The following is a 144179-nucleotide window of genomic DNA, read 5'->3' on the forward strand; positions in this document are numbered from 1 at the left end:
ATATATTAGAGGGTAGCACCGGTTAGGTTTGGGCTAGGTCTGGTATTTGATATTATCTGGCCCATACTTTCGCATATTTTGTATAAATGTTGGCCAGATCCTGAGCTTTATCTGGTATGGATTACGTAGTAATGTGGTACCACAATGAAGCAGCGGGTTAAACCGGGGTCCGATCAATTCTTTAGAGGATAACACCGGTTAGGTCTGGGATTCGCCATCATCTCGCGCATACTTTCGCATTTTTCGCATACTTGTTGGCCAGATCCTGGGCGTTTTCTGGGTTGGATAAGGTAGTAGTGTGGTACCGCACTGCAACGGTCAGTTAAACCTGGATTCGATCTATATTTTAGAGGATAACACCAGTTAGGTCAGGGTTAGGTCAGGTATTTTCCATCATCTGGTTCATACTATCGCATCTTTCGCATACTTTTTGGCCAGATCCTGGGCGATTTCTGGGTTGGATCACGTAGTAGTGCGATGCCACACAGAAACAGTGAATTAATCCTGGATTCGATCTATATATTAGAGGGTAACACCGGTTAGGTTTGGGTTATGTCTGGTATTTGATATTATCTGGCTCATACTTTCGCCTTTTTCACTTACTTGTTGGCCTGATCCTGGGCGTTTTCTGGGTTGGATCGCGTAGTAGTGTGATGCCACACTGAAACAGTGAATTAATTCTGGATTCGATCTATATATTAGAGGATAACACCGGTTAGGTTTGGGTTAGGTCAGGTATTTGAAATTATCTGCCCCATACTTTCGCATATTTCGTATAAATCTTGGCCAGATTCTGGGCTTTTAGTGGTATGGCTCACGTAGTAATGTGGTACCACAATGAAACGGCGGGTTAAACCGGGGCCCGATCAACTCTTTAGAGGATAACACCGGTAAGATCTGGGTAAGGTCTGGGATTCGCCACCATCTCGCTCATACTTTCACTTTTTTCGCATAATTGTTGGCCAAATGTTGGCTTTTTCTGGGTTGGCTCACGTAGTAATGTGGTACCACACTTGAACAGTGAATGAATCCTGGGTCCGATCTATATTTTAAAGGATAACACCGGTTAGGTCGGGGTGAGGTCTGGGATTCGCCATCATCTGGCTCATACTTTCGCATTTTTCGCATACTTGTTGGCCAGATCCGGGGCGTTTTCTGGGTTGGATCAGGTAGTAGTGTGGTACCGCACTGAAACAGTGAAAGTACTCATGGATTCGATCTATATATTAGAAGGGTAACACCGGTTAGGTTTGGGTTAGGTCTGGTATTTGCCATCATCTGGCCCATACTTTCGCATTTTTCGCATACTTGTTGGCCAGATCCTGGGCGTTTTCTGGTTTGAATCACGTAGTAATGTAGAACCACTCTGAAACAGTGAGTTAAACCTGGATTCAATCTATATTTTAGAGGATGACACCAGTAAGGTCAGGGTTAGGTCTGGTATTTGCCATCATCTGGCTCATACTTTCGCATTTTTCGCATACTTGTTGGCCAGTTCCAGGGCGATTTATAGTTTCGATCACGTAGTAATATGGTACCACACAGCCACATGAGTTAAACCTGGATTCAATCTATATTTTAGAGGATAACACCGATTAGGTCAGGGTTAGGTCTGGTATTTGCCATCATCTGGCTCATACTTTCGCATTATTCGCATACTTGTTGGCCAGATCCTGGGCGGTTTCTGGGTTGAATCAGGTAGTAGTGTGGTACCGCACTGAAACAGTGAAGTAATCCTGGATTCGATCTATATATTAGAAGGGTAACACCGGTTAGGTTTGGGTAGGTCTGGTATTTGATATTATCTGGCCCATACTTTCGCATATTTTGTATAAATGTTGGCCAGATCCTGGGCTTTATCTGGTATGGATTACGTAGTAATGTAGAACCACTCTGAAACAGTGAGTTAAACCTGGATTCAATCTATATCTTAGAGGATAACACCAGTTAGGTCAGGGTTAGGTCTGGTATTTGCCATCATCTGGCTCATACTATCGCATTTTTCGCATAATTGTTGGCCAGATCCCGGGCGTTTTCTGATTTGGGCCACGTAGTAATGTGGTGCCGCACTGCAACAGTGAGTTAAACCTGGATTCAATCTATATATTAGAGGGTAACACCGGTTAGGTTTGGGATTGGTCTGGTATTTGCCATCATCTGGCTCATGCTTTCGCATTTTTCGCATACTTATGGCCAGATCCAGGGCGATTTATAGTTTGGATCACGTAGTAATGTGGTACCACACTTACACAGTGAGTTAATCCTGGATTCAATCTATATATTAGAGGGTAACACCGGTTAGGTTTGGGATAGGTCTGGTATTTGCCATCATCTGGCTCATGCTTTCGCATTTTTCGCATACTTGTTGGCCAGATACAGGGCGATTTATAGTTTGGATCACGTAGTAATATGGTACCACACTGCCACATGAGTTAAACCTGGATTCAATCTATATATTAGAGGATAACACCGGTTAGGTCAGGGTTAGGTCAGGTATTTTCCATCATCTGGATCATACTATCGCATTCTTCGCATACTTTTTGGCCAGATCCTGGGCGATTTCTGGGTTGGATCACGTAGTAGTGTGATGCCACACAGAAACAGTGAATTAATCCTGGTTTCGATCTATATATTAGAGGATAACACCTGTTAGGTCAGGGTTGGGTCTGGTATTTGCCATCATCCGGCTCATACTTTCGCATTTTTCGCATACTTGTTGGCCAGATCCTGGGCGTTTTCTGGGTTGGATAATGTAGTAGTGTGGTACCGCACTGCAACGGTCAGATAAACCTGGATTCGATCTATATTTTAGAGGATATCACCAGTTAGGTCAGGGTTAGGTCAGGTAATATCCATCATCTGGCTCATACTATCGCAACTTTCGCATACTTTTTGGCCAGTTCCTGGGCGATTTCTGGGTTGGGTCACGTAGTAGTGTGATGCCACACAGAAACAGTGAATTAATCCTGGATTCGATCTATATATTAGAGGGTAACACCGGTTAGGTTTGGGTTAGGTCTGGTATTTGATATTGGCTGTCTCATACTTTCGCCTTTTTCACTTACTTGTTGGCCTGATCCTCGGCGTTTTCTGGGTTGGATCGCGTAGTAGTGTGATGCCACACTGAAACAGTGAATTAATCCTGGATTCGATCTATATATTAGAGGGTAACACCGGTTAGGTCAGGGTTAGGTCTGGTATTTGATATTATCTGGCTCATACTTTCTCATTTTTCGCATACTTGTTGGCCAGATCCTGGGCGTTTTCTGGGTTGGATCGCGTAGTAGTGTGATGCCACACTGAAACAGTGAATTAATCCTGGATTCGATCTATATTTTAAAGGATAACACCGGTTAGGTCGGGGTGAGGTCTGGGATTTGCCATCATCTGGCTCATACTTTCGAAACTTTCGCATACTTGTTGGCCAGATCCAGGGCGTTTTCTGGGTTGGATCAGGTAGTAGTGTGGTACCGCACTGACACAGTGAAGTAATCCTGGATTCGATCTATATATTAGAGGGTAACACCGGTTGGGTTTGGGTTAGGTCTGGTATTTGCCATCATCTGGCACATACTTTCGCATTTTTCGCATACTTGTTGGGCAGATCCAGGGCGTTTTCTGGGTTGGATCAGATAGTGGTGTGGTACCGCACTGCAACAGTGAGTTGGACATGGATTCAGTCTATATTTTAGAGGATAACACCGGTTAAGTCAGGGTTGGGTCTGGTATTTGCCATCATCTGGCTCATGCTTTGGCATTTTTCGCATACTTGTTGGCCAGATCCTGGACTTTGTCTGGTTTGGAACACGTAGTAATGTGGTGCCACACTCATACAGTGAGTTAAACCTGGATTCAATCTATATTTTAGAAGATAACACCGGTTAGGTCAGGGTTAGGTCTGGTATTTGATATTATCTGGCTCATACTTTCTCATTTTTCGCATACTTGTTGGCCAGATCCTGGGCGTTTTCTGGGTTGGATCGCGTAGTAGTGTGATGCCACACTGAAACAGTGAATTAATCCTGGATTCGATCTATATATTAGAAGGGTAACACCGGTCAGGTTTGGGTTAGGTCTGGTATTTGCCATCATCTGGCTCATGCTTTCGCATTTTTCGCATACTTGTTAACCAGGTCCTGGGCGTTTTCTGGTGTGGAACACGTAGTAATGTGATACCACACTGAAACAGTGAGTTAATCCTGGATTCGATCTATATTTTAGAGGATAACACCGGTTAGGTCAGGGTTAGGTCTGGTATTTGCCATCATCTGGCTCATACTTTCGCATTTTTCGCATACTTGTTGGCCAGATCCTGGGCGTTTTCTGGTTTGGATCACGTAGTAATGTAGAGCCACTCTGAAACAGTGAGTTAAAACTGGATTTAATCTATATTTTAGAGGATAACACTGGTTAGGTCAGGGTTAGGTCTGGAATTTGCCATCGTCTGCCTGATACTTTCGCATTTTTCGCATACTTTTTGGCCATATCCTGGGCGATTTCTGGGTTGGATCACGTAGTAGTGTGATGCCACACAGAAACAGTGAATTAATCCTGGATTCAATCTATATATTAGAGGGTAACACCGGTTTGGTTTGGGTTAGGTCAGGTATTTGATATTATCTGGCTCATACTTTCTCATTTTTCGCATACTTGTTGGCCAGATCCTGGGCTTTATCTGGTTTGGAACACGTAGTAGTGTGGTACCGCACTGAAACAGTGCAGTAATCCTGGATTCGATCTATATATTAGAGGGTAACACCGGTTAGGTTTGGGTTAGGTCTGGTATTTGCCATCATCTGGCTCATGCTTTGGCATTTTTCGCATACTTGTTGGCCAGATCCTGGGCGTTTTCTGGTTTGGAACACGTAGTAATGTGATGCCACACTGAAACAGTGAGTTAATACTGGATTCGATACATATTTTACAGGATAACACCTGTTAGGTCAGGGTTAGGTCTGGTATTTGCCATCATCTGGCTCATACTTTCGCATTCTTCGCATACTTGTTGGCCAGATCCTGGGCGTTTTCTGGTTTGGAACACGTAGTAATGTGATACCACACTGAAACAGTGAGTTAATCCTGGATTCGATCTATATTTTAGAGGATAACACCGGTTAGGTCAGGGTTAGGTCTGGTATTTGCCATCATCTGGCTCATACTTTCGCATTCTTCGCATACTTGTTGGGCAGATCCAGGGCGTTTTCTGGTTTGGATCACGTAGTAGTGTGGTACCGCACTGAAACAGTGAAGTAATCCTGGATTCGATGTATATATTAGAAGGGTAACACCGGTTAGGTTTGGGTTAGGTCTGGTATTTTCCATCATCTGGCACATACTTTTGCATTTTTCGCATACTTTTGGGCCAGATCCTGGGCGTTTTCCGGGTTGGATCACGTAGTAGTGTGATGCCACACTGAAGCAGAGAATTAATCCTGTATTTGATATATATATTAGAGGGTAACACCGGTTAGGTTTGGGATAGGTCTGGTATTTGATATTACCTGGCCCATACTTTCGCATATTTCGTATAAATGTTGGCCAGATCCTGAGCTTTTTCTGGTATGGATCACGTAGTAAAGTGGTACCACAATGAAACAGCGGGTTAAACCGGGGTCCGATCAATTCTATAGAGGATAACACCGGTTAGGTCTGGGTCAGGTCTGGGATTCGCCATCATCTCGCTCATACTTTCACCTTTTTCGCATAATTGTTGGGCAAATGCTGGCTTTTTCTGGTTTGGATCACGTAGTAATGTGGTACCTTACCGAAACAATGAGTTAATCCTGGATTCGATCTATATATTAGAGGGTAACACCGGTTAGGTTTGGGTTAGGTCTGGCATTTGCCATTATCTGGCTCATACTTTCGCATTTTTCGCATACTTGTTGGCCAGATCCTGGGCGTTTTCTGGGTTGGATCAGGTAGTAGTGTGGTACCGCACTGAAACAGTGAAGTAATCCTGTATTTGATCTATATATTAGAGGATAACACCAGTAAGGTCAGGGTTAGGTCTGGTATTTGCCATCATCTGGCTCATACTTTCGCATTTTTCGCATACTTGTTGGCCAGATCCTGGGCGGTTTCTGGGTTGAATCAGGTAGTAATGCGGTGCCGCACTGCAAGAGTGAGTTAAACCTGGATTCAATCTATATTTTAGAGGGTAACACCGGCTAGGTTTGGGTTAGGTCTGGTAGTTGATATTATCTGGCCCATACTTTCGCATTTTTCGCATACTTGATGGCCAGATCCAGGGCGATTTCTGGTTTGGATCACGTAGTAATGTGGTACCACACTCAAACAGTGAGTTAATCCTGGATTCAATCTATATATTAGAGGGTAACACCGGTTAGGTTTGGGATAGGTCTGGTATTTGCCATCATCTGGCTCATGCTTTCGCATTTTTCGCATACTTGTGGCCAGATCCAGGGCGATTTATAGTTTGGATCACGTAGTAATGTGGTACCACACTCAAACAGTGAGTTAATCCTGGATTCAATCTATATATTAGAGGGTAACACCGGTTAGGTTTGGGATAGGTCTGGTATTTGCCATCATCTGGCTCATGCTTTCGCATTTTTCGCATACTTGTTGGCCAGATCCAGGGCGATTTATAGTTTGGATCACGTAGTAATATGGTACCACATTGCCACATGAGTTAAACCTGGATTCAATCTATATATTAGAGGATAACACCGGTTAGGTCAGGGTTAGGTCAGGTATTTTCCATCATCTAGCTCATACTATCGCATTCTTCGCATTCTTTTTGGCCAGATCCTGGGCGATTTCTGGGTTGGATCACGTAGTAGTGTGATGCCACACAGAAACAGTGAATTAATCCTGGTTTCGATCTATATATTAGAGGATAACACCAGTTAGGTCAGGGTTGGGTCTGGTATTTGCCATCACCCGGCTCATACTTTCGCATTTTTCGCATACTTGTTGGCCAGATCCTGGGCGTTTTCTGGGTTGGATAATGTAGTAGTGTGGTACCGCACTGCAACGGTCAGATAAACCTGGATTCGATCTATATTTTAGAGGATAACACCAGTTAGGTCAGGGTTAGGTCAGGTATTTTCCATCATCTGGCTCATACTATCGCAACTTTCGCATACTTTTTGGCCAGATCCTGGGCGATTTCTGGGTTGGATCACGTAGTAGTGTGATGCCACACAGAAACAGTGAATTAATCCTGGATTCGATCTATATATTAGAGGGTACCACCGGTTAGGTTTGGGTTAGGTCTGGTATTTGATATTGGCTGGCTCATACTTTCGCCTTTTTCACTTACTTGTTGGCCTGATCCTGGGCGTTTTCTGGGTTGGATCGCGTAGTAGTGTGATGCCACACTGAAACAGTGAATTAATCCTGGATTCGATCTATATATTAGAGGGTAACACCGATTAGGCTTGGGTTAGGTCAGGTATTTGAAATTATCTGGCCCATACTTTCGCGTATTTCGTATAAATGTTGGCCAGATTCTGGGCTTTACTGGTATGGCTCACGTAGTAATGTGGAACCACAATGAAACAGCGGGTTAAACCGGGGCCCGATCTATTCTTTTGAGGATAACACCGGTAAGGTCTGGGTAAGGTCTGGGATTCGCCATCATCTCGCTCATACTTTCACTTTTTTCGCATAATTGTTGGCCAAATGCTGGCTTTTTATGGGTTGGCTCACGTAGTAATGTGGTACCACACTTGAACAATGTATTAAGCCTGGGTCAGATCTATATTTTAAAGGATAACACCGGTTAGGTCGGGGTGAGGTCTGGGATTTGCCATCATCTGGCTCATACTTTCGAATTTTTCGCATACTTGTTGGCCAGATCCTGGGCGTTTTCTGGGTTGGATCAGGCAGTAGTGTGGTACCGCACTGACACAGTGAAGTAATCCTGGATTCGATCTATATATTAGAGGATAACACCGGTTAGGTTTGGGTTAGGTCTGGTATTTGCCATCATCTGGCTCATACTTTCGCATTTTTCGCATACTTCTTGGCCAGATCCTGGGCGTTTTCTGGTTTGGATCACGTAGTAATGTAGAGCCACTCTGAAACAGTGAGCTAAACCTGGATTCAGTCTATATTTTAGAGGATAACACTGATTAGGTCAGGGTTAGGTCTGGTATTTGATATTATCTGGCTCATACTTTCTCATTTTTCGCATACTTGTTGGCCAGATCCTGGGCGTTTTCTGGGTTGGATCAGGTAGTAGTGTGGTACCGCACTGACACAGTGAAGTAATCCTGGATTCGATCTATATATTAGAGGGTAACACAGGTTGGGTTTGGGTTAGGTCTGGTATTTGCCATCATCTGGCTCATACTTTCGCATTTTTCGCATACTTGTTGGGCAGATCCTGGGCGTTTTCTGGGTTGGATCAGATAGTAGTGTGGTACCGCACTGCAACAGTGAGTTGGACATGGATTCAGTCTATATTTTAGAGGATAACACCGGTTAGGTCAGGATTGGGTCTGGTATTTGCCATCATCTGGCTCATGCTTTGGCATTTTTCGCATACTTGTTGGCCAGATGCTGGACTTTGTCTGGTTTGGAACACGTAGTAATGTGGTGCCACACTCATACAGTGAGTTAAACCTGGATTCAATCTATATTTTAGAAGATAACACCGGTCAGGTCAGGGTTAGGTCTGGTATTTGCCATCATCTGGCTCATGCTTTCGCATTTTTCGCATACTTGTTGGCCAGATCCTGGACTTTGTCTGGTTTGGAACACGTAGTAATGTGGTGCCACACTCATTCAGTGAGTTAAACCTGGATTCAATCTATATTTTAGAAGATAACAACGGTTAGGTCAGGGTTAGGTCTGGTATTTGCCATCATCTGGCTCATGCTTTCGCATTTTTCGCATACTTGTTAACCAGGTCCTGGGCGTTTTCTGGTGTGGAACACGTAGTAATGTGATACCACACTGAAACAGTGAGTTAATCCTGGATTCGATCTATGTTTTAGAGGATAACACCGGTTAGGTCAGGGTTAGGTCTGGTATTTGCCATCATCTGGCTCATACTTTCGCATTTTTCGCATACTTGTTGGGCAGATCCTGGGCGTTTTCTGGTTTGGATCACGTAGTAATGTAGAGCCACTCTGAAACAGTGAGTTAAAACTGGATTCAATCTATATTTTAGAGGATAACACTGGTTAGGTCAGGGTTAGGTCTGGAATTTGCCATCGTCTGCCTGATACTTTCGTATTTTTTGCATACTTTTTGGCCATATCCTGGGCGATTTCTGGGTTGGATAACGTAGTAGTGTGATGCCACACAGAAACAGTGAATTAATCCTGGATTCAATCTATATATTAGAGGGTAACACCGGTTTGGTTTGTGTTAGGTCAGGTATTTGATATTATCTGGCTCATACTTTCTCATTTTTCGCATACTTGTTGGCCAGATCCTGGGCTTTATCTGGTTTGGAAAACGTAGTAGTGTGGTACCGCACTGAAACAGTGAAGTAATCCTGGATTCGATCTATATATTAGAGGGTAACACCGGTTAGGTTTGGGTTAGGTCTGGTATTTGCCATCATCTGGCACATGCTTTGGCATTTTTCGCATACTTGTTGGCCAGATCCTGGGCGTTTTCTGGTTTGGAACACGTAGTAATGTGATACCACACAGAAACAGTGAGTTAATCCTGGATTCGATCTATATTTTAGAGGATAACACCGGTTAGGTCAGGGTTAGGTCTGGTATTTGCCATCATCTGGCTCATACTTTCGCATTCTTCGCATACTTGTTGGGCAGATCCAGGGCGTTTTCTGGGTTGGAACAGGTAGTAGTGTGGTACCGCACTGAAACAGTGAAATAATCCTGGATTCGATCTATATATTAGAGGGTAGCACCGGTTAGGTTTGGGATAGGTCTTGTATTTGCCATCATCTGGCTCATACTTTCACCTTTTTCGCATAATTGTTGGCTAAACGCTGGCTTTTTCTTGGTTGGATCACGTAGTAATGTGATACCACACTTGAACAGTGAATTAATCCTGGATTCGATCTATATTTTAAAGGATAACACCGGTTAGGTCGGGGTGAGGTCTGGGATTTGCCATCATCTGGCACATGCTTTGGCATTTTTCGCATACTTGTTGGCCAGATCCTGGGCGTTTTCTGGTTTGGAACACGTAGTAATGTGATACCACACAGAAACAGTGAGTTAATCCTGGATTCGATCTATATTTTAGAGGATAACACCGGTTAGGTCGGGGTGAGGTCTGGGATTTGCCATCATCTGGCTCATACTATCGCAACTTTCGCATACTTTTTGGCCAGATCCTGGGCGATTTCTGGGTTGGATCACGTAGTAGTGTGATGCCACACAGAAACAGTGAATTAATCCTGGATTCGATCTATATTTTAGAGGATAACACCGGTTAGGTCAGGGTTAGGTCTGGTATTTGCCATCATCTGGCACATGCTTTGGCATTTTTCGCATACTTGTTGGCCAGTTCCTGGGCGTTTTCTGGTTTGGAACACGTAGTAATGTGATACCACACAGAAACAGTGAGTTAATCCTGGATTCGGTCTATATTTTAGAGGATAACACCGGTTAGGTCAGGGTTAGGTCTGGTATTTGCCATCATCTGGCTCATACTTTCGCATTCTTCGCATACTTGTTGGGCAGATCCAGGGCGTTTTCTGGGTTGGAACAGGTAGTAGTGTGGTACCGCACTGAAACAGTGAAATAATCCTGGACTCGATCTATATATTAGAGGGTAGCACCGGTTAGGTTTGGGATAGGTCTTGTATTTGCCATCATGTGGCTCATACTTTCACCTTTTTCGCATAATTGTTGGCTAAACGCTGGCTTTTTCTTGGTTGGATCACGTAGTAATGTGATACCACACTTGAACAGTGAATTAATCCTGGGTCCGATCTATATTTTAAAGGATAACAACGGTTAGGTCGGGGTGAGGTCTGGGATTTGCCATCATCTGGCTCATGCTTTGGCATTTTTCGCATACTTGTTGGCCAGATCCTGGGCGTTTTCTGGTTTGGAACACGTAGTAATGTGATACCACACTGAAACAGTGAGTTAATCCTGGATTCGATCTATATTTTAGAGGATAACACCGGTTAGGTCAGGGTTAGGTCTGGTATTTGCCATCATCTGGCTCATACTTTCGCATTCTTGGCATACTTGTTGGGCAGATCCAGGGCGTTTTCTGGTTTGGATCACGTAGTAATGTGGTACCACACTCAAACAGTGAGTTAATCCTGGATTCAATCTATATATTAGAGGGTAACACCGGTTAGGTTTGGGATAGGTCTGGTATTTGCCATCATCTGGCTCATGCTTTCGCATTTTTCGCATACTTGTTGGCCAGATCCAGGGCGATTTATAGTTTGGATCACGTAGTAATATGGTACCACATTGCCACATGAGTTAAACCTGGATTCAATCTATAAATTAGAGGATAACACCGGTTAGGTCAGGGTTAGGTCAGGTATTTTCCATCATCTGGCTCATACTATCGCATTCTTCGCATACTTTTTGGCCAGATCCTGGGCGATTTCTGGGTTGGATCACGTAGTAGTGTGATGCCACACAGAAACAGTGAATTAATCCTGGTTTCGATCTATATATTAGAGGATAACACCAGTTAGGTCAGGGTTGGGTCTGGTATTTGCCATCATCCGGCTCATACTTTCGCATTTTTCGCATACTTGTTGGCCAGATCCTGGGCGTTTTCTGGGTTGGATAATGTAGTAGTGTGGTACCGCACTGCAACGGTCAGATAAACCTGGATTCGATCTATATTTTAGAGGATAACACCAGTTAGGTCAGGGTTAGGTCATGTATTTTCCATCATCTGGCTCATACTATCGCAACTTTCGCATACTTTTTGGCCAGATCCTGGGCGATTTCTGGGTTGGATCACGTAGTAGTGTGATGCCACACAGAAACAGTGAATTAATCCTGGATTCGATCTATATATTAGAGGGTACCACCGGTTAGGTTTGGGTTAGGTCTGGTATTTGATATTGGCTGGCTCATACTTTCGCCTTTTTCACTTACTTGTTGGCCTGATCCTGGGCGTTTTCTGGGTTGGATCGCGTAGTAGTGTGATGCCACACTGAAACAGTGAATTAATCCTGGATTCGATCTATATATTAGAGGGTAACACCGGTTAGGCTTGGGTTAGGTCAGGTATTTGAAATTATCTGGCCCATACTTTCGCGTATTTCGTATAAATGTTGGCCAGATTCTGGGCTTTACTGGTATGGCTCACGTAGTAATGTGGAACCACAATGAAACAGCGGGTTAAACCGGGGCCCGATCTATTCTTTTGAGGATAACACCGGTAAGGTCTGGGTAAGGTCTGGGATTCGCCATCATCTCGCTCATACTTTCACTTTTTTCGCATAATTGTTGGCCAAATGCTGGCTTTTTATGGGTTGGCTCACGTAGTAATGTGGTACCACACTTGAACAATGTATTAAGCCAGGGTCAGATCTATATTTTAAAGGATAACACCGGTTAGGTCGGGGTGAGGTCTGGGATTTGCCATCATCTAGCTCATACTTTCGAATTTTTCGCATACTTGTTGGCCAGATCCTGGGCGTTTTCTGGGTTGGATCAGGTAGTAGTGTGGTACCGCACTGACACAGTGAAGTAATCCTGGATTCGATCTATATATTAGAGGGTAACACCGGTTAGGTTTGGGTTAGGTCTGGTATTTGCCATCATCTGGCTCATACTTTCGCATTTTTCGCATACTTCTTGGCCAGATCCTGGGCGTTTTCTGGTTTGGATCACGTAGTAATGTAGAGCCACTCTGAAACAGTGAGCTAAACCTGGATTCAGTCTATATTTTAGAGGATAACACTGATTAGGTCCGGGTTAGGTCTGGTATTTGATATTATCTGGCTCATACTTTCTCATTTTTCGCATACTTGTTGGCCAGATCCTGGGCTTTTTCTGGGTTGGATCGCGCAGTAGTGTGATGCCACACTGAAACAGTGAATTAATCCTGGATTCGATCTATATTTTAAAGGATAACACCGGTTAGGTCGGGGTGAGGTCTGGGATTTGCCATCATCTGGCCCATACTTTCGCGTATTTCGTATAAATGTTGGCCAGATTCTGGGCTTTTACTGGTATGACTCACGTAGTAATGTGGAACCACAATGAAACAGCGGGTTAAACCGGGGCCCGATCTATTCTTTAGAGGATAACACCGGTAAGGTCTGGGTAAGGTCTGGGATTCGCCATCATCTCGCTCATACTTTCACTTTTTTCCCATAATTGTTGGCCAAATGCTGGCTTTTTATGGGTTGGCTCACGTAGTAATGTGGTACCACACTTGAACAATGAATTAAGCCTGGGTCAGATCTATATTTTAAAGGATAACACCGGTTAGGTCGGGGTGAGGTCTGGGATTTGCCATCATCTGGCTCATACTTTCGAATTTTTCGCATACTTGTTGGCAAGATCCAGGGCGTTTTCTGGGTTGGATCAGGTAGTAGTGTGGTACCGCACTGACACAGTGAAGTAATCCTGGATTCGATCTATATATTAGAGGGTAACACCGGTTGGGTTTGGGTTAGGTCTGGTATTTGCCATCATCTGGCTCATACTTTCGCATTTTTCGCATACTTGTTGGGCAGATCCAGGGCGTTTTCTGGGTTGGATCAGATAGTAGTGTGGTACCGCACTGCAACAGTGAGTTGGACATGGATTCAGTCTATATTTTAGAGGATAACACCGGTTAGGTCAGGGTTGGGTCTGGTATTTGCCATCATCTGGCTCATGCTTTGGCATTTTTCGCATACTTGTGGGCCAGATCCAGGGCGTTGTCTGGTTTGGATCACGTAGTGATGTGGTACCACACTGCCACATGAGTTGAACCTGGATTCAATCTATATATTAGAGGGTAACACCGGTTTGGTTTGGGTTAGGTCAGGTATTTGATATTATCTGGCTCATACTTTCTCATTTTTCGCATACTTGTTGGCCAGAACCTGGGCTTTATCTGGTTTGGAAAACCTAGTAGTGTGGTACCGCACTGAAACAGTGAAGTAATCCTGGATTCGATCTATATATTAGAGGGTAACACCGGTTAGGTTTGGGTTAGGTCTGGTATTTGCCATCATCTGGCACATGCTTTGGCATTTTTCGCATACTTGTTGGCCAGATCCTGGGCGTTTTCTGGTTTGGAACACGTAGTAATGTGATACCACACAGAAACAGTGAGTTAATCCTGGATTCGATCTATATTTTAGAGGATAACACCGGTTAGGTCAGGGTTAGGTCTGGTATTTGCCATCATCTGGCTCATACTTTCGCATTCTTCGCATACTTGTTGGGCAGATCCAGGGCGTTTTCTGGGTTGGAACAGGTAGTAGTGTGGTACCGCACTGAAACAGTGAAATAATCCTGGATTCGATCTATATATTAGAGGGTAGCACCGGTTAGGTTTGGGATAGGTCTTGTATTTGCCATCATCTGGCTCATACTTTCACCTTTTTCGCATAATTGTTGGCTAAACGCTGGCTTTTTCTTGGTTGGATCACGTAGTAATGTGATACCACACTTGAACAGTGAATTAATCCTGGGTCCGATCTATATTTTAAAGGATAACAACGGTTAGGTCGGGGTGAGGTCTGGGATTTGCCATCATCTGGATCATGCTTTGGCATTTTTCGCATACTTGTTGGCCAGATCCTGGGCGTTTTCTGGTTTGGAACACGTAGTAATGTGATACCACACTGAAACAGTGAGTTAATCCTGGATTCGATCTATATTTTAGAGGATAACACCGGTTAGGTCAGGGTTAGGTCTGGTATTTGCCATCATCTGGCTCATACTTTCGCATTCTTGGCATACTTGTTGGGCAGATCCAGGGCGTTTTCTGGTTTGGATCACGTAGTCGTGTGGTACCGCACTGAAACAGTGAAGTAATCCTGGATTCGATCTATATATTAGAAGGGTAACACCGGTTAGGTTTGGGTTAGGTCTGGTATTTTCCATCATCTGGCACATACTTTTGCATTTTTCGCATACTTTTGGGCCAGATCCTGGGCGTTTTCCGGGTTGGATCACGTAGTAGTGTGATGCCACACTGAAGCAGAGAATTAATCCTGTATTTGATCTATATATTAGAGGGTAACACCGGTTAGGTTTGGGATAGGTCTGGTATTTGATATTACCTGGCCCATACTTTCGCATATTTCGTATAAATGTTGGCCAGATCCTGAGCTTTTTCTGGTATGGATCACGTAGTAAAGTGGTACCACAATGAAACAGCGGGTTAAACCGGGGTCCGATCAATTCTATAGAGGATAACACCGGTTAGGTCTGGGTCAGGTCTGGGATTCGCCATCATCTCGCTCATACTTTCACCTTTTTCGCATAATTGTTGGGCAAATGCTGGCTTTTTCTGGTTTGGATCACGTAGTAATGTGGTACCTCACCGAAACAATGAGTTAATCCTGGATTCGATCTATATATTAGAGGGTAACACCGGTTAGGTTTGGGTTAGGTCTGGTATTTGCCATCATCTGGCTCATACTTTCGCATTTTTCGCATACTTGTTGGCCAGATCCTGGGCGTTTTCTGGGTTGGATCAGGTAGTAGTGTGGTACCACACTGAAACAGTGAAGTAATCCTGGATTCGATCTATATATTAGAGGGTAACACCGGTTAGGTTTGGGTTAGGTATGATATTTGCCATCATCTGGCCCATACTTTCGCATTTTTCGCATACTTGTTGGCCAGACCCAGGGCGTTTTCCGGTTTGGATCACGTAGTAATGTGGTACCACACTGCCAAATGAGTTAAACCTGGATTCAATCTATATTTTATTGGATAACACAGGTTATGTCAGGGTTAGGTCTGGTATTTGCCATCATCCGGCTCAAACTTACGCATTTTTCGCATACTTGTTGGCCAGATCCTGTGCGTTCTCTGGGTTGGATCAGGTAGTAGCGTGGTACCGCACTGAAACAGTGAAGTAATCCTGGATTCGATCTATATATTAGAGGCTAACACCCTTTAGGTTTGGGTTAGGTCTGGTATTTGCCATCATTCGGCTCATACTTTCGCATTTTTCGCATACTTGTTGGCCAGATCCTGGGTGTCTCCTGGGTTGGATCAGGTAGTAGTGTGGTACCGCACTGAAACAGTGAAGTAATCCTGGATTCGATCTATATATTAGAGGGTAACACCGGTTAGGTCAGGGTTACGTCTGGTATTTGCAATCATCCAGCACATACTTTCGCATATTTCGCATACTTGTTGGCCAGATCCTGGGCGTTTTCTGGTTTGCATCACGTAGTAATGTGGCACCACACTGCAACCGTGAGTTAAACCTGGATTCAATCAATATTTTAGAGGATAACACCGGTTAGGTGAGGGTTAGGTTTGGTATATGGCATCATCCGGCTCATACTTTCGCATTTTTCGCATACTTGTTGGCCAGATCCTGGGCGTTTTCTGGGGTGGATCAGGTAGTAGTGTGGTACCGCACTGAAACAGTGATGTAATCCCGGATTGGATCTATATATTAGAGGGTAACACCGGTTAGGTTTGGGTTAGGTCTGGTATTTGCCATCCCGTGGCTCATACTTTCGCATTTTTCGCATACTTGTTGGCCAGATCCAGGGCGTTGTCTGGTTTGGATCACGTAGTGATGTGGTACCACACTGCCACATGAGTTGAACCTGGATTCAATCTATATTTTAGTGGATAACACCGGTTAGATCAGGGTTAGGTCTGGTATTTGCCATCATCCGGCTTATACTTTCGTATTTTTCGCATACTTGTTGGCCAGATCCAGGGCGTTTTCAGGTTTGGATCACGTAGGAATGTGGTAGCACACTGAAACAGTGAGTTAAACCTAGATTCGATCTATATATTAGAGGATAACACCGGTTAGGTCAGGGTTGGGTCCGGTATTTGCCATCATCTGGATCATACTTTCGCCTTTTTCACCAACTTGTTGGCCTGATCCTGGGCGTTTCCTGGGTTGGATCACGTAGTAATGCGGAACCACACTGAAACAGTGGGTTAAACCAGGATTCAATCTATATTTTAGAGGATAACACAGGTTAGGTCAGGGTTAGGTCTGGTATTTGCCATCATCCGGCTCATACTTTCGCATATTTCGCATTCCTGTTGCCAGATCCTGGGCGTTCTCTGGGTTGGATCAGGTAGTAGCGTGGTACCGCACTGAAACAGTGAAGTAATCCTGGATTCGATCTATATATTAGAGGGTAACACCGGTTAGGTTTGGGTTAGGTCTGGTATTTGCCATCATCCGGCTCATACTTTCGCATATTTCGCATACTTGTTGGCCAGACCCAGGGAGTTTTCCGGTTTGGATCACGTAGTAATGTGGTACCACACTGCCAGATGAGTTAAACCTGGATTCAAACTATATTTTATTGGATAACACAGGTTAGGTCAGGGTTAGGTCTGGTATTTGCCATCATCCGGCTCAAACTTTCGCATTTTTCGCATACTTGTTGGCCAGATCCTGTGCGTTCTCTGGGTTGGATCAGGTAGTAGCGTCGTACCGCACTGAAACAGTGAAGTAATCCTGGATTCGATCTATATATTAGAGGGTAACGCCGGTTAGGTTTGGGTTAGGTCTGATATTTGCCATCAACCGGCTCATACTTTCGCATTTTTCTCATACTTTTTGGCCGGATCCTGGGCGTTTTCTGGTTCGGATCACGTAGTAGTGTGATGCCACACTGAAACAGTGAGTTAATCCTGGATTCGATCTATATATTAGAGGGTAACACCGGTTAGGTCTGGGTGAGGTCTGGTATTTGCCATCATCCGGCTCATACTTTCGCATATTTCGCATACGTGTTGGCCAGATCCTGGGCGTTTTCTGGTTTGGATCACTTAGTAATGTGGCACCACACTGCAACCGTGAGTTAAACCTGGATTCAATCTATATTCTAGAGGATAACACCGGTTAGGTCAGTGTTAGGTCTGGTATTTGCCATCATCCGGCTCATACTTTCGCATTTTTCGCATACTTGTTGGCCAGATCCTGTGCGTTTTCTGGGTCGGATCAGGTAGTAGTGTGGTACCGCACTATAACAGTGAAGTAATCCTGGATTCGATCTATACATTAGAGGGTAACACCGGTTAGGTCTGGGTCAGGTCTGGGATTCGCCATCATCTCGCTCATACTTTCACCTTTTTCGCATAATTGTTGGGCAAATGCTGGCTTTTTCTAGTTTAGATCACGTAGTAATGTGGTACCTCACCGAAACAGTGAGTTAATCCTGGATTCGATCTATATATTAGAGGGTAACACCGGTTAGGTTTGGGTTAGGTCTGGTATTTACCATCATCTGGCTCATACTTTCGCATTTTTCGCATACTTGTTGGCCAGATCCTGGGCGTTTTCTGGGTTGGATCAGGTAGTAGTGTGGTACCGCACTGAAACAGTGAAGTAATCCTGGATTCGATCTATATATTAGAGGGTAACACCGGTTAGGTTTGGGTTAGGTCTGGTATTTGCCATCATCTGGCTCATACTTTCGCCTTTTTCGCATACTTGTAGGCCAGACCCAGGGCGTTTTCAGGTTTGGATCACGTAGTAATGTGGTACCACACTGAAACAGTGGGTTAAACCAGGATTAAATCTATATTTTAGAGGATAACACCGGTTAGGTCAGTGTTAGGTCTGGTATTTTCCATCATCTGGCACATACTTTCGCATTTTTCGCATACTTTTGGGTCAGATCCTGGGCGTTTTCCGGGTTGGATCACGTAGTAGTGTGATGCCACACTGAAGCAGAGAATTAATCCTGTATTTGATCTATATATTAGAGGGTAACACCGGTTAGGTTTGGGTTAGGTCTGGTATTTGATATTACCTGGCCCATACTTTCGCATATTTCGTATAAATGTTGGCCAGATCCTGAGCTTTTTCTGGTATGGATCACGTAGTAATGTGGTACCACGATGAAACAGCGGGTTAAACCGGGGTCCGATCAATTCTATAGAGGATAACACCGGTTAGGTCTGGGTCAGGTCTGGGATTCGCCATCATCTCGCTCATACTTTCGCATTTTTCGCTTACTTATTGGCCAGACCCAGGGCGTTTTCCGGTTTGGATCACGTAGTAATGTGGTACCACACTGCCACATGAGTTAAACCTGGATTCAATCTATATTTTAGTGGATAACACCGGGTAGGTCAGGGTTAGGTCTGGTATTTGCCATTATCCGGCTCATACTTTCGCATTTTTCGCATACTTGTTGGCCAGACCCAGGGCGTTTTCAGGTTTGGATCACGTAGTAATGTGGTGGCACACTGAAACAGTGAGATAATCCTGGATTCGATCTATATATTAGAGGGTAACACCGGTTAGGTCAGGGTTAGGTCTGGTATATGCCATCATCCAGCACATACTTTCGCATATTTCGCATACTTGTTGGCCAGATCCTGGGCGTTTTCTGGGATAGATCACGTAGTAATGTGGCACCACACTGCAACCGTGAGTTAAACCTGGATTCAATCAATATTTTAGAGGATAACACCTGTTAGGTGAGGGTTAAGTTTGGTATATGCCATCATCCGGCTCATACTTTCGCATTTTTCGCATACTTGTTGGCCAGATCCTGGGCGTTTTCTGGGATGGATCAGGTAGTAGTGTGGTACCGCACTGAAACAGTGATGTAATCCCGGATTCGATCTATATATTAGAGGGTAACACCGGTTAGGTTTGGGTTAGGTCTGGTATTTGCCATCCCGTGGCTCATACTTTCGCATTTTTCGCATACTTGTGGGCCAGATCCAGGGCGTTGTCTGGTTTGGATCACAAGTGATGTGGTACCACACTGCCACATGAGTTGAACCTGGATTCAATCTATATTTTAGTGGATAACACCGGTTAGGTCAGGGTTAGGTCTGGTATTTGCCATCATCCGGCTTATACTTTCGCATTTTTCGCATACTTGTTGGCCAGATCCACGGCGTTTTCAGGTTTGGATCACGTAGTAATGTGGTAGCACACTGAAACAGTGAGTTAATCCTGGATTCGATCTATATATTAGAGGGTAACACCGGTTAGGTCAGGGTTAGGTCTGGTATTTGCCATCATCTGGCTCATACTTTCGCATATTTCGCATACTTGTTGGCCAGATCCTGGGCGTTTTCTGGTTTGGATCACGTAGTAGTGTGGCAACACACTGCAACCGTGAGTTAAACCTGGATTCAATCTATATTTTAGTGGATAACACCGGTTATGTCAGGGTTAGGTCTGGTATTTGCCATCATCTGGCTCACACTTTCGCATTTTTCGTATACTTGTTGGCCAGATCCTGGGCGTTTTCTGGTTTGGGTCACGTAGTAATGCGGTACCACACTGAAGCAGTGGGTTAAACCAGGATTCAATCTATATTTTAGAGGATAACACCGGTTAGGTCAGGGGTAGGTCTGGTATTTGCCATCATCCGGCTCATACTTTCGCATATTTCGCATTCCTGTTGCCAGATCCTGGGCGTTCTCTGGGTTGGATCAGGTAGTAGCGTGGTACCGCACTGAAACAGTGAAGTAATCCTGGATTCGATCTATATATTAGCGGGTAACACCGGTTAGGTCAGGGTTAGGTCCGGTATTTGCCATCATCCGGCTCATACTTTCGCATATTTCGCATACTTGTTGCCCAGATCCTGGGCGTTTTCTGGTTTGGATCACGTAGTAATGTGGTACCACACTGCAACATGAGTTAAACCTGGATTCAATCTATATTTTAGTGGATAACACCGGTTAGGTCAGGGTTAGGTCTGGTATTTGCCGTCATCTGGCTCATACTTTCGCATATTTCGCATTCTTGTTGGCCAGATCCTGGGCGTTCTCTGGGTTGGATCAGGTAGTAGCGTGGTACCGCACTGAAACAGTGAAGTAATCCTGGATTCGATCTATATATTAGAGGGTAACACCGGTTAGGTTTGGGTTAGGTCTGGTATTTGCCATCATCCGGCTCATACTTTCGCATATTTCGCATACTTGTTGGCCCGTCCCAGGGCGTTTTCCGGTTTGGATCACGTAGTAATGTGATACCACACTGCCACATGAGTTAAACCTGGATTCAATCTATATTTTATTGGATAACACAGGTTAGGTCAGGGTTAGGTCTGGTATTTGCCATCATCCGGCTCAAACTTTCGCATTTTTCGCATACTTGTTGGCCAGATCCTGTGCGTTCTCTGGGTTGGATCAGGTAGTAGCGAGGTACCGCACTGAAACAGTGAAGTAATCCTGGATTCGATCTATATATTAGAGGGTAACACCGGTTAGGTTTGGGTTAGGTCTGATATTTGCAATCAACCGGCTCATACTTTCGCACTTTTCTCATACTTTTTGGCCGGATCCTGGGTGTTCTCTGGTTCGGATCACGTAGTAGTGTGATGCCACACTGAAACAGTGAGTTAATCCTGGATTTGATCTATATATTAGAGGGTAACACCGGTTAGGTCTGGTTGAGGTCTGGTATTTGCCATCATCCGGCTCATACTTTCGCATTTTTCGCATACTTGTTGGCCAGATCCTGTGCGTTTTCTGGGTCGGATCAGGTAGTAGTGTGGTACCGCAGTAAAACAGTGAAGTAATCCTGGATTCGATCTATACATTAGAGGGTAACACCGGTTAGGTCTGGGTCAGGTCTGGGATTCGCCATCATCTCGCTCATACTTTCACCTTTTTCGCATAATTGTTGGGCAAATGCTGGCTTTTTCTGGTTTGGATCACGTAGTAATGTGGTACCTCACCGAAACTGTGAGTTAATCCTGGATTCGATCTATATATTAGAGGGTAACACCGGTTATGTCACGGTTAGGTCTGGTATTTGCCATCATCTGGCTCATACTTTCGCATTTTTCGTATACTTGTTGGCCAGATCCTGGGCGTTTTCTGGTTTGAGTCACGTAGTGATGTGGTACCACACTGCAACTGTGAGTTAAACCTAGATTCAATCTATATTTTAGAGGATAACACCGGTTAGGTCAGGGTTGGGTCTGGTATTTGCCATCATCTGGCTCATACTTTTGCCTTTTTCACCAACTTGTTGGCCTGATCCTGGGCGTTTTCTGGGATGGATCACGTAGTAATGCGGTACCACACTGAAACAGTGGGTTAAACCAGGATTCAATCTATATTTTAGAGGATAACACCGGTTAGGTCAGGGTTATGTCTGGTATTTGCCATCATCCGGCTCATACTTTCGCATATTTCGCATTCCTGTTGCCAGATCCTGGGCGTTCTCTGGGTTGGATCAGGTAGTAGCGTGGTACCGCACTGAAACAGTGAAGTAATCCTGGATTCGATCTATATATTAGAGGGTAACACCGGTTAGGTCTGGGTCAGGTCTGGGATTCGCCATCATCTCGCTCATACTTTCACCTTTTTCGCATAATTGTTGGGCAAATGCTGGCTTTTTCTGGTTTGGATCACGTAGTAATGTGGTACCTCACCGAAACAGTGAGTTAATCCTGGATTCGATCTATATATTAGAGGGTAACACCGGTTAGGTCAGGGTTAGGTCTGGTATTTGCCATCATCCGGCTCATACTTTCGCATATTTCGCATACTTGTTGCCCAGATCCTGGGCGTTTTCTGGTTTGGATCACGTAGTAATGTGGTACCACACTGCAGCATGAGTTAAACCTGGATTCAATCTATATTTTATTGGATAACACAGGTTAGGTCAGGGTTAGGTCTGGTATTTGCCATCATCCGGCTTATACTTTCGCATTTTTCACATACTTGTTGGCCAGATCCAGGGCGTTTTCAGGTTTGGATCACGTAGTAATGTGGTAGCACACTGAAACAGTGAGTTAATCCTGGATTCGATCTATATATTAGAGGGTAACACCGGTTAGGTCAGGGTTAGGTCTGGTATTTGCCATCATCTGGCTCATACTTTCGCATATTTCGCATACTTGTTGCCCAGATCCTGGGCGTTTTCTGGTTTGGATCACGTAGTAATGTGGTACCACACTGCAGCATGAGTTAAACCTGGATTCAATCTATATTTTATTGGATAACACAGGTTAGGTCAGGGTTAGGTCTGGTATTTGCCATCATCCGGCTTATACTTTCGCATTTTTCACATACTTGTTGGCCAGATCCAGGGCGTTTTCAGGTTTGGATCACGTAGTAATGTGGTACCTCACCGAAACAGTGAGTTAATCCTGGATTCGATCTATATATTAGAGGGTAACACCGGTTAGGTCAGGGTTAGGTCTGGTATTTGCCATCATCCGGCTCATACTTTCGCATATTTCGCATACTTGTTGCCCAGATCCTGGGCGTTTTCTTGTTTGGATCACGTAGTAATGTGGTACCACACTGCAGCATGAGTTAAACCTGGATTCAATCTATATTTTATTGGATAACACAGGTTAGGTCAGGGTTAGGTCTGGTATTTGCCATCATCCGGCTTATACTTTCGCATTTTTCACATACTTGTTGGCCAGATCCAGGGCGTTTTCAGGTTTGGATCACGTAGTAATGTGGTAGCACACTGAAACAGTGAGTTAATCCTGGATTCGATCTATATATTAGAGGGTAACACCGGTTAGGTCAGGGTTAGGTCTGGTATTTGCCATCATCTGGCTCATACTTTCGCATATTTCGCATACTTGTTGGCCAGATCCTGGGCGTTTTCTGGTTTGGATCACGTAGTAGTGTGGCACCACACTGCAACCGTGAGTTAAACCTGAATTCAATCTATATTTTAGTGGATAACACCGGGTATGTCACGGTTAGGTCTGGTATTTGCCATCATCTGGCTCATACTTTCGCATTTTTCGTATACTTGTTGGCCAGATCCTGGGCGTTTTCTGGTTTGGGCCACGTAGTAATGTGGTACCACACTGCAACTGTGAGTTAAACCTAGATTCAATCTATATTTTAGAGGATAACACCGGATAGGTCAGGGTTGGGTCTGGTATTTGCCATCATCTGGCTCATACTTTCGCCTTTTTCACCAACTTGTTGGCCTGATCCTGGGCGTTTTCTGGGATAGATCACGTAGTAATGCGGTACCACACAGAAACAGTGGGTTAAACCAGGATTCAATCTATATTTTAGAGGATAACACCGGTTAGGTCAGGGTTAGGTCTGGTATTTGCCATCATCCGGCTCATACTTTCGCATATTTCGTATACTTGTTGCCCAGATCCTGGGCGTTTTCTGGTTTGGATCACGTAGTAATGTGGTACCACACTGCAACATGAGTTAAACCTAGATTCAATCTATATTTTAGAGGATAACACCGGTTAGGTCAGGGTTGGGTCTGGTATTTGCCATCATCTGGCTCATACTTTCGCCTTTTTCACCAACTTGTTGGCCTGATCCTGGGCGTTTTCTGGGATAGATCACGTAGTAATGCGGTACCGCACTGAAACAGTGAAGTAATCCTGGATTGCATCTATATATTAGAGGGTAACACCGGTTAGGTCAGGGTTAGGTCTGGTATTTGCCATCATCCGGCTCATACTTTCGCATATTTCGTGTACTTGTTGCCCAGATCCTGGGCGTTTTCTGGTTTGGATCACGTAGTAATGTGGTACCACACTGCAACATGAGTTAAACCTAGATTCGATCTATATTTTATTGGATAACACAGGTTAGGTCAGGGTTAGGTCTGGTATTTGCCATCATCCGGCTCAAACTTTCGCATTTTTCGCATACTTGTTGGCCAGATCCTGTGCGTTCTCTGGGTTGGATCAGGTAGTAGCGTGGTACCGCACTGAAACAGTGAAGTAATCCTGGATTCGATCTATATATTAGAGGGTAACACCGGTTAGGATTGGGTTAGGTCTGGTATTTGCCATCATCCGGCTCATACTTTCGCATATTTCGCATACTTGTTGGCCAGACCCAGAGCGTTTTCAGGTTTGGATCACGTAGTAATGTGGTAGCACACTGAAACAGTGAAGTAATCCTGGATTGCATCTATATATTTGAGGGTAACACCGGTTAGGTTTGGGTTAGGTCTGGTATTTGCCATCATCTGGCTCATACTTTGGCATTTTTCGCATACTTGTTGGCCAGATCCTGGGCGTTCTCTGGGTTGGATCAGGTAGTAGTGTGGTACCGCACTGAAACAGTGAAGTAATCCTGGATTCGATCTATATATTAGAGGGTAACACCGGTTAAGTTTGGGTTAGGTCTGGTATTTGCCATCATCTGGCTCATACTTTCGCATTTTTCGCATACTGGTTGGCCAGACCCAGGGCGTTTTCCGGTTTGGATCACGTAGTAATGTGGTACCACACTGCCACGTGAGTTAAACCTGGATTCAATATATATTTTAGAGGATAACACCGGTTAGGTCAGGGTTAGGTCTGGTATTTGCAATCAAACGGTTCATACTTTCGCACTTTTCACCAACTTGTTGGCCTGATCCTGGGCGTTTTCTGGGTTGGATCACGTAGTAATGCGGTACCTCACTGAAACAGTAGGTTAAACCAGGATTCAATCTATATTTTAGAGGATAACACCGGTTTGGTCAGGGTTAGGTCTGGTATTTTCCATCATCTGGCTCATACTTTCGCATTTTTCGCATACTTTTAGGCCAGATCCTGGGCGTTTTCTGGGTCGGGTCACGTAGTAGCGTGATGCCACACTGAAACAGCGGGTTAAACCGGGGTCGGATCAATTCTTTAGAGGATGACACCGGTTAGGTCTGGGTCATGTCTGGGATTCGCGATCATCTCGCTCATACTTTCACCTTTTTCGCATAATTGTTGTCCAAATGCTGGCTTTTTCTGGTTTGGATTACGTACTAATGTGGTACCACACTGAAACAGTGAGTTAATCCTGGATTCGATCTATATATTAGAGGGTAACACCGGTTAAGTTTGGGTTAGGTCTGGTATTTGCCATCATCTGGCTCATACTTTCGCATTTTTCGCTTACTTATTGGCCAGACCCAGGGCGTTTTCCGGTTTGGATCACGTAGTAATGTGGTACCACACTGCCACATGAGTTAAACCTGGATTCAATCTATATTTTAGTGGATAACACCGGGTAGGTCAGGGTTAGGTCTGGTATTTGCCATTATCCGGCTCATACTTTCGCATTTTTCGCATACTTGTTAGCCAGATCCTGTGCGTTCTCTGGGTTGGAACAGGTAGTAGTGTGGTACCGCACTGAAACAGTGAAGTAATCCTGGATTCGATCTATATATTAGAGGGTAACACCGGTTAAGTTTGGGTTAGGTCTGGTATTTGCCATCATCTGGCTCATACTTTCGCATTTTTCGCATACTGGTTGGCCAGACCCAGGGCGTTTTCCGGTTTGGATCACGTAGTAATGTGGTACCACACTGCCACGTGAGTTAAACCTGGATTCAATATATATTTTAGAGGATAACACCGGTTAGGTCAGGGTTAGGTCTGGTATTTGCAATCAAACGGTTCATACTTTCGCACTTTTCGCATACTTTTTGGCCAGATCCTGGGCGTTTTCTGGTTCGGATCACGTAGTAGTGTGATGCCACACTGAAACAGTGAATTAATCCTGGATTCGATCTATATATTAGAGGGTAACACCGGTTAGGTTTGGGTTAGGTCTGGTATTTGCCATCATCTGGCTCATACTTTCGCATTTTTCGCATACTTGTTGGGCCAGATCCTGGGCGTTTTCTGGTTTGGATCACGTAGTAATGTGGTACCACAATGAAACAGCGGGTTAAACCGGGGTCCGATCAATTCTATAGAGGATAACACCGGTTAGGTCTGGGTCAGGTCTGGGATTCGCCATCATCTCGCTCATACTTTCACCTTTTTCGCATAATTGTTGGGCAAATGCTGGCTTTTTCTGGTTTGGATCACGTAGTAATGTGGTACCTCACCGAAACAGTGAGCTAATCCTGGATTCGATCTATATATTAGAGGGTAACACCGGTTAGGTTTGGGTTAGGTCTGGTATTTGCCATCATCTGGCTCATACTTTCGCATTTTTCGCATACTTGTTGGCCAGACCCAGGGCGTTTTCCGGTTTGGATCACGTAGTAATGTGGTCCCACACTGCCACATGAGTTAAACCTGGATTCAATCTATATTTTAGTGGATAACACAGGTTAGGTCAGGGTTAGGTCTGGCATTTGCCATCATCCGGCTCATACTTTCGCATTTTTCGCATACTTGTTAGCCAGATCCTGTGCGTTCTCTGGGTTGGAACAGGTAGTAGCGTGGTACCGCACTGAAACAGTGAAGTAATCCTGGATTCGATACATATACTAGAGGGTAACACCGGTTAGGTCAGGGTTAGGTCTGGTATTTGCCATCACCCGGCTCATACTTTCGCATATTTCGCATACTTGTTGGCCATATCCTGGGCGTTTTCTGGTTTGGATCACGTAGTAATGTGGCACCACACTGCAACCGTGAGTTAAACCTGGATTCAATCTATATTTTAGTGGATAAAACCGGTTAGGTCAGGGTTAGGTCTGGTATTTGCCATCATCCGGCTCATACTTTCGCATTTTTCGCATACTTGTTGGCCAGATCCTGGGCGTTTTCTGGGTTGGATCAGGTAGTAGTGTGGTACCGCACTGAAACAGTGAAGTAATCCTGGATTCGATCTATATATTAGAGGGTAACACCGGTTAGGTTTGGGTTAGGTCTGGTATTTGCCATCATCCGGCTCATACTTTCGCATTTTTCGCATACTTGTTGGCCAGATCCAGGGTGTTTTCAGGTTTGGATCACGTAGTAATGTGGTAGCACACTGAAACAGTGAGTTAATCCTGGATTCGATCTATATATTAGAGGGTAACACCGTTTAGGTCAGGGTTAGTTCTGGTATTTGCCATCATCTGGCTCATACTTTCGCATTTTTCGCATACTTGTTGGCCAGACCCAGGCGTTTTCAGGTTTGGATCACGTAGTAATGTGGTAGCACACTGAAACAGTGAGTTAATCCTGGATTCGATATATATATTAGAGGGTAACACCGGTTAGGTCAGGGTTAGGTCTGGTATTTGCCATCATCCAGCACATACTTTCGCATATTTCGCATACTTGTTGGCCAGATCCTGGGCGTTTTCTGGTTTGGATCACGTAGTAATGTGGCACCACACAGCAACCGTGAGTTAAACCTGGATTCGATCTATATTTTAGTGGATAACACCGGTTATGTCACGGTTAGGTCTGGTATTTGCCATCATCTGGCTCATACTTTCGCATTTTTCGTATACTTGTTGGCCAGATCCTGTGCGTTCTCTGGGTTGGATCAGGTAGTAGCGTGGTACCGCACTGAAACAGTGAAGTAATCCTGGATTCGATCTATATATTAGAGGGTAACACCGGTTAGGTTTGGGTTAGGTCTGGTATTTGCCATCATCTGGCTCATACTTTCGCATTTTTCGCATACTTGTTGGCCAGATCCTGGGCGTTTTCTGGGTTGGATCAGGTAGTAGTGTGGTACCGCACTGAAACAGTGACGTAATCCTGGATTCGATCTATATATTAGAGGGTAACACCGGTTAGGTTTGGGTTAGGTATGATATTTGCCATCATCTGGCCCATACTTTCGCATTTTTCGCATACTTGTTGGCCAGACCCAGGGCGTTTTCCGCTTTGGATCACGTAGTAATGTGGTACCACACTGCCACTTGAGTTAAACCTGGATTCAATCTATATTTTATTGGATAACACAGGTTATGTCAGGGTTAGGTCTGGTATTTGCCATCATCCGGCTCAAACCTACGCATTTTTCGCATACTTGTTGGCCAGATCCTGTGCGTTCTCTGGGTTGGATCAGGTTGTAGCGTGGTACCGCACTGAAACAGTGAAATAATCCTGGATTCGATCTATATATTAGAGGCTAACACCCTTTAGGTTTGGGTTAGGTCTGGTATTTGCCATCATTCGGCTCATACTTTCGCATTTTTCGCATACTTGTTGGCCAGATCCTGGGCGTCTTCTGGGTTGGATCAGGTAGTAGTGTGGTACCGCACTGAAACAGTGAAGTAATCCTGGATTCGATCTATAAATTAGAGGGTAACACCGGTTAGGTTTGGATTAGGTCTGGTATTTGCCATCATCTGGCTCATACTTTCGAATTTTTCGCATACTTGTTGGCCAGACCCAGGGCGTTTTCAGGTTTGGATCACGTAGTAATGTGGTTGCACACTGAAACAGTGAGTTAATCCTGGATTCGATCTATATATTAGGGGGTAACACCGGTTAGGTCAGGGTTAGGTCTGGTATTTGCCATCATCCAGCACATACTTTCGCATATTTCGCATACTTGTTGGCCAGATCCTGGGCGTTTTCTGGTTTGGATCACGTAGTAATGTGGCACCACACTGCAACCGTGAGTTAAACCTGGATTCAATCAATATTTTAGAGGATAACACCGGTTAGGTGAGGGTTAGGTTTGGTATATGCCATCACCCGGCTCATACTTTCGCATTTTTCGCATACTTGTTGGCCAGATCCTGGGCGTTTTCTGGGTTGGATCAGGTAGTAGTGTGGTACCGCACTGAAACAGTGATGTAATCCCGGATTCGATCTATATATTAGAGGGTAACACCGGTTAGGTTTGGGTTAGGTCTGGTATTTGCCATCCCGTGGCTCATACTTTCGCATTTTTCGCATACTTGTGGGCCAGATCCAGGGCGTTGTCTGGTTTGGATCACGTAGTGATGTGGTACCACACAGTCACATGAGTTGAACCTGGATTCAATCTATATTTTAGTGGATAACACCGGTTAGGTCAGGGTTAGGTCTGGTATTTGCCATCATCCGGCTTATACTTTCGCATTTTTCGCATACTTGTTGGCCAGATCCAGGGCGTTTTCAGGTTTGGATCACGTAGCAATGTGGTAGCACACTGAAACAGTGAGTTAATCCTGGATTCGATCTATATATTAGAGGGTAACACCGGTTAGGTCAGGGTTAGGCCTGGTATTTGCCATCATCTGGCTCATACTTGCGCATATTTCGCATACTTGTTGGCCAGATCCTGGGCGTTTTCTGGTTTGGATCACGTAGTAGTGTGGCACCACACTGCAACCGTGAGTTAAACCTGGATTCAATCTATATTTTAGTGGATAACACCGGTTATGTCAGGGTTAGGTCTGGTATTTGCCATCATCTGGCTCATACTTTCGCATTTTTCGTATACTTGTTGGCCAGATCCTGGGCGTTTTCTGGTTTGGGTCACGTAGTAATGTGGTACCACACTGAAACAGTGAGTTAATCCTGGATTCGATCTATATATTAGATGGTAACACCGGTTAGGTCAGGGTTAGGTCTGGTATTTGCCATCATCTGGCTCATACTTTCGCATATTTCGCATACTTGTTGGCCAGTCCCAGGGCGTTTTCCGGTTTGGATCACGTAGTAATGTGGTACCACACTGCCACATGAGTTAAACCTGGATTCAATTTATATTTTATTGGATAACACCGGTTAGGTTTGGGTTAGGTCTGGTATTTGCCATCCCGTGGCTCATACTTTCGCATTTTTCGCATACTTGTGGGCCAGATCCAGGGCGTTGTCTGGTTTGGATCACGTAGTGATGTGGTACCACACAGTCACATGAGTTGAACCTGGATTCAATCTATATTTTAGTGGATAACACCGGTTAGGTCAGGGTTAGGTCTGGTATTTGCCATCATCCGGCTTATACTTTCGCATTTTTCGCATACTTGTTGGCCAGATCCAGGGCGTCTTCAGGTTTGGATCACGTAGTAATGTGGTAGCACACTGAAACAGTGAGTTAATCCTGGATTCGATCTATATATTAGAGGGTAACACCGGTTAGGTCAGGGTTAGGTCTGGTATTTGCCATCATCTGGCTCATACTTTCGCATATTTCGCATACTTGTTGGCCAGATCCCGGGCGTTTTCTGGTTTGGATCACGTAGTAGTGTGGCACCACACTGCAACCGTGAGTTAAACCTGGATTCAATCTATATTTTAGTGGATAACACCGGTTATGTCAGGGTTAGGTCTGGTATTTGCCATCATCTGGCTCATACTTTCGCATTTTTCGTATACTTGTTGGCCAGATCCTGGGCGTTTTCTGGTTTGGGTCACGTAGTAATGTGGTACCACACTGCAACTGTGAGTTAAACCTAGATTCAATCTATATTTTAGAGGATAACACCGGTTAGGTCAGGGTTAGGTCTGGTATTTGCCATCATCTGGCTCATACTTTCGCCTTTTTCACCAACTTGTTGGCCTGATCCTGGGCGTTTTCTGGGTTGGATCACGTAGTAATGCGGTACCACACTGAAACAGTGGGTTAAACCAGGATTCAATCTATATTTTAGAGGATAACACCGGTTAGGTCAGGGGTAGGTCTGGTATTTGCCATCATCCAGCTCATACTTTCGCATATTTCGCATTCCTGTTGCCAGATCCTGGGCGTTCTCTGGGTTGGATCAGGTAGTAGCGTGGTACCGCACTGAAACAGTGAAGTAATCCTGGATTCGATCTATATATTAGAGTGTAACACTGGTTAGGTCAGGGTTAGGTCTGGTATTTGCCATCATCCGGCTCATACTTTCGCATATTTCGCATACTTGTTGCCCAGATCCTGGGCGTTTTCTGGTTTGGATCACGTAGTAATGTGGTACCACACTGCAACATGTGTTAAACCTGGATTCAATCTATATTTTAGTGGATAACACCGGTTAGGTCAGGGTTAGGTCTGGTATTTGCCATCATCTGGCTCATACTTTCGCATATTTCGCATTCTTGTTGGCCAGATCCTGGGCGTTGTCTGGGTTGGATCAGGTAGTAGCCTGGTACCGCACTGAAACAGTGAAGTAATCCTGGATTCGATCTATATATTAGAGGGTAACACCGGTTAGGTTTGGGTTAGGTCTGGTATTTGCCATCATCCGGCTCATACTTTCGCATATTTCGCATACTTGTTGGCCAGTCCCAGGGCGTTTTCCGGTTTGGATCACGTAATAATGTGGTACCACCCTGCCACATGAGTTAAACCTGGATTCAATCTATATTTTATTGGATAACACAGGTTAGGTCAGGGTTAGGTCTGGTATTTGCCTTCATCCGGCTCAAACTTTCGCATTTTTCGCATACTTGTTGGCCAGATCCTGTGCGTTCTCTGGGTTGGATCAGGTAGTAGCGTGGTACCGCACTGAAACAGTGAAGTAATCCTGGATTCGATCTATATATTAGAGGGTAACACCGGTTAGGTTTGGGTTAGGTCTGCTATTTGCCATCAACCGGCTCATACTTTCGCATTTTTCTCATACTTTTTGGCCGGATCCTGGGCGTTCTCTGGTCCGGATCACGTAGTAGTGTGATGCCACACTGAAACAGTGAGTTAATCCTGGATTCGATCTATATATTAGAGGGTAACACCGGTTAGGTCTGGGTGAGGTCTGGTATTTGCCATCATCCGGCTCATACTTTCGCATTTTTCGCATACTTGTTGGCCAGATCCTGTGCGTTTTCTGGGTCGGATCAGGTAGTAGTGTGGTACCGCACTAATACAGTGAAGTAATCCTGGATTCGATCTATACATTAGAGGGTCACACCGGTTAGGTCTGGGTCAGGTCTGGGATTCGCCATCATCTCGCTCATACTTTCACCTTTTTCGCATAATTGTTGGGCAAATGCTGGCTTTTTCTGGTTTGGATCACGTAGTAATGTGGTACCTCACCGAAACAGTGAGTTAATCCTGGATTCGATCTGTATTTTAGAGGATAACACCGGTTAGGTCAGGGTTAGGTCTGGTATTTGCCATCATCTGGCTCATACTTTCGCATTTTTCGTATACTTGTTGGCCAGATCCTGTGCGTTCTCTGGGTTGGATCAGGTAGTAGCGTGGTACCGCACTGAAACAGTGAAGTAATCCTGGATTCGATCTATATATTAGAGGGTAACACCGGTTAGGTTTGGGTTAGGTCTGGTATTTGCCATCATCTGGCTCATACTTGCGCATTTTTCGCATCCTTGTTGGCCAGACCCAGGGCGTTTTCCGGTTTGGATCACGTAGTAATGTGGTACCACAGTGCCACATGAGTTAAACCTGGATTCAATCTATATTTTATTGGATAACACAGGTTAGGTCAGGGTTAGGTCTGGTATTTGCCATCATCCGGCTCAAACTTTCGCATTTTTCGCATACTTGTTGGCCAGATCCTGTGCGTTCCCTGGGTTGGATCAGGTAGTAGCGTGGTACCGCACTGAAACAGTGAAGTAATCCTGGATTCGATCTATATATTAGAGGGTAACACCCTTTAGGTTTGGGTTAGGTCTGGTATTTGCCATCATTCGGCTCATACTTTCGCATTTTTCGCATACTTGTTGGCCAGATCCTGGGCGTTTTCTGGGTTGGATGACGTAGCAATGTGGTAGCACACTGAAACAGTGAGTTAATCCTGGATTCGATCTATATATTAGAGGGTAACACCGGTCAGGTCAGTGTTAGGTCTGGTATTTTCCATCATCTGGCACATACTTTTGCATTTTTCGCATACTTTTGGGCCAGATCCTGGGCGTTTTCCGGGTTGGATCACGTAGTAGTGTGATGCCACACTGAAGCAGAGAATTAATCCTGTATTTGATCTATATATTAGAGGGTAACACCGGTTAGGTTTGTGTTAGGTCTGGTATTTGATATTACCTGGCCCATACTTTCGCATATTTCATATAAATGTTGGCCAGATCCTGAGCTTTTTCTGGTATGGATCACGTAGTAATGTGGTACCACGATGAAACAGCGGGTTAAACCGGGCTCCGATCAATTCTATAGAGGATAACACCGGTTAGGTCTGGGTCAGGTCTGGGATTCGCCATCATCTCGCTCATACTTTCACCTTTTTCGCATAATTGTTGGGCAAATGCTGGCTTTTTCTGGTTTGAATCACGTAGTAATGTGGTACCTCACCGAAACAATGAGTTAATCGTGGATTCGATCTATATGTTAGAGGGTAACACCGGTTAGGTTTGGGTTAGGTCTGGTATTTGCCATCATCTGGCTCATACTTTCGCATTTTTCGCATACTTGTTGGCCAGATCCTGGGCGTTTTCTGGGTTGGATCAGGTAGTAGTGTGGTACCGCACTGAAACAGTGACGTAATCCTGGATTCGATCTATATATTAGAGGGTAACACCGGTTAGGTTTGGGTTAGGTATGATATTTGCCATCATCTGGCCCATACTTTCGCATTTTTCGCATACTTGTTGGCCAGACCCAGGGCGTTTTCCGCTTTGGATCACGTAGTAATGTGGTACCACACTGCCACTTGAGTTAAACCTGGATTCAATCTATATTTTATTGGATAACACAGGTTATGTCAGGGTTAGGTCTGGTATTTGCCATCATCCGGCTCAAACCTACGCATTTTTCGCATACTTGTTGGCCAGATCCTGTGCGTTCTCTGGGTTGGATCAGGTTGTAGCGTGGTACCGCACTGAAACAGTGAAATAATCCTGGATTCGATCTATATATTAGAGGCTAACACCCTTTAGGTTTGGGTTAGGTCTGGTATTTGCCATCATTCGGCTCATACTTTCGCATTTTTCGCATACTTGTTGGCCAGATCCTGGGCGTCTTCTGGGTTGGATCAGGTAGTAGTGTGGTACCGCACTGAAACAGTGAAGTAATCCTGGATTCGATCCATAAATTAGAGGGTAACACCGGTTAGGTTTGGATTAGGTCTGGTATTTGCCATCATCCGGCTTATACTTTCGCATTTTTCGCATACTTGTTGGCCAGATCCAGGGCGTTTTCAGGTTTGGATCACGTAGCAATGTGGTAGCACACTGAAACAGTGAGTTAATCCTGGATTCGATCTATATATTAGAGGGTAACACCGGTTAGGTCAGGGTTAGGCCTGGTATTTGCCATCATCTGGCTCATACTTTCGCATATTTCGCATACTTGTTGGCCAGATCCTGGGCGTTTTCTGGTTTGGATCACGTAGTAGTGTGGCACCACACTGCAACCGTGAGTTAAACCTGGATTCAATCTATATTTTAGTGGATAACACCGGTTATGTCAGGGTTAGGTCTGGTATTTGCCATCCCGTGGCTCATACTTTCGCATTTTTCGCATACTTGTGGGCCAGATCCAGGGCGTTGTCTGGTTTGGATCACGTAGTGATGTGGTACCACACAGTCACATGAGTTGAACCTGGATTCAATCTATATTTTAGTGGATAACACCGGTTAGGTCAGGGTTAGGTCTGGTATTTGCCATCATCCGGCTTATACTTTCGCATTTTTCGCATACTTGTTGGCCAGATCCAGGGCGTTTTCAGGTTTGGATCACGTAGCAATGTGGTAGCACACTGAAACAGTGAGTTAATCCTGGATTCGATCTATATATTAGAGGGTAACACCGGTTAGGTCAGGGTTAGGCCTGGTATTTGCCATCATCTGGCTCATACTTTCGCATATTTCGCATACTTGTTGGCCAGTCCCAGGGCGTTTTCCGGTTTGGATCACGTAGTAATGTGGTACCACACTGCCACATGAGTTAAACCTGGATTCAATCTATATTTTATTGGATAACACCGGTTAGGTTTGGGTTAGGTCTGGTATTTGCCATCCCGTGGCTCATACTTTCGCATTTTTCGCATACTTGTGGGCCAGATCCAGGGCGTTGTCTGGTTTGGATCACGTAGTGATGTGGTACCACACAGTCACATGAGTTGAACCTGGATTCAATCTATATTTTAGTGGATAACACCGGTTAGGTCAGGGTTAGGTCTGGTATTTGCCATCATCCGGCTTATACTTTCGCATTTTTCGCATACTTGTTGGCCAGATCCAGGGCGTCTTCAGGTTTGGATCACGTAGTAATGTAGTAGCACACTGAAACAGTGAGTTAATCCTGGATTCGATCTATATATTAGAGGGTAACACCGGTTAGGTCAGGGTTAGGTCTGGTATTTGCCATCATCTGGCTCATACTTTCGCATATTTCGCATACTTGTTGGCCAGATCCCGGGCGTTTTCTGGTTTGGATCACGTAGTAGTGTGGCACCACACTGCAACCGTGAGTTAAACCTGGATTCAATCTATATTTTAGTGGATAACACCGGTTATGTCAGGGTTAGGTCTGGTAATTGCCATCATCTGGCTCATACTTTCGCATTTTTCGTATACTTGTTGGCCAGATCCTGGGCGTTTTCTGGGTTGGATCACGTAGTAATGCGGTACCACACTGAAACAGTGGGTTAAACCAGGATTCAATCTATATTTTAGAGGATAACACCGGTTAGGTCAGGGGTAGGTCTGGTATTTGCCATCATCCAGCTCATACTTTCGCATATTTCGCATACTTGTTGCCCAGATCCTGGGCGTTTTCTGGTTTGGATCACGTAGTAATGTGGTACCACACTGCAACATGTGTTAAACCTGGATTCAATCTATATTTTAGTGGATAACACCGGTTAGGTCAGGGTTAGGTCTGGTATTTGCCATCATCTGGCTCATACTTTCGCATATTTCGCATTCTTGTTGGCCAGATCCTGGGCGTTGTCTGGGTTGGATCAGGTAGTAGCGTGGTACCGCACTGAAACAGTGAAGTAATCCTGGATTCGATCTATATATTAGAGTGTAACACTGGTTAGGTCAGGGTTAGGTCTGGTATTTGCCATCATCCGGCTCATACTTTCGCATATTTCGCATACTTGTTGCCCAGATCCTGGGCGTTTTCTGGTTTGGATCACGTAGTAATGTGGTACCACACTGCAACATGTGTTAAACCTGGATTCAATCTATATTTTAGTGGATAACACCGGTTAGGTCAGGGTTAGGTCTGGTATTTGCCATCATCTGGCTCATACTTTCGCATATTTCGCATTCTTGTTGGCCAGATCCTGGGCGTTGTCTGGGTTGGATCAGGTAGTAGCCTGGTACCGCACTGAAACAGTGAAGTAATCCTGGATTCGATCTATATATTAGAGGGTAACACCGGTTAGGTTTGGGTTAGGTCTGGTATTTGCCATCATCCGGCTCATACTTTCGCATATTTCGCATACTTGTTGGCCAGTCCCAGGGCGTTTTCCGGTTTGGATCACGTAATAATGTGGTACCACCCTGCCACATGAGTTAAACCTGGATTCAATCTATATTTTATTGGATAACACAGGTTAGGTCAGGGTTAGGTCTGGTATTTGCCTTCATCCGGCTCAAACTTTCGCATTTTTCGCATACTTGTTGGCCAGATCCTGTGCGTTCTCTGGGTTGGATCAGGTAGTAGCGTGGTACCGCACTGAAACAGTGAAGTAATCCTGGATTCGATCTATATATTAGAGGGTAACACCGGTTAGGTTTGGGTTAGGTCTGCTATTTGCCATCAACCGGCTCATACTTTCGCATTTTTCTCATACTTTTTGGCCGGATCCTGGGCGTTCTCTGGTCCGGATCACGTAGTAGTGTGATGCCACACTGAAACAGTGAGTTAATCCTGGATTCGATCTATATATTAGAGGGTAACACCGGTTAGGTCTGGGTGAGGTCTGGTATTTGCCATCATCCGGCTCATACTTTCGCATTTTTCGCATACTTGTTGGCCAGATCCTGTGCGTTTTCTGGGTCGGATCAGGTAGTAGTGTGGTACCGCACTAATACAGTGAAGTAATCCTGGATTCGATCTATAAATTAGAGGGTAACACCGGTTAGGTTTGGATTAGGTCTGGTATTTGCCATCATCTGGCTCATACTTTCGAATTTTTCGCATACTTGTTGGCCAGACCCAGGGCGTTTTCAGGTTTGGATCACGTAGTAATGTGGTTGCACACTGCAACATGTGTTAAACCTGGATTCAATCTATATTTTATTGGATAACACAGGTTAGGTCAGGGTTAGGTCTGGTATTTGCCTTCATCCGGCTCAAACTTTCGCATTTTTCGCATACTTGTTGGCCAGATCCTGTGCGTTCTCTGGGTTGGATCAGGTAGTAGCGTGGTACCGCACTGAAACAGTGAAGTAATCCTGGATTCGATCTATATATTAGAGGGTAACACCGGTTAGGTTTGGGTTAGGTCTGCTATTTGCCATCAACCGGCTCATACTTTCGCATTTTTCTCATACTTTTTGGCCGGATCCTGGGCGTTCTCTGGTCCGGATCACGTAGTAGTGTGATGCCACACTGAAACAGTGAGTTAATCCTGGATTCGATCTATATATTAGAGGGTAACACCGGTTAGGTCTGGGTGAGGTCTGGTATTTGCCATCATCCGGCTCATACTTTCGCATTTTTCGCATACTTGTTGGCCAGATCCTGTGCGTTTTCTGGGTCGGATCAGGTAGTAGTGTGGTACCGCACTAATACAGTGAAGTAATCCTGGATTCGATCTATACATTAGAGGGTAACACCGGTTAGGTCTGGGTCAGGTCTGGGATTCGCCATCATCTCGCTCATACTTTCACCTTTTTCGCATAATTGTTGGGCAAATGCTGGCTTTTTCTGGTTTGGATCACGTAGTAATGTGGTACCTCACCGAAACAGTGAGTTAATCCTGGATTCGATCTGTATTTTAGAGGATAACACCGGTTAGGTCAGGGTTAGGTCTGGTATTTGCCATCATCTGGCTCTACTTTCGCATATTTCGCATACGTGTTGGCCAGATCCTGTGCGTTTTCTGGTTTGGGTCACGTAGTAATGCGGTACCACACTGAAACAGTGGGTTAAACCAGGATTCAATCTATATTTTAGGGGATAACACCGGTTAGGTCAGGGTTAGGTCTGGTATTTGCCATCATCCGGCTCATACTTTCGCATATTTCGCATTCCTGTTGCCAGATCCTGGGCGTTCTCTGGGTTGGATCAGGTAGTAGCGTGGTACCGCACTGAAACAGTGAAGTAATCCTGGATTCGATCTATATATTAGAGGGTAACACCGGTTAGGTCAGGGTTAGGTCTGGTATTTGCCATCATCCGGCTCATACTTTCGCATATTTCGCATACTTGTTGCCCAGATCCTGGGCGTTTTCTGGTTTGGATCCCGTAGTAATGTGGTACCACACTGCAACATGAGTTAAACCTGGATTCAATCTATATTTTATTGGATAACACAGGTTAGGTCAGGGTTAGGTCTGGTATTTGCCATCATCCGGTTCAAACTTTCGCATTTTTCGCATACTTGTTGGCCAGATCCTGTGCGTTCTCTGGGTTGGATCAGGTAGTAGCGTGGTACCGCACTGAAACAGTGAAGTAATCCTGGATTCGATCTATATATTAGAGGGTAACACCGGTTAGGTTTGGGTTAGGTCTGATATTTGCCATCAACCGGCTCATACTTTCGCATTTTTCTCATACTTTTTGGCCGGATCCTGGGCGTTTTCTGGTTCGGATCACGTAGTAGTGTGATGCCACACTGAAACAGTGAGTTAACCCTGGATTCGATCTATATATTAGAGGGTAACACCGGTTAGGTCTGGATGAGTTCTGGTATTTGCCATCATCCGGCTCATACTTTCGCATATTTCGCATACGTGTTGGCCAGATCCTGGGCGTTTTCTGGTTTGGATCACTTAGTAATGTGGCACCACACTGCAACCGTGAGTTAAACCTGGATTCAATCTATATTCTAGAGGATAACACCGGTTAGGTCAGGGTTAGGTCTGGTATTTGCCATCATCCGGCTCATACTTTCGCATTTTTCGCATACTTGTTGGCCAGATCCTGTGCGTTTTCTGGGTCGGATCAGGTAGTAGTGTGGTACCGCACTAAAACAGTGAAGTAATCCTGGATTCGATCTATACATTAGAGGGTAACACCGGTTAGGTCTGGGTCAGGTCTGGGATTCGCCATCATCTCGCTCATACTTTCACCTTTTTCGCATAATTGTTGGGCAAATGCTGGCTTTTTCTGGTTTGGATCACGTAGTAATGTGGTACCTCACCGAAACAGTGAGTTAATCCTGGATTCGATCTATATATTAGAGGGTAACACCGGTTAGGTTTGGGTTAGGTCTGGTATTTGCCATCATCTGGCTCATACATTCGCATTTTTCGCATACTTGTTGGCCAGATCCTGGGCGTTTTCTGGGTTGGATCAGGTAGTAGTGTGGTACCGCACTGAAACAGTGAAGTAATCCTGGATTCGATCTATATATTAGAGGGTAACACCGGTCAGGTTTGGGTTAGGTATGGTATTTGCCATCATCTGGCTCATACTTTCGCATTTTTCGCATACTTGTTGGCCAGACCCAGGGCGTTTTCCGGGTTGGATCACGTAGTTGTGTGATGCCACACTGAAACAGTGAGTTAATCCTGGATTCGATCTATATATTAGAGGGTAACACCGGTTAGGTCTGGGTGAGGTCTGGTATTTGCCATCATCCGGCTCATTCTTTCGCATTTTTCGCATACTTGTTGGCCAGATCCTGTGCGTTTTCTGGGTCGGATCAGGTAGTAGTGTGGTACCGCACTAAAACAGTGAAGTAATCCTGGATTCGATCTATACATTAGAGGGTAACACCGGTTAGGTCTGGGTCAGGTCTGGGATTCGCCATCATCTCGCTCATACTTTCACCTTTTTCGCATAATTGTTGGGCAAATGCTGGCTTTTTCTGGTTTGGATCACGTAGTAATGTGGTACCTCACCGAAACAGTGAGTTAATCCTGGATTCGATCTATATTTTAGAGGATAACACCGGTTAGGTCAGGGTTGGGTCTGGTATTTGCCATCATCCGGCTTATACTTTCGCATTTTTCGCCAACTTGTTGGCCTGATCCTGGACGTTTTCTGGGTTGGATCACGTAGTAATGCGGTACCACACTGAAACAGTGGGTTAAACCAGGATTCAATCTATATTTTACAGGATAACACCGGTTAGGTCAGGGTTAGGTCTGGTATTTGCCATCATCCGGCTCATACTTTCGCATATTTCGCATTCCTGTTGCCAGATCCTGGGCGTTCTCTGGGTTGGATCAGGTAGTAGCGTGGTACCGCACTGAAACAGTGAAGTAATCCTGGATTCGATCTATATATTAGCGGGTAACACCGGTTAGGTCAGGGTTATGTCTGGTATTTGCCATCATCCGGCTCATACTTTCGCATATTTCGCATACTTGTTGCCCAGATCCTGGGCGTTTTCTGGTTTGGATCACGTAGTATTGTGGTACCACACTGCAGCATGAGTTAAACCTGGATTCAATCTATATTTTATTGGATAACACAGGTTAGGTCAGGGTTAGGTCTGGTATTTGCCATCATCCGGCTCAAACTTTCGCATTTTTCGCATACTTGTTGGCCAGATCCTGTGCGTTCTCTGGGTTGGATCAGGTAGTAGCGTGGTACCGCACTGAAACAGTGAAGTAATCCTGGATTCGATCTATATATTAGAGGGTAACACCGGTTAGGTTTGGGTTGGGTCTGATATTTGCCATCAACCGGCTCATACTTTCGCATTTTTCTCATACTTTTTGGCCGGATCCTGGGCGTTTTCTGGTTCGGATCACGTAGTAGTGTGATGCCACACTGAAACAGTGAGTTAACCCTGGATTCGATCTATATATTAGAGGGTAACACCGGTTAGGTCTGGGTGAGTTCTGGTATTTGCCATCATCCGGCTCATACTTTCGCATATTTCGCATACGTGTTGGACAGATCCTGGGCGTTTTCTGGTTTGGATCACTTAGTAATGTGGCACCACACTGCAACCGTGAGTTAAACCTGGATTCAATCTATATTCTAGAGGATAACACCGGTTAGGTCAGGGTTAGGTCTTGTATTTGCCATCATCCGGCTCATACTTTCGCATTTTTCGCATACTTGTTGGCCAGATCCTGTGCGTTTTCTGGGTCGGATCAGGTAGTAGTGTGGTACCGCACTAAAACAGTGAAGTAATCCTGGATTCGATCTATACATTAGAGGGTAACACCGGTTAGGTCTGGGTCAGGTCTGGGATTCGCCATCATCTCGCTCATACATTCACCTTTTTCGCATAATTGTTGGGCAAATGCTGGCTTTTTCTGGTTTGGATCACGTGGTAATGTGGTACCTCACCGAAACAGTGAGTTAATCCTGGATTCGATCTATATATTAGAGGGTAACACCGGTTAGGTTTGGGTTAGGTCTGGTATTTGCCATCATCTGGCTCATACTTTCGCATTTTTCGCATACTTGTTGGCCAGATCCTGGGCGTTTTCTGGGTTGGATCAGGTAGTAGTGTGGTACCGCACTGAAACAGTGAAGTAACCCTGGATTCGATCTATATATTAGAGGGTAACACCGGTTAGGTTTGGGTTAGGTATGGTATTTGCCATCATCTGGCTCATACTTTCGCATTTTTCGCATACTTGTTGGCCAGACCCAGGGCGTTTTCCGGTTTGGATCACGTAGTAATGTGGTACCACACTGCCACATGAGTTAAACCTGGATTCAATCTATATTTTATTGGATAACACAGGTTAGGTCAGGGTTAGGTCTGGTATTTGCCATTATCCCGCTCATACTTTCGCATTTTTCGAATACTTGTTGGCCAGATCCTGGGCGTTTTCTGGGTTGGATCAGGTAGTAGTGTGGTACCGCACTGAAACAGTGAAGTAATCCTGGATTCGATCTATATATTAGAGGGTAACACCGGTTAGGTTTGGGTTAGGTCTGGTATTTGCCATCATCCGGCTCAAACTTTCGCATTTTTCGCATACTTGTTGGCCAGACCCAGGGCGTTTTCCGGTTTGGATCACGTAGTAATGTGGTACCACACTGCCACATGAGTTAAACCTGGATTCAATCTATATTTTAGAGGATAACACCGGGTAGGTCAGGGTTAGGTCTGGTATTTGCCATTATCCGGCTCATACTTTCGCATTTTTCGAATACTTGTTGGCCAGATCCTGGGCGTTTTCTGGGTTGGATCAGGTAGTAGTGTGGTACCGCACTGAAACAGTGAAGTAATCCTGGATTCGATCTATATATTAGAGGGTAACACCGGTTAAGTTTGGGTTAGGTCTGGTATTTGCCATCATCTGGCTCATACTTTCGCATTTTTCGCATACTTGTTGGCCAGATCCTGGGCGTTTTCTGGGTTGGATCAGGTAGTAGTGTGGTACCGCACTGAAACAGTGAAGTAATCCTGGATTCGATCTATATATTAGAGGGTAACACCGGTTAAGTTTGGGTTAGGTCTGGTATTTGCCATAATCTGGCTCATACTTTCGCATTTTTCGCTTACTTGTTGGCCAGACTCAGGGCGTTTTCCGGTTTGGATCACGTAGTAATGTGGTACCACACTGCCACATGAGTTAAACCTGGATTCAATCTATATTTTAGTGGATAACACCGGGTAGGTCAGGGTTAGGTCTGGTATTTGCCATTATCCGGCTCATACTTTCGCATTTTTCGAATACTTGTTGGCCAGATCCTGGGCGTTTTCTGGGTTGGATCAGGTAGTAGTGTGGTACCGCTCTGAAACAGTGAAGTAATCCTGGATTCGATCTATATATTAGAGGGTAACACCGGTTAAGTTTGGGTTAGGTCTGGTATTTGCCATCATCTGGCTCATACTTTCGCATTTTTCGCATACTTGTTGGCCAGACCCAGGGCGTTTTCCGGTTTGGATCACGTAGTAATGTGGTACCACACTGCCACATGAGTTAAACCTGGATTCAATATATATTTTAGGGGATAACACCGGTTAGGTCAGGGTTAGGTCTGGTATTTGCCATCAAACGGCTCATACTTTCGCATTTTTCGCATACTTTTTGGCCAGATCCTGGGCGTTTTCTGGTTCGGATCACGTAGTAGTGTGATGCCACACTGAAACAGTGAATTAATCCTGGATTCGATCTATATATTAGAGGGTAACACCGGTTAGGTTTGGGTTAGGTCTGGCATTTGATATTACCTGGCCCATACTTTCGCATATTTCGTATAAATGTTGGCCTAATCCTGGTCTTTTTCTGGTATGGATCACGTAGCAATGTGGTACCACAATGAAACAGCGGGTTAAACTGGGGTCCGATCAATTCTATAGAGGATAACACCGGTTAGGTCCGGGTCATGTCTGGGATTCGCCATCATCTCGCTCATACTCTCACCTTTTTCGCATAATTGTTGGCCAAATGCTGGCTTTTTCTGGTTTGGATCACGTAGTACTGTGGAACCACTCTGAAACAGTGAGAAATACCTGGATTCAATCTATATTTTAGAGGATAACACCGGTCAGGTCAGTGTCAGGTCTGGTATTTTCCATCATCTGGCTCATACTTTCGCATTTTTCGCATACTTTTGGGCCAGATCCTGGGCGTTTTCCGGGTTGGATCACGTAGTAGTGTGATGCCACACTGAAGCAGAGAATTAATCCTGTATTTGATCTATATATTAGAGGGTAACACCGGTTAGGTTTGGGTTAGGTCTGGTATTTGCCATCATCTGGCTCATACTTTCACCTTTTTCGCATAATTGTTGGGCAAATGCTGGCTTTTTCTGGTTTGGATCACGTAGTAATGTGGTACCTCACCGAAACAGTGAGCTAATCCTGGATTCGATCTATATATTAGAGGGTAACACCGGTTAGGTTTGGGTTAGGTCTGGTATTTGCCATCATCTGGCTCATACTTTCGCATTTTTCGCATACTTGTTGGCCAGACCCAGGGCGTTTTCCGGTTTGGATCACGTAGTAATGTGTTCCCACACTGCCACATGAGTTAAACCTGGATTCAATCTATATTTTAGTGGATAACACAGGTTAGGTCAGGGTTAGGTCTGGTATTTGCCATCATCCGGCTCATACTTTCGCATTTTTCGCATACTTGTTAGCCAGATCCTGGGCGTTTTCTGGTTTGGATCACGTAGTAATGTGGCACCACACTGCAACCGTGAGTTAAACCTGGATTCAATCTATATTTTAGAGGATAAAACCGGTTAGGTCAGGGTTAGGTCTGGTATTTGCCATCATCCGGCTCATACTTTCGCATTTTTCGCATACTTGTTGGCCAGATCCTGGGCGTTTTCTGGGTTGGATCAGGTAGTAGTGTGGTACCGCACTGAAACAGTGAAGTAATCCTGGATTCGATCTATATATTAGAGGGTAACACCGGTTAGGTTCGGGACATGTCTGGGATTTGCCATCTTCTCGCTCATACTCTCACCTTTTTCGCATAATTGTTGGCCAAATGCTGGCTTTTTCTGGTTTGGATCACGTAGTACTGTGGAACCAGTCTGAAACAGTGAGTTAAACCTGGATTCAATCTATATTTTAGAGGATAACACCGGTTAGGTCTGGGTTAGGTCTGGTATTTGCCATCATCTGGCTCATTCTTTCGCATTTTTCGCATACTTGTTGGCCAGATCCTGGGCGTTTTCTGATTTGGGTCACGTAGTAATGTAGAACCACTCTGAAACAGTGAGTTAAACCAGGATTCAATCTATATTTTAGAGGATAGCAACGGTTAGGTCGGGGTTGGGTCTGGTATTTGCCATCATCTGGCTCATACTTTCGCCTTTTCACCAACTTGTAGGCCTGATCCTGGGCGTTTTCTGGGTTGGATCACGTAGTAATGCGGTACCACACTGCCACATGAGTTAAACCTGGATTCAATCTATATTTTAGAGGATAACACCGGTTAGGTCAGGGTTAGGTCTGGAATTTGCCATCACCTGGCACATACATTCGCATTTTTCGCATACTTGTAGGCCAGATCCAGGGCGTTTCCTGGTTTGGGTCACGTAGTAATGTGGAACCAAACTGCATCTGTGAGTTAAACCTGGATTCAATCTATATTTTAGAGGATAACACCGGTTAGGTCAGGGTTAGGTCTGGTATTTGCCATCATCCGGCTCATACTTTCGCATTTTTCGCATACATGTTGGCCCGACCCAGGGCGTTTTCCGGTTTGGATCACGTGGTAATGTGGTACCACACTGCCACATGAGTTAAACCTGGATTCAATCTATATTTTAGAGTATAACACAGGTTAGGTCAGGGTTAGGTCTGGTATTTGCCATCACCCGGCTCATACTTTCGCATTTTTCGCATACCTGTTGGGCCAGATCCTGGGCGTTCTCTGGTTTGGATCACGTAGTAATGTAGAACCCTTCTGAAACAGTGAGTTAAACCTGGATTCAATCTATATTTTAGAGGATAACACCGGTTAGGTCAGGCTTAGGTCTGGTATTTGCCATCATCTGGCTCATACTTTCGCCTTTTTCGCATACCTGTTGGCAGATCCTGGGCGTTTCCTGGTTTGGATCACGTAGTAATGTGGTACCACACTGAAACAGTAAGTTGATACTGGATTCGATCTATATTTTAGAGGATAACACCGGTTAGGTTGGGGTTAGGTCTGGTATTTGCCATCATCTGGCTCATACTTTCGCTTTTTTCGCATACTTATTGGCCAGATCCTGGGCGTTTTCTGGTTTGGATCACGTAGTAAAGTGGCACCACACTCAAACAGTGAGTTAAACCTGGATTCAATCTTTATTTTAGAGGATAACACCGGTTAGGCCAGGGTTAGGTCTGGTATTTGCCATCATCTGGTTCATACTTTCGCATTTTTCGCATCGTTGTTGGCCAGAACCGGGGCGTTTTCTGGTTTGGATCACGCAGTCATGTGGTACCACACTGAAACAGTGAGTTTATCTTAGATTCAATCTATATTTTAGAGGATAACACCGGTCAGGTCAGGGTTAGGTACGGTATTTGCCGTCATCTGGCTCATGCTTTGGCATTTTTCGCATACTTGAGGGCCAGATCCTGGGCGTTTTCTGGTTTGGAACACGTAGTAATGTGGTACCACACTGAAACAGTGAGTTGATCCTGGATTCGATCTATATTTCAGAGGATAACACCGGCTAGGTCTTGGTTAGGTATGGTAATTGCCATCATCTGGCTCATACTTTCGCATTTTTCGCATACTTGTTGGCCAGATCCTGGGCGTTTTTTGGTTTGGGTCTCGTAGTAATGTGGTACCACACTGCAACAGTGAGTTAAACCTGGATTCAATCTATATCTTATAGGATAACACCGGTTAGGTCAGGGTTACGTCTGGTATTTGCCATCATCTGGCTCATACTTTCGCCTTTTTCGCATACCTGTTGGCCAGATGCTGGGCGTTTCCTGGTTTGGATCACGTAGTAATGTGGTACCACACTGAAACAGTGAGTTGATCCTGGATTCGATCTATATTTTAGAGGATAACACCGGTTAGGTCGGGGTTAGGTCTGGTATTTGCCATCATCTGGCTCATACTTTCGCATTTTTCGCCTACTTGTTGGCCAGATCCTGGGCGTTTTCTGTTATGGATCACATAGTAATGTGGTACCACACTGAAACAGTGAGTTTATCTTAGATTCAATCTATATGTTAGAGGATAACACTGGTTAGGTCAGGGTTAGGTCTGGTATTTGCCATCATCTGGCTCATACTTTCGCATTTTTCGCCTACTTGTTGGCCAGATCCTGGGCGTTTTCTGTTATGGATCACGTAGTAATCTGGTACCACACTGAAACAGTGAGTTTATCTTAGATTCAATCTATATTTTAGAGGATAACACTGGTTAGGTCAGGGTTAGGTCTGGTAATTGCCATCATCTGGCTCATACTTTCGCATTTTTCGCATACTTGTTGGCCAGATCCTGGGCGTTTTCTGGGTTGGATCAGGTAGTAGTGCGGTACCGCACTGAAACAGTGAAGTAATCCTGGATTCGATCTATATATTAGAGGGTAACACCGGTTAGGTTTAAGTTAGGTCTGGTATTTGCCATAATATGGCTCATACTTTCGCATTTTTCGCATACATGTTGGCCCGACCCAGGGCGTTTTCCGGTTTGGATCACGTAGTAATGTGGTACCACACTGAAACAGTGAGTTGATCCTGGATTCGATCTATATTTTAGAGGATAACACCGGTTAGGTTGGGGTTAGGTCTGGTATTTGCCATCATCTGGCTCATACTTTCGCATTTTTCGCATACTTGTTGGCCAGATCCTGGGCGTTTTCTGGTTTGGATCACGTAGTAATGTGGCACCACACTCAAACAGTGAGTTAAAACTGGATTCAATCTTTATTTTAGAGGATAACACCGGTTAGGCCAGGGTTAGGTCTGGTATTTGCCATCATCTGGTTCATACTTTCGCATTTTTCGCATCGTTGTTGGCCAGAACCGGGGCGTTTTCTGGTTTGGATCACGCAGTCATGTGGTACCACACTGAAACAGTGAGTTTATCTTAGATTCAATCTATATTTTAGAGGATAACACCGGTCAGGTCAGGGTTAGGTACGGTATTTGCCGTCATCTGGCTCATGCTTTGGCATTTTTCGCATACTTGAGGGCCAGATCCTGGGCGTTTTCTGGTTTGGAACACGTAGTAATGTGGTACCACACTGAAACAGTGAGTTGATCCTGGATTCAATCTATATTTTAGCGGATAACACCGGTTAGGTCAGGGTTAGGTCTGGTATTTGCCATCATCCGGCTCATACTTTCGCATTTTTCGCATACTTGTTGGCCAGATCCTGGGCGTTTTCTGGGTTGGATCAGGTAGTAGTGCGGTACCGCACTGAAACAGTGAAGTAATCCAGGATTCGATCTATATATTAGAGGGTAACACCGGTTAGGTTTAAGTTAGGTCTGGTATTTGCCATAATATGGCTCATACTTTCGCATTTTTCGCATACATGTTGGCCCGACCCAGGGCGTTTTCCGGTTTGGATCACGTGGTAATGTGGTACCACTCTGCCACATGAGTTAAACCTGGATTCAATCTATATTTTAGAGTATAACACAGGTTAGGTCAGGGTTAGGTCTGGTATTTGCCATCATCTGGCTCATAAATTCGCATTTTTCGCATACTTGTTGGCCAGAACCAGGGCATTTTCTGGTTTGGGTCACGTTGTAATGTGGTACCAAACTGCAACTGTGAGCTAAACCTGGATTCAATCTATATTTTAGAGGTTAACACCAGTTAGGTCAGGGTTAGGTCTGGTATTTGCCATCATCCGCCTCATACTTTCGCATTTTTCGCATACTTGTTGGCCAGATCCATGGCGTTTTCTGGTTTGGATCACGTAGTAATGTGGTACCACACTGCCACATGAGTTAAACCTGGATTCAATCTATATTTTAGAGGATAACACCGGTCAGGTCAGGGTTAGGTCTGGTATTTGCCATCATCCGGCTCATACTTTCGCATTTTTCGCATACTTGTTGGCCAGATCCTGCGCGTTTTCTGGGTTGGATCAGGTAGTAGTGTGGTACCGCACTGAAACAGTGAAGTAATCCTGGATTCTATCTATATCTTATAGGATAACACCGGTTCGGTCAGGGTTAGGTCTGGTATTTGCCATCATCTGGCTCATACTTTCGCCTTTTTCGCATACCTGTTGGCAGATCCTGGGCGTTTCCTGGTTTGGATCACGTAGTAATGTGGTACCACACTGAAACAGTAAGTTGATACTGGATTCGATCTATATTTTAGAGGATAACACCGGTTAGGTTGGGGTTAGGTCTGGTATTTGCCATCATCTGGCTCATACTTTCGCTTTTTTCGCATACTTGTTGGCCAGATCCTGGGCGTTTTCTGGTTTGGATCACGTAGTAAAGTGGCACCACACTCAAACAGTGAGTTAAACCTGGATTCAATCTTTATTTTAGAGGATAACACCGGTTAGGCCAGGGTTAGGTCTGGTATTTGCCATCATCTGGTTCATACTTTCGCATTTTTCGCATCGTTGTTGGCCAGAACCGGGGCGTTTTCTGGTTTGGATCACGCAGTCATGTGGTACCACACTGAAACAGTGAGTTTATCTTAGATTCAATCTATATTTTAGAGGATAACACCGGTCAGGTCAGGGTTAGGTACGGTATTTGCCGTCATCTGGCTCATGCTTTGGCATTTTTCGCATACTTGAGGGCCAGATCCTGGGCGTTTTCTGGTTTGGAACACGTAGTAATGTGGTACCACACTGAAACAGTGAGTTGATCCTGGATTCAATCTATATTTTAGCGGATAACACCGGTTAGGTCAGGGTTAGGTCTGGTATTTGCCATCATGTGGCTCATACTTTCGCATGTTTCGCATACTTGTTGGCCAGATCCTGGGCGGTTTCTGGTTTGGATCACGTTGTAATGTGGTACCACACTGAAACAGTGAGTTGATCCTGGATTCGATCTATATTTCAGAGGATAACACCGGCTAGGTCTTGGTTAGGTATGGTAATTGCCATCATCTGGCTCATACTTTCGCATTTTTCGCATACTTGTTGGCCAGATCCTGGGCGTTTTTTGGTTTGGGTCTCGTAGTAATGTGGTACCACACTGCAACAGTGAGTTAAACCTGGATTCAATCTATATCTTATAGGATAACACCGGTTAGGTCAGGGTTAGGTCTGGTATTTGCCATCATCTGGCTCATACTTTCGCCTTTTTCACATACCTGTTGGCCAGATGCTGGGCGTTTCCTGGTTTGGATCACGTAGTAATGTGGTACCACACTGAAACAGTGAGTTGATCCTGGATTCGATCTATATTTTAGAGGATAACACCGGTTAGGTCGGGGTTAGGTCTGGTATTTGCCATCATCTGGCTCATACTTTCGCATTTTTCGCCTACTTGTTGGCCAGATCCTGGGCGTTTTCTGTTATGGATCACATAGTAATGTGGTTCCACACTGAAACAGTGAGTTTATCTTAGATTCAATCTATATTTTAGAGGATAACACTGGTTAGGTCAGGGTTAGGTCTGGTATTTGCCATCATCTGGCTCATACTTTCGCATTTTTCGCCTACTTGTTGGCCAGATCCTGGGCGTTTTCTGTTATGGATCACGTAGTAATCTGGTACCACACTGAAACAGTGAGTTTATCTTAGATTCAATCTATATTTTAGAGGATAACACTGGTTAGGTCGGGGTTAGGTCTGGTAATTGCCATCATCTGGCTCATACTTTCGCATTTTTCGCATACTTGTTGGCCAGATCCTGGGCGTTTTCTGGGTTGGATCAGGTAGTAGTGCGGTACCGCACTGAAACAGTGAAGTAATCCTGGATTCGATCTATATACTAGAGGGTAACACCGGTTAGGTTTAAGTTAGGTCTGGTATTTGCCATAATATGGCTCATACTTTCGCATTTTTCGCATACATGTTGGCCCGACCCAGGGCGTTTTCCGGTTTGGATCACGTAGTAATGTGGTACCACACTGAAACAGTGAGTTGATCCTGGATTCGATCTATATTTTAGAGGATAACACCGGTTAGGTTGGGGTTAGGTCTGGTATTTGCCATCATCTGGCTCATACTTTCGCATTTTTCGCATACTTGTTGGCCAGATCCTGGGCGTTTTCTGGTTTGGATCACGTAGTAATGTGGCACCACACTCAAACAGTGAGTTAAACCTGGATTCAATCTTTATTTTAGAGGATAACACCGGTTAGGCCAGGGTTAGGTCTGGTATTTGCCATCATCTGGTTCATACTTTCGCATTTTTCGCATCGTTGTTGGCCAGAACCGGGGCGTTTTCTGGTTTGGATCACGCAGTCATGTGGTACCACACTGAAACAGTGAGTTTATCTTAGATTCAATCTATATTTTAGAGGATAACACCGGTCAGGTCAGGGTTAGGTACGGTATTTGCCGTCATCTGGCTCATGCTTTGGCATTTTTCGCATACTTGAGGGCCAGATCCTGGGCGTTTTCTGGTTTGGAACACGTAGTAATGTGGTACCACACTGAAACAGTGAGTTGATCCTGGATTCAATCTATATTTTAGCGGATAACACCGGTTAGGTCAGGGTTAGGTCTGGTATTTGCCATCATCTGGCTCATACTTTCGCATGTTTCGCATACTTGTTGGCCAGATCCTGGGGCGGTTTCTGGTTTGGATCACGTAGTAATGTGGTACCACACTGAAACAGTGAGTTGATCCTGGATTCGATCTATATTACAGAGGATAACACCGGCTAGGTCTTGGTTAGGTATGGTAATTGCCATCATCTGGCTCATACTTTCGCATTTTTCGCATACTTGTTGGCCAGATCCTGGGCGTTTTTTGGTTTTGGTCTCGTAGTAATGTGGAACCACACTGCAACAGTGAGTTAAACCTGGATTCAATCTATATCTTATAGGATAACACCGGTTAGGTCAGGGTTAGGTCTGGTATTTGCCATCATCTGGCTCATACTTTCGCCTTTTTCGCATACCTGTTGGCCAGATGCTGGGCGTTTCCTGGTTTGGATCACGTAGTAATGTGGTACCACACTGAAACAGTGAGTTGATCCCGGATTCGATCTATATTTTAGAGGATAACACCGGTTAGGTCGGGGTTAGGTCTGGTATTTGCCATCATCTGGCTCATACTTTCGCATTTTTCGCCTACTTGTTGGCCAGATCCTGGGCGTTTTCTGTTATGGATCACGTAGTAATGTGGTACCACACTGAAACAGTGAGTTTATCTTAGATTCAATCTATATTTTAGAGGATAACACTGGTTAGGTCAGGGTTAGGTCTGGTATTTGCCATCATCTGGCTCATACTTTCGCATTTTTCGCATACTTGTTGGCCAGATCCTGGGCGTTTTCTGGTTTGGGTCACGTAGTAATGTGGGACCACACTGCAACAGTGAGTTAGACCTGGATTCTATCTATATTTCAGAGGATAACACCGGCTAGGTCTTGGTTAGGTATGGTAATTGCCATCATCTGGCTCATACTTTCGCATTTTTCGCCTACTTGTTGGCCAGATCCTGGGCGTTTTCTGTTATGGATCACGTAGTAATGTGGTACCACACTGAAACAGTGAGTTTATCTTAGATTCAATCTATATTTTAGAGGATAACACTGGTTAGGTCAGGGTTAGGTCTGGTAATTGCCATCATCTGGCTCATACTTTCGCATTTTTCGCATACTTGTTGGCCAGATCCTGGGCGTTTTTTGGTTTGGGTCTCGTAGTAATGTGGTACCACACTGCAACAGTGAGTTAAACCTGGATTCAATCTATATCTTATAGGATAACACCGGTTAGGTCAGGGTTAGGTCTGGTATTTGCCATCATCTGGCTCATACTTTCGCCTTTTTCGCATACCTGTTGGCCAGATCCTGGGCGTTTCCTGGTTTGGATCACGTAGTAATGTGGTACCACACTGAAACAGTGAGTTGATCCTGGATTCGATCTATATTTTAGAGGATAACACCGGTTAGGTCGGGGTTAGGTCTGGTATTTGCCATCATCTGGCTCATACTTTCGCATTTTTCGCATACTTGTTGGCCAGATCCTGGGCGTTTTCTGGTTTGGATCACGTAGTAATGTGGCACCACACTCAAACAGTGAGTTAAACCTGGATTCAATCTTTATTTTAGAGGATAACACCGGTTAGGTCAGGGTTAGGTCTGGTATTTGCCATCGTCTGCCTCATACTATCGCTCTTTTCGCATACTTTTGGCCAGATCCTGGGCGATTTCTGGGTTGGATCACGTAGTAGTGTGATGCCACACTGAAACAGTGAATTAATCCTGGATATGATCTATATATTAGAGGGTAACACCGGTTAGGTTTGGGTTAGGTCTGGTATTTGATATTATCTGGCCCATACTTTCGCATATTACGTATAAATGTTGGCCAGATCCTGGGCGTTTCCTGGTTTGGATCACGTAGTAATGTGGTACCACACTGAAACAGTGAGTTTATCTTAGATTCAATCTATATTTTAGAGGATAACACCGGTTAGGTCGGGGTTAGGTCTGGTATTTGCCATCATCTGGCTCATACTTTCGCATTTTTCGCATACTTGTTGGCCAGATCCTGGGCGTTTTTTGGTTTGGGTCTCGTAGTAATGTGGTACCACACTGCAACAGTGAGTTAAACCTGGATTCAATCTATACTTTAGAGGATAACACTGGTTAGGTCTGGGTGAGGTCTGGGATTCGCCATCATCTCGCTCATACTTTCACTTTTTTCGCATAATTGTAGGCCAAATGCTGGCTTTTTCTGGGTTGGATCACGTAGTAATATGGGAGCACACTTGAACAGTGAATTAGTCCTGGATTCGATCTATATATTAGAGGGCAACACCGGTTAGGTTTGGGTTAGGTCTGGTATTTGCCATCATCTGGCTCATGCTTTCGCATTTTTCGCATACTTGTTGGCAAGAACCTGGGCGTTTTCTGGTTTGGAACACGTAGTAATGTGGTACCACACTGAAACAGTGAGTTAAACCTGGATTCAATCTATATTTTAGAGGATAACACTGGTTAGGTCAGGGTTAGGTCTGGTATTTGCCATCATCTGGCTCATGCTTTCGCATTTCTCGCATACTTGATGGACAGATCCTGGGCGTTTTCTGGGTTGGATCAGGTAGTAGTGTGGTACCGCACTGCAACAGTGAGTTAAACCTGGATTCAATCTATACTTTAGAGGATAACACCGGTTAGGTCAGGGTTAGGTCTGGTATTTGCCATCATCTGGCTCATGCTTTGGCATTTTTCGCATACTTGATGGCCAGATCCTGGGCGTTTTCTGGTTTGGAACACGTAGTATTGTAGTACCACACTGAAACAGTGAGTTGATCCTGGATTCGGTCTATATTTTAGAGGATAACACCGGTTAGGTCTGGGTGAGGTCTGGGATTCGCCATCATCTCGCTCATACTTTCACTTTTTTCGCATAATTGTAGGCCAAATGCTGGCTTTTTCTGGGTTGGATCACGTAGTAATATGGGAGCACACTTGAACAGTGAATTAGTCCTGGATTCGATCTATATATTAGAGGGCAACACCGGTTAGGTTTGGGTTAGGTCTGGTATTTGCCATCATCTGGCTCATGCTTTCGCATTTTTCGCATACTTGTTGGCAAGAACCTGGGCGTTTTCTGTTTTGGATCACACAGTGATGTGGTACCACACTGAGACAGTGAGTTTATGTTAGATTCAATCTATATTTTAGAGGATAACACCGGTTAGGTCAGGGTTAGGTCTGGTATTTGCCATCATCTGGCTCATGCTTTCGCATTTTTCGCATACTTGTTGGCAAGAACCTGGGCGTTTTCTGGTTTGGAACACGTAGTAATGTGGTACCACACTGAAACAGTGAGTTAAACCTGGATTCAATCTATATTTTAGAGGATAACACTGGTTAGGTCAGGGTTAGGTCTGGTATTTGCCATCATCTGGCTCATGCTTTCGCATTTCTCGCATACTTGATGGACAGATCCTGGGCGTTTTCTGGGTTGGATCAGGTAGTAGTGTGGTACCGCACTGCAACAGTGAGTTAAACCTGGATTCAATCTATACTTTAGAGGATAACACCGATTAGGTCAGGGTTAGGTCTGGTATTTGCCATCATCTGGCTCATGCTTTGGCATTTTTCGCATACTTGATGGCCAGATCCTGGGCGTTTTCTGGTTTGGAACACGTAGTATTGTAGTACCACACTGAAACAGTGAGTTGATCCTGGATTCGGTCTATATTTTAGAGGATAACACCGGTTAGGTCTGGGTGAGGTCTGGGATTCGCCATCATCTCGCTCATACTTTCACTTTTTTCGCATAATTGTAGGCCAAATGCTGGCTTTTTCTGGGTTGGATCACGTAGTAATATGGGAGCACACTTGAACAGTGAATTAGTCCTGGATTCGATCTATATATTAGAGGGCAACACCGGTTAGGTTTGGGTTAGGTCTGGTATTTGCCATCATCTGGCTCATGCTTTCGCATTTTTCGCATACTTGTTGGCAAGAACCTGGGCGTTTTCTGTTTTGGATCACACAGTGATGTGGTACCACACTGAGACAGTGAGTTTATGTTAGATTCAATCTATATTTTAGAGGATAACACCGGTTAAGTCAGGGTTAGGTCTGGTATTTGCCATCATCTGGCTCATGCTTTCGCATTTTTCGCATACTTGTTGGCAAGAACCTGGGCGTTTTCTGGTTTGGAACACGTAGTAATGTGGTACCACACTGAAACAGTGAGTTAAACCTGGATTCAATCTATATTTTAGAGGATAACACTGGTTAGGTCAGGGTTAGGTCTGGTATTTGCCATCATCTGGCTCATGCTTTCGCATTTCTCGCATACTTGATGGACAGATCCTGGGCGTTTTCTGGGTTGGATCAGGTAGTAGTGTGGTACCGCACTGCAACAGTGAGTTAAACCTGGATTCAATCTATACTTTAGAGGATAACACCGGTTAGGTCAGGGTTAGGTCTGGTATTTGCCATCATCTGGCTCATGCTTTGGCATTTTTCGCATACTTGATGGCCAGATCCTGGGCGTTTTCTGGTTTGGAACACGTAGTATTGTAGTACCACACTGAAACAGTGAGTTGATCCTGGATTCGGTCTATATTTTAGAGGATAACACCGGTTAGGTCTGGGTGAGGTCTGGGATTCGCCATCATCTCGCTCATACTTTCACTTTTTTCGCATAATTGTAGGCCAAATGCTGGCTTTTTCTGGGTTGGATCACGTAGTAATATGGGAGCACACTTGAACAGTGAATTAGTCCTGGATTCGATCTATATATTAGAGGGCAACACCGGTTAGGTTTGGGTTAGGTCTGGTATTTGCCATCATCTGGCTCATGCTTTCGCATTTTTCGCATACTTGTTGGCAAGAACCTGGGCGTTTTCTGTTTTGGATCACACAGTGATGTGGTACCACACTGAGACAGTGAGTTTATGTTAGATTCAATCTATATTTTAGAGGATAACACCGGTTAGGTTAGGGTTAGGTCTGGTATTTGCCATCATCTGGCTGATACGATCGCATTTTTCGCATACTTGTTGGCCAGATCCTGGTCGTTTTCTGGTTTGAGTCTCGTAGTAATGTGGTACCACACTGCAACAGTGAGTTAAACCTGGATTCCATCTATATTTTAGATGATAACACCGGTTAGGTCAGGGTTAGGTCTGGTATTTGCCATCATCTGGCTCATGCTTTGGCATTTTTCGCATACTTGTTGGCCAGATCCTGGGCGTTTTCTGGTTTGGGTCTCGTAGTAGTGTGGTACCACACTGAAACAGTGAGTTAAACCTGGATTCAATCTATATTTTAGAGGATAACACCGGTTAGGTCAGGGTTTGGTCTGGTATTTGCCATCATCTGGCTCATACTTTCGCATTTTTCGCATACTTGTTGGCCAGATCCTGGGCGTTTTTTGGTTTGGGTCTCGTAGTAATGTGGTACCACACTGCAACAGTGAGTTAAACCTGGATTCCATCTATATTTTAGATGATAACACCGGTTAGGTCAGGGTTAGGTCTGGTATTTGCCATCATCTGGCTCATGCTTTGGCATTTTTCGCATACTTGTTGGCCAGATCCTGGGCGTTTTCTGTTATCGATCACGTAGTAATGTGGTACAACACTGAAACAGTGAGTTAAACATGGGTCCGATCTATATTTTAAAGGATAACACCGGTTAGGTCGGGGTGAGGTCTGGTATTTGACATCATCTGGCTCATACTTTCGCATTTTTCGCATACTTGTTGGCCAGATCCTGGTCGTTTTCTGGTTTGAGTCTCGTAGTAATGTGGTACCACACTGCAACAGTGAGTTAAACCTGGATTCCATCTACATTTTAGATGATAACACCGGTTAGGTCAGGGTTAGGTCTGGTATTTGCCATCATCTGGCTCATGCTTTGGCATTTTTCGCATACTTGTTGGCCAGATCCTGGGCGTTTTCTGGTTTGGGTCTCGTAGTAGTGTGGTACCACTCTGAAACAGTGAGTTAAACATGGGTCCGATCTATATTTTAAAGGATAACACCGGTTAGGTCAATGTTAGGTCTGGTATTTGCCATCATCTGGCCCATACTTTCGCCTTTTTCGCATACTTGTTGGCCAGATCCTGGGCGTTTTCTGGTTTGGGTCTCGTAGTAATGTGGTACCACACTGCAACAGTGAGTTAAACCTGGATTGAATCTATATCTTAGAGGATAACACCGGTTAGGTCAGGGTTAGGTCTGGTATTTGCCATCATCTGGCTCATGCTTTGGCATTTTTCGCATACTTGTTGGCCAGATCCTGGGCGTTTTCTGGTTTGGGTCTCGTAGTAGTGTGGTACCACTCTGAAACAGTGAGTTAAACCTGGATTCAATCTATATTTTAGAGGATAACACCGGTTAGGTCAGGGTTTGGTCTGGTATTTGCCATCATCTGGCTCATACTTTCGCATTTTTCGCATACATGTTGGCCAGATCCTGGGCGTTTTCTGAGTTGGACTAGGTAGTAGTTTTGTACTGCACTGAAACAGTGAAGTAATCCTGGATTCGATCCATATATTAGAGGGTAACACCGGTTAGGTTTGGGTTAGGTCTGGTATTTGCCATCATCTTGCTCATACATTCGCATTTATCGCATACTTGTTCGCCAGATCCTGGCGTTTTCTGAGTTGGATCAGGTAGTAGTTTTGTACCGCACTGAAACAGTGAAGTAATCCTGGATTCGATCTATATATTAGAGGGTAACACCGGTTAGGTTTGGGTTAGGTCTGGTATTTGCCATCATCTGGCGCATACTTTCGCATGTTTCGCATACTTGTTGGCCAGATCCTGGGCGTTTTCTGGTTTGGAACACGTAGTAATGTAGAACCACTCTGAAACAGTGAGTTAAACCTGGATTCAATCTATATTTTAGAGGATAACACTGGTTAGGTCAGGGTTAGGTCTGGTATTTGCCATCATCTCGCTCATACTTTCACTTTTTTCGCATAATTGTAGGCCAAATGCTGGCTTTTTCTGGGTTGGATCACGTAGTAATATGGGAGCACACTTGAACAGTGAATTAGTCCTGGATTCGATCTATATATTAGAGGGCAACACCGGTTAGGTTTGGGTTAGGTCTGGTATTTGCCATCATCTGGCTCATGCTTTCGCATTTTTCGCATACTTGTTGGCAAGAACCTGGGCGTTTTCTGGTTTGGAACACGTAGTAATGTGGTACCACACTGAAACAGTGAGTTAAACCTGGATTCAATCTATATTTTAGAGGATAACACTGGTTAGGTCAGGGTTAGGTCTGGTATTTGCCATCATCTGGCTCATGCTTTCGCATTTCTCGCATACTTGATGGACAGATCCTGGGCGTTTTCTGGGTTGGATCAGGTAGTAGTGTGGTACCGCACTGCAACAGTGAGTTAAACCTGGATTCAATCTATACTTTAGAGGATAACACCGGTTAGGTCAGGGTTAGGTCTGGTATTTGCCATCATCTGGCTCATGCTTTGGCATTTTTCGCATACTTGATGGCCAGATCCTGGGCGTTTTCTGGTTTGGAACACGTAGTATTGTAGTACCACACTGAAACAGTGAGTTGATCCTGGATTCGGTCTATATTTTAGAGGATAACACCGGTTAGGTCTGGGTGAGTTCTGGGATTCGCCATCATCTCGCTCATACTTTCACTTTTTTCGCATAATTGTAGGCCAAATGCTGGCTTTTTCTGGGTTGGATCACGTAGTAATATGGGAGCACACTTGAACAGTGAATTAGTCCTGGATTCGATCTATATATTAGAGGGCAACACCGGTTAGGTTTGGGTTAGGTCTGGTATTTGCCATCATCTGGCTCATGCTTTCGCATTTTTCGCATACTTGTTGGCAAGAACCTGGGCGTTTTCTGGTTTGGATCACACAGTAATGTGGTACCACACTGAGACAGTGAGTTTATGTTAGATTCAATCTATATTTTAGAGGATAACACCGGTTAGGTTAGGGTTAGGTCTGGTATTTGCCATCATCTGGCTGATACGATCGCATTTTTCGCATACTTGTTGGCCAGATCCTGGTCGTTTTCTGGTTTGAGTCTCGTAGTAATGTGGTACCACACTGCAACAGTGAGTTAAACCTGGATTCCATCTATATTTTAGATGATAACACCGGTTAGGTCAGGGTTAGGTCTGGTATTTGCCATCATCTGGCTCATGCTTTGGCATTTTTCGCATACTTGTTGGCCAGATCCTGGGCGTTTTCTGTTATCGATCACGTAGTAATGTGGTACAACACTGAAACAGTGAGTTAAACATGGGTCCGATCTATATTTTAAAGGATAACACCGGTTAGGTCGGGGTGAGGTCTGGTATTTGACATCATCTGGCTCATACTTTCGCATTTTTCGCATACTTGTTGGCCAGATCCTGGTCGTTTTCTGGTTTGAGTCTCGTAGTAATGTGGTACCACACTGCAACAGTGAGTTAAACCTGGATTCCATCTACATTTTAGATGATAACACCGGTTAGGTCAGGGTTAGGTCTGGTATTTGCCATCATCTGGCTCATGCTTTGGCATTTTTCGCATACTTGTTGGCCAGATCCTGGGCGTTTTCTGGTTTGGGTCTCGTAGTAGTGTGGTACCACTCTGAAACAGTGAGTTAAACATGGGTCCGATCTATATTTTAAAGGATAACACCGGTTAGGTCAGTGTTAGGTCTGGTATTTGCCATCATCTGGCCCATACTTTCGCCTTTTTCGCATACTTGTTGGCCAGATCCTGGGCGTTTTCTGGTTTGGGTCTCGTAGTAATGTGGTACCACACTGCAACAGTGAGTTAAACCTGGATTGAATCTATATCTTAGAGGATAACACCGGTTAGGTCAGGGTTAGGTCTGGTATTTGCCATCATCTGGCTCATGCTTTGGCATTTTTCGCATACTTGTTGGCCAGATCCTGGGCGTTTTCTGGTTTGGGTCTCGTAGTAGTGTGGTACCACTTTGAAACAGTGAGGTAAACCTGGATTCAATCTATATTTTAGAGGATAACACCGGTTAGGTTTGGGTTAGGTCTGGTATTTGCCATCATCTTGCTCATACATTCGCATTTATCGCATACTTGTTCGCCAGATCCTGGCGTTTTCTGAGTTGGATCAGGTAGTAGTTTTGTACCGCACTGAAACAGTGAAGTAATCCTGGATTCGATCTATATATTAGAGGGTAACACCGGTTAGGTTTGGGTTTGGTCTGGTATTTGCCATCATCTTGCTCATGCTTTCGCATTTTTCGCATACATGTTGGCCTAATCCTGGGCGTTTTCTGGTTTGGATCCCATAGTAATGTGGTTCCACACTGCAACCGTGAGTTAATCCTGGATTCAATCTATATTTTAGAGGATAACACTGGTTAGGTCAGGGTTAGGTCTGGTATTTGCCATCATCTGGTTCATACTTTCGCATTTTTCGCATACTTGTTGGCCAGATCCTGGGCGTTTTTTGGTTTGGGTCTCGTAGTAATGTGGTACCACACTGCAACAGTGAAGTAATCCTGGATTCGATCTATATATTAGAGGGTAACACCGGTTAGGTTTGGGTTTGGTCTGGTATTTGCCATCATCTTGCTCATGCTTTCGCATGTTTCGCATACTTGTTGGCCAGATCCTGGGCGGTTTCTGGTTTGGATCACGTTGTAATGTGGTACCACACTGAAACAGTGAGTTGATCCTGGATTCGATCTATATTTCAGAGGATAACACCGGCTAGGTCTTGGTTAGGTATGGTAATTGCCATCATCTGGCTCATACTTTCGCATTTTTCGCATACTTGTTGGCCAGATCCTGGGCGTTTTTTGGTTTGGGTCTCGTAGTAATGTGGTACCACACTGCAACAGTGAGTTAAACCTGGATTCAATCTATATCTTATAGGATAACACCGGTTAGGTCAGGGTTAGGTCTGGTATTTGCCATCATCTGGCTCATACTTTCGCCTTTTTCACATACCTGTTGGCCAGATGCTGGGCGTTTCCTGGTTTGGATCACGTAGTAATGTGGTACCACACTGAAACAGTGAGTTGATCCTGGATTCGATCTATATTTTAGAGGATAACACCGGTTAGGTCGGGGTTAGGTCTGGTATTTGCCATCATCTGGCTCATACTTTCGCATTTTTCGCCTACTTGTTGGCCAGATCCTGGGCGTTTTCTGTTATGGATCACATAGTAATGTGGTTCCACACTGAAACAGTGAGTTTATCTTAGATTCAATCTATATTTTAGAGGATAACACTGGTTAGGTCAGGGTTAGGTCTGGTATTTGCCATCATCTGGCTCATACTTTCGCATTTTTCGCCTACTTGTTGGCCAGATCCTGGGCGTTTTCTGTTATGGATCACGTAGTAATCTGGTACCACACTGAAACAGTGAGTTTATCTTAGATTCAATCTATATTTTAGAGGATAACACTGGTTAGGTCGGGGTTAGGTCTGGTAATTGCCATCATCTGGCTCATACTTTCGCATTTTTCGCATACTTGTTGGCCAGATCCTGGGCGTTTTCTGGGTTGGATCAGGTAGTAGTGCGGTACCGCACTGAAACAGTGAAGTAATCCTGGATTCGATCTATATACTAGAGGGTAACACCGGTTAGGTTTAAGTTAGGTCTGGTATTTGCCATAATATGGCTCATACTTTCGCATTTTTCGCATACATGTTGGCCCGACCCAGGGCGTTTTCCGGTTTGGATCACGTAGTAATGTGGTACCACACTGAAACAGTGAGTTGATCCTGGATTCGATCTATATTTTAGAGGATAACACCGGTTAGGTTGGGGTTAGGTCTGGTATTTGCCATCATCTGGCTCATACTTTCGCATTTTTCGCATACTTGTTGGCCAGATCCTGGGCGTTTTCTGGTTTGGATCACGTAGTAATGTGGCACCACACTCAAACAGTGAGTTAAACCTGGATTCAATCTTTATTTTAGAGGATAACACCGGTTAGGCCAGGGTTAGGTCTGGTATTTGCCATCATCTGGTTCATACTTTCGCATTTTTCGCATCGTTGTTGGCCAGAACCGGGGCGTTTTCTGGTTTGGATCACGCAGTCATGTGGTACCACACTGAAACAGTGAGTTTATCTTAGATTCAATCTATATTTTAGAGGATAACACCGGTCAGGTCAGGGTTAGGTACGGTATTTGCCGTCATCTGGCTCATGCTTTGGCATTTTTCGCATACTTGAGGGCCAGATCCTGGGCGTTTTCTGGTTTGGAACACGTAGTAATGTGGTACCACACTGAAACAGTGAGTTGATCCTGGATTCAATCTATATTTTAGCGGATAACACCGGTTAGGTCAGGGTTAGGTCTGGTATTTGCCATCATCTGGCTCATACTTTCGCATGTTTCGCATACTTGTTGGCCAGATCCTGGGGCGGTTTCTGGTTTGGATCACGTAGTAATGTGGTACCACACTGAAACAGTGAGTTGATCCTGGATTCGATCTATATTACAGAGGATAACACCGGCTAGGTCTTGGTTAGGTATGGTAATTGCCATCATCTGGCTCATACTTTCGCATTTTTCGCATACTTGTTGGCCAGATCCTGGGCGTTTTTTGGTTTGGGTCTCGTAGTAATGTGGAACCACACTGCAACAGTGAGTTAAACCTGGATTCAATGTATATCTTATAGGATAACACCGGTTAGGTCAGGGTTAGGTCTGGTATTTGCCATCATCTGGCTCATACTTTCGCCTTTTTCGCATACCTGTTGGCCAGATGCTGGGCGTTTCCTGGTTTGGATCACGTAGTAATGTGGTACCACACTGAAACAGTGAGTTGATCCCGGATTCGATCTATATTTTAGAGGATAACACCGGTTAGGTCGGGGTTAGGTCTGGTATTTGCCATCATCTGGCTCATACTTTCGCATTTTTCGCATACTTGTTGGCCAGATCCTGGGCGTTTTCTGGTTTGGGTCACGTAGTAATGTGGGACCACACTGCAACAGTGAGTTAGACCTGGATTCTATCTATATTTCAGAGGATAACACCGGCTAGGTCTTGGTTAGGTATGGTAATTGCCATCATCTGGCTCATACTTTCGCATTTTTCGCCTACTTGTTGGCCAGATCCTGGGCGTTTTCTGTTATGGATCACGTAGTAATGTGGTACCACACTGAAACAGTGAGTTTATCTTAGATTCAATCTATATTTTAGAGGATAACACTGGTTAGGTCAGGGTTAGGTCTGGTAATTGCCATCATCTGGCTCATACTTTCGCATTTTTCGCATACTTGTTGGCCAGATCCTGGGCGTTTTTTGGTTTGGGTCTCGTAGTAATGTGGTACCACACTGCAACAGTGAGTTAAACCTGGATTCAATCTATATCTTATAGGATAACACCGGTTAGGTCAGGGTTAGGTCTGGTATTTGCCATCATCTGGCTCATACTTTCGCCTTTTTCGCATACCTGTTGGCCAGATCCTGGGCGTTTCCTGGTTTGGATCACGTAGTAATGTGGTACCACACTGAAACAGTGAGTTGATCCTGGATTCGATCTATATTTTAGAGGATAACACCGGTTAGGTCGGGGTTAGGTCTGGTATTTGCCATCATCTGGCTCATACTTTCGCATTTTTCGCATACTTGTTGGCCAGATCCTGGGCGTTTTCTGGTTTGGATCACGTAGTAATGTGGCACCACACTCAAACAGTGAGTTAAACCTGGATTCAATCTTTATTTTAGAGGATAACACCGGTTAGGTCAGGGTTAGGTCTGGTATTTGCCATCGTCTGCCTCATACTATCGCTCTTTTCGCATACTTTTGGCCAGATCCTGGGCGATTTCTGGGTTGGATCACGTAGTAGTGTGATGCCACACTGAAACAGTGAATTAATCCTGGATATGATCTATATATTAGAGGGTAACACCGGTTAGGTTTGGGTTAGGTCTGGTATTTGATATTATCTGGCCCATACTTTCGCATATTACGTATAAATGTTGGCCAGATCCTGGGCGTTTCCTGGTTTGGATCACGTAGTAATGTGGTACCACACTGAAACAGTGAGTTTATCTTAGATTCAATCTATATTTTAGAGGATAACACCGGTTAGGTCGGGGTTAGGTCTGGTATTTGCCATCATCTGGCTCATACTTTCGCATTTTTCGCATACTTGTTGGCCAGATCCTGGGCGTTTTTTGGTTTGGGTCTCGTAGTAATGTGGTACCACACTGCAACAGTGAGTTAAACCTGGATTCAATCTATACTTTAGAGGATAACACTGGTTAGGTCTGGGTGAGGTCTGGGATTCGCCATCATCTCGCTCATACTTTCACTTTTTTCGCATAATTGTAGGCCAAATGCTGGCTTTTTCTGGGTTGGATCACGTAGTAATATGGGAGCACACTTGAACAGTGAATTAGTCCTGGATTCGATCTATATATTAGAGGGCAACACCGGTTAGGTTTGGGTTAGGTCTGGTATTTGCCATCATCTGGCTCATGCTTTCGCATTTTTCGCATACTTGTTGGCAAGAACCTGGGCGTTTTCTGGTTTGGAACACGTAGTAATGTGGTACCACACTGAAACAGTGAGTTAAACCTGGATTCAATCTATATTTTAGAGGATAACACTGGTTAGGTCAGGGTTAGGTCTGGTATTTGCCATCATCTGGCTCATGCTTTCGCATTTCTCGCATACTTGATGGACAGATCCTGGGCGTTTTCTGGGTTGGATCAGGTAGTAGTGTGGTACCGCACTGCAACAGTGAGTTAAACCTGGATTCAATCTATACTTTAGAGGATAACACCGGTTAGGTCAGGGTTAGGTCTGGTATTTGCCATCATCTGGCTCATGCTTTGGCATTTTTCGCATACTTGATGGCCAGATCCTGGGCGTTTTCTGGTTTGGAACACGTAGTATTGTAGTACCACACTGAAACAGTGAGTTGATCCTGGATTCGGTCTATATTTTAGAGGATAACACCGGTTAGGTCTGGGTGAGGTCTGGGATTCGCCATCATCTCGCTCATACTTTCACTTTTTTCGCATAATTGTAGGCCAAATGCTGGCTTTTTCTGGGTTGGATCACGTAGTAATATGGGAGCACACTTGAACAGTGAATTAGTCCTGGATTCGATCTATATATTAGAGGGCAACACCGGTTAGGTTTGGGTTAGGTCTGGTATTTGCCATCATCTGGCTCATGCTTTCGCATTTTTCGCATACTTGTTGGCAAGAACCTGGGCGTTTTCTGTTTTGGATCACACAGTGATGTGGTACCACACTGGGACAGTGAGTTTATGTTAGATTCAATCTATATTTTAGAGGATAACACCGGTTAGGTCAGGGTTAGGTCTGGTATTTGCCATCATCTGGCTCATGCTTTCGCATTTTTCGCATACTTGTTGGCAAGAACCTGGGCGTTTTCTGGTTTGGAACACGTAGTAATGTGGTACCACACTGAAACAGTGAGTTAAACCTGGATTCAATCTATATTTTAGAGGATAACACTGGTTAGGTCAGGGTTAGGTCTGGTATTTGCCATCATCTGGCTCATGCTTTCGCATTTCTCGCATACTTGATGGACAGATCCTGGGCGTTTTCTGGGTTGGATCAGGTAGTAGTGTGGTACCGCACTGCAACAGTGAGTTAAACCTGGATTCAATCTATACTTTAGAGGATAACACCGGTTAGGTCAGGGTTAGGTCTGGTATTTGCCATCATCTGGCTCATGCTTTGGCATTTTTCGCATACTTGATGGCCAGATCCTGGGCGTTTTCTGGTTTGGAACACGTAGTATTGTAGTACCACACTGAAACAGTGAGTTGATCCTGGATTCGGTCTATATTTTAGAGGATAACACCGGTTAGGTCTGGGTGAGGTCTGGGATTCGCCATCATCTCGCTCATACTTTCACTTTTTTCGCATAATTGTAGGCCAAATGCTGGCTTTTTCTGGGTTGGATCACGTAGTAATATGGGAGCACACTTGAACAGTGAATTAGTCCTGGATTCGATCTATATATTAGAGGGCAACACCGGTTAGGTTTGGGTTAGGTCTGGTATTTGCCATCATCTGGCTCATGCTTTCGCATTTTTCGCATACTTGTTGGCAAGAACCTGGGCGTTTTCTGTTTTGGATCACACAGTGATGTGGTACCACACTGAGACAGTGAGTTTATGTTAGATTCAATCTATATTTTAGAGGATAACACCGGTTAAGTCAGGGTTAGGTCTGGTATTTGCCATCATCTGGCTCATGCTTTCGCATTTTTCGCATACTTGTTGGCAAGAACCTGGGCGTTTTCTGGTTTGGAACACGTAGTAATGTGGTACCACACTGAAACAGTGAGTTAAACCTGGATTCAATCTATATTTTAGAGGATAACACTGGTTAGGTCAGGGTTAGGTCTGGTATTTGCCATCATCTGGCTCATGCTTTCGCATTTCTCGCATACTTGATGGACAGATCCTGGGCGTTTTCTGGGTTGGATCAGGTAGTAGTGTGGTACCGCACTGCAACAGTGAGTTAAACCTGGATTCAATCTATACTTTAGAGGATAACACCGGTTAGGTCAGGGTTAGGTCTGGTATTTGCCATCATCTGGCTCATGCTTTGGCATTTTTCGCATACTTGATGGCCAGATCCTGGGCGTTTTCTGGTTTGGAACACGTAGTATTGTAGTACCACACTGAAACAGTGAGTTGATCCTGGATTCGGTCTATATTTTAGAGGATAACACCGGTTAGGTCTGGGTGAGGTCTGGGATTCGCCATCATCTCGCTCATACTTTCACTTTTTTCGCATAATTGTAGGCCAAATGCTGGCTTTTTCTGGGTTGGATCACGTAGTAATATGGGAGCACACTTGAACAGTGAATTAGTCCTGGATTCGATCTATATATTAGAGGGCAACACCGGTAAGGTTTGGGTTAGGTCTGGTATTTGCCATCATCTGGCTCATGCTTTCGCATTTTTCGCATACTTGTTGGCAAGAACCTGGGCGTTTTCTGTTTTGGATCACACAGTGATGTGGTACCACACTGAGACAGTGAGTTTATGTTAGATTCAATCTATATTTTAGAGGATAACACCGGTTAGGTTAGGGTTAGGTCTGGTATTTGCCATCATCTGGCTGATACGATCGCATTTTTCGCATACTTGTTGGCCAGATCCTGGTCGTTTTCTGGTTTGAGTCTCGTAGTAATGTGGTACCACACTGCAACAGTGAGTTAAACCTGGATTCCATCTATATTTTAGATGATAACACCGGTTAGGTCAGGGTTAGGTCTGGTATTTGCCATCATCTGGCTCATGCTTTGGCATTTTTCGCATACTTGTTGGCCAGATCCTGGGCGTTTTCTGGTTTGGGTCTCGTAGTAGTGTGGTACCACACTGAAACAGTGAGTTAAACCTGGATTCAATCTATATTTTAGAGGATAACACCGGTTAGGTCAGGGTTTGGTCTGGTATTTGCCATCATCTGGCTCATACTTTCGCATTTTTCGCATACTTGTTGGCCAGATCCTGGGCGTTTTTTGGTTTGGGTCTCGTAGTAATGTGGTACCACACTGCAACAGTGAGTTAAACCTGGATTCCATCTACATTTTAGATGATAACACCGGTTAGGTCAGGGTTAGGTCTGGTATTTGCCATCATCTGGCTCATGCTTTGGCATTTTTCGCATACTTGTTGGCCAGATCCTGGGCGTTTTCTGGTTTGGGTCTCGTAGTAGTGTGGTACCACTCTGAAACAGTGAGTTAAACATGGGTCCGATCTATATTTTAAAGGATAACACCGGTTAGGTCAGTGTTAGGTCTGGTATTTGCCATCATCTGGCCCATACTTTCGCCTTTTTCGCATACTTGTTGGCCAGATCCTGGGCGTTTTCTGGTTTGGGTCTCGTAGTAATGTGGTACCACACTGCAACAGTGAGTTAAACCTGGATTGAATCTATATCTTAGAGGATAACACCGGTTAGGTCAGGGTTAGGTCTGGTATTTGCCATCATCTGGCTCATGCTTTGGCATTTTTCGCATACTTGTTGGCCAGATCCTGGGCGTTTTCTGGTTTGGGTCTCGTAGTAGTGTGGTACCACTCTGAAACAGTGAGTTAAACCTGGATTCAATCTATATTTTAGAGGATAACACCGGTTAGGTCAGGGTTTGGTCTGGTATTTGCCATCATCTGGCTCATACTTTCGCATTTTTCGCATACATGTTGGCCAGATCCTGGGCGTTTTCTGAGTTGGACTAGGTAGTAGTTTTGTACTGCACTGAAACAGTGAAGTAATCCTGGATTCGATCCATATATTAGAGGGTAACACCGGTTAGGTTTGGGTTAGGTCTGGTATTTGCCATCATCTTGCTCATACATTCGCATTTATCGCATACTTGTTCGCCAGATCCTGGCGTTTTCTGAGTTGGATCAGGTAGTAGTTTTGTACCGCACTGAAACAGTGAAGTAATCCTGGATTCGATCTATATATTAGAGGGTAACACCGGTTAGGTTTGGGTTAGGTCTGGTATTTGCCATCATCTGGCGCATACTTTCGCATGTTTCGCATACTTGTTGGCCAGATCCTGGGCGTTTTCTGGTTTGGAACACGTAGTAATGTAGAACCACTCTGAAACAGTGAGTTAAACCTGGATTCAATCTATATTTTAGAGGATAACACTGGTTAGGTCAGGGTTAGGTCTGGTATTTGCCATCATCTCGCTCATACTTTCACTTTTTTCGCATAATTGTAGGCCAAATGCTGGCTTTTTCTGGGTTGGATCACGTAGTAATATGGGAGCACACTTGAACAGTGAATTAGTCCTGGATTCGATCTATATATTAGAGGGCAACACCGGTTAGGTTTGGGTTAGGTCTGGTATTTGCCATCATCTGGCTCATGCTTTCGCATTTTTCGCATACTTGTTGGCAAGAACCTGGGCGTTTTCTGGTTTGGAACACGTAGTAATGTGGTACCACACTGAAACAGTGAGTTAAACCTGGATTCAATCTATATTTTAGAGGATAACACTGGTTAGGTCAGGGTTAGGTCTGGTATTTGCCATCATCTGGCTCATGCTTTCGCATTTCTCGCATACTTGATGGACAGATCCTGGGCGTTTTCTGGGTTGGATCAGGTAGTAGTGTGGTACCGCACTGCAACAGTGAGTTAAACCTGGATTCAATCTATACTTTAGAGGATAACACCGGTTAGGTCAGGGTTAGGTCTGGTATTTGCCATCATCTGGCTCATGCTTTGGCATTTTTCGCATACTTGATGGCCAGATCCTGGGCGTTTTCTGGTTTGGAACACGTAGTATTGTAGTACCACACTGAAACAGTGAGTTGATCCTGGATTCGGTCTATATTTTAGAGGATAACACCGGTTAGGTCTGGGTGAGTTCTGGGATTCGCCATCATCTCGCTCATACTTTCACTTTTTTCGCATAATTGTAGGCCAAATGCTGGCTTTTTCTGGGTTGGATCACGTAGTAATATGGGAGCACACTTGAACAGTGAATTAGTCCTGGATTCGATCTATATATTAGAGGGCAACACCGGTTAGGTTTGGGTTAGGTCTGGTATTTGCCATCATCTGGCTCATGCTTTCGCATTTTTCGCATACTTGTTGGCAAGAACCTGGGCGTTTTCTGGTTTGGATCACACAGTAATGTGGTACCACACTGAGACAGTGAGTTTATGTTAGATTCAATCTATATTTTAGAGGATAACACCGGTTAGGTTAGGGTTAGGTCTGGTATTTGCCATCATCTGGCTGATACGATCGCATTTTTCGCATACTTGTTGGCCAGATCCTGGTCGTTTTCTGGTTTGAGTCTCGTAGTAATGTGGTACCACACTGCAACAGTGAGTTAAACCTGGATTCCATCTATATTTTAGATGATAACACCGGTTAGGTCAGGGTTAGGTCTGGTATTTGCCATCATCTGGCTCATGCTTTGGCATTTTTCGCATACTTGTTGGCCAGATCCTGGGCGTTTTCTGTTATCGATCACGTAGTAATGTGGTACAACACTGAAACAGTGAGTTAAACATGGGTCCGATCTATATTTTAAAGGATAACACCGGTTAGGTCGGGGTGAGGTCTGGTATTTGACATCATCTGGCTCATACTTTCGCATTTTTCGCATACTTGTTGGCCAGATCCTGGTCGTTTTCTGGTTTGAGTCTCGTAGTAATGTGGTACCACACTGCAACAGTGAGTTAAACCTGGATTCCATCTACATTTTAGATGATAACACCGGTTAGGTCAGGGTTAGGTCTGGTATTTGCCATCATCTGGCTCATGCTTTGGCATTTTTCGCATACTTGTTGGCCAGATCCTGGGCGTTTTCTGGTTTGGGTCTCGTAGTAGTGTGGTACCACTCTGAAACAGTGAGTTAAACATGGGTCCGATCTATATTTTAAAGGATAACACCGGTTAGGTCAGTGTTAGGTCTGGTATTTGCCATCATCTGGCCCATACTTTCGCCTTTTTCGCATACTTGTTGGCCAGATCCTGGGCGTTTTCTGGTTTGGGTCTCGTAGTAATGTGGTACCACACTGCAACAGTGAGTTAAACCTGGATTGAATCTATATCTTAGAGGATAACACCGGTTAGGTCAGGGTTAGGTCTGGTATTTGCCATCATCTGGCTCATGCTTTGGCATTTTTCGCATACTTGTTGGCCAGATCCTGGGCGTTTTCTGGTTTGGGTCTCGTAGTAGTGTGGTACCACTTTGAAACAGTGAGGTAAACCTGGATTCAATCTATATTTTAGAGGATAACACCGGTTAGGTTTGGGTTAGGTCTGGTATTTGCCATCATCTTGCTCATACATTCGCATTTATCGCATACTTGTTCGCCAGATCCTGGCGTTTTCTGAGTTGGATCAGGTAGTAGTTTTGTACCGCACTGAAACAGTGAAGTAATCCTGGATTCGATCTATATATTAGAGGGTAACACCGGTTAGGTTTGGGTTTGGTCTGGTATTTGCCATCATCTTGCTCATGCTTTCGCATTTTTCGCATACATGTTGGCCTAATCCTGGGCGTTTTCTGGTTTGGATCCCATAGTAATGTGGTTCCACACTGCAACCGTGAGTTAATCCTGGATTCAATCTATATTTTAGAGGATAACACTGGTTAGGTCAGGGTTAGGTCTGGTATTTGCCATCATCTGGTTCATACTTTCGCATTTTTCGCATACTTATTGGCCTGATCCTGGGCGTTTTCTGGTTTGGATCACGTAGTAATGTAGAACCACTCTGAAACAGTGAGCTAATCCTGGATTCGATCTATATATTAGAGGGCAACATCGGTTACGTTTGGGTTAGGTCTGGTATTTGCCATCATCTGGCTCATACTTTCGCATATTTCGCATACTTTTTGGCCTGATCCTGGGCGTTCACTGGTTTGGATCACGTAGTAATGTGGTTCCACACTGCAACCGTGAGTTAAACCTGGATTCAATCTATAGTTTAGAGGATAACACTGGTTAGGTCAGGGTTAGGTCCGGTATTTGCCATCATCTGGCCCATACTTTCGCATTTTTCGCATACTTGTTGGCCAGATACTGGGTGTTTTCTGGGTTGGATCACGTAATAATGCGCACCACACCCAAACAGTGAGTTAAACCTGGATTCAATCTATACTTTAGAGGATAACACCGGTTAGGACAGGGTTAGGTCTGGTATTTGCCTTCATCTGGCTCATACTTTCGCATTTTTCGCATACTTGTTGGCCAGATCCTGGGCGTTTTCTGGTTTGGATCCCATAGTAATGTGGTTCCACACTGCAACCGTGAGTTAAACCTGGATTCAATCTATATTTTAGAGGATAACACTGGTTAGGTCAGGGTTAGGTCCGGTATTTGCCATCATCTGGCCCATACATTCGCATTTTACCATACTTGTTGGCCAGATCCTGGGCGTTTTCTGGGTTTGGGTCACGTAGTAATGTGGCACCACACTGCAACAGTGAGTTAAACCTGGATTCAATCTATATTTTAGAGGATAACACCGGCTAGGTCAGGGTTAGGTCTGGTATTTGCCTTCATCTGGCTCATAGTTTCGCATTATTCGCATACTTATTGGCCAGATCCTGGGCGTTTTCTGGTTTGCATCACGCAGTAATGTGGTACCACACTGAAACAGTGAGTTTATCTTAGATTCAATGTATATTTTAGAGGATAACACCGGTTAGGTCAGGGTTAGGTCTGGTATTTGCCTTCATCTGGCTCATACTTTCGCATTTTTCGCATACTGGTTGGCCAGATCCTGGGCGTTTTCTGGTTTGGATCCCATAGTAATGTGGTTCCACACCGCAAACGTGAGTTAAACCTGGATTCAATCTATATTTTAGAGGATAACACTGGTTAGGTCAGGGTTAGGTCTGGTATTTGTCATCATCTGGCCCATACTTTCGCATTTTACCATACTTGTTGGCCAGATCCTGGGCGTTTTCAGGGTTTGGGTCACGTAGTAATGTGGCACCACACTGCAACAGTGAGTTAAACCTGGATTCAATCAATATTTTAGAGGATAACACCGGTTAGGTCAGGGTTAGGTCTGGTATTTGCCATCATCTGGCTCATACTTTCGCATTTTTCGCATACTTGTTGGCCAGATCCTGGGCGTTTTCAAGTTTGGATCACGGAGTAATGTGGTACCGCACTGAAACTGTGAGTTAAACCTGGATTCAATCTGTATTTTAGAGGATAACACCGGTTAGGTCAGGGTTAGGTCTGGTATTTGCCATCATCTGGCTCATGCTTTGGCATTCTTCGCATACTTGATGGGCAGATCCTGGGCGTTTTCTGGTTTGGAACACGTAGTAAAGTGGTTCCACTCTGCAACAGTGAGTTAAACCTGGATACAATCTATATTTTAGAGGACAACACCGGCTAGGTCAGGGTTAGGTCTGGTATTTGCCATCATCTGGCTCATACTTTCGCATATTTCGCATACTTTTTGGCCAGATCCTGGGCGTTCACTGGTTTGGATCACGTAGTAATGTGGTTCCACACTGCACCAGTGAGTTAAACCTGGATACAATCTATATTTTAAAGGGTAACAACGGTTAGGTTTGGGTTAGGTCTGGTATTTGCCATCATCTGGCTCATGCTTTCGCATTTTTCGCATACTTTTTTGCCAGATCCTGGGCGTTTTCTGGTTTGGATCACGTAGTAATGTGGTTCCACACTGCAACAAAGAGGTAAACCTGGATACAATCTATATTTTAGAGGGTAACACCGGTTAGGTTTGGCTTAGGTCTGGTATTTGCCATCATCTGGCTCATGCTTTCGCATTTTTCGCATACTTTTTGGCCAGAACCTGGGCGTTTTCTGGGTTGGGGTCACGTAGTAACGTGGTACCACACTGAAACAGTGAGTTACACCTGGATACAATCTATATTTTAGACGGTAACAACGGTTAGGTTTGGGTTAGGTCTGGTATTTGCCATCATCTGGCTCATGCTTTGGCATTTTTCGCATACTTGATGGGCAGATCCTGGGCGTCTTCTGGGTTGGATCAGGTAGTAGTGTGGTACCGCATTGCAACAGTGAGTTAAACCCGGATTCAATCTATATTATAGAGGATAACACCGGGTAGGTCAGGGTTAGGTCTGGTATTTGCCACCATCTGGCTCATAGTTTCGCATTATTCGCATACTTATTGACCAGATCCTGGACGTTTTCAGGTTTGGATCACGTAGTAATGTGGTTCCACACTGCACCAGTGAGTTAAACCTGGATACAATCTATATTTTAGAGGATAACACTGTCTAGGTCAGGGTTAGGTCTGGTATTTGCCATCATCTGGCTCATACTTTCGCATTTTTCGCATATTTGTTGGCCAGATCCTGGGCGTTTTCTGGTTTGGATCACGTAGTAATGTGGTACCACACTGAAACAGTGAGGTAATCCTGGATTCGATCTATATATTAGAGGTTAACACCGGGTAGGTCAGGGTTAGGTCTGGTATTTGTCATCATCTGGCTCATACTTTCGCATTTTTCGCATACTTGTTGGCCAGATCCTGGGCGTTTTCTGGGTTGGATCAGGTAGTAGTGTGGCACCACACAGCGACAGTGAGTTAAACCTGGATTCAATCTATATTTTAGAGGATAACACCGGCTAGGTCAGGGTTAGGTCTGGTATTTGCCATCATCTGGCTCATAGTTTCGCATTATTCGCATATTTATTGCCCAAATCCTGGGCGTTTTCTGGGTTGGATCAGGTAGTAGTGTGGTACCGCACTGAAACAGTGAAGCAATCCTGGATTCGATCTATATATTAGGGGGTAACACCGGTTAAGTTTGGGTTAGGTCTGGTATTTGCCATCATCTGGCTCATACTTGCGCATTTTTCGCATACTTGTTGGCCAGATCCTGGGCGTTTTCATGGTTTGATCAGGTAGTAGTGTGTTACCACACTGCAACAGTGAGTTAAACCTGGATTCAATCTATATTTTAGAGGATAACACTGTCTAGGTCAGGGTTAGGTCTGGTGTTTGCCATCATCTGGCTCATACTTTCGCATTTTTCGCATACTTGTCGGCCAGATCCTGGGCGTTATCAGGTTTGGATCACGGAGTAATGTGGTACCGCACTGAAACTGTGAGTTAAACCTGGATTCAATCTGTATTTTAGAGGATAACACCGGTTAGGTCAGGGTTAGGTCTGGTAATTGCCACCATGTGGCTCATACTTTCGCGTTTTTCGCATACTTGCTGCCCAGATCCTGGGCGTTTTCTGGGTTGGATCAGGTAGTAGTGTGGTACCACACTGCAACAGTGAGTTAGACCTGGATTCGATCTATATATTAGAGGTTAACACCGGGTAGGTCAGGGTTAGGTCTGGTATTTGTCATCATCTGGCTCATACTTTCGCATTTTTCGCATACTTGTTGGCCAGATCCTGGGCGTTTTCTGGGTTGGATCAGGCAGTAGTGTGGCACCACACAGCGACAGTGAGTTAAACCTGGATTCAATCTATATTTTAGAGGATAACACCGGCTAGGTCAGGGTTAGGTCTGGTATTTGCCATCATCTGGCTCATAGTTTCGCATTATTCGCATATTTATTGCCCAAATCCTGGGCGTTTTCTGGGTTGGATCAGGTAGTAGTGTGGTACCGCACTGAAACAGTGAAGCAATCCTGGATTCGATCTATATATTAGGGGGTAACACCGGTTAAGTTTGGGTTAGGTCTGGTATTTGCCATCATCTGGCTCATACTTTCGCATTTTTCGCATACTTGTTGGCCAGATCCTGGGCGTTTTCTGGGTTGGATCAGGTAGTAGTGTGTTACCACACTGCAACAGTGAGTTAAACCTGGATTCAATCTATATTTTAGAGGATAACACTGTCTAGGTCAGGGTTAGGTCTGGTGTTTGCCATCATCTGGCTCATACTTTCGCATTTTTCGCATACTTGTCGGCCAGATCCTGGGCGTTATCAGGTTTGGATCACGGAGTAATGTGGTACCGCACTGAAACTGTGAGTTAAACCTGGATTCAATCTGTATTTTAGAGGATAACACCGGTTAGGTCAGGGTTAGGTCTGGTAATTGCCACCATGTGGCTCATACTTTCGCGTTTTTCGCACACTTGCTGGCCAGATCCTGGGCGTTTTCTGGGTTGGATCAGGTAGTAGTGTGGTACCACACTGCAACAGTGAGTTAAACCTGGATTCAATCTATACTTTAGAGGATAACACCGGTTAGGTCAGGGTTAGGTCTGGTATTTGCCATCATCTGGCTCATACTTTCGCATTTTTCGCATACTTGTTGGCCAGATCCTGGGCGTTTTCAGGTTTGGATCACGGAGTAATGTGGTACCGCACTGAAACTGTGAGTTAAACCTGGGATCAATCTGTATTTTAGAGGATAACACCGGTTAGGTCAGGGTTAGGTCTGGTAATTGCCACCATGTGGCTCATACTTTCGCGTTTTTCGCATACTTGCTGGCCAGATCCTGGGCGTTTTCTGGGTTGGATCAGGTAGTAGTGTGGTACCACACTGCAACAGTGAGTTAAACCTGGATTCAATCTATATTTTAGAGGATAACACCGGTTAGGTCAGGGTTAGGTCTGGTATTTGCCATCATCTGGCTCATAGTTTCGCATTATTCGCATACTTATTGACCAGATCCTGGACGTTTTCTGGTTTGGAACACGTAGTAATGTGGTTCCACGCTGCAACAGTGAGTTAAACCTGGATACAATCTATATTTTAGAGGATAACACTGGCTAGGTCAGGGTTAGGTCTGGTATTTGCCGTCATCTGGCTCATACTTTCGCATTTCTCGCATATTTCTTGGCCAGATCCTGGGCGTTTTCTGGTTTGGATCACGTAGTAATGTGGTACCACACTGAAACAGTGAGCTAATCCTGGATTCGATCTATATATTAGAGGATAACACCGGGTAGGTCAGGGTTAGGTCTGGTATTTGTCATCATCTGGCTCATACATTCGCATTTTTCGCATACTTGTTGGCCAGATCCTGGGCGTTTTCTGGGTTGGATCAGGTAGTAGTGTGGCACCACACAGCGACAGTGAGTTAAACCTGGATTCAATCTATATTTTAGAGGATAACACCGGCTAGGTCAGGGTTAGGTCTGGTATTTGCCATCATCTGGCTCATAGTTTCGCATTATTCGCATACTTATTTGCCAGACCCTGGGCGTTTTCTGGTTTGGATCACGTAATAATGTGGTTCCACACTGCAACAGAGAGGTAAACCTGAGTGCAATCTATATTTTAGAGGTTAACACCGGTTAGGTCAGTGTTAGGTCTGGTATTTGCCATTATCTGGCTCATACTTTCGCATTTTTCGCATACTTGTTGGCCAGATCCTGGGCGTTTTCTGGGTTGGGGTCACGTAATAATGTGGTACCACACTGCAACAGTGAGTTAAACCTGGATTCAATCTATATTTTAGAGGATACCACCGGTTAGGTCAGGGTTAGGTCTGGTATTTGCCATCATCTGGCTCATACTTTCGCATTTTTCGCATATTTGTTGGCCAGAACCTGGGCGTTTTCTGGTTTGCATCACGCAGTAATGTTGTACCACACTGAAACAGTGAGTTTATCTTAGATTCAATCTATAGTTTAGAGGATAACACCGGTTATGTCAGGGTTAGGTCTGGTATTTGTCATCATCTGGCTCATACTTTCGCATTTTTCGCATACTTGTTGGCCAGATCCTGGGCGTTTTCTGGGTTGGATCAGGTAGTAGTGTGGCACCACACAGCGACAGTGAGTTACACCTGGATTCAATCTATATTTTAGAGGATAACACCGGCTAGGTCAGGGTTAGGTCTGGTATTTGCCATCATCTGGCTCATAGTTTCGCATTATTCGCATATTTATTGCCCAAATCCTGGGCGTTTTCTGGGTTGGATCAGGTAGTTGTGTGGTACCGCACTGAAACAGTGAAGCAATCCTGGATTCGATCTATATATTAGGGGGTAACACTGGTTAAGTTTGGGTTAGGTCTGGTATTTGCCATCATCTGGCTCATACTTTCGCATTATTCGCATACTTATTTGCCAGACCCTGGGCGTTTTCTGGTTTGGATCAGGTAGTAGTTTGGTACCGCACTGCAACAGTGAGTTAAGCCTGGATTCAATCTATATTTTAGAGGATAACACCGGTTAGGTCAGGGTTAGGTCTGGTATTTGCCATCATCTGGCTCATACTTTCGCATTTTTCGCATACTTGTTGCCCAGATCCTGGGCGTTTTCTGGGTTGGATCAGGTAGTAGTGTGGTACCGCACTGAAACAGTGAAGTAATCCTGGATTCGATCTATATTTTAGAGGATAACACCGGTTAGGTCAGGGTTAGGTCTGGTATTTGCCATCATCTGGCTCATAGTTTCGCATTATTCGCATACTTATTGGCCAGATCCTGGGCGTTTTCTGGTTTGCATCACGCAGTAATGTGGTACCACACTGAAACAGTGAGTTTATCTTAGATTCAATGTATATTTTAGAGGATAACACCGGTTAGGTCATGGTTAGGTCTGGTATTTGCCATCATCTGGCTCATACTTCCGCATTTTTCGCATACTTGTTGGCCAGATCCTGGGCGTCTTCTGGGTTGGATCAGGTGGTAGTGTGGTACCGCATTGCAACAGTGAGTTAAACCCGGATTCAATCTACATTATAGAGGACAACACCGGGTAGGTCAGGGTTAGGTCTGGTATTTGCCATCATCTGGCTCATAGTTTCGCATTATTCGCATACTTATTGACCAGATCCTGGACGTTTTCTGGTTTGGAACACGTAGTAATGTGGTTCCACGCTGCAACAGGCAGTTAAACCTGGATACAATCTATATTTTAGAGGATAACACTGTCTAGGTCAAGGTTAGGTATGGTATTTGCCGTCATCTGGCTCATACTTTCGCATTTTTCCCATATTTGTTGGCCAGATCCTGGGCGTTTTCTGGTTTGGATCACGTAGTAATGTGGTACCACACTGAAACAGTGAGCTAATCCTGGATTCGATCTATATATTAGAGGATAACACCGGGTAGGTCAGGGTTAGGTCTGGTATTTGTCATCATCTGGCTCATACTTTCGCATTTTTCGCATACTTGTTGGCCAGATCCTGGGCGTTTCCTGGGTTGGATCAGGTAGTAGTGTGGCACCACACCGCGACAGTGAGTTAACCTGGATTCAATCTATATTTTAGAGGATAACACCGGTTAGGTCAGTGTTAGGTCTGGTATTTGCCATCATCTGGCTCATACTTTCGCATTTTTCGCATACTTGTTGCCCAGATCCTGGGCGTTTTCTGGGTTGGATCACGTAGTAATGTGGTACCACACTGAAACAGTGAGCTAATCCTGGATTCGATCTATATATTAGAGGATAACACCGGGTAGGTCAGGGTTAGGTCTGGTATTTGTCATCATCTGGCTCATACTTTCGCATTTTTCGCATACTTATTTGCCAGATCCTGGGCGTTTTCTGGTTTGGATCACGTTGTAATGTGGTTCCACACTGCAACAGAGAGGTAATCCTGGACCCAGCTATATTTTAGAGGGTAACACCGGTTATGCTTGGCTTAGGTCTGGTATTTGCCATCATCTGGCTCATGCATTCGCATTTTTCGCATTCTTGTTGGCCAGATACTGGGCGTTTCCTGGGTTGGATCAGGTAGTAGTGTGGCACCACACTGCGACTGTGAGTTAAACCTGGATAAAATCTATATTTTAGAGGATAACACCGGCTAGGTCAGGGTTAGGTCTGGTATTTGCCATCATCTGGCTCATAGTTTCGCATTATTCGCATACTTATTTGCCAGACCCTGGGCGTTTTCTGGTTTGGATCACGTAGTAATGTGGTTCCACACTGCAACAGTGAGTTAAACCTGGATTCAATCTATATTTTAGAGGATGACACCGGTTAGGTCCGGGTTAGGTCTGGTATTTGCCATCATCTGGCTCATACTTTCGCATTTTTCGCATACTTGTTGGCCAGATCCTGGGCGTTTTCTGGGTTGGATCAGGTAGTAGTGTGGTACCGCACTGAAACAGTGAAGTAATCCTGGATTCGATCTATATATTAGGCGGTAACACCGGTTAAGTTTGGGTTAGGTCTGGTATTTGCTATGATCTGGCTCATACTTTCGTATTTTTCGCATACTTATTTGCCAGACCCTGGGCGTTTTCTGGTATGGATCACGTAGTAATGTGGTTCCACACTGCAACACAGAGGTAAACCTGGATTCAATCTATATTTTAGAGGATAACACCGGTTAGGTCATTGTTAGGTGTGGTATTTGCCATCATCTGTCTCATACTTTCGCATTTTTCGCATACTTGTTGGCCAGACCCTGGGCGTTTTCTGGTATGGATCACGTAGTAATGTGGTTCCACACTGCAACAGAGAGGTAAACCTGGATTCAATCTATATTTTAGAGGATAACACCGGTTAGGTTTGTGTTAGGTCTGGTATTTGCCATCATCTGGCTCATACTTTCGCATTTTTCGCATACTTGTTGGCCAGATCCTGGGCGTTTTCTGGTTTGGATCCCATAGTAATGTGGTTCCACACTGCAACCGTGAGTTACACCTGGATCCAATCTATATTTTAGAGGATAACACCGGTTAGGACAGGGTTAGGTCTGGTATTTGCCATCATCTGGCCCATACTTTCGCATTTTACCATACTTGTTGGCCAGATCCTGGGCGTTTTCTGGGTTGGGGTCACGTAGTAATGTGGCACCACACTGGAACAGTGAGTCAAAACCTGGATTCAATCTATATTTTAGAGGATAACACCGGTTAGGTCAGGGTAAGGTCTGGTATTTGCCATCATCTGGCTCATACTTTCGCATTTTTCGCATACTTGTTGGCCAGATCCTGGGCGTTTTCAGGTTTGGATCACGTAGTAATGTGGTTCCACACTGCAACAGAGAGGTAAACCTGGATTCAATCTATATTTTAGAGGATAACACCGGTTAGGTTTGTGTTAGGTCTGGTATTTGCCATCATCTGGCTCATACTTTCGCATTTTTCGCATAATTGTTGGCCAGATCCTGGGCGTTTTCTGGTTTGGATCACGTAGTAATGTGGTACCACACTGAAACAGTAAGCTAATCCTGGATTCGACCTATATATTGGAGGATAACACCGAGTAGGTCAGGGTTAGGTCTGGTATTTGCCATCATCTGGCCCATACTTTCGCATTTTACCATACTTGTTGGCCAGATCCTGGGCGTTTTCTGGGTTGGGGTCACGTAGTAATGTGGCACCACACTGGAACAGTGAGTCAAAACCTGGATTCAATCTATATTTTAGAGGATAACACCGGTTAGGTCAGGGTAAGGTCTGGTATTTGCCATCATCTGGCTCATACTTTCGCATTTTTCGCATACTTGTTGGCCAGATCCTGGGCGTTTTCAGGTTTGGATCACGGAGTAATGTGGTACCGCACTGAAACTGTGAGTTAAACCTGGATTCAATCTGTATTTTAGAGGATAACACCGGCTAGGTCAGGGTTAGGTCTGGTATTTGCCATCATCTGGCTCATAGTTTCGCATTATTCGCATACTTATTGACCAGATCCTGGACGTTTTCTGGTTTGGAACACGTAGTAATGTGGTTCCACGCTGCAACAGTGAGTTAAACCTGGATACAATCTATATTTTAGAGGATAACACCGGTTAGGTCCGGGTTAGGTCTGGTATTTGCCATCATCTTGCTCATACTTTCGCATATTTCGCATACTTTTTGGCCAGATCCTGGGCGTTTACTGGTTTGGATCACGTAGTAATGTGGTTCCACACTGCATCAGTGAGTTAAACCTGGATGCAATCTATATTTTAGAGGATAACACCGGCTAGGTCAGGGATAGGTCTGGTATTTGCCATCATCTGGCTCATAGTTTCACATTATGCGTATATTTGTTGCCCAAATCTTGGGCGTTTTCTGGGTTGGATCAGGTAGTAGTGTGGTACCGCACTGAAACAGTGAAGCAATCCTGGATTCGATCTATATATTAGGGGGAAACACCGGTTAAGTTTGGGTTAGGTCTGGTATTTGCCATCATCTGGCTCATACTTTCGCATTTTTCGCCTATTTGTTGGCCAGATCCTGGGCGTTTTCTGGTTTGGATCACATAGTAATGTGGTACCACACTGAAACAGTGAGCTAATCCTGGAATCGATCTATATATTGGAGGATAACACCGAGTAGGTCAGGGTTAGGTCTGGAATTTGTCATCATCTGGCTCATACTTTCGCATTTTTCGCATACTTGTTGGCCAGATCCTGGGCGTTTTCTGGGTTGGATCAGGTAGTAGTGTGGCACCACACTGCGACAGTGAGTTAAACCTGGATTCAATCTATATTTTAGAGGATAACACCGGCTAGGTCAGGGATAGGTCTGGTATTTGCCATCATCTGGCTCATAGTTTCGCATTATTCGCATATTTGTTGCCCAAATCCTGGGCGTTTTCTGGGTTGGATCAGGTAGTAGTGTGGTACCGCACTGAAACAGTGAAGCAATCCTGGATTCAATCTATATATTAGGGGGTAACACCGGTTAAGTTTGGGTTAGGTCTGGTATTTGCCATCATCTGGCTCATACTTTCGCATTTTTCGCATACTTGTTGGCCAGATCCTGGGCGTTTTCTGGTTTGGATCACGGAGTTGTGTGGTTCCGCACTGAAACTGTGAGTTAAACCTGGATTCAATCTATATTTTACAGGATAACACCAGTTAGATCAGGGTTAGGTCTGGTATTTGCCATCATCTTGCTCATGCTTTGGCTTTTTTCGCATAGTTGATGGCCAGATCCTGGGCATTTTCTGGTTTAGAACACGTAGTAATGTGGTACCACACTGAAACATTGAGTTAATCCTGGATTCAATCTATATTTTAGAGGTTGACACCGGTTAGGTCAGGGTTAGGTCTGGTATTTGCCATCATCTGGCTTATACTTTCGCATTTTTCGCATACTTGTTGGCCAGATCCTGGGCGTTTTCTGGGTTGGGTTCACGTAGTAATGTGATACCACACTGCAACAGTGAGTTAAACCTGGATTCAATCTATATTTTAGAGGATAACACCGGTTAGGTCAGGGTTAGGTCTGGTATTTGCCATCATCTGGCTCATACTTTCGCATTTTTCGCATACTTGTTGGCCAGATCCTGGGCGTTTTCTGGTTTGGATCACGTAGTATTGTGGATCCACACTGCAACCGTGAGTTAAACCTGGATAAAATCTATATTTTAGAGGGTAGCAACGGTTAGGTTTGGGTTAGGTCTGGTATTTGCCATCATCTGGCTCATACTTTTGCATTTTTTGCATAGATGTTGGCCAGAACCTGGGCGTTTTCTGGTTTGGATCTCGCAGTAATGTGGTACCATACTGAAACAGTGAGTTTATCTTAGATTCAATCAATATTTTAGTGGATAACACCTGTTAGGTCAGGGTTAGGTCCGGTATTAGCCATCATCTGGCTCATACTTTCGCATTTTTCGCTTACTTGTTGGCCAGATCCTGGGCGTTTTCTGGGTTGGATCAGGTAGTAGTGTGGTACCGCACTGAAACAGTGAAGTAATCCTGGATTCAATCTATATTTTAGAGGATGACACCGGTTAGGTCAGGGTTAGGTCTGGTATTTGCCATCATCTGGCTCATGCTTTGGCTTTTTTCGCATAGTTGATGGCCAGATCCTGGGCATTTTCTGGTTTGGTACACGTAGTAATGTGGTACCACACTGAAACAGTGAGTTAATCCTGGATTCAATCTATATTTTAGAGGATGACACCGGTTAGGTCAGGGTTAGGTCTGGTATTTGCCATCATCTGGCTTATACTTTCGCATTTTTCGCATACTTGTTGGCCAGAACCTGGGCGTTTTCTGGGTTGGGTTCACGTAGTAATGTGATACCACACTGCAACAGTGAGTTAAACCTGGATACAATGTGTATTTTAGAGGACAACAACGGTTAGGTCCAGGTTAGGTCTGGTATTTGCCGTCATCTGGCTCATACTTTCGCATTTTTCGCATACTTGTTGGCCAGATCCTGGGCGTTTTCTGGTTTGGATCACGTAGTATTGTGGATCCACACTGCAACAGTGAGTTAAACCTGGATAAAATCTATATTTTAGAGGGTAGCAACGGTTAGGCTTGGGTTAGGTCTGGTATTTGCCATCATCTGGCTCATACTTTCGCATTTTTCGCATTCTTGTTGGCCAGATCCTGGGCGTTTTCTGGGTTGGATCAGGTAGTAGTGTGGTACCGCACTTGAACGGTGAAGGAATCCTGGATTCGATCTATATTTTAGAGGATAACACGGGTTATGTCAGTGTCAGGTCTAGTATTTGCCATAATCCGGCTCATATTTTCGCATTTTTCGCATACTTGATGGGCAGATCCTGGGCGTTTTCTGGTTTGGAAAACGTAGTAATGTGGTACCACACTGAAACAGTGAGTTGATCCTGGATTCGATCTATATTTTAGAGGATAACACCGGTTAGGTCAGGGTTAGGTCTGGTATTTGCCATCATCTGGCTCATGCTTTCGCATTTTTCGCATTCTTGTTGGCCAGAACCTGGGCGTTTTCTGGTTTGGATCTCGCAGTAATGTGGTACCACACTGAAACAGTGAGTTTATCTTGGATTCAATCAATATTTTAGTGGATAACACCGGTTAGGTCAGGGTTAGGTCTGGTATTTGCCATCATCTGGCTCATACTATCACATATTTCGCATACTTTTTGGCCAGATCCTGGGCGATTTCTGGTTTGGATCACGGAGTAGTGTGGTACCGCACTGAAACTGTGAGTTAAACCTGGATTCAATCTATACTTTACAGGATAACACCAGTTAGGTCAGGGTTAGGTCTGGTAATTGCCATCACCTGGCTCATGCTTTCGCATTTTTCGCATACTTGATGGCCAGATCCTGGGCGTTTTCTGGGTTGGATTAGGTAGTAGTTTGGTACCGCACTGCAACAGTGAGTTAAACCTGGATTCAATCTATACTTTAGAGGATAACATCGGTTAGGTCAGGGTTAGGTCTGGTATTTGCCATCATCTGGCTCATACTTTTGCATTTTTAGCATACTTGTTGGCCAGATCCTAGGCGTTTTCTGGTTTGGGTCTCGTAGTAATGTGGTACCACTCTGAAACAGTGAGTTAAACGTGGATTCTATCTATATTTTAGAGGATAACACCGGTTAGGTCTTGGTTAGGTATGGTATTTGACATCATCCTGCCCATACTTTCGCATTTTTCGCATACTTGTTGGCCAGATCCTGGGCGTTTTCTGGTTTGGATCACGTAGTAATGTAGAACCACTCTGAAACAGTGAGTTGATCCTGGATTCGATCTATATTTTAGAGGATAACACTGGTTAGGACACGGTTAGGTCTGGTATTTGCCATCATCTGGCCCATACTTTCGCATTTTTCGCATACTTGTTGGCCAGATCCTGGGCGTTTTCTGGTTTGGATCACGTAGTAATGTGGTACCACACTGAAACAGTAAGCTAATCCTGGATTCGACCTATATATTGGAGGATAACACCGAGTAGGTCAGGGTTAGGTCTGGTATTTGCCATTATCTGGCTCATACTTTCGCATTATTCGCATACTTATTGGCCAGATCCTGGGCGTTTTCAGGTTTGCATCACGCAGTAATGTGGTACCACACTGAAACAGTGAGTTTATCTTAGATTCAATGTATATTTTAGAGGATAACACCGGTTAGGTCAGGGTTAGGTCTGGTATTTGCCTTCATCTGGCTCATACTTTCGCATTTTTCGCATACTTGTTGGCCAGATCCTGGGCGTTTTCTGGTTTGGATCCCATAGTAATGTGGTTCCACACTGCAACCGTGAGTTACACCTGGATTCAATCTATATTTTAGAGGATAACACCGGTTAGGACAGGGTTAGGTCTGGTATTTGCCATCATCTGGCCCATACTTTCGCATTTTACCATACTTGTTGGCCAGATCCTGGGCGTTTTCTGGGTTGGGGTCACGTAGTAATGTGGCACCACACTGGAACAGTGAGTCAAAACCTGGATTCAATCTATATTTTAGAGGATAACACCGGTTAGGTCAGGGTAAGGTCTGGTATTTGCCATCATCTGGCTCATACTTTCGCATTTTTCGCACACTTGTTGGCCAGATCCTGGGCGTTTTCAGGTTTGGATCACGTAGTAATGTGGTTCCACACTGCAACAGAGAGGTAAACCTGGATTCAATCTATATTTTAGAGGATAACACCGGTTAGGTTTGTGTTAGGTCTGGTATTTGCCATCATCTGGCTCATACTTTCGCATTTTTCGCATATTTGTTGGCCAGATCCTGGGCGTTTTCTGGTTTGGATCACGTAGTAATGTGGTACCACACTGAAACAGTAAGCTAATCCTGGATTCGACCTATATATTGGAGGATAACACCGAGTAGGTCAGGGTTAGGTCTGGTATTTGCCATCATCTGGCCCATACTTTCGCATTTTACCATACTTGTTGGCCAGATCCTGGGCGTTTTCTGGGTTGGGGTCACGTAGTAATGTGGCACCACACTGGAACAGTGAGTCAAAACCTGGATTCAATCTATATTTTAGAGGATAACACCGGTTAGGTCAGGGTAAGGTCTGGTATTTGCCATCATCTGGCTCATACTTTCGCATTTTTCGCATACTTGTTGGCCAGATCCTGGGCGTTTTCAGGTTTGGATCACGGAGTAATGTGGTACCGCACTGAAACTGTGAGTTAAACCTGGATTCAATCTGTATTTTAGAGGATAACACCGGTTAGGTCAGGGTTAGGTCTGGTAATTGCCACCATCTGGCTCATACTTTCGCGTTTTTCGCATACTTGCTGGCCAGATCCTGGGCGTTTTCTGGGTTGGATCAGGTAGTAGTGTGGCACCACACTGCGACAGTGAGTTAAACCTGGATTCAATCTATATTTTAGAGGATAACACCGGCTAGGTCAGGGTTAGGTCTGGTATTTGCCATCATCTGGCTCATAGTTTCGCATTATTCGCATACTTATTGACCAGATCCTGGACGTTTTCTGGTTTGGAACACGTAGTAATGTGGTTCCACGCTGCAACAGTGAGTTAAACCTGGATACAATCTATATTTTAGAGGATAACACCGGTTAGGTCCGGGTTAGGTCTGGTATTTGCCATCATCTTGCTCATACTTTCGCATATTTCGCATACTTTTTGGCCAGATCCTGGGCGTTTACTGGTTTGGATCACGTAGTAATGTGGTTCCACACTGCATCAGTGAGTTAAACCTGGATGCAATCTATATTTTAGAGGATAACACCGGCTAGGTCAGGGATAGGTCTGGTATTTGCCATCATCTGGCTCATAGTTTCACATTATGCGTATATTTGTTGCCCAAATCTTGGGCGTTTTCTGGGTTGGATCAGGTAGTAGTGTGGTACCGCACTGAAACAGTGAAGCAATCCTGGATTCAATCTATATATTAGGGGGTAACACCGGTTAAGTTTGGGTTAGGTCTGGTATTTGCCATCATCTGGCTCATACTTTCGCATTTTTCGCATACTTGTTGGCCAGATCCTGGGCGTTTTCTGGTTTGGATCACGGAGTTGTGTGGTTCCGCACTGAAACTGTGAGTTAAACCTGGATTCAATCTATATTTTACAGGATAACACCAGTTAGATCAGGGTTAGGTCTGGTATTTGCCATCATCTTGCTCATGCTTTGGCTTTTTTCGCATAGTTGATGGCCAGATCCTGGGCATTTTCTGGTTTAGAACACGTAGTAATGTGGTACCACACTGAAACATTGAGTTAATCCTGGATTCAATCTATATTTTAGAGGTTGACACCGGTTAGGTCAGGGTTAGGTCTGGTATTTGCCATCATCTGGCTTATACTTTCGCATTTTTCGCATACTTATTGGCCAGATCCTGGGCGTTTTCTGGGTTGGGTTCACGTAGTAATGTGATACCACACTGCAACAGTGAGTTAAACCTGGATTCAATCTATATTTTAGAGGATAACACCGGTTAGGTCAGGGTTAGGTCTGGTATTTGCCATCATCTGGCTCATACTTTCGCATTTTTCGCATACTTGTTGGCCAGATCCTGGGCGTTTTCTGGTTTGGATCACGTAGTATTGTGGATCCACACTGCAACAGTGAGTTAAACCTGGATAAAATCTATATTTTAGAGGGTAGCAACGGTTAGGTTTGGGTTAGGTCTGGTATTTGCCATCATCTGGCTCATACTTTTGCATTTTTCGCATAGATGTTGGCCAGAACCTGGGCGTTTTCTGGTTTGGATCTCGCAGTAATGTGGTACCATACTGAAACAGTGAGTTTATCTTAGATTCAATCAATATTTTAGTGGATAACACCTGTTAGGTCAGGGTTAGGTCTGGTATTAGCCATCATCTGGCTCATACTTTCGCATTTTTCGCTTACTTGTTGGCCAGATCCTGGGCGTTTTCTGGGTTGGATCAGGTAGTAGTGTGGTACCGCACTGAAACAGTGAAGTAATCCTGGATTCAATCTATATTTTAGAGGATGACACCGGTTAAGTCAGGGTTAGGTCTGGTATTTGCCATCATCTGGCTCATGCTTTGGCTTTTTTCGCATAGTTGATGGCCAGATCCTGGGCATTTTCTGGTTTGGTACACGTAGTAATGTGGTACCACACTGAAACAGTGAGTTAATCCTGGATTCAATCTATATTTTAGAGGATGACACCGGTTAGGTCAGGGTTAGGTCTGGTATTTGCCATCATCTGGCTTATACTTTCGCATTTTTCGCATACTTGTTGGCCAGAACCTGGGCGTTTTCTGGGTTGGGTTCACGTAGTAATGTGATACCACACTGCAACAGTGAGTTAAACCTGGATACAATGTGTATTTTAGAGGACAACAACGGTTAGGTCCAGGTTAGGTCTGGTATTTGCCGTCATCTGGCTCATACTTTCGCATTTTTCGCATACTTGTTGGCCAGATCCTGGGCGTTTTCTGGTTTGGAACACGTAGTGATGTGGTACCACACTGAAACAGTGAGTTGATCCTGGATTCGATCTATATTTTAGAGGATAACACCGGTTAGGTCTGGGTTAGGTCTGGTATTTGCCATCGTCTGCCTCATAGTATCGCATTTTTCGCATACTTTTTGGCCTGATCCTGGGCGATTTCTGGGTTGGATCACGTAGTAGTGTGATGCCACACTGCAACAGTGAGTTAAACCGGGATTCAATCTATATTTTAGAGGATAACACTGGTTAGGACACGGTTAGGTCTGGTATTTGCCATCATCTGGCCCATACTTTCGCATTTTTCGCATACTTGTTGGCCAGATCCTGGGCGTTTTCTGGTTTGGGTCTCGTAGTAATGTGGTACCACACTGAAACAGTGAGTTGATCCTGGATTCGATCTATATTTTAGAGGATAACACCGGTTAGGTCTGGGTTAGGTCTGGTATTTGCCATCGTCTGCCTCATAGTATCGCATTTTTCGCATACTTTTTGGCCTGATCCTGGGCGATTTCTGGGTTGGATCACGTAGTAGTGTGATGCCACACTGCAACAGTGAGTTAAACCGGGATTCAATCTATATTTTAGAGGATAACACTGGTTAGGACACGGTTAGGTCTGGTATTTGCCATCATCTGGCCCATACTTTCGCATTTTTCGCATACTTGTTGGCCAGATCCTGGGCGTTTTCTGGTTTGGGTCTCGTAGTAATGTGGTACCACACTGCAACAGTGAGTTAAACCTGGATTCAATCTATATCTTAGAGGATAACACCGGTTAGGTCATGGTTAGGTCTGGTATTTGCCATCATCTGGCTTATGCTTTCGCATTTTTCGCATACTTGTTGGCCAGATCCTGGGCGTATTCTGGTTTGGGTCTCGTAGTAATGTGGTACCACACTGCAACAGTGAGTTAAACCTGGATTCAATCTATATCTTAGAGGATAACACCGGTTAGGTCAGGGTTAGGTCTGGTATTTGCCATCATCTGGCCCATACTTTCGCATTTTTCGCATACTTGTTGGCCAGATCCTGGGCTTTATCTGTTATGGATCAGGTAGTAATGTGGTACCACAATGAAACAGTGAATTTATCTTAGATTCAACCTATATTTTAGATGATAACACCGGTTAGGTTTGGGTTTCGTCTGGTATTTGCCATCATCTGGCTCGTACTTCTGCATTTTTCGCATACTTGTTGGCCAGATCCTGGGCGTTTTCTGGTTTGGATCACGTAGTATTGTGGTACCACACTGCCACAGTGAGTTAATTCCGGATAAAATCTATATTTTAGAGGGTAACAACGGTCAGGTTTGGGTTAGGTCTGGTATTTGCCATCATCTGGCTCATGCTCTCGCATTTTTCGCATACTTGTTTGCCAGATCCAGGGCGTTTTCTGGGTTGGATCAGGGAGTAGTGTGGTACCGCACTGAAACAGTGAAGTAATCCTGGATTCGATGTATATATTAGAGGGTAACACTGGTTAGGTTTGGATTAGGTCAGGTATTTGCCATCATCTGGCTCATGCTTTCGCATTTTTTGCATACTTGGTGGCCAGATCCTGGGCGTTTTCTGGTTTGGATCACGTAGTAATGTGGCACCACACTCAAACAGTGAGTTAAACCTGGATACAATGTATAATTTAGAGGATAACAACGGTTAGGTCCGGATTAGGTCCGGTATTTGCCATCATCTGGCTCATACTTTCGCATTATTCGCATACTTATTTGCCAGATTCTGGGCGTTTTCTGGTTTGGATCACGTAGTAATGTGGTTCCACACTGCAACAGAGAGGTAAACCTGGATTCAATCTATATTTTAGAGGGTAACACCGGTTAGGTTTGGCTTAGGTCTGGTATTTGCCATCATCTGGCTCATGCTTTCGCATTTTTCGCATACTTGTTGGCCAGATCCTGGGCGTTTTCTGGGTTGGATCAGGTAGTAGTGTGGTACCGCACTGAAACAGTGAAGTAATCCTGGATTCAATCTACATTTTAGAGGATGACACCGGTTAGGTCAGGGTTAGGTCTGGTATTTGCCATCATCTGGCTCATGCTTTGGCTTTTTTCGCATAGTTGATGGCCTGATCCTGGGCATTTTCTGTTTTGGAACACGTAGTAATGTGGTACCACATTGAAACAGTGAGTTAATCCTGGATTCAATCTATATTTTAGAGGATGACACCGGTTAGGTCAGGGTTAGGTCTGGTATTTGCCATCATCTGGCTTATACTTTCGCATTTTTCGCATACTTGTTGGCCAGATCCTGGGAGTTTTCTGGTTTGGATCACGGAGTAGTGTGGTACCGCACAGAAACAGTGACCTAATCCTGGATTCGATCTATATTTTAGAGGATAACACTGGTTAGGTCAGGGTTAGGTCTGGTATTAGCCATCATCTGGCCCATACTTTCGCATTTTTCGCATACTTGTTGGCCAGAACCTGGGCGTTTTCTGGGTTGGGTTCACGTAGTAATGTGATACCACACTGCAACAGTGAGTTAAACCTGGATTCAATCTATATTTTAGAGGATGACACTGGTTAGGACACGGTTAGGTCTGGTATTTGCCATCATCTGGCCCATACTTTCGCATTTTTCGCATACTTGTTGGCCAGATCCTGGGCGCTTTCTGGTTTGGGTCTCGTAGTAATGTGGTACCACACTGCAACAGTGAGTTAAACCTGGATTCAATCTATATCTTAGAGGATAACACCGGTTAGGTCAGGGTTAGGTCTGGTATTTGCCATCATCTGGCTCATACTTTCGCATTTTTCGCATACTTGTTGGCCAGATCCTGGGCGTTTTCTGGTTTGGATCACGTAGTAATGTAGAACCACTCTGAAACAGTGAGTTAAACCTGGATTCAATCTATATTTTAGAGGATAACACTGGTTAGGTCAGGGTTAGGTCTGGTATTTGCCATCATCTGGCCCATACTTTCGCATTATTCGCATACTTGTTGGCCAGATCCTGGGCGTTTTCTGGCTTGGATCAGGTAGTAGTGTGGTACCGCACTGACACAGAGAAGCAATCCCGGATTCGATCTATATATTAGAGGGTAACACCGGTTAGGTTTGGGTTAGGTCTGGTATTTGCCATCATCAGGCTCATGCTTTCGCATTTTTCGCATACTTGTTGGCCAGAACCTGGGCGTTTTCTGGTTTGGATCACACAGTAATGTGGTACCACACTGAAACAGTGCGGTTATGTTAGATTCAATCTATATTTTAGAGGATAACACCGGTTAGGTCAGGGTTAGGTGTGGTATTTGCCATCATCTGGCTCATAATTTCGCATTTTTCGCATACTTGTTGGCCAGATCCTGGGCGTTTTCTGGGTTGGATCAGGTAGTAGTGTGGTACCGCACCGAAACAGTGAGTTGATGCTGGATTCGATCTATATTTTAGAGGATAACACCGGTTAGGTCGCGGTTAGGTCTGGTATTTGCCATCGTCTGCCTCATACTATCGCATTTTTCGCATACTTTTTGGCCTGATCCTGGGCGATTTCTGGGTTGGATCACGTAGTAGAGTGATGCCACACTGAAACAGTGAATTAATCCTGGATTCTATCTATATATTAGAGGGTAACACCGGTTAGGTTTGGGTTAGGTCTGGTATTTGATATTATCTGGCCCATACTTTCGCATATTTCGTATAAATGTTGGCCAGATCCTGGGCTTTATCTGCTATGGGTCACGTAGGAATGTGGTACCACAATGAAACAGCGGGTTAAACCGGGGTCCGATCAATTCTTTAGAGGATAACACCGGTTAGGTCTGGGTGAGGTCTGGGATTCGCCATCATCTCGCTCATACTTTCACTTTTTTCGCATAATTGTAGGCCAAATGCTGGCTTTTTCTGGTTTGGATCACGTAGTAATGTAGAACCACTCTGAAACAGTGAGTTGATCCTGGATTCGATCTATATTTTAGAGGATAACACTGGTTAGGTCAGTGTTAGGTCTGGTATTTGCCATCATCTGGCTCATACTTTAGCATTTTTCGCATACTTGTTGGCCAGATCCTGGGCGTTTTCTGGGTTGGATCAGGTAGTAGTGTGGTACCGCACTGCAACAGTGAGTTAAACCTGGATTCAATCTATACTTTAGAGGATAACACCGGTTAGGTCTGGGTGAGGTCTGGGATTCGCCATCATCTCGCTCATACTTTCACTTTTTTCGCATAATTGTAGACCAAATGCTGGCTTTTTCTGGGTTGGATCACGTAGTAATGTAGAACCACTCTGAAAAAGTGAGTTGATCCTGGATTCGATCTATATTTTAGAGGATAACACTGGTTAGGTCAGTGTTAGGTCTGGTATTTGCCATCAACTGGCCCATACTTTCGTATTTATCGCATACTTGTTGGCCAGATCCTGGTCGCTTTCTAGTTTGGGTCTTGTAGTAATGTGGTACCACACTGCAACAGTGAGTTAAACCTGGATTGAATCTATATCTTAGAGGATAACACCGGTTAGGTCAGGGTTAGGTCTGGTATTTGCCATCATCTGGCTCATACCTTCGCATTTTTCGCATACTTGTTGGCCAGATCCTGGGCGTTTTCCGGTTTGGATCACGTAGTAATGTGGTACCACTCTGAAACAGTGAGTTGATCCTGGTTTCGATCTATATTCTAGTGGATAACACCGGTTAGGTCAGGGTTAGGTTTGGTATTTGCCATCGTCTGCCTCATACTATCGCATTTTTCGCAAACTTTTGGCCAGATCCTGGGCGATTTCTGGGTTGGATCAGGTAGTAGTGTGGTACCGCACTGACACAGAGAAGCAATCCTGGATTCGATCTATATATTAGAGGGTAACACCGGTTAGGTTTGGATTAGGTCTGGTATTTGCCATCATCTGGCTCATACTTTCGCATTTTTCGCATACTTGTTGGCCTGTACCTGGGCGTTTTCTGGTTTGGATCACGTAGTATTGTGGATCCACACTGCAACAGTGAGTTAAACCTGGATAAAATCTATATTTTAGAGGGTAGCAACGGTTAGGTTTGGGTTAGGTCTGGTATTTGCCATCATCTGGCTCATACTTTTGCATTTTTCGCATACTTGTTGGCCTGAACCTGGGCGTTTTCTGGTTTGGATCTCGCAGTAATGTGGTACCACACTGAAACTGTGAGTTGATCCTGGATTCGATCTATATTTTAGAGGATAACACCGGTTAGGTCAGGGTTAGGTCTGGTATTTGCCATCATCTGGCTCATACTTTTGCATTTTTCGCATACTTGTTGGCTAGATCCTGGGCGTTTTCTGGGTTGGATCAGGTAGTAGTGTGGTACCGCACTGAAACAGTGAAGTAATCCTGGATTCGATCTATATTTTAGAGGATAACACCGGTTATGTCAGGGTCAGGTCTGGTATTTGCCATAATCCGGCTCATATTTTCGCATTTTTCGCATACTTGATGGGCAGATCCTGGGCGTTTTCTGGTTTGGAAAACGTAGTAATGTGGTACCACACTGAAACAGTGAGTTGATCCTGGATTCGATCTATATTTTAGAGGATAACACCGGTCAGGTCAGGGCTAGGTCTGGTATTTCCCATAATCCGGCTCATATTTTCGCATTTTTCGCATACTTGATGGGCAGATCCTGGGCGTTTTCTGGTTTGGAAAACGTAGTAATGTGGTACCACACTGAAACAGTGAGTTGATCCTGGATTCGATCTATATTTTCGAGGATAACACCGGTTAGGTCAGGGTTAGGTCTGGTATTTGCCATCATCTGGCTCATACTTTTGCATTTTTCGCATACTTGTTTGCCAGATCCTGGGCGTTTTCTGGTTTGGATCACGTAGTATTGTGGTACCACACTGCAACAGTGAGTTAATTCCGGATAAAATCTATATTTTAGTGGGTAACAGCGGTCAGGTTTGGGTTAGGTCTGGTATTTGCCATCATCTGGCTCATGCTCTCGCATTTTTCGCATACTTGTTTGCCAGATCCTGGGCGTTTTCTGGGTTGGATCAGGGAGTAGTGTGGTACCGCACTGAAACAGTGAAGTAATCCTGGATTCGATGTATATATTAGAGGGTAACACTGGTTAGGTTTGGATTAGGTCAGGTATTTGCCATCATCTGGCTCATGCTTTCGCATTTTTCGCATACTTGGTGGCCAGAACCTGGGCGTTTTCTGGTTCGGATCTCGCAGTAATGTGGTACCACACTGAAACAGTGAGTTTATCTTAGATTCAATCAATATTTTAGTGGATAACACCGGTTATGTCAGGGTTAGGTCTGGCATTTGCCATCATCTGGCTCATACTATCACATATTTCGCATACTTTTTGGCCAGATCCTGGGCGATTTCTGGGTTGGATCACGTAGTAGTGTGATGCCACACTGAAACAGTGAATTAATCCTGGATTCTATCAATATATTAGAGGGTAACACCAGTTAGGTTTGGATTAGGTGCGGTATTTGATATCATCTGGCTCATACTTTCGCATTTTGCACCTACTTGTTGGCCTTATCCTGGGCGTTTTCTGGGTTGGATCACGTAGTAATGTGGTTGCACACTGAAACAGTGAGTTAAACCTGGATTCAATCTATATTTTAGAGGATAACACCGGTTAGGTCAGGGTAAGGTCTGGTATTTGCCATCATCTGGCCCATACTTTCGCATTTTTCGAATACTTGTTGGCCATATCGTGGACGTTTTCTGGGTTGGATCAGGTAGTAGTGTGGTACCGCACTGACACAGAGAAGCAATCCCGGATTCGATCTATATATTAGAGGGTAAAACCGGTTAGGTTTGGGTTAGGTCTGGTATTTGCCATCATCAGGCTCATGCTTTCGCATTTTTCGCATACTTGTTGGCCAGAACCTGGGCGTTTTCTGGTTTGGATCACACAGTAATGTGGTACCACACTGAAACAGTGAGATAATCCTGGATTCGATCTATATATTAGAGGATAACACCGGTTAGGTCAGGGTTAGGTCTGATATTTGCCATCATCTGGCTCATGCATTCGCATTTTTCGCATACTTGTTGGCCAGATCCTGGGCGTTTTCTGGTTTGGACCAGGTAGTAGTGTGGTACCGCACTGAAACAGTGAAGTAATCCTGGATTCGATCTATATATTAGAAGGGTAACACCGGTTAGGTTTGGGTTAGTTCTGGTATTTGCCATCATCTGGCTCATACATTCGCATTTTTCGCATAATTGTAGGCCAAATGCTGGCTTTTTCTGGGTTGGATCACGTAGTAATGTAGAACCACTCTGAAACAGTGAGTTGATCCTGGATTCGATCTATATTTTAGAGGATAACACTGGTTAGGTCAGTGTTAGGTCTGGTATTTGCCATCATCTGGCCCATACTTTCGTATTTTTCGCATACTTGTTGGCCAGATCCTGGTCGTTTTCTGGTTTGGGTCTTGTAGTAATGTGGTACCACACTGCAACAGTGAGTTAAACCTGGATTGAATCTATATCTTAGAGGATAACACCGGTTAGGTCAGGGTTAGGTCTGGTATTTGCCATCATCTGGCTCATACCTTCGCATTATTCGCATACTTGTTGGCCAGATCCTGGGCGTTTTCCGGTTTGGATCACGTAGTAATGTGGTACCACTCTGAAACAGTGAGTTAAACCTGGATTCAATCTATACTTTAGAGGATAACACCGGTTAGGTCAGGGTTAGGTCTGATATTTGCCATCATCTGGCTCATGCTTTGGCATTTTTCGCATACCTGATGGCCAGATCCTGGGCTTTATCTGCTATGGGTCACGTAGGAATGTGGTACCACAATGAAACAGCGGGTTAAACCGGGGTCCGATCAATTCTTTAGAGGATAACACCGGTTAGGTCTGGGTGAGGTCTGGGATTCGCCATCATCTCGCTCATACTTTCACTTTTTTCGCATAATTGTAGGCCAAATGCTGGCTTTTTCTGGGTTGGATCACGTAGTAATGTAGAACCACTCTGAAACAGTGAGTTGATCCTGGATTCGATCTATATTTTAGAGGATAACACTGGTTAGGTCAGTGTTAGGTCTGGTATTTGCCATCATCTGGCCCATACTTTCGTATTTTTCGCATACTTGTTGGCCAGATCCTGGTCGTTTTCTGGTTTGGGTCTTGTAGTAATGTGGTACCACACTGCATCAGTGAGTTAAACCTGGATTGAATCTATATCTTAGAGGATAACACCGGTTAGGTCAGGGTTAGGTCTGGTATTTGCCATCATCTGGCTCATACCTTCGCATTTTTCGCATACTTGTTGGCCAGATCCTGGGCGTTTTCCGGTTTGGATCACGTAGTAATGTGGTACCACTCTGAAACAGTGAGTTGATCCTGGTTTCGATCTATATTCTAGTGGATAACACCGGTTAGGTCAGGGTTAGGTTTGGTATTTGCCATCGTCTGCCTCATACTATCGCATTTTTCGCAAACTTTTGGCCAGATCCAGGGCGATTTCTGGGTTGGATCAGGTAGTAGTGTGGTACCGCACTGACACAGAGAAGCAATCCTGGATTCGATCTATATATTAGAGGATAACACCGGTTAGGTTTGGATTAGGTCTGGTATTTGCCATCATCTGGCTCATACTTTCGCATTTTTCGCATACTTGTTGGCCAGTACCTGGGCGTTTTCTGGTTTGGATCTCGCAGTAATGTGGTACCACACTGAAACAGTGAGTTGATCCTGGATTCGATCTATATTTTAGAGGATAACACCGGTTAGGTCAGGGTTAGGTCTGGTATTTGCCATCATCTGGCTCATACTTTTGCATTTTTCGCATACTTGTTGGCCTGAACCTGGGCGTTTTCTGGTTTGGATCTCGCAGTAATGTGGTACCACACTGAAACTGTGAGTTAAACCTGGATTCAATCCATATTTTAGAGGATAACACCGGTTAGGTCAGGGTTAGGTCTGGTATTTGCCATCACCTGGCTCATGCCTTCGCATTTTTCACATACTTGATGGCCAGATCCTGGGCGTTTTCTGGTTTGGAAAACGTAGTAATGTGGTACCACACTGAAACAGTGAGTTGATCCTGGATTCGATCTATATTTTAGAGGATAACACCGGTTAGGTCGGGGTGAGGTCTGGTATTTGCCATCATCTGGCCCATAATTTCGCATTTTTCGCATACCTGTTCGCCAGATCCTGGGCGTTTTCTGGTTTGGATCACGGAGTCGTGTGGTACCGTACAGAAACTGTGAGTTAAACCTGGATTCAATCTATATTTTAGATGATAACACCGGGTAGGTCAGGGTTAGGTCTGGTATTTGCCATCATCTGGCTTATAGTTTCGCATTTTTCGCATACTTGTTGGCCAGATCCTGGGCGTTTTCTGGTTTGGATCACGGAGTCGTGTGGTACCGTACAGAAACTGTGCGTTAAACCTGGATTCAATCTATATTTTAGATGATAACACCGGCTAGGTCAGGGTTAGGTCTGGTATTTGCCATCATCTGGCTCATGCTTTCGCATTTTTCGCATACTTGTTGGCCAGATCCTCGGCGTTTTCTGGTTTGGATCAGGTAGTAGCGCGGTACCGTACTGCAACAGTGAGTTAAACCTGGATTCAATCTATATTTTAGAGGATAACACCGGTTAGGTCAGGGTTACGTCTGGTATTTGCCATCATGTGGCTCATACTTTCGCATTTTTCGCATACTTGTTGGCCAGATCCTGGGCGTTTTCTGGGTTGGATCAGGTAGTAGCGCGGTACTGTACTGCAACAGTGAGTTAAACCTGGATTGAATCTATATTTTAGAGGATAACACCGGTTAGGTCAGGGTTAGGTCTGGTATTTGCCATCATCTGGCTCATGCTTTGGCATTTTTCGCATAGTTGATGGCCAGATCCTCGGCGTTTTCTGGGTTGTATCAGGTAGTAGTGTGGTACCGCACTGAAACAGAGAAGCAATCCCGTATTCGATCTATATGTTAGAGGGTAACACCTGTTAGGTTTGGGTTACGTCATGTATTTGCCATCATCTGGCTCATGCTTTCGCATTTTTCGCATACTTGTTGGCCAGAACCTGGGCGTTTTCTGGTTTGGATCACGCAGTAATGTGGTACCGCACTGAAACAGTGAGATAATCCTGGATTCGATCTATATATTAGAGGGCAACACCGGTTAGGTTTGGGTTAGGTCTGGTATTTGCCATCATCTGGCTCATACATTCGCATTTTTCGCATACTTCTTGGCCACGGGGAGGATACCGGAAGAATGCTTCGAGCGATTCCCGGTATCCTCCCAAAGCGTGCCGAAGGGTCACCGTGGGGTTTTTAGTGGGTAGGTCCCGCGCCTGTCGTTGTACGGGCGCGGGGAATCCCACACACCCCTCCCACCTCTCCCCAAGGAGGAGGGAGGGAGTCTTTTGAAGATTTTCCCCACGACAAAAAAAAAAAAAAAAAAAAAAAATACTTCTTGGCCAGATCCAGGGCGATTTCTGGTTTGGATCACGGAGAAGTGTGGTACCGCACTGAAACTGTGAGGTAAACCTGGATTCAATCCATATTTTAGAGGATAACACCGGTTAGGTCAGGGTTAGGTCTGGTATTTGCCATCACCTGGCTCATGCCTTCGCATTTTTCACATACTTGATGGCCAGATCCTGGGCGTTTTCTGTTTTGGAAAACGTAGTAATGTGGTACCACACTGAAACAGTGAGTTGATCCTGGATTCGATCTATATTTTAGAGGATAACACCGGTCAGGTCGGGGTGAGGTCTGGTATTTGCCATCATCTGGCCCATAATTTCGCATTTTTCGCATACCTGTTCGCCAGATCCTGGGCGTTTTCTGGTTTGGATCACGGAGTCGTGTGGTACCGTACAGAAACTGTGAGTTAAACCTGGATTCAATCTATATTTTAGATGATAACACCGGCTAGGTCAGGGTTAGGTCTGGTATTTGCCATCATCTGGCTTATAGTTTCGCATTTTTCGCATACTTGTTGGCCAGATCCTGGGCGTTTTCTGGTTTGGATCACGGAGTCGTGTGGTACCGTACAGAAACTGTGCGTTAAACCTGGATACAATCTATATTTTAGATGATAACACCGGCTAGGTCAGGGTTAGGTCTGGTATTTGCCATCATCTGGCTCATGCTTTGGCATTTTTCGCATACTTGATGGGCAGATCCTGGGTGTTTTCTGGTTTGGAGAACTTAGTAATGTGGTACCACACTGAAACAGTGAGTCAAAGCTGGATTCAATCTATATTTTAGAGGATAACACCGGTTAGGTCAGGGTTAGGTCTGGTATTTGCCATCATCTGGCTCATACATTCGCATTTTTCGCATACTTGTTCGCCAGAACCTGGGCGTTTTCTGGTTTGGATCAGGTAGTAGTGTGGTACCGCACTGCAACAGTGAGTTAAACCTGGATTCAATCTATACTTTAGAGGATAACACCGGTTAGGTCAGGGCTAGGCCTGGTATTTGTCATCATCTGGCTCATGCTTTGGCATTTTTCGCATACTTGATGGACAGATTCTGGGCGTTTTCTGGTTTGGAAAACGTAGTAATGTGGTACCACACTGAAACAGTGAGTCAAACCTGGATTCTATCTATATTTTAGAGGATAACACCGGTTAGGTCAGGGTTAGGTCTGGTATTTGCCATCATCTGGCTCATACATTCGCATTTTTCGCATACTTGTTCGCCAGATCCTGGGCGTTTTCTGGTTTGGATCACGTAGTAATTTGGTTCCACGCTGCAACAGTGAGTTAAACCTGGATTCAATCTGTATTTTAGAGGATAACACCGGTTAGGTCAGGGTTAGGTCTGGTATTTGCCATAATCTGGCTCATATTTTCGCATTTTTCGCATACTCGTTGACCAGATCTTGGGCGTTTTCTGGGTTGGATCAGGTAGTAGTGTGGTACCGCACTGAAACAGTGAAGTAATCCTGGATTCGATCTATATAATAGAGGGTAACACCGGTTCGGTTTCGGTTAGGTCTCGTATTTGCCATCATGTGGCTCATAATTTCGCATTTTTCACCTACTTGTTGGCCAGAAACTGGGCGTTTTCTGGGTTGGATCAGGTAGTAGTGTGGTACCGCACTGAACCAGTGAAGTAATCCTGGATTCGATCTATATTTTAGAGGGTAACAACGGTTAGGTTTGGGTTAGGTCTGGTATTTGCCATCATCTGGCTCATGCTTTCGCATTTTTTGCATACTTGTTGGCCAGAACCTGGGCGTTTTCTGGTTTGGATCTCGCAGTAATGTGGTACCAATCTGAAGCAGTGAGTTAAACCTGGATTCAATCAATATTTTAGAGGATAACACCGGTTAGGTCAGGGTCAGTTCTGGTATTTGCCATCATCTGTCTCATGCTTTCGCATTTTTCGCATAATTGTTGCCCAGAACCTGGGCGTTTTCTGGTTTGGATCTCGCAGTAATGTGGTACCGCACTGAAACAGCGGGTTTATCTTAGATTCAATCTATATTTTAGAGGATAACACCGGTTAGGTCAACGTTAGGTCTGGTATTTGCCATCATCTGGCTCATACTTTCGCATTTTTCGCATACTTGTTGGCCAGATCCAGGGCGTTTTCTGGGTTGGATCAGGTAGTAGCGCGGTACCGCACTGCAACAGTGAGTTAAGCCTGGATTCAATCTATATTTTAGAGGATAACACCGGTTAGGTCAGGGTTAGGTCTGGTATTTGCCATCATCTGGCCCATGATGTCGCATTTTTCGCATACTTGTTGGCCAGATCCTGGGCGTTTTCTGGTTTGGATCACGTAGTAATGTGGTTCCACACAGCAACAGTGAGTTAAACCTGGATTCAATCTATATTTTAGAGGATAACACCGGTTAGGTCAGGGTTAGGTCGGGTATTTGCCATAATCTGGCTCATATTTTCGCATTTTTCGCATACTTGTTGGCCAGATCTTGGTCGTTTTCTGGGCTGGATCTCGCAGTAATGTGGTACCACACTGAAACAGTGAGCTTATCTTGGATTCAATCAATATTTTAGAGAATAACACCGGTTAGGTCAGGGTGAAGTCTGGTATTTGCCATCATCTGGCTCATATTTTCGCATTTCTCGCATACTTGTTGGCCAGATCCTGGTCGCTTTCTGGTTTGGGTCTTGTAGTAATGTGGTACCACACTGCAACAGTGAGTTAAACCTGGATTGAATCTATATCTTAGAGGATAACACCGGTTAGGTCAGGGTTAGGTCTGGTATTTGCCATCATCTGGCTCATACCTTCGCATTTTTCGCATACTTGTTGGCCAGATCCTGGGCGTTTTCCGGTTTGGATCACGTAGTAATGTGGTACCACTCTGAAACAGTGAGTTGATCCTGGTTTCGATCTATATTCTAGTGGATAACACCGGTTAGGTCAGGGTTAGGTTTGGTATTTGCCATCGTCTGCCTCATATTATCGCATTTTTCGCAAACTTTTGGCCAGATCCTGGGCGATTTCTGGGTTGGATCAGGTAGTAGTGTGGTACCGCACTGACACAGAGAAGCAATCCTGGATTCGATCTATATATTAGAGGGTAACACCGGTTAGGTTTGGATTAGGTCTGGTATTTGCCATCATCTGGCTCATACTTTCGCATTTTTCGCATACTTGTTGGCCTGTACCTGGGCGTTTTCTGGTTTGGATCACGTAGTATTGTGGATCCACACTGCAACAGTGAGTTAAACCTGGATAAAATCTATATTTTAGAGGGTAGCAACGGTTAGGTTTGGGTTAGGTCTGGTATTTGCCATCATCTGGCTCATACTTTTGCATTTTTCGCATACTTGTTGGCCTGAACCTGGGCGTTTTCTGGTTTGGATCTCGCAGTAATGTGGTACCACACTGAAACAGTGAGTTGATCCTGGATTCGATCTATATTTTAGAGGATAACACCGGTTAGGTCAGGGTTAGGTCTGGTATTTGCCATCATCTGGCTCATACTTTTGCATTTTTCGCATACTTGTTGGCTAGATCCTGGGCGTTTTCTGGGTTGGATCAGGTAGTAGTGTGGTACCGCACTGAAACAGTGAAGTAATCCTGGATTCGATCTATATTTTAGAGGATAACACCGGTTATGTCAGGGTCAGGTCTGGTATTTGCCATAATCCGGCTCATATTTTCGCATTTTTCGCATACTTGATGGGCAGATCCTGGGCGTTTTCTGGTTTGGAAAACGTAGTAATGTGGTACCACACTGAAACAGTGAGTTGATCCTGGATTCGATCTATATTTTAGAGGATAACACCGGTCAGGTCAGGGCTAGGTCTGGTATTTCCCATAATCCGGCTCATATTTTCGCATTTTTCGCATACTTGATGGGCAGATCCTGGGCGTTTTCTGGTTTGGAAAACGTAGTAATGTGGTACCACACTGAAACAGTGAGTTGATCCTGGATTCGATCTATATTTTCGAGGATAACACCGGTTAGGTCAGGGTTAGGTCTGGTATTTGCCATCATCTGGCTCATACTTTTGCATTTTTCGCATACTTGTTTGCCAGATCCTGGGCGTTTTCTGGTTTGGATCACGTAGTATTGTGGTACCACACTGCAACAGTGAGTTAATTCCGGATAAAATCTATATTTTAGTGGGTAACAGCGGTCAGGTTTGGGTTAGGTCTGGTATTTGCCATCATCTGGCTCATGCTCTCGCATTTTTCGCATACTTGTTTGCCAGATCCTGGGCGTTTTCTGGGTTGGATCAGGGAGTAGTGTGGTACCGCACTGAAACAGTGAAGTAATCCTGGATTCGATGTATATATTAGAGGGTAACACTGGTTAGGTTTGGATTAGGTCAGGTATTTGCCATCATCTGGCTCATGCTTTCGCATTTTTCGCATACTTGGTGGCCAGAACCTGGGCGTTTTCTGGTTCGGATCTCGCAGTAATGTGGTACCACACTGAAACAGTGAGTTTATCTTAGATTCAATCAATATTTTAGTGGATAACACCGGTTATGTCAGGGTTAGGTCTGGCATTTGCCATCATCTGGCTCATACTATCACATATTTCGCATACTTTTTGGCCAGATCCTGGGCGATTTCTGGGTTGGATCACGTAGTAGTGTGATGCCACACTGAAACAGTGAATTAATCCTGGATTCTATCAATATATTAGAGGGTAACACCAGTTAGGTTTGGATTAGGTGCGGTATTTGATATCATCTGGCTCATACTTTCGCATTTTGCACCTACTTGTTGGCCTTATCCTGGGCGTTTTCTGGGTTGGATCACGTAGTAATGTGGTTGCACACTGAAACAGTGAGTTAAACCTGGATTCAATCTATATTTTAGAGGATAACACCGGTTAGGTCAGGGTAAGGTCTGGTATTTGCCATCATCTGGCCCATACTTTCGCATTTTTCGAATACTTGTTGGCCATATCGTGGACGTTTTCTGGGTTGGATCAGGTAGTAGTGTGGTACCGCACTGACACAGAGAAGCAATCCCGGATTCGATCTATATATTAGAGGGTAAAACCGGTTAGGTTTGGGTTAGGTCTGGTATTTGCCATCATCAGGCTCATGCTTTCGCATTTTTCGCATACTTGTTGGCCAGAACCTGGGCGTTTTCTGGTTTGGATCACACAGTAATGTGGTACCACACTGAAACAGTGCGGTTATGTTAGATTCAATCTATATTTTAGAGGATAACACCGGTTAGGTCAGGGTTAGGTGTGGTATTTGCCATCATCTGCCTCATACTATCGCATTTTTCGCATACTTTTTGGCCTGATCCTGGGCGATTTCTGGGTTGGATCACGTAGTAGTGTGATGCCACACTGAAACAGTGAATTAATCCTGGATTCTATCTATATATTAGAGGGTAACACCGGTTAGGTTTGGGTTAGGTCTGGTATTTGCCATCATCTGGCTCATAATTTCGCATTTTTCGCATACTTGTTGGCCAGATCCTGGGCGTTTCCTGGGTTGGATCAGGTAGTAGTGTGGTACCGCACCGAAACAGTGAGTTGATCCTGGATTCGATCTATATTTTAGAGGATAACACCGGTTAGGTCGGGGTTAGGTCTGGTATTTGCCATCGTCTGCCTCATACTATCGCATTTTTCGCATACTTTTTGGCCTGATCCTGGGCGATTTCTGGGTTGGATCACGTAGTAGTGTGATGCCACACTGAAACAGTGAATTAATCCTGGATTCTATCTATATATTAGAGGGTAACACCGGTTAGGTTTGGGTTAGGTCTGGTATTTGATATTATCTGGCCCATACTTTCGCATATTTCGTATAAATGTTGGCCAGATCCTGGGATTTATCTGCTATGGGTCACGTAGGAATGTGGTACCACAATGAAACAGCGGGTTAAACCGGGGTCCGATCAATTCTTTAGAGGATAACACCGGTTAGGTCTGGGTGAGGTCTGGGATTCGCCATCATCTCGCTCATACTTTCACTTTTTTCGCATACTTGTTGGCCAGATCCTGGGCGTTTGCTGGTTTGGATCACACAGTAATGTGGTACCACACTGAGACAGTGAGTTTATGTTAAATTCAATCTATATTTTAGAGGATAACACCGGTTAGGTCAGGGTTAGGTCTGGTATTTGCCATCATCTGGCCCATTCTTTCGCATTATTCGCCCACTTGTTGGCCAGATCCAGGGCGTTTTCTGTTATGGATCACATAGTAATGTGGTACCACACTGAAACAGTGAGTTAAACCTGGGTCAGATCTATATTTCAAAGGATAACACCGGTTAGGTTTGGGTTAGGTCTAGTATTTGCTATCATCTGGCTCATGCTTTCGCATTTTTCGCATACTTGTTGGCCAGAACCTGGGCGTTTTCTGGTTTGGATCACACAGTAATGTGGTACCACACTGAAACAGTGAGATAATCCTGGATTCGATCTATATATTAGAGGATAACACCGGTTAGGTCAGGGTTAGGTCTGATATTTGCCATCATCTGGCTCATGCTTTGGCATTTTTCGCATACTTGATGGCCAGATCCTGGGCTTTATCTGCTATGGGTCACGTAGGAATGTGGTACCACAATGAAACAGCGGGTTAAACCGGGGTCCGATCAATTCTTTAGAGGATAACACCGGTTAGGTCTGGGTGAGGTCTGGGATTCGCCATCATCTCGCTCATACTTTCACTTTTTTCGCATAATTGTAGGCCAAATGCTGGCATTTTCTGGGTTGGATCACGTAGTAATGTAGAACCACTCTGAAACAGTGAGTTGATCCTGGATTCGATCTATATTTTAGAGGATAACACTGGTTAGGTCAGTGTTAGGTCTGGTATTTGCCATCATCTGGCCCATACTTTCGTATTTTTCGCATACTTGTTGGCCAGATCCTGGTCGTTTTCTGGTTTGGGTCTTGTAGTAATGTGGTACCACACTGCAACAGTGAGTTAAACCTGGATTGAATCTATATCTTAGAGGATAACACCGGTTAGGTCAGGGTTAGGTCTGGTATTTGCCATCATCTGGCTCATACCTTCGCATTATTCGCATACTTGTTGGCCAGATCCTGGGCGTTTTCCGGTTTGGATCACGTAGTAATGTGGTACCACTCTGAAACAGTGAGTTAAACCTGGATTCAATCTATACTTTAGAGGATAACACCGGTTAGGTCAGGGTTAGGTCTGATATTTGCCATCATCTGGCTCATGCTTTGGCATTTTTCGCATACCTGATGGCCAGATCCTGGGCTTTATCTGCTATGGGTCACGTAGGAATGTGGTACCACAATGAAACAGCGGGTTAAACCGGGGTCCGATCAATTCTTTAGAGGATAACACCGGTTAGGTCTGGGTGAGGTCTGGGATTCGCCATCATCTCGCTCATACTTTCACTTTTTTCGCATAATTGTAGGCCAAATGCTGGCTTTTTCTGGGTTGGATCACGTAGTAATGTAGAACCACTCTGAAACAGTGAGTTGATCCTGGATTCGATCTATATTTTAGAGGATAACACTGGTTAGGTCAGTGTTAGGTCTGGTATTTGCCATCATCTGGCCCATACTTTCGTATTTTTCGCATACTTGTTGGCCAGATCCTGGTCGTTTTCTGGTTTGGGTCTTGTAGTAATGTGGTACCACACTGCATCAGTGAGTTAAACCTGGATTGAATCTATATCTTAGAGGATAACACCGGTTAGGTCAGGGTTAGGTCTGGTATTTGCCATCATCTGGCTCATACCTTCGCATTTTTCGCATACTTGTTGGCCAGATCCTGGGCGTTTTCCGGTTTGGATCACGTAGTAATGTGGTACCACTCTGAAACAGTGAGCTGATCCTGGTTTCGATCTATATTCTAGTGGATAACACCGGTTAGGTCAGGGTTAGGTTTGGTATTTGCCATCGTCTGCCTCATACTATCGCATTTTTCGCAAACTTTTGGCCAGATCCTGGGCGATTTCTGGGTTGGATCAGGTAGTAGTGTGGTACCGCACTGACACAGAGAAGCAATCCTGGATTCGATCTATATATTAGAGGATAACACCGGTTAGGTTTGGATTAGGTCTGGTATTTGCCATCATCTGGCTCATACTTTCGCATTTTTCGCATACTTGTTGGCCAGTACCTGGGCGTTTTCTGGTTTGGATCTCGCAGTAATGTGGTACCACACTGAAACAGTGAGTTGATCCTGGATTCGATCTATATTTTAGAGGATAACACCGGTTAGGTCAGGGTTAGGTCTGGTATTTGCCATCATCTGGCTCATACTTTTGCATTTTTCGCATACTTGTTGGCCTGAACCTGGGCGTTTTCTGGTTTGGATCTCGCAGTAATGTGGTACCACACTGAAACTGTGAGTTAAACCTGGATTCAATCCATATTTTAGAGGATAACACCGGTTAGGTCAGGGTTAGGTCTGGTATTTGCCATCACCTGGCTCATGCCTTCGCATTTTTCACATACTTGATGGCCAGACCCTGGGCGTTTTCTGGTTTGGAAAACGTAGTAATGTGGTACCACACTGAAACAGTGAGTTGATCCTGGATTCGATCTATATTTTAGAGGATAACACCGGTTAGGTCGGGGTGAGGTCTGGTATTTGCCATCATCTGGCCCATAATTTCGCATTTTTCGCATACCTGTTCGCCAGATCCTGGGCGTTTTCTGGTTTGGATCACGGAGTCGTGTGGTACCGTACAGAAACTGTGAGTTAAACCTGGATTCAATCTATATTTTAGATGATAACACCGGCTAGGTCAGGGTTAGGTCTGGTATTTGCCATCATCTGGCTTATAGTTTCGCATTTTTCGCATACTTGTTGGCCAGATCCTGGGCGTTTTCTGGGTTGGATCAGGTAGTAGCGCGGTACTGTACTGCAACAGTGAGTTAAACCTGGATTGAATCTATATTTTAGAGGATAACACCGGTTAGGTCAGGGTTAGGTCTGGTATTTGCCATCATCTGGCTCATGCTTTGGCATTTTTCGCATAGTTGATGGCCAGATCCTCGGCGTTTTCTGGGTTGGATCAGGTAGTAGTGTGGTACCGCACTGAAACAGAGAAGCAATCCCGTATTCGATCTATATGTTAGAGGGTAACACCTGTTAGGTTTGGGTTACGTCATGTATTTGCCATCATCTGGCTCATGCTTTCGCATTTTTCGCATACTTGTTGGCCAGAACCTGGGCGTTTTCTGGTTTGGATCACGCAGTAATGTGGTACCGCACTGAAACAGTGAGATAATCCTGGATTCGATCTATATATTAGAGGGCAACACCGGTTAGGTTTGGGTTAGGTCTGGTATTTGCCATCATCTGGCTCATACATTCGCATTTTTCGCATACTTCTTGGCCACGGGGAGGATACCGGAAGAATGCTTCGAGCGATTCCCGGTATCCTCCCAAAGCGTGCCGAAGGGTCACCGTGGGGTTTTTAGTGGGTAGGTCCCGCGCCTGTCGTTGTACGGGCGCGGGGAATCCCACACACCCCTCCCACCTCTCCCCAAGGAGGAGGGAGGGAGTCTTTTGAAGATTTTCCCCACGACAAAAAAAAAAAAAAAAAAAAAAAAATACTTCTTGGCCAGATCCAGGGCGATTTCTGGTTTGGATCACGGAGAAGTGTGGTACCGCACTGAAACTGTGAGGTAAACCTGGATTCAATCCATATTTTAGAGGATAACACCGGTTAGGTCAGGGTTAGGTCTGGTATTTGCCATCACCTGGCTCATGCCTTCGCATTTTTCACATACTTGATGGCCAGATCCTGGGCGTTTTCTGGTTTGGAAAACGTAGTAATGTGGTACCACACTGAAACAGTGAGTTGATCCTGGATTCGATCTATATTTTAGAGGATAACACCGGTTAGGTCGGGGTGAGGTCTGGTATTTGCCATCATCTGGCCCATAATTTCGCATTTTTCGCATACCTGTTCGCCAGATCCTGGGCGTTTTCTGGTTTGGATCACGGAGTCGTGTGGTACCGTACAGAAACTGTGAGTTAAACCTGGATTCAATCTATATTTTAGATGATAACACCGGCTAGGTCAGGGTTAGGTCTGGTATTTGCCATCATCTGGCTTATAGTTTCGCATTTTTCGCATACTTGTTGGCCAGATCCTGGGCGTTTTCTGGTTTGGATCACGGAGTCGTGTGGTACCGTACAGAAACTGTGCGTTAAACCTGGATTCAATCTATATTTTAGATGATAACACCGGCTAGGTCAGGGTTAGGTCTGGTATTTGCCATCATCTGGCTCATGCTTTGGCATTTTTCGCATACTTGATGGGCAGATCCTGGGTGTTTTCTGGTTTGGAGAACTTAGTAATGTGGTACCACACTGAAACAGTGAGTCAAAGCTGGATTCAATCTATATTTTAGAGGATAACACCGGTTAGGTCAGGGTTAGGTCTGGTATTTGCCATCATCTGGCTCATACATTCGCATTTTTCGCATACTTGTTCGCCAGAACCTGGGCGTTTTCTGGTTTGGATCAGGTAGTAGTGTGGTACCGCACTGCAACAGTGAGTTAAACCTGGATTCAATCTATACTTTAGAGGATAACACCGGTTAGGTCAGGGCTAGGCCTGGTATTTGTCATCATCTGGCTCATGCTTTGGCATTTTTCGCATACTTGATGGACAGATTCTGGGCGTTTTCTGGTTTGGAAAACGTAGTAATGTGGTACCACACTGAAACAGTGAGTCAAACCTGGATTCTATCTATATTTTAGAGGATAACACCGGTTAGGTCAGGGTTAGGTCTGGTATTTGCCATCATCTGGCTCATACATTCGCATTTTTCGCATACTTGTTCGCCAGATCCTGGGCGTTTTCTGGTTTGGATCACGTAGTAATTTGGTTCCACGCTGCAACAGTGAGTTAAACCTGGATTCAATCTGTATTTTAGAGGATAACACCGGTTAGGTCAGGGTTAGGTCTGGTATTTGCCATAATCTGGCTCATATTTTCGCATTTTTCGCATACTCGTTGACCAGATCTTGGGCGTTTTCTGGGTTGGATCAGGTAGTAGTGTGGTACCGCACTGAAACAGTGAAGTAATCCTGGATTCGATCTATATAATAGAGGGTAACACCGGTTCGGTTTCGGTTAGGTCTCGTATTTGCCATCATGTGGCTCATAATTTCGCATTTTTCACCTACTTGTTGGCCAGAAACTGGGCGTTTTCTGGGTTGGATCAGGTAGTAGTGTGGTACCGCACTGAACCAGTGAAGTAATCCTGGATTCGATCTATATTTTAGAGGGTAACAACGGTTAGGTTTGGGTTAGGTCTGGTATTTGCCATCATCTGGCTCATGCTTTCGCATTTTTTGCATACTTGTTGGCCAGAACCTGGGCGTTTTCTGGTTTGGATCTCGCAGTAATGTGGTACCAATCTGAAGCAGTGAGTTAAACCTGGATTCAATCAATATTTTAGAGGATAACACCGGTTAGGTCAGGGTCAGTTCTGGTATTTGCCATCATCTGTCTCATGCTTTCGCATTTTTCGCATACTTGATGGCCAGAACCTGGGCGTTTTCTGGTTTGGATCTCGCAGTAATGTGGTACCGCACTGAAACAGCGGGTTTATCTTAGATTCAATCTATATTTTAGAGGATAACACCGGTTAGGTCAACGTTAGGTCTGGTATTTGCCATCATCTGGCTCATACTTTCGCATTTTTCGCATACTTGTTGGCCAGATCCAGGGCGTTTTCTGGGTTGGATCAGGTAGTAGCGCGGTACCGCACTGCAACAGTGAGTTAAGCCTGGATTCAATCTATATTTTAGAGGATAACACCGGTTAGGTCAGGGTTAGGTCTGGTATTTGCCATCATCTGGCCCATGATGTCGCATTTTTCGCATACTTGTTGGCCAGATCCTGGGCGTTTTCTGGTTTGGATCACGTAGTAATGTGGTTCCACACAGCAACAGTGAGTTAAACCTGGATTCAATCTATATTTTAGAGGATAACACCGGTTAGGTCAGGGTTAGGTCGGGTATTTGCCATAATCTGGCTCATATTTTCGCATTTTTCGCATACTTGTTGGCCAGATCTTGGGCGTTTTCTGGGCTGGATCTCGCAGTAATGTGGTACCACACTGAAACAGTGAGCTTATCTTGGATTCAATCAATATTTTAGAGAATAACACCGGTTAGGTCAGGGTGAAGTCTGGTATTTGCCATCATCTGGCTCATATTTTCGCATTTCTCGCATACTTGTTGGCCAGATCCTGGCCGTTTTCTGGGTTGGATCAGGTAGTAGTGCGGTACCGCACTGAAACAGTGAAGCATACCTGGATTCGATCTATATATTAGAGGGTAACACCGGTTAGGTTTGGGTTAGGTCTGGTATTTGCCATCATCTGGCTCATGCTTTGGCATTTTTGGCATACTTGTTGGCCATATCCTGGGCGTTTTCTGGTTCGGATCCCGTAGTAATGGAGAACCACTCTGAAACAGTGAGTTAAACCTGGATTCCATCTATATTTTAGAGGATAACACCGGTTAGGTCAACGTTAGGTCTGGTATTTGCCATCATCTGGCTCATACTTTCGCATTTTTCGCATACTTGTTGGCCAGATCCAGGGCGTTTTCTGGGTTGGATCAGGTAGTAGCGCGGTACCGCACTGCAACAGTGAGTTAAGCCTGGATTCAATCTATATTTTAGAGGATAACACCGGTTAGGTCAGGGTTAGGTCTGGTATTTGCCATCATCTGGCCCATGATGTCGCATTTTTCGCATACTTGTTGGCCAGATCCTGGGCGTTTTCTGGGTTGGATCAGGGAGTAGTGTGGTACCGCACTGAAACAGTGAAGCATACCTGGATTCGATCTATATATTAGAGGGTAACACCGGTTAGGTTTGGGTTAGGTCTGGTATTTGCCATCATCTGGCTCATGCTTTGGCATTTTTGGCATACTTGTTGGCCATATCCTGGGCGTTTTCTGGTTCGGATCCCGTAGTAATGGAGAACCACTCTGAAACAGTGAGTTAAACGTGGATTCCATCTATATTTTAGAGGATAACACCGGTTAGGTCAGGGTTAGGTCTGGTATTTGCCATCATCTGGCTCATGATTTCGCATTTTTCGCATACTTGTTGGCCAGAACCTGGGCGTTTTCTGGGTTGGATCAGGGAGTAGTGTGGTACCGCACTGAAACAGTGAAGCATACCTGGATTCGATCTATATATTAGAGGGTAACACCGGTTAGGTTTGGGTTAGGTCTGGTATTTGCCATCATCTGGCTCATGCCTTGGCATTTTTCGCATACTTGTTGGCCAGATCCTGGGCGTTTTCTGGTTTGCATCACGCAGTAATGTTGTACCACCCTGAAACAGTGAGTTTATCATAGATTCAATCTATATTTTAGAGGATAACACCGGTTATGTCAGGGTTAGGTCTGGTATTTGCCATCATCTGGCTTATAGTTTCGCATTTTTCGCATACTTGTTGGCCAGATCCTGGGCGTTTTCTGGTTTGGATCACGGAGTCGTGTGGTACCGTACAGAAACTGTGCGTTAAACCTGGATTCAATCTATATTTTAGATGATAACACCGGCTAGGTCAGGGTTAGGTCTGGTATTTGCCATCATCTGGCTCATGCTTTGGCATTTTTCGCATACTTGATGGGCAGATCCTGGGTGTTTTCTGGTTTGGAGAACTTAGTAATGTGGTACCACACTGAAACAGTGAGTCAAAGCTGGATTCAATCTATATTTTAGAGGATAACACCGGTTAGGTCAGGGTTAGGTCTGGTATTTGCCATCATCTGGCTCATACATTCGCATTTTTCGCATACTTGTTCGCCAGAACCTGGGCGTTTTCTGGTTTGGATCAGGTAGTAGTGTGGTACCGCACTGCAACAGTGAGTTAAACCTGGATTCAATCTATACTTTAGAGGATAACACCGGTTAGGTCAGGGCTAGGCCTGGTATTTGTCATCATCTGGCTCATGCTTTGGCATTTTTCGCATACTTGATGGACAGATTCTGGGCGTTTTCTGGTTTGGAAAACGTAGTAATGTGGTACCACACTGAAACAGTGAGTCAAACCTGGATTCTATCTATATTTTAGAGGATAACACCGGTTAGGTCATGGTTAGGTCTGGTATTTGCCATCATCTGGCTCATACATTCGCATTTTTCGCATACTTGTTCGCCAGATCCTGGGCGTTTTCTGGTTTGGATCACGTAGTAATTTGGTTCCACGCTGCAACAGTGAGTTAAACCTGGATTCAATCTGTATTTTAGAGGATAACACCGGTTAGGTCAGGGTTAGGTCTGGTATTTGCCATAATCTGGCTCATATTTTCGCATTTTTCGCATACTCGTTGACCAGATCTTGGGCGTTTTCTGGGTTGGATCAGGTAGTAGTGTGGTACCGCACTGAAACAGTGAAGTAATCCTGGATTCGATCTATATAATAGAGGGTAACACCGGTTCGGTTTGGGTTAGGTCTCGTATTTGCCATCATGTGGCTCATAATTTCGCATTTTTCACCTACTTGTTGGCCAGAAACTGGGCGTTTTCTGGGTTGGATCAGGTAGTAGTGTGGTACCGCACTGAACCAGTGAAGTAATCCTGGATTCGATCTATATTTTAGAGGGTAACAACGGTTAGGTTTGGGTTAGGTCTGGTATTTGCCATCATCTGGCTCATGCTTTCGCATTTTTTGCATACTTGTTGGCCAGAACCTGGGCGTTTTCTGGTTTGGATCTCGCAGTAATGTGGTACCAATCTGAAGCAGTGAGTTAAACCTGGATTCAATCAATATTTTAGAGGATAACACCGGTTAGGTCAGGGTCAGTTCTGGTATTTGCCATCATCTGTCTCATGCTTTCGCATTTTTCGCATACTTGTTGGCCAGAACCTGGGCGTTTTCTGGTTTGGATCTCGCAGTAATGTGGTACCACACTGAAACAGTGAGTCAAAGCTGGATTCAATCTATATTTTAGAGGATAACACCGGTTAGGTCAGGGTTAGGTCTGGTATTTGCCATCATCTGGCTCATACATTCGCATTTTTCGCATACTTGTTCGCCAGAACCTGGGCGTTTTCTGGTTTGGATCAGGTAGTAGTGTGGTACCGCACTGCAACAGTGAGTTAAACCTGGATTCAATCTATACTTTAGAGGATAACACCGGTTAGGTCAGGGCTAGGCCTGGTATTTGTCATCATCTGGCTCATGCTTTGGCATTTTTCGCATACTTGATGGACAGATTCTGGGCGTTTTCTGGTTTGGAAAACGTAGTAATGTGGTACCACACTGAAACAGTGAGTCAAACCTGGATTCTATCTATATTTTAGAGGATAACACCGGTTAGGTCAGGGTTAGGTCTGGTATTTGCCATCATCTGGCTCATACATTCGCATTTTTCGCATACTTGTTCGCCAGATCCTGGGCGTTTTCTGGTTTGGATCACGTAGTAATTTGGTTCCACGCTGCAACAGTGAGTTAAACCTGGATTCAATCTGTATTTTAGAGGATAACACCGGTTAGGTCAGGGTTAGGTCTGGTATTTGCCATAATCTGGCTCATATTTTCGCATTTTTCGCATACTCGTTGACCAGATCTTGGGCGTTTTCTGGGTTGGATCAGGTAGTAGTGTGGTACCGCACTGAAACAGTGAAGTAATCCTGGATTCGATCTATATAATAGATGGTAACACCGGTTCGGTTTGGGTTAGGTCTCGTATTTGCCATCATGTGGCTCATAATTTCGCATTTTTCACCTACTTGTTGGCCAGAAACTGGGCGTTTTCTGGGTTGGATCAGGTAGTAGTGTGGTACCGCACTGAACCAGTGAAGTAATCCTGGATTCGATCTATATTTTAGAGGGTAACAACGGTTAGGTTTGGGTTAGGTCTGGTATTTGCCATCATCTGGCTCATGCTTTCGCATTTTTTGCATACTTGTTGGCCAGAACCTGGGCGTTTTCTGGTTTGGATCTCGCAGTAATGTGGTACCAATCTGAAGCAGTGAGTTAAACCTGGATTCAATCAATATTTTAGAGGATAACACCGGTTAGGTCAGGGTCAGTTCTGGTATTTGCCATCATCTGTCTCATGCTTTCGCATTTTTCGCATACTTGTTGGCCAGAACCTGGGCGTTTTCTGGTTTGGATCTCGCAGTAATGTGGTACCGCACTGAAACAGCGGGTTTATCTTAGATTCAATCTATATTTTAGAGGATAACACCGGTTAGGTCAACGTTAGGTCTGGTATTTGCCATCATCTGGCTCATACTTTCGCATTTTTCGCATACTTGTTGGCCAGATCCAGGGCGTTTTCTGGGTTGGATCAGGTAGTAGCGCGGTACCGCACTGCAACAGTGAGTTAAGCCTGGATTCAATCTATATTTTAGAGGATAACACCGGTTAGGTCAGGGTTAGGTCTGGTATTTGCCATCATCTGGCCCATGATGTCGCATTTTTCGCATACTTGTTGGCCAGATCCTGGGCGTTTTCTGGTTTGGATCACGTAGTAATGTGGTTCCACACAGCAACAGTGAGTTAAACCTGGATTCAATCTATATTTTAGAGGATAACAACGGTTAGGTCAGGGTTAGGTCTGGTATTTGCCATAATCTGGCTCATATTTTCGCATTTTTCGCATACTTGTTGGCCAGATCTTGGGCGTTTTCTGGGCTGGATCTCGCAGTAATGTGGTACCACACTGAAACAGTGAGCTTATCTTGGATTCAATCAATATTTTAGAGAATAACACCGGTTAGGTCAGGGTGAAGTCTGGTATTTGCCATCATCTGGCTCATATTTTCGCATTTCTCGCATACTTGTTGGCCAGATCCTGGGCGTTTTCTGGGTTGGATCAGGTAGTAGTGCGGTACCGCACTGAAACAGTGAAGCATACCTGGATTCGATCTATATATTAGAGGGTAACACCGGTTAGGTTTGGGTTAGGTCTGGTATTTGCCATCATCTGGCTCATGCTTTGGCATTTTTGGCATACTTGTTGGCCATATCCTGGGCGTTTTCTGGTTCGGATCCCGTAGTAATGGAGAACCACTCTGAAACAGTGAGTTAAACCTGGATTCCATCTATATTTTAGAGGATAACACCGGTTAGGTCAACGTTAGGTCTGGTATTTGCCATCATCTGGCTCATACTTTCGCATTTTTCGCATACTTGTTGGCCAGATCCAGGGCGTTTTCTGGGTTGGATCAGGTAGTAGCGCGGTACCGCACTGCAACAGTGAGTTAAGCCTGGATTCAATCTATATTTTAGAGGATAACACCGGTTAGGTCAGGGTTAGGTCTGGTATTTGCCATCATCTGGCCCATGATGTCGCATTTTTCGCATACTTGTTGGCCAGATCCTGGGCGTTTTCTGGGTTGGATCAGGGAGTAGTGTGGTACCGCACTGAAACAGTGAAGCATACCTGGATTCGATCTATATATTAGAGGGTAACACCGGTTAGGTTTGGGTTAGGTCTGGTATTTGCCATCATCTGGCTCATGCTTTGGCATTTTTGGCATACTTGTTGGCCATATCCTGGGCGTTTTCTGGTTCGGATCCCGTAGTAATGGAGAACCACTCTGAAACAGTGAGTTAAACGTGGATTCCATCTATATTTTAGAGGATAACACCGGTTAGGTCAGGGTTAGGTCTGGTATTTCCCATCATCTGGCTTATACTTTCGCATTTTTCGCATACTTGTTGGCCAGATCCTGGGCGTTTTCTGGTTTGGATCACGGAGTAGTGTGGTACCGCACAGCAACTGTGAGTTTAACCTGGATTCAATCTATATTTTAGAGGATAACACCGGTTAGGTCAGGGTTAGGTCTGGTATTTGCCATCATCTGGCTCATGCTTTGGCTTTTTTCGCATAGTTGATGGCCAGATCCTGGGCTTTTTCTGGTTTGGAACACGTAGTAATGTGGTACCACACTGAAACAGTGAGTTAATCCTGGATTCAATCTATATTTTAGAGGATAACACCGGTTAGGTCAGGGTTAGGTCTGGTATTTGCCATCATCTGGCTTATACCTTCGCATTTTTCGCATACTTGTTGGCCAGATCCTGGGAGTTTTCTGGTTTGGATCACGGAGTAGTGTGGTACCGCACAGAAACAGTGAGCTAATCCTGGATTCGATCTATATTTTAGAGGATAACACTGGTTAGGTCAGGGTTAGGTCTGGTATTTGCCATCATCTGGCCCATACTTTCGCATTTTTCGCATACTTGTTGGCCAGATCCTGGGCGTTTTCTGGGATGGGGTCACGTAGTAATGTGGTATCACACTGCAACAGTGAGTTAAACCTGGATTCAATCTATATTTTAGAGGATAACACCGGTTAGGTCTGGTATTTGCCATCATCTGGCTCATACTTTCGCATTTTTCGCATACTTGTTTGCCAGATCCTGGGCGTTTTCTGGTTTGGATCACGTAGTATTGTGGTTCCACACTGCAACAGTGAGTTAAACCTGGATAAAATCTATATTTTAGAGGGTAACAACGGTTAGGTTTGGGTTAGGTCTGGTATTTGCCATCATCTGGCTCATACTTTCGCATTTTTCGCATACTTGTTTGCCAGATCCTGGGCGTTTTCTGGTTTGGATCACGTAGTATTGTGGTTCCACACTGCAACAGTGAGTTAAACCTGGATAAAATCTATATTTTAGAGGGTAACAACGGTTAGGTTTGGGTTAGGTCTGGTATTTGCCATCATCTGGCTCATGCTTTGGATTTTTTCGCATAGTTGATGGCCAGATCCTGGGCATTTTCTGGTTTGGAACACGTAGTAATGTGGTACCACACTGAAACAGTGAGTTAATCCTGGATTCAATCTATATTTTAGAGGATAACACCGGTTAGGTCAGGGTTAGGTCTGGTATTTGCCATCATCTGGCTTATACCTTCGCATTTTTCGCATACTTGTTGGCCAGATCCTGGGAGTTTTCTGGTTTGGATCACGGAGTAGTGTGGTACCGCACAGAAACAGTGAGCTAATCCTGGATTCGATCTATATTTTAGAGGATAACACTGGTTAGGTCAGGGTTAGGTCTGGTATTTGCCATCATCTGGCCCATACTTTCGCATTTTTCGCATACTTGTTGGCCAGATCCTGGGCGTTTTCTGGGTTGGGGTCACGTAGTAATGTGGTATCACACTGCAACAGTGAGTTAAACCTGGATTCAATCTATATTTTAGAGGATAACACCGGTTAGGTCTGGTATTTGCCATCATCTGGCTCATACTTTCGCATTTTTCGCATACTTGTTTGCCAGATCCTGGGCGTTTTCTGGTTTGGATCACGTAGTATTGTGGTTCCACACTGCAACAGTGAGTTAAACCTGGATAAAATCTATATTTTAGAGGGTAACAACGGTTAGGTTTGGGTTAGGTCTGGTATTTGCCATCATCTGGCTCATGCTTTCGCATTTTTCGCATACTTGTTGGCCAGAACCTGGGCGTTTTCTGGTTTGGATCTCGCAGTAATGTGGTACCACACTGAAACAGTGAGTTTATCTTAGATTCAATCAATATTTGTGTGGATAACACCGGTTAGGTCATGGTTAGGTCTGGTATTTGCCATCATCTGGCTCATACTTGCGCATTTTTCACATACTTGTTGGCCAGATCCTGGGCGTTTTCTGGGTTGGATCAGGTAGTAGTGTGGTACCGCACTGAAACAGTGATGTAATCCCGGATTCGATCTATATTTTAGAGGATAACACCGGTTATGTCAGGGTCAGGTCTGGTATTTGCCATAATCCGGCTCATGCTTTGGCTTTTTTCGCATACTTGATAGGCAGATCCTGGGCGTTTTCTGGTTTGGAAAACGTAGTAATGTGGTACCACACTGAAACAGTGAGTTGATCCTGGATTCGGTCTATATTTTAGAGGTTAACACCAGTTAGGTCAGGGTTAGGTCTGGTATTTGCCATCATCTGGCTCATACTTTCGCATTATCCGCATACTTGTTGGCCAGATCCTGGGCGTTTTCTGGGTTGGATCAGGTAGTAGTGTGGTACCGCACGGAAACAGTGAAGTAATCCTGGATTCGATCTATATTTTAGAGGATAACACCGGCTAGGTCAGGGTTAGGTCTGGTATTTGCCATCATCTGGCTTATACTTTCGCATTTTTCGCATACTTGTTGGTCAGATCCTTGGCGTTTTCTGGTTTGGATCACGGAGTAGTGTGGTACCGCACTGAAACTGTGAGTTAAACCTGGATTCCATCTATATTTTGGAGGATAACACCGGCTAGGTCAGGGTTAGGTCTGGTATTTGCCATCATCTGGCTCATAGTTTCGCATTATTCGCATACTTATTGGCCAGATCCTGGGCGTTTTCTGGTTTGGATCACGTAGTAATGTGGTTCCACACTGCAACAGTGAGTTAAACCTGGATACAATGTATAGTTTAGACGATAACACCGGTTAGGTCATGGTTAGGTCTGGTACTTGCCATCATCTGGCTCATACTTTCGCATTTTTCGCATACTTGTTGGCCAGATCCTGGGCGTTTTCTGGGTTGGGGTCACGTAGTAATGTGGTACCACACTGCAACAGTGCGCTAATCCTGGTTTCGATCTATATTTTAGAGGATAACACCGGTTAGGTCAGGGTTAGGTCTGGTATTTGCCATCATCTGGCTCATACTTTCGCATTTTTCGCATACTTGTTGGCCAGATCCTGGGCGTTTTCTGGGTTGGATCAGGTAGTAGTGTGGTACCGCACTGCAACAGTGAGTTAAACCTGGATTCAATCTATATTTTAGAGGATAACACCGGTTAGGTTAGGGTTAGGTCTGGTATTTGCCATCATCTGGCTCATACTTTCGCATTTTTCGCATACTTGTTGGCCAGATCCTGGGCGTTTTCTGGGTTGGGGTCACGTAGTAATGTGGTACCACACTGCAACAGTGAGCTAATCCTGGTTTCGATCTATATTTTAGAGGATAACACCGGTTAGGTCAGAGTCAGGTCTGGTATTTGCCATGATCCGGCTCATATTTTCGCATTTTTCGCATACTTGTTGGCCAGATCCTGGGCAGTTTCTTGTTTGGAACACGTAGTAATGTGGTATCACACTGAAACAGTGAGTTAATCCTGGATTCAATCTATATTTTAGAGGATAACACCGGTTAGGTCAGGGTTAGGTCTGGTATTTGCCATCATCTGGCTTATACTTTCGCATTTTTCGCATACTTGTTGGCCAGATCCTGGGCAGTTTCTTGTTTGGAACACGTAGTAATGTGGTATCACACTGAAACAGTGAGTTAATCCCGGATTCGATCTATATATTAGTGGGTAACACCGGTTAGGTTCGGGTTTGGTCTGGTATTTGCCATCATCTGGCTCATACTTTTGCATTTTTCGCATACTTGTTGGCCAGATCCTGGACGTTTTCTGGTTTGGATCACGTAGTAGTTTTGTACCGCACTGAAACAGTGAAGTACTCCTGGATTCGATCTATATATTAGAGGGTTACACCGGTCAGGTTTGGGTTAGGTCTGGTATTTGCCAACATCTGCCTCATATTTTCGCATTATTCGCATACTTATTTGCCAGATCCTGGGCAGTTTCTGGTTTGGAACACGTAGTAATGTGGTACCACACTGAAACAGTGAGTTAATCCTGGATTCAATCTATATTTTAGAGGATAACACCGGTTAGGTCAGGGTTAGGTCTGGTATTTGCCATCATCTGGCTTATACTTTCGCATTTTTCGCATACTTGTTGGCCAGATCCTGGGCGTTTTCTGGTTTGGATCACGCAGTAGTGTGGTACCACACTGAAACAGTGAGTGGATCCCGGATTCGATCTATATATTAGTGGGTAACACCGGTTAGGTTCGGGTTTGGTCTGGTATTTGCCATCATCTGGCTCATACTTTTGAATTTTTCGCATACTTGTTGGCCAGATCCTGGGCGTTTTCTGGTTTGGATCACGTAGTAGTTTTGTACCGCACTGAAACAGTGAAGTAGTCCTGGAGTCGATCTATATTTTAGAGGATAACACCGGTTATGTCAGGGTCAGGTCTGGTATTTGCCATAATCCGGCTCATATTTTCGCATTTTTCGCATAATTGTTGGCCAGATCCTGGGCGTTTCCTGGTTTGGATCACGTAGTATTGTGGTTCCACACTGCAACAGTGAGTTAAACCTGGATAAAATCTATATTTTAGTGGGTAACACCGGTTATGTCAGGGTCAGGTGTGGTATTTGCCATAATCCGGCTCATATTTTCGCATTTTTCGCATACTTGTTGGCCAGATCCTGAGGGCTTTCTGGGATGGATCTGATAGTAGTGTGGTACCGCTTAGAAACAGTGAAGTAATCCTGGATTCGATCTATATATTAGAGGGTTACACCGGTTAGGTTTGGGTTAGGTCTGGTATTTGCCGTCATCTGCCTCATACTTTCGCATTATTCGCATACTTATTTGCCAGATCCTGGGCGTTTTCTGGTTTGGATCACGTAGTGTTGTGTTTCCACACTGCAACAGTGAGTTAAACCTGGATAAAATCTATATTTTAGAGGGTAACAACGGTTAGGTTTGGGTTAGGTCTGGTATTTGCCATCATCTGGCTCATGCTTTCGCATTTTTCGCATACTTGTTGGCCAGAACCTGGGCGTTTTCTGGTTTGGATCTCGCAGTAATGTGGTACCACACTGAAACAGTGAGTTTATCTTAGATTCAATCAATATTTTAGAGGATAACACCTGTTAGGTCAGGGTTAGGTCTGGTATTTGCCATCATCTGGCTCATACTTTCGCATTTTTCGCATACTTGTTGGCCAGATCCTGAGCGATTTCTGGGTTGGATCTGGTAGTAGTGTGGTACCGCTTAGAAACAGTGAAGTAATCCTGGATCCGACCTATATATTAGAGGGTAACACCGGTTAGGTTTGGGTTAGGTCAGGTATTTGCCATCATCTGGCTCATACTTTCGCATTTTTCGCATACTTGTTGGCCAGATCCTGGGCGTTTTCTGGGTTGGGTCACGTAGTAATGTGGTTCCACACTGCAACAGTGAGTTAAACCCGGATTCGATCTATATTTTAGAGGATAACACTGGTTAGGTCAGGGTTAGGTCTGGTATTTGCCATCATCTGGCCCATACTTACGCATTTTTCGCATACTTGTTGGCCAGATCCTGGGCGTTTTCTGGGTTGGGGTCACGTAGTAATGTGGTACCACACTGCAACAGTGAGTTAAACCTGGATTCAATCTATATTTTAGAGGATAACTCCGGTTAGGTCAAGGTTAGGTCCGGTATTTGCCATCATCTGGCTCATACTTTCGCATTTTTCGCATACTTGTTGGCCAGATCCTGGGCGTTTTCTGGGTTGGATCAGGTAGTGGTGTGGTACCCCACTGCAACTGTGAGTTAAACCTGGATTCAATCTATATTTTAGAGGATAACACCGGTTAGGTCAGGGATAGGTCTGGTATTTGCCATCATCTGGCTTATACTTTCGCATTTTTCGCATACTTGTTGGCCAGATCCTGGGCGTTTTCTGGTTTGGATCACGTAGTAATGTGGTACCATACTGAAACAGTGAGCTAATCCTGGATTCACATCTATATTTTAGAGGATAACACTGGTTAGGTCAGGGTTAGGTCTGGTATTTGCCATCACCTGGCCCATACTTTCGTATTTTTCGTATACTTGTTGGCCAGATCTTGGGCGTTTTCTGGGTTGGGGTCACGTAGTAATGTGGTACCACACTGCAACAGTGAGTTAAACCTGGATACAATCTATATTTTAGAGGATAACACCGGTTAGGTCAGGGTTAGGTCTGGTATTTGCCATCATCTGGCTCATACTTTCGCATTTTTCGCATACTTGTTGGCCAGATCCTGGGCGTTTTCTGGGTTAGATCAGGTAGTAGTGTGGTACCGCATTGCAGCTGTGAGTTAAACCTGGATTCAATCTATATTTTAGAGGATAACACCGGTTAGGTCAGGGTTAGGTCTGGTATTTGCCATCATCTGGCTCATGCTTTGGCTTTTTTCGCATAGTTGATGGTCAGATCCTGGGAATTTTCTGGTTTGTAACACGTAGTAATGTGGTACCACACTGAAACAGTGAGTTAATCCTGGATTCAATCTATATTTTAGAGGATAACACCGGTTATGTCATGGTTAGGTCTGGTATTTGCCATCATCTGGCTCATACATTCGCATTTTTCGCATACTTGTTACCAAGATCCTGGGCGTTTTCTGGTTTGGATCACGTAGTAATGTGGTTCCACACTGCAACAGTGAGCTAAACCTGGATTCGATCTATATATTAGTGGGTAACACCGGTTAGGTCAGGGTCAGGTCTGGTATTTGCCATAATCCGGCTCATATTTTCGCATTTTTCGCATACTTGTTTGCCAGATCCTGGGCGTTTCCTGGTTTGGATCACGTAGTATTGTGGTTCCACACTGCAACAGTGAGTTAAACCTGGATAAAATCTATATTTTAGTGGGTAACACCGGTTAGGTCAGGGTCAGGTATGGTATTTGCCATAATCCGGCTCATATTTTCGCATTTTTCGCATACTTGTTGGCCAGATCCTGAGCGTTTTTTGGGTTGGATCCGGTAGTAGTGTGGTACCGCTTAGAAACAGTGAAGTAATCCTGGATTCGATCTATATATTAGAGGGTTACACCGGTTAGGTTTGGGTTAGGTCTGGTATTTGCCAACATCTGCCTCATATTTTCGCATTATTCGCATACTTATTTGCCAGATCCTGGGCGTTTTCTGGTTTGGATCACGTAGTGTTGTGTTTCCACACTGCAACAGTGAGTTAAACCTGGATAAAATCTATATTTTAGAGGGTAACAACGGTTAGGTTTGGGTTAGGTCTGGTATTTGCCATCATCTGGCTCATGCTTTCGCATTTTTCGCATACTTGTTGGCCAGAACCTGGGCGTTTTCTGGTTTGGATCTCGCAGTAATGTGGTACCACACTGAAACAGTGAGTTTATCTTAGATTCAATCAATATTTTATAGGATAACACCTGTTAAGTCAGGGTTAGGTCTGGTATTTGCCATCATCTGGCTCATACTTTCGCATTTTTCGCATACTTGTTGGCCAGATCCTGAGCGATTTCTGGGTTGGATCTGGTAGTAGTGTGGTACCGCTTAGAAACAGTGAAGTAATCCTGGATTCGACCTATATATTAGAGGGTAACACCGGTTAGGTTTGGGTTAGGTCAGGTATTTGCCATCATCTGGCTCATGCTTTCGCATTTTTCGCATACTTGTTGGCCAGATCCTGGGCGTTTTCTGGTTTGGATCTCGTAGTAATGTAGAACCACTCTGAAACAGTGAGTAAACCTGGATTCAATGTATATTTTAGAGGATAACTCCGGTTAGGACAGGGTCAGTTCTGGTATTTACCATCATCTGGCTCATACTTTCGCATTTTTCGCATACTTGTTGGCCAGATCCTGGGCGTTTTCTGGTTTTGAACACGTAGTTGTGTGGTTCCACGCTGCAACAGTGAGTTAAACCTGGATACAATCTATATTTTAGAGGATAACACCTGTTAGGTCAGGGTTAGGTCTGGTACTTGCCATCATCTGGCTCATACTTTCGCATTTTTCGCATACTTGTTGGCCAGATCCTGGGCGTTTTCTGGGTTGGGGTCACGTAGTAATGTGGTACCACACTGCAACAGTGAGCTAATCCTGGTTTCGATCTATATTTTAGAGGACAACACCGGTTAGGTCAGGGTTAGGTCTGGTATTTGCCATCATCTGGCTCATACTTTCGCATTTATCGCATACTTGTTGGCCAGATCCTGGGCGTTTTCTGGGTTGGATCAGGTAGTAGTGTGGTACCGCACTGCAACAGTGAGTTAAACCTGGATTCAATCTATATTTTAGAGGATAACACCGGTTAGGTTAGGGTTAGGTCTGGTATTTGCCATCATCTGGCTCATATTTTCGCATTTTTCGCATACTTGTTGGCCAGATCCTGGGCGTTTCCTGGTTGGGGTCACGTAGTAATGTGGTACCACACTGCAACAGTGAGCTAATCCTGGTTTCGATCTATATTTTAGAGGATAACACCGGTTAGGTCAGGGTTAGGTCTGGCATTTGCCATCATCTGGCTCATACTTTCGCATTTTTCGCATACTTGTTGGCCAGATCCTGGGCGTTTTCTGGTTTGGAGCACGTAGTATTGTGGTTCCACACTGCAACAGTGAGCTAAACATGGATAAAATCTCTATTTTAGAGGGTAACACCGGTTATGTCAGGGTCAGGTCTGGTATTTGCCATAATCCGGCTCATATTTTCGCATTTTTCGCATACTTGTTGGCCAGATCCTGGGCTGTTTCTGGTTTGGAACACGGAGTAATGTGGTACCACACTGAAACAGTGAGTTAATCCTGGATTCAATCTATATTTTAGAGGATAACACCGGTTAGGTCAGGGTTAGGTCTGGTATTTGCCATCATCTGGCTTATTCTTTCGCATTTTTCGCATACTTGTTGGCCAGATCCTGGGCGTTTTCTGGTTTGGATCACGCAGTAGTGTGGTACCACACTGAAACAGTGAGTGGATCCCGGATTCGATCTATATATTAGTGGGTAACACCGGTTAGGTTCGGGTTTGGTCTGGTATTTGCCATCATCTGGCTCATACTTTTGCATTTTTCGCATACTTGTTGGCCAGATCCTGGGCGTTTTCTGGTTTGGATCACGTAGTAGTTTTGTACCGCACTGAAACAGTGAAGTAATCCTGGATTCGATCTATATTTTAGAGGATAACACCGGTTATGTCAGGGTCAGGTCTGGTATTTGCCATAATCCGGCTCATATTTTCGCATTTTTCGCATACTTGTTGGCCAGATCCTGGGCGTTTCCTGGTTTGGATCACGTAGTATTGTGGTTCCACACTGCAACAGTGAGTTAAACCTGGATAAAATCTATATTTTAGTGGGTAACACCGGTTATGTCAGGGTCAGGTCTGGTATTTGCCATAATCCGGCTCATATCTTCGCATTTTTCGCATACTTGTTGGCCAGATCCTGAGCGTTTTCTGGGTTGGATCTGGTAGTAGTGAGGTACCGCTTAGAAACAGTGAAGTAATCCTGGATTCGATCTATATATTAGAGGGTTACACCGGTTAGGTTTGGGTTAGGTCTGGTATTTGCCATCATCTGGCTCATGCTTACGCATTTTTCGCATACTTGTTGGCCAGAACCTGGGCGTTTTCTGGTTTGGATCACGTAGTAATGTGGTTCCACACAGCAACAGTGAGTTACACCTGGATACAATCTATATTTTAGAGGATAACACCGGTTAGGTCAGGGTTAGGTCTGGTATTTGCCACCATCTGGCTCATATTTTCGCATTTTTCGCATACTTGTTGGCCAGATCCTGGGCGTTTTCTGGGTTGGGGTCACGTAGTAATGTGGTACCACACTGCAACAGTGAGTTAAACCTGGATTCAATCTATATTTTAGAGGATAACACCGGTTAGGTCAAGGTTTGGTCCGGTATTTGCCATCATCTGGCTCATACTTTCGCATTTTTCGCATACTTGTTGGCCAGATCCTGGGCGTTTTCTGGGTTGGATCAGGTAGTAGTGTGGTACCCCACTGCAACTGTGAGTTAAACCTGGATTCAATCTATATTTTAGAGGATAACACCGGTTAGGTCAGTGTTAGGTCTGGTATTTGCCATCATCTGGCTTATACTTTCGCATTTTTCGCATACTTATTGGCCAGATCCAGGGCGTTTTCTGGTTTGGATCACGTAGTAATGTGGTACCATACTGAAACAGTGAGCTAATCCTGGATTCACATCTATATTTTAGAGGATAACACTGGTTAGGTCAGGGTTAGGTCTGGTATTTGCCATCATCTGGCTCATACTTTCGCATTTTTCGCATACTTGTTGGCCAGATCCTGGGCGTTTTCTGGGTTAGATCAGGTAGTAGTGTGGTACCGCATTGCAGCTGTGAGTTAATCCTGGATTCAATCTATATTTTAGAGGATAACACCGGTTATGTCAGGGTTAGGTCTGGTATTTGCCATCATCTGGCTCATACATTCGCATTTTTCGCATACTTGTTACCCAGATCCTGGGCGTTTTCTGGTTTGGATCACGTAGTAATGTGGTTCCACACTGCAACAGAGAGGTAAACCTGGATACAATCTATATTTTAGAGGGTAACACCGGTTAGGTTTGGCTTAGGTCTGGTATTTGCCATCATCTGGCTCATACTTTCGCATTCTTCGCATACTTGTTGCCCAGATCCTGGGCGTTTTCTGGGTTGGATCAGGTAGTAGTGTGGTACCGCACTGAAACAGTGAACCAATCCTGGATTCGATCTATATATTAGGTGGTAACACCGGTTAGGTTTGGGTTAGGTCTGGTATTTGCCATCATCTGGCTCATACTTTCGCATTATTCGCATACTTATTTGCCAGATCCTGGGCGTTTTCTGCTTTGGATCACGTAGTAATGTGGTTCCAGACTGCAACAGAGAGGTAAACCTGGATTCAATCTATATTTTAGAGGATAACACCGGTTAGGTCAGGGTTAGGTCTGGTATTTGCCTCCATCTGGCTCATACCTTCGCATTTTTCACCTACTTCTTGGCCAGATCCTGGGCGTTTTCTGGTTTGGATCACGTAGTAATGTGGTTCCATACTGCAACAGTGAGTTAAACCTGGATACAATCTATAGTTTAGATGATAACACCGGTTAGGTCAGGGTTAGGTCTGGTATTTGCCTTCACCTGGCCAATGCTTTCGCATTTTTCGCATACTTGTTGGCCAGATCTTGGGCGTTTTCTGGATTGGATCACGCAGTAATGTGGTACCGCATTGAAACAGTGAAGTAATCCTGGATTCGATCTATATATTAGAGGGTAACAGCGGTTAGGTTAAGGTAAGATCTGGTATTTGCCATCATCTGGCTCATACTTTCGCATTATTCGCATACTTATTTGCCAGATCCTGGGCGTTTTCTGGTTTGGATCACGTAGTAATGTGGTTCCAGACTGCAACAGAGAGGTAAACCTGGATTCAGTCTATATTTTAGAGGATAACACCGGTTAGGTCAGGGTTAGGTCTGGTATTTGCCTCCATCTGGCTCATACCTTCGCATTTTTCACCTACTTCTTGGCCAGATCCTGGGCGTTTTCTGGTTTGGCTCACGTAGTATTGTGGTTCCACACTGCATCAGTGAGTTAAACCTGGATAAAATGTATATTTTAGAGGGTAACACCGGTTATGTCAGGGTCAGGTCTGGTATTTGCCATAGTCCGGCTCATATTTTTGCATTTTTCGCCTACTTGTTGGCCAGATCCTCAGCGTTTTCTGGGTTGGATGAGGTAGTAGTGTGGTACCGCATTGAAACAGTGAAGCAATCCTGGATTCGATCTACATATTAGAGGGTAACAGCGGTTAGGTTAAGGTAAGATCTGGTATTTGCCATCATCTGGCTCATGCTTTCGCATTTTTCGCATACTTGTTGGCCAGATCCGAGGCGTTTTCTGGTTTGGATCACGGAGTAGTGTGGTACCGCACTGAATCTGTGAGTTTAGGTTAGATTCAATCTATATTTTAGAGGATAACACCGGTTAGGTCAGGGTTAGGTCTGGTATTTGCCATCATCTGGCTCATACTTTCGCATTATTCGCATACTTGTTGGCCAGATCCTGGGCGTTTTCTGGTTTGTGTCTCGTAGTAGTGTGGTACCACACTGCAACAGTGAGTTAAACCTGGATTCAATCTATATTTTAGATGATAACACCGGATAGGTCAGGGTTAGGTCTGGTATTTGCCATCATCTGGCTCATACTTTCGCATTTTTCGCATACTTGTTGGCCAGATCCTGGGCGTTTTCTGGGTTGGATCAGGTAGTAGTGTGGTACCGCACTGCAACAGTGAGTTAAGCCTGGATTCAATCTATATTTTAGAGGATAACACCGGTTAGGTCAGGGTTAGGTCTGGTATTTGCCATCATCTTGGCTCATGCTTTGGCATTTTTCGCATACTTGATGGGCAGATCCTGGGCGTTTTCTGGTTTGGAAAACGTAGTAATGTGGTACCACACTAAAACAGTTAGTTGGTCCTGGATTCGATCTATATTTTAGAGGATAACACCGGTTAGGTCAGGGTTAGGTCTGGTATTTGCCATCATCTGGCTCATACTTCCGCATTTTTCGCATACTTGTTGGCCAGATCCGAGGCGTTTTCTGGTTTGGATCACGGAGTAGTGTGGTACCGCCCTGAATCTGTGAGTTTAGGTTAGATTCAATCTATATTTTAGAGGATAACACCGGTTAGGTCAGGGTTAGGTGTGGTATTTGCCTTCATCTGGCTTACGCTTTCGCATTTTTCGCATACTTGATGGCCAGATCCTGGGCGTTTTCTTGGTTGCATCAGGTAGTAGTGTGGTACCGCACTGCAATAGTGAGTTAAACCTGGATTCAATCTATACTTTAGAGGATAACACCGGTTAGGTTTGGGTTTGGTCTGGTATTTGCCATCATCTGGCTCATACTTTTGCATTTTTCGCATACTTGTTGGCCAGATCCTGGGCGTTTTCAGAGTTGGATCAGGTAGTAGTTTTTTACCGCACTGAAACAGTGCAGAAATCCTGGATTCGATCTATATATTAGAGGGTAACACCGGTTAGGTTTGGGTTAGGTCTGGTATTGGCCATCATCTGGCTCATGCTTTCCCGTTTTTCGCATACTTGTTGGCCAGAACCTGGGCGTTTTCTGGATTGGATCACGTAGTAATGTAGAACCACTCTGAAACAGTGAGTTAAACCTGGATTCAACCTATATTTTAGAGGATAACGCCGGTTAGGTCAGGGTTAGGTCTGGTATTTGCCATCATCTGGCTCATGCTTTCGCATTTTTTGCATACTTGTTGGCCAGATCCTGGGCGTTTTCTGGTTTGGATCACGTAGTAATGTGGTTCCACACTGCAACAGTGAGTTAAACCAGGATTCAATCTATATTTTACAGGATAACACCGGTTATGTCAGGGTCAGGTCTGGTATTTGCCATCATCTGGCTCATATTTTCGCATTTTTCGCATACTTGTTGGCCAGAACCTGGGCGTTTTCTGGATTGGATCACGTAGTAATGTAAAACCACTCTGAAACAGTGAGTTAAACCTGGATTCAACCTATATTTTAGAGGATAACTCCGGTTAGGTCAGGGTTAGGTCTGGTATTTGCCATCATCTGGCTCATACTTTCCCCTTTTTCGCATACTTTTTGGCCAGAACCTGGGCGTTTTCTGGTTTGGATCACGCAGTAATGTGGTACCACACTGAAACAGTGAGTTAAACCTGGATTCAACCTATATTTTAGAGGATAACTCCGGTTAGGTCAGGGTTAGGTCTGGTATTTGCCATCATCTGGCTCATACTTTCCCCTTTTTCGCATAATTGTTGGCCAGATCCTGAGCGTTTTCTGGGTTGGATCAGGTAGTAGTTTTGTACCGCACTGAAACAGTGAGTTAAACCTGGATAAAATCTATATTTTAGAGGGTAACACCGGTTATGTCAGGGTCAGGTCTGGTATTTGCCATAATCCGGCTCATATTTTCGCATTTCTCGCATACTTGTTGGCCAGATCCTGGGCGTTTTCTGGGTTGGATCAGGTAGTAGTGTGGTACCCCACTGCAACTGTGAGTTCAACCTGGATTCAATCTATATTTTAGAGGATAACACCGGTTAGGTCAGTGTTAGGTCTGGTATTTGCCATCATCTGGCTTATACTTTCGCATTTTTCGCATACTTATTGGCCATATCCAGGGCGTTTTCTGGTTTGGATCACGTAGTAATGTGGTACCATACTGAAACAGTGAGCTAATCCTGGATTCACATCTATATTTTAGAGGATAACACTGGTTAGGTCAGGGTTAGGTCTGGTATTTGCCATCACCTGGCCCATACCTTCGTATTTTTCGTATACTTGTTGGCCAGATCTTCGGCGTTTTCTGGGTTGGGGTCACGTAGTAATGTGGTACCACACTGAAACAGTGAGTTAAACCTGGATTCAATCTATATTTTAGAGGATAACACCGGTTAGGTCAGGGTTAGGTCTGGTATTTGCCATCATCTGGCTCATACTTTCGCATTTTTCGCATACTTGTTGGCCAGATCCTGGGCGTTTTCTGGGTTAGATCAGGTAGTAGTGTGGTACCGCATTGCAGCTGTGAGTTAATCCTGGATTCAATCTATATTTTAGAGGATAACACCGGTTATGTCAGGGTTAGGTCTGGTATTTGCCATCATCTGGCTCATACATTCGCATTTTTCGCATACTTGTTACCCAGATCCTGGGCGTTTTCTGGTTTGGATCACGTAGTAATGTGGTTCCACACTGCAACAGAGAGGTAAACCTGGATACAATCCATATTTTAGAGGGTAACACCGGTTAGGTTTGGCTTAGGTCTGGTATTTGCCATCATCTGGCTCATACTTTCGCATTTTTCGCATACTTGTTGGCCAGATCCTGGGCGTTTTCTGGGTTGGATCAGGTAGTAGTGTGGTACCGCACTGAAACAGTGAACCAATCCTGGATTCGATCTATATATTAGGTGGTAACACCGGTTAGGTTTGGGTTGGGTCTGGTATTTGCCATCATCTGGCTCATACTTTCGCATTATTCGCATACTTATTTGCCAGATCCTGGGCGTTTTCTGCTTTGGATCACGTAGTAATGTGGTTCCAGACTGCAACAGAGAGGTAAACCTGGATACAATCTATATTTTAGAGGGTAACACCGGTTAGGTTTGGCTTAGGTCTGGTATTTGCCATCATCTGGCTCAAGCTTTCGCATTTTTCGCATACTTTTTGACCAGAACCTGGGCGTTTTCTGGTTTGCATCACGCAGTAATGTTGTACCACACTGAAACAGTGAGTTTATCTTAGATTCAATCTATATTTTAGAGGATAACACCGGTTAGGTCAGGGTTAGGTCTGGTATTTGCCATCATCTGGCTCATACTTTCGCATTTTTCACCTACTTGTTGGCCAGATACTTAGCGTTTTCTGGGTTGGAACACGTAGTAATGCGCACCACACCCAAACAGTGAGAGAAACCTGGATTCAATCTATATTTTAGAGGCTAACACCGGTTAGGTCAGGGTTAGGTGTGGTATTTGCCTTCATCTGGCTTATGCTTTCGCATTTTTCGCATACTTGATGGCCAGATCCTGGGCGTTTTCTGGTTTGGATCACGTAGTAATGTGGTACCACACTGAAACAGTGAGCTAATCCTGGATTCGATCTATATATTAGAGGGCAACACCGGTTACGTTTGGGTTATGTCTGGTATTTGCCATCATCTGGCTCATACTTACGCATTTTTCGCATACTTGTTGGCCAGATCCTGGGCGTTTTCTGGGTTGAATCAGGTAGTAGTGTGGTACCGCACTGCAAGAGTGAGTTAAACCTGGATTCAATCTATATTTTAGAGGCTAACACCGGTTAGGTCAGGGTTAGGTGTGGTATTTGCCTTCATCTGGCTTATGCATTCGCATTTTTCGCATACTTGATGGCCAGATCCTGGGCGTTTTCTGGGTTGCATCAGGTAGTAGTGTGGTACCGCACTGCAATAGTGAGTTAAACCTGGATTCAATCTATACTTTAGAGGATAACACGGGTTAGGTCAGGGTTAGGTCTGGTATTTGCCATCATCTGGCTCATGCTTTGGCATTTCTCGCATACTTGATGGGCAGATCCTGGGCGTTCTCTGGTTTGGAAAACGTAGTAATGTGGTACCACACTAAAACAGTGAGTTGGTCCTGGATTCGATCTATATTTTAGAGGATAACACCGGTTAGGTCAGGGTTAGGTCTGGTATTTGCCATCATCTGGCTCATACTTTCGCATTTTTCGCATACTTGTTGGCCAGATCCTGGGCGATTTCTGGGTTGAATCAGGTAGTAGTGTGGTACCTGAGTGCAAGAGTGAGTTAAATCTGGATTCAATCTATATTTTAGATGATAACACCGGTTAGGTTTGGGTTAGGTCTGGTATTTGCCATCATCTGGCTCATACTTTCGCATTATTCGCATACTTATTTGCCAGATCCTGGGCGTTTTCTGGTTTGGATCACGTAGTAATGTGGTTCCACACTGCAACAGAGAGGTAAACCTGGATTCAATCTATATTTTAGAGGATAACACCGTCTAGGTCAGGGTTATGTCTGGTATTTGCCATCATCTGGCTCATGCTTTCGCATTTTTCGCATACTTGTTGCCCAGATCCTGGGCGTTTTCTGGGTTGCATCAGGTAGTAGCGTGGTACCGCACTGCAATAGTGAGTTAAACATGGATTCAATATATATCTTAGAGGATAACACCCGTTAGGTCAGGGTTAGGTCTGGTATTTGCCATCATCTGGCTCATACTTTCGCATTTTTCGCATACTTGTTGCCCAGATCCTGGGCGTTTTCTGGGTTGGATCAGGTAGTAGTGTGGTACAGCACTGAAACAGTGAAGCAATCCTGGATTCGATTTATATATTAGGGGGTAACACCGGTTAGGTTAGGGTTAGGTCTGGTATTTGCCTTCACCTGGCCAATGCTTTCGCATTTTTCGCATACTTGATGGCCAGATCCTGGGTGTTTTCTGGTTTGGATTACGGAGTAGTGTCGTACCGCACTGAAACTGTGAGTTAAACCTGGAGTCAATCCATATTTTGGAGGATAACACCGGTTAGGTTAGGGTTAGGTCTGGCATTTGCCATCATCTGGCTTATACTTTCGCATTTTTCGCATACCTGTTGGCCAGATCGTGAGCGTTTTCTGGGTTGGATCAGGTAGTAGTGTGGTACCACACTGCAACAGTGAGTTAAACCTGGATTCAATCTATATTTTAGAGGATAACACCGGTTAGGTCAGGGTTAGGTCTGGTATTTGCCATCATCTGGCTCATACTTTCGCTTTTTTCGCATACTTGTTGGCCAGATCCTGGGCGTTTTCTGGGTTGAATCATGTAGTAGTGTGGTACCGCACTGCAAGAGTGAGTTAAAACTGGATTCAATCTATATTTTAGAGGATAACACCTGTTAGGTCAGGGTTAGGTCTGGTATTTGCCATCATCTGGCTCATACTTTCGCATTTTTCGAATACTTGTTGCCCAGATACTGGGCGTTTTCTGGGTTGGATCAGGTGGTAGTGTGGTACCGCACTGAAACAGTGAAGCAATCCTGGATTCGATCTATATATTAGGGGGTAACACCGGTTAGGTTTGGGTTAGGTCTGGTATTTGCCATCATCCGGCTCATACATTCGCATTATTCGCATACTTATTTGCCAGATCCTGGGCGTTTTCTTGTTTGGATCACGTAGTAATGTGGTTCCACACTGCAACAGAGTGGTAAACCTGGGTACAATCTATATTTTAGAGGGTAACACCGGTTAGGTTTGGCTTAGGTCTGGTATTTGCCATCATCTGGCTCATGCTTTCGCATTATTCGCATACTTTTTGGCCAGAACCTGGGCGTTTTCTGGTTTGCATCACGCAGTAATGTTGTACCACACTGAAACAGTGAGTTTATCTTAGATTCAATCTATATTTTAGAGGATAACACCGGCTTGGTCAGGGTTATGTCTGGTATTGGCCATCATCTGGCTCATACTTTCGCATTTTTCACCTACTTGTTGGCCAGATACTGGGCGTTTTCTGGGTTGGAACACGTAGTAATGCGCACCACACCCAAACAGTGAGTTAAACCTGGATTCAATCTATATTTTAGAGGATAGCACCGGTTAGGTCAGGGTTAGGTCTGGTGTTTGCCACCATCTGGCTCATACTTTCGCATTTTTCACCTACTTCTTGGCCAGATACTGGGCGTTTTCAGGGTTGGAACACGTTGTAATGCGCACCACACCCAAACAGTCAGTTAAACCTGGATTCAATCTATATTTTGGAGGATAACACCGGCTAGGTCAGGGTTAGGTCTGGTATTTGCCATCATCTGGCTCATAGTTTCGCATTATTCGCATACTTATTGGCCAGATCCTGGGCGTTTTCTGGGTTGGGGTCACGTAGTAATGTGGAACCACACTGCTACAGTGAGTTAAAACTGGATTCAATCTATATTTTAGAGGATAACACCGGTTAGGTCAGGGTTAGGTCTGGTATTTGCCATCATCTGGCTCATACTTTCGCATTTTTCGCATACTTGTAGGCCAGATCCTGGGCATTTTCTGGTTTGGAACACGTAGTAATATGGTACCACACTGAAACAGTGAGTTAATCCTGGATTCAATCTATATTTTAGAGGATAACATCGGTTTGGTCAGGGTTAGGTCTGGTATTTGCCATCATCTGGCTTATACTTTCGCATTTTTCGCATACTTGTTGGCCAGATCCTGGGAGTTTTCTGGTTTGGATCACGGAGTATTGTGGTACCGCACAGAAACTGTCAGTTAAACCTGGATTCCATCTATATTTTACAGGATAACACCGGTTAGGTCAGGGTTAGGTCTGGTATTTGCCACCATCTGGCTCATACTTTCGCATTTTTCGCATACTTGTTGCCCAGATCCTGGGCGTTTTCTGGGTTGGATCAGGTGGTAGTGTGGTACCGCACTGAAACAGTGAAGCAATCCTGGATTCGATCTATATATTAGGCGGTAACACCGGTTAGGTTTGGGTTAGGTCTGGTATTTGCCATCATCCGGCTCATACTTTCGCATTATTCGCATACTTATTTGCCAGATCCTGGGCGTTTTCTGGTTTGGATCACGTAGTAATGTGGTTCCACACTGCAACAGAGTGGTAAACCTGGGTACAATCTATATTTTAGAGGGTAACACCGGTTAGGTTTGGCTTAGGTCTGGTATTTGCCATCATCTGGCTCATGCTTTCGCATTATTCGCATACTTTTTGGCCAGAACCTGGGCGTTTTCTGGTTTGCATCACGCAGTAATGTGGTACCACACTGCAACAGTGAGTTAAACCTGGATTCAATCTATATTTTAGATGATAACACCGGTTAGGTCAGGGTTAGGTCTGGTATTTGCCATCATCTGGCTCATACTTTCGCATTTTTCGCATACTTGTTGGCCAGATCCTGGGCGTTTTCTGGTTTGGGTCGCGTAGTAGTGTGGTACCACACTGCAACAGTGAGTTAAACCTGGATTCAATCTATATTTTAGATGATAACACCGGTTAGGTCAGGGTTATGTCTGGTATTTGCCATCATCTGGCTCATACTTTCGCATTTTTCGCATACTTGTTGGCCAGATCCTGGGCGTTTTCTGGTTTGGATCACGGAGTAGTGTGGTACAACACTGAAACTGTGAGTTAAACCTGGATTCAATCCATATTCTAGAGGATAACACCGGTTAGGTCAGGGTTAGGTCTGGTATTTGCCATCACCTGGCTCATACTTTCGCATTTTTTGCATACTTGTTGGCCAGATCCGGGCGTTTTCTGGTTTGGGTCGCGTAGTAGTGTGGTACCACACTGCAACAGTGAGTTAAACCTGGATTCAATCTATATTTTAGATGATAACACCGGTTAGGTCAGGGTTATGTCTGGTATTTGCCATCATCTGGCTCATACTTTCGCATTTTTCGCATACTTGTTGGCCAGATCCTGGGCGTTTTCTGGGTTGCATCAGGTAGTAGTGTGGTACCGCACTGCAATAGTGAGTTAAACCTGGATTCAATCTATACTTTAGAGGATAACACCGGTTAGGTCAGGGTTAGGTCTGGTATTTGGCATCATCTGGCTCATGCTTTGGCATTTTTCGCATACTTGACGGGCAGATCCTGGGCGTTTCCTGGTTTGGATCACGTAGTAATGTGGTCCCACACTGCAACAGTGAGTTAAACCAGGATTCAATCTATATTTTAGAGGATAACACCGGTTATGTCAGGGTCAGGTCTGGTATTTGCCATAATCCGGCTTATATTTTCGCATTTTTCGCATACTTGATGGCCAGATCCTGAGCGTTTTCTGGTTTGGATCACGTAGTATTGTGGTTCCACACTGCAACAGTGAGTTAAACCTGGATAAAATCTATATTTTAGAGGATAACACCGGTTAGGTCAGGGTTAGGTCTGGTGTTTGCCATCATCTGGCTCATACTTTCGCTTTTTTCGCATACTTGTTGGCCACATCCTGGGCGTTTTCTGGGTTGAATCATGTAGTAGTGTGGTACCGCACTGCAAGAGTGAGTTAAACCTGGATTCAATCTATATTTTAGAGGATAACACCTGTTAGGTCAGGGTTAGGTCTGGTATTTGCCATCATCTGGCTCATACTTTCGCATTTTTCGAATACTTGTTGCCCAGATACTGGGCGTTTTCTGGGTTGGATCAGGTGGTAGTGTGGTACCGCACTGAAACAGTGAAGCAATCCTGGATTCGATCTATATATTAGGGGGTAACACCGGTTAGGTTTGGGTTAGGTCTGGTATTTGCCATCATCCGGCTCATACATTCGCATTATTCGCATACTTATTTGCCAGATCCTGGGCGTTTTCTTGTTTGGATCACGTAGTAATGTGGTTCCACACTGCAACAGAGTGGTAAACCTGGGTACAATCTATATTTTAGAGGGTAACACCGGTTAGGTTTGGCTTAGGTCTGGTATTTGCCATCATCTGGCTCATGCTTTCGCATTATTCGCATACTTTTTGGCCAGAACCTGGGCGTTTTCTGGTTTGCATCACGCAGTAATGTTGTACCACACTGAAACAGTGAGTTTATCTTAGATTCAATCTATATTTTAGAGGATAACACCGGTTAGGTCAGGGTTAGGTCTGGTATTTGCCACCATCTGGCTCATACTTTCGCATTTCTCACCTACTTCTTGGCCAGATACTGGGCGTTTTCTGGGTTGGAACACGTAGTAATGCGAACCACACCCAAACAGTGAGTTAAACCTGGATTCAATCTATATTTTAGAGGATAACACCGGTTAGGTCAGGGTTAGGTCTGGTATTTGCCACCATCTGGCTCATACTTTCGCATTTTTCACCTACTTCTTGGCCAGATACTGGGCGTTTTCTGGGTTGAATCAGGTAGTAGTGTGGTACCTGAGTGCAAGAGTGAGTTAAATCTGGATTCAATCTATATTTTAGATGATAACACCGGTTAGGTTTGGGTTAGGTCTGGTATTTGCCATCATCTGGCTCATAGTTTGGCATTATTCGCATACTTATTGGCCAGATCCTGGGCGTATTCTGGTTTGGATCACGTAGTAATGTGGTTCGACACTGCAACAGTGAGTTAAACCTGGATACAATCTATAGTTTAGATGATAACACCGGTCAGGTCAGGGTTAGGGCTGGTATTTGCCATCATCTGGCTCATACTTTCGCATTTTTCGCATACTTGTTGGCCAGATCCTGGGCGTTTTCTGGTTTGGATCACGGAGTAGTGTGGTACCGCACAGAAACTGTGAGTTAAACCTGGATTCCATCTATATTTTACAGGATAACACCGGTTAGGTCAGGGTTAGGTCTGGTATTTGCCACCACCTGGCTCATACTTTCGCATATTTCGCATACTTGTTGGCCAGATCGTGGGCGTTTTCTGGTTTGGATCACGCAGTAATGTGGTACCGCACTGAAACAGTGAGTTAATCCTGGATTCAATCTATATTTTAGAGGATAACATCGGTTAGGCCTGGGTTAGGTCTGGTATTTGCCATCATCTGGCTCATACTTTCGCATTTTTCGCATACTTGTTGGCCAGATCCTGGGCGTTTTCTGGTTTGGGTCGCGTAGTAGTGTGCTACCGCACTGCAACAGTGAGTTGAACCAGGATTCAATCTATACTTTAGAGGATAACACCGGTTAGGTCAGGGTTAGGTCTGGTATTTGCCATCATCTGGCTCATGCTTTGGCATTTTTCGCATACTTGATGGGCAGATCCTGGGCGTTTTCTGATTTGGAAAACGTAGTAATGTGGTACCACACTGAAACAGTGAGCTGATCCTGGATTCGATCTATATTTTAGAGGATAACACCGTTTAGGTCAGGGTTAGGTCTGGTATTTGCCATCATCTGGCTCATACTTTCGCATTTTTCGCATACTTGTTGGCCAGACCTTGGGCGATTTCTGGTTTGGATCACGCAGTAATGTGGTACCACACTGCAACAGTGAGTTAAACCTGGATTCAATCTATATTTTAGATGATAACACCGGTTAGGTCAGCGTTAGGTCTGGTATTTGCCATCATCTGGCTCATACTTTCGCATTTTTCGCATACTTGTTGGCCAGATCCTGGGCGTTTTCTGGTTTGGGTCGCGTAGTAGTGTGGTACCACACTGCAACAGTGAGTTAAACCTGGATTCAATCTATATTTTAGATGATAACACCGGTTAGGTCAGGGTTATGTCTGGTATTTGCCATTATCTGGCTCATACTTTCGCATTTTTCGCATACTTGTTGGCCAGATCCTGGGCGTTTTCTGGTTTGGATCACGGAGTAGTGTGGTACCGCACTGAAACTGTGAGTTAAACCTGGATTCAATCCATATTCTAGAGGATAACACCGGTTAGGTCAGGGTTAGGTCTGGTATTTGCCATCACCTGGCTCATACTTTCGCATTTTTTGCATACTTGTTGGCCAGATCCGGGCGTTTTCTGGTTTGGGTCGCGTAGTAGTGTGGTACCACACTGCAACAGTTAGTTAAACCTGGATTCAATCTATATTTTAGATGATAACACCGGTTAGGTCAGGGTTATGTCTGGTATTTGCTATCATCTGGCTCATACTTTCGCATTTTTCGCATACTTGTTGGCCAGATCCTGGGCGTTTTCTGGGTTGCATCAGGTAGTAGTGTGGTACCGCACTGCAATAGTGAGTTAAACCTGGATTCAATCTATACTTTAGAGGATAACACCGGTTAGGTCAGGGTTAGGTCTGGTATTTGCCATCATCTGGCTCATGCTTTGGCATTTTTCGCATACTTGACGGGCAGATCCTGGGCGTTTCCTGGTTTGGATCACGTAGTAATGTGGTCCCACACTGCAACAGTGAGTTAAACCAGGATTCAATCTATATTTTAGAGGATAACACCGGTTATGTCAGGGTCAGGTCTGGTTTTTGCCATAATCCGGCTTATATTTTCGCATTTTTCGCATACTTGTTGGCCAGATCCTGGGCGTTTTCTGGTTTGGATCACGTAGTATTGTGGTTCCACACTGCAACAGTGAGTTAAACCTGGATAAAATCTATATTTTAGAGGGTAACACCGGTTATGTCAGGGTCAGGTCTGGTATTTGCCATCATCTGGCTCATGCTTTCGCATTTTTCGCAAACTTGTTGGCCTGATCCTGGGCGTTTTCTGGTTTGGATCACGCAGTAATGTGGTACCACACTGAAACAGTGAGTGGATACCGGATTCGATCTATATATTAGTGGGTAACACCGGTTAGGTCAGGGTCAGGTCTGGTATTTGCCATCATCTGGCTCATACTTTCGCACTTTTCGCATACTTGTTGGCCAGATCCTGGGCGTTTTCTGGTTTGGATCACGGAGTAGTGTGGTACCGCACTGAAACTGTGAGCTAAACCTGGATTCAATCCATATTTTAGAGGATGACACCGGTTAGGTTTGGGTTAGGTCTGGTATTTGCCATCATTTGGCTCATACTTTTGCATTCTTCGCATACTTGTTGGCCAGATCCTGGGCGTTCACTGGTTTGGATCACGTAGTAATGTGGTTCCACACTGCATCAGTGAGTTAAACATGGATACAATCTATATTTTAGAGGATAACACCGTCTAGGTCAGGATTAGGTCTGGTATTTGCCATCATCTGGCTCATGCTTTCGCATTTTTCGCAAACTTGTTGGCCAGATCCTGGGCGTTTTCTGGCTTGGATCACGTAGTAATGTGGTACCACACTGAAACAGTGAGCTAATCCTGGATTCGATCTATATATTAGAGGGCAACACCGGTTACGTTTGGGTTAGGTCTGGTATTAGCCATCATCTGGCTCATACTTTCGCATTTTTCGCATACTTGTTGGCCAGATCCTGGGCGTCTTCTGGGTTGGATCAGGTAGTAGTGTGGTACCGCACTGCAACATTGAGTTAAACCTGGATTCAATCTATATTTTAGAGGATCACACCCGTTAGGTCAGGGTTAGGTCTGGTATTTGCCATCATCTGGTTCATACTTTCGCATTTTTCGAATACTTGTTGGCCAGATCCTGGGCGTTTTCTGGGTTGAATCAGGTAGTAGTGTGGTACCGCAGTGCAAGAGTGAGCTAAACCTGTATTCAATCTATATTTTAGAGGATAACACCCGTTAGGTCAGGGTTAGGTCTGGTATTTGCCATCATCTGGCTCATACTTTCGCATTTTTCGCATACGTGTTGGCCAGATCCTGGGCGTTTTCTGGTTTGGGTCGCGTAGTAGTGTGGTACCACACTGCAACAGTGAGTTAAACCTGGATTCAATCTATACTTTAGAGGATAACACGGGTTAGGTCAGGGTTTGGTCTGGTATTTGCCATCATCTGGCTCATGCTTTGGCATTTTTCGCATACTTGATGGGCAGATCCTGGGCGTTTTCTGGTTTGGAAAACGTAGTAATGTGGTACCACACTGCAACAGTGAGTTAAACCAGGATTCAATCTATATTTTAGAGGATAACACCGGTTATGTCAGGGTCAGGTCTGGTATTTGCCATAATCCGGCTTATATTTTCGCATTTTTCGCATACTTGTTGGCCAGATCCTGTGCGTTTTCTGGTTTGGATCACGTAGTATTGTGGTTCCACACTGCAACAGTGATTTAAACCTGGATAAAATCTATATTTTAGAGGGTAACACCGGTTATGTCAGGGTCAGGTCTGGTATTTGCCATCATCTGGCTCATGCTTTCGCATTTTTCGCAAACTTGTTGGCCTGATCCTGGGCGTTTTCTGGTTTGGATCACGCAGTAATGTGGTACCACACTGAAACAGTGAGTGGATACCGGATTCGATCTATATATTAGTGGGTAACACCGGTTAGGTCAGGGTCAGGTCTGGTATTTGCCATCATCTGGCTCATACTTTCGCACTTTTCGCATACTTGTTGGCCAGATCCTGGGCGTTTTCTGGTTTGGATCACGGAGTAGTGTGGTAACGCACTGAAACTGTGAGCTAAACCTGGATTCAATCCATATTTTAGAGGATAACACCGGTTAGGTCAGGGTTAGGTCTGGTATTTGCCATCATTTGGCTCATACTTTTGCATTCTTCGCATACTTGTTGGCCAGATCCTGGGCGTTCACTGGTTTGGATCACGTAGTAATGTGGTTCCACACTGCATCAGTGAGTTAAACATGGATACAATCTATATTTTAGAAGATAACACCGTCTAGGTCAGGATTATGTCTGGTATTTGCCATCATCTGGCTCATGCTTTCGCATTTTTCGCGTACTTGTTGGCCAGATCCTGGGCGTTTTCTGGTTTGGATCACGCAGTAATGTGGTACCACACTGCAACAGTGAGTTAAACCTGGATTCAATCTATATTTTAGATGATAACACCGGTTAGGTCAGCGTTAGGTCTGGTATTTGCCATCATCTGGCTCATACTTTCGCATTTTTCGCATACTTGTTGGCCAGATCCTGGGCGTTTTCTGGTTTGGGTCGCGTAGTAGTGTGGTACCACACTGCAACAGTGAGTTAACCTTGGTTCAATCTATATTTTAGATGATAACACCGGTTAGGTCAGGGTTATGTCTGGTATTTGCCATTATCTGGCTCATACTTTCGCATTTTTCGCATACTTGTTGGCCAGATCCTGGGCGTTTTCTGGTTTGGATCACGGAGTAGTGTGGTACCGCACTGAAACTGTGAGTTAAACCTGGATTCAATCCATATTCTAGAGGATAACACCGGTTAGGTCAGGGTTAGGTCTGGTATTTGCCATCACCTGGCTCATACTTTCGCATTTTTTGCATACTTGTTGGCCAGATCCGGGCGTTTTCTGGTTTGGGTCGCGTAGTAGTGTGGTACCACACTGCAACAGTGAGTTAAACCTGGATTCAATCTATATTTTAGATGATAACACCGGTTAGGTCAGGGTTATGTCTGGTATTTGCCATCATCTGGCTCATACTTTCGCATTTTTCGCATACTTGTTGGCCAGATCCTGGGCGTTTTCTGGGTTGCATCAGGTAGTAGTGTGGTACCGCACTGCAATAGTGAGTTAAACCTGGATTCAATCTATACTTTAGAGGATAACACCGGTTAGGTCAGGGTTAGGTCTGGTATTTGCCATCATCTGGCTCATGCTTTGGCATTTTTCGCATACTTGACGGGCAGATCCTGGGCGTTTCCTGGTTTGGATCACGTAGTAATGTGGTCCCACACTGCAACAGTGAGTTAAACCAGGATTCAATCTATATTTTAGAGGATAACACCGGTTATGTCAGGGTCAGGTCTGGTTTTTGCCATAATCCGGCTTATATTTTCGCATTTTTCGCATACTTGTTGGCCAGATCCTGAGCGTTTTCTGGTTTGGATCACGTAGTATTGTGGTTCCACACTGCAACAGTGAGTTAAACCTGGATAAAATCTATATTTTAGAGGGTAACACCGGTTATGCCAGGGTCAGGTCTGGTATTTGCCATCATCTGGCTCATGCTTTCGCATTTTTCGCAAACTTGTTGGCCTGATCCTGGGCGTTTTCTGGTTTGGATCACGCAGTAATGTGGTACCACACTGAAACAGTGAGTGGATACCGGATTCGATCTATATATTAGTGGGTAACACCGGTTAGGTCAGGGTCAGGTCTGGTATTTGCCATCAT

This window comes from Colletes latitarsis, unplaced genomic scaffold, assembly GCF_051014445.1.
Source record: "Colletes latitarsis isolate SP2378_abdomen unplaced genomic scaffold, iyColLati1 scaffold0021, whole genome shotgun sequence".
Lineage (NCBI taxonomy): Eukaryota > Metazoa > Arthropoda > Insecta > Hymenoptera > Colletidae > Colletes > Colletes latitarsis.